The sequence below is a fragment of the Carcharhinus amblyrhynchos genome, unplaced genomic scaffold, assembly GCF_965287045.1.
Source record: "Carcharhinus amblyrhynchos unplaced genomic scaffold, sCarAmb.v2.hapA scaffold_38, whole genome shotgun sequence".
NCBI lineage: Eukaryota > Metazoa > Chordata > Chondrichthyes > Carcharhiniformes > Carcharhinidae > Carcharhinus > Carcharhinus amblyrhynchos.
The window spans coordinates 1,983,869-2,105,764 of record NW_027649779.1 but is presented as its reverse complement, the minus strand read 5'-3'; the positions used below and the strand labels follow the sequence as shown (position 1 = coordinate 2,105,764).

The 121,896-nt window shown below is 44.5% G+C and overlaps 8 non-coding genes and 1 gene segment (V, D, J or C); 2 read left to right on the top strand and 7 right to left on the bottom strand.

Moving 5' to 3' along the window:
- The first annotated feature begins 578 nt into the window (after positions 1–578).
- On the top strand, positions 579–16,640 carry LOC145362379 (Ig heavy chain C region-like). The segment is given in 7 exon segments: positions 579–624; positions 760–1,059; positions 2,309–2,353; positions 12,134–12,442; positions 13,416–13,721; positions 14,643–14,951; positions 16,186–16,640. Coding segments are annotated over 7 exon segments (1,707 nt in total).
- A 13,199-nt stretch (positions 16,641–29,839) lies between these two features.
- On the bottom strand, positions 29,840–29,934 carry trnai-uau (transfer RNA isoleucine (anticodon UAU)). The gene is made up of 2 exons: positions 29,897–29,934; positions 29,840–29,875 (listed from the first exon to the last, which is right to left on the bottom strand). It is a non-coding gene; the product is annotated as a tRNA-Ile (tRNA).
- Positions 29,935–32,645: 2,711 nt separating this feature from the next.
- trnar-acg (transfer RNA arginine (anticodon ACG)) lies at positions 32,646–32,718 on the bottom strand. The gene has a single exon. It is a non-coding gene; the product is annotated as a tRNA-Arg (tRNA).
- Positions 32,719–34,098: 1,380 nt separating this feature from the next.
- trnaf-gaa (transfer RNA phenylalanine (anticodon GAA)) lies at positions 34,099–34,171 on the bottom strand. Its single transcript has one exon. It is a non-coding gene; the product is annotated as a tRNA-Phe (tRNA).
- Positions 34,172–35,079: 908 nt separating this feature from the next.
- trnat-ugu (transfer RNA threonine (anticodon UGU)) lies at positions 35,080–35,152 on the top strand. Its single transcript has one exon. It is a non-coding gene; the product is annotated as a tRNA-Thr (tRNA).
- A 3,642-nt stretch (positions 35,153–38,794) lies between these two features.
- On the bottom strand, positions 38,795–38,866 carry trnae-uuc (transfer RNA glutamic acid (anticodon UUC)). The gene has a single exon. It is a non-coding gene; the product is annotated as a tRNA-Glu (tRNA).
- Positions 38,867–39,411: 545 nt separating this feature from the next.
- On the bottom strand, positions 39,412–39,486 carry trnan-auu (transfer RNA asparagine (anticodon AUU)). The gene has a single exon. It is a non-coding gene; the product is annotated as a tRNA-Asn (tRNA).
- Positions 39,487–41,161: 1,675 nt separating this feature from the next.
- trnan-guu (transfer RNA asparagine (anticodon GUU)) lies at positions 41,162–41,235 on the bottom strand. Its single transcript has one exon. It is a non-coding gene; the product is annotated as a tRNA-Asn (tRNA).
- A 442-nt stretch (positions 41,236–41,677) lies between these two features.
- Positions 41,678–41,748, bottom strand: trnag-gcc (transfer RNA glycine (anticodon GCC)). Its single transcript has one exon. It is a non-coding gene; the product is annotated as a tRNA-Gly (tRNA).
- Positions 41,749–121,896: the final 80,148 nt, after the last annotated feature.

Below are 121,896 nucleotides of genomic sequence, written 5' to 3'. Positions count from 1 at the left end.
TGATCGCCATCCCCGCTTTAAATAGAATCACTTTGTATATTCCACACATTTAATTACAGAAATCGCTAAAAACATTCTTCTGATAAATTATGCTTTATTATTGTAATATGACAGAGACCCGGAATTGTTGCAAAATTGACTGGCGCACTCTTTATTTTCAGAAAGTGTTATTTCATCATTTTTAGATGTGTGTTCTTGTTGTTGGTGTGGTAATAAAATAGTCATACTTCCAATGGAATTAGATTTCTTTTTAGATAACGAAATGATGAACTGCAACATCACCATCAGAAATAATGGAGACATTACAATGAACAGATTCAGCCAAACAAATATCCCGATACGGATAAAATATCCATTTTTAATAATAACCTATTGGAGTCCATTCTGTTGGGGGTGTGGAGGGTGGGACGTGGATCCAGGCGCCGCCTCCAGCAGGGAATCAACAGGCGGCGCCTGGAAAGCCGCCCCCTTCTGCCGGGTATTTAAATACCGCTCACTGGGACCGGAATCCAACAGTCCGGGAGCTGGTTTGTTCACTGAGTTCCTGACACAACCATTTGCCCCAAATCACCAGAAAGATGAGGTCGGCCATTTTTCTCAGTTTGTTGCTGACTTTCTTATCTGGTGAGTATTTCTTTTTTCATTATTGTCCAAATCTCTCACTGTTACTGACTCAATGTTAGTCTATCTCTAGAATGTTCCAGAGTCAGCAATCGTTTCACCAGGATTAATCCTCTGTTTTTTGATCTATTTTTACAGGTGTCCAGTCGGAGATTGTGTTGACTCAGCCAGAGGCAGAGACCGGGCGTCCCGGAAGCTCCCTGAAACTGACCTGTAAAACCAGCGGATTCAATCTTGGCGATACCTGGATGCGCTGGATCCGACAGGTTCCCGGACAGGGACTCGAATGGCTCCTAGAGTACAAAAGTTCATCGAGCAATAATTACGCCCCAGGGATTAAGGATCGATTTACTGCGTCCAAAGACACTTCAAACAACATTTTCTCTTTGGAGATGACGAGGCTGAAGACCGAAGACACGGCCATCTATTACTGTGCAAGAGGACACAGCGAGAGGAACCAGGGATGGACCCGAACAAGAACAGCTCGAGAGGGAATTCAACAACTTCCATCATAACCTGAAGGTCAGTATCTGTTTTCAGTATAATATTAACGGCAGTGATCAGAACCAAATCACAAACCGCTTCTGACAAACCTAACATAAAGAAAAATAAACATTAAACCGCACAAACCCACAGATGTAACTGGCTGAACTTTTCACTCTGTTTATATTTGCTATTAACAGGCTTCAGCAATGACGGACCTGGATATAATGCTCATTTGACTATTTCTGATAATTGGAGGATGTGTTTCTAGATTGTGTTTTGTAAACTGCTGCATAAATTGTAAATTACATTAGTAATACGGGTCTATTTGAAGTAAATATTGAGCGGTAGTACTGAACAGAGAGTGAGTGCAGTTTTTGTGCGGGTGTGTGTCACTGTGATATTACAGTGGGTCACAGTGCTGAGCACAGCGACATCCTCATACAAAAACCTCATGGAAAGAGATTGTTCAAATTGGCAATCAGTACCACAGCAGGATTTCTAAATTTAAACGAGGCTTCAGAGAAATAATGTGTGGACGTAATATTAGTTTGTGATTAGGTATAAAACTCTTTCCATGAAATCGATATTGACCGATATGCTAAATCTACACGGTGAGTTTGAAAGCAATCCGACGCCCTTTCTAAATATAATGACCAGGTCAAGCTGAAATAAGTCACTCATTCGCTCTTGGATAAGACAGAATCAGATATTTGAGAGAGCAGTGAAATTAAATTTCTGTATTTTACAGTTAGCAGGCGGGAACAGTATTTGACACGCTGTGTCTCACTGTGATAACTGGATGGCACAACAGTTGCTGTCAATACAAAAACCCCTCAGCGCTAATTGACTGAGTCTGGGTCAGTGCCCTGTTTTACAATCCAGCATTATTTACAGTGTTGTATTATTTATATCCCAGCACTACACGAATAGCGAGAATTAAGATGGAAAATTTATGATAACAATTTGATTATCAGTTAGTGTTTTCAATAACTTGATCATGTGATCCTCTGTGAAATATAAAACATTAAGGTTATTTATGTTGAGCGAACGGTATCCACAGGATAGTAATAATTTCATGAAAAATGCAGTGATTTACTTTCCCTCTGGCTTGTGATTTTATTTAAATACTGGTGGATTTCTGTCTATTTTGTGTAGGGATGGTTATTGTATGGCCCAGCCTAGAGAATGTGACACTGTGACGCTATGGGCTACTGGGGACAAGGGACCATGGTGACGGTGACTGCAGGTAAGAAACATGCATTTATTTAGTCAGTGTTTTATTTGAGTTTTTGTTTTATATTTTTCTCGATTTTATTAATTCATTTGTTCCCTGAAATATGGTTTGGTGGATTCCGTGCTGAAAATCTTTACAATGTTTCATTTGATTCTGCTTTATATGGGGGTTATAGAATTCTACTGTTAATTGATAAAAGGTAATACTGAGTGATTCAGTCTCTTGTTGTGATTTGGTGTTTATCCGCTGAGGACAGTGTGAGGCTGGGTTACTTTAAATGCCTTCTTTTCGTTAAAAAGTTCGGCGTTTCTGTAATGTTTAATCTCGGTGAAATCTCGTGGCTGTGAGTTGCACCATCTACTCCACAAGTATTTGAAATCTAACCTAATCTTAACAAAATGTGTTAAAGTGTCTGCATTAATGCTATGAACATGTTCTGCTTAATCACAATGCTGGTTTTGTTATGTTATTGTTGCGTTCAGTTTAATTATTAGTTACTTTGGTGATGGGCGGATTGGCTGGATTTTAAACTGAGATTTTCTGCCAATGTGAAATTAGATTCTGTTGAAACTGTTGGTAGAATTGAGCTGCTTCTGCATGAACCGGGGTTCAGTCCCTCAGTGATGCATTTTTCTGGCGAGGAGATTGTCTGTCTGGGTGACTTTGAAGAAGTGAAATTTGTGAAATGGTTTGGCGATTCTGCATTGTTCACACTCCGTGATACTGAGCTGTTATACACTTTGTGATCGAATACGAAGTCTGCGGGTTTTAAACTATTTGACTGTGCCTGCACGGAGAAATCAGGCAGGCTTTATTGTATTTGCATTTTTTTTTAATCGTAACTGATAATTCTGGTTAAATCAAATCAGGGTTTACGCCACTCGTCCAAAACACAGTTTGCCACTGCATTCCCAATTTGGGGTACATGCAATGTTTTACCTGATGGCTTCAGCTAAATGTTTAAATATGTTTGAAATGTTTTTGAAATATGACCCAATATGAATAGAATGTGGTAAAGTGTCAATGTTAATTTGTTGGATATATTTCACCTCCTCGCTATGCTGTTGCTCTTATTCCAGATTTTTGTTTAGTTTAGACATTCATATATTTGTTGACGAGATGGTTTGCCTGATTGGATGTTGAGATTTCCTTTCAATCATATTTCTGATTTTATTGAATGGATACATTCAACAGATTCATTCCCTCAGCGATGTGTTCTGGTGTGTTTCTGTTGAGGAGGTTCTGTGGTTCGGTCGCTATGAATGTTAAAATGCGTGAAATGGTTTGGTGTTTCGGCGTTGTTTAAACTCGGTGGCACTGAGCAGTTACATGTTTTCTGGTTGAATGCAAACAATCTTTGAGTTTGAAAATCCTTGCAGGGAGAAAACAGGCAGGTTTTGGGAAAAAAATAAACATATTACAGCATTTTTAATAAAAGTTAAACTAACGTTTACAAATTAAAACAAATCATAACATACAACGTTCATTGGGACATTAAGTCGTTGCTGCAACTACAGACTTCTCATTAACAAATTTAATCGTAAAATTAATATAAATTAAATATTTTTAAATCGGTAATATAACTCCATGTTCACCAAAGATTATTTTATATTAATATCATAATTCATTAATCCCTCCTAATAGTTCTGCCGTGCTTTGCACACAACTAACATGACCAGAAATGTTTTTAGGCTGGAAATATTTTGTGATAATTCCGGAAACTGTTTCAATGAGAACAATCTGTTTCCACAGCAGTGCTCAGTTCATCAAGATACTTTGCATTAATTGATATATCCCAATGAAGTTCGCTTTCACTTAAATACGAATTTTAGAGATTAAAACGTGACTATTTGGTACTTTTGTGTCCGATTATTACATTCTATCTGTGGAGGCGCAGCATTTCTTCCAATTCATTTGTAGTTGGATGTCAAGGTAATTAATCACTAATGTCATCTCAAAATTTTTGGAATGGTTTGGTGTTTCTCAATTGCTTCTGTATTTTTTGAGCACCGTGATCCTGAGCGGTGACACTTTTCCCATCTAAATGAACCCAAAAAAAACAAACTACGTTTAAAAAATATTTTCAGGATAAAACAAACAAGTATCAAAAATAAATGCACGCCAGTGCATTTTATTCATGTTAACTAATAGTTGCAGATTAAAATAAAACATTAATTATAATTCTTACTGCGTCACTATATCTCTGTGAGGGACATTACACTACCCTGAATCTGTTACATTTGATGTGCTCATTTTCAGAAAAAAAAATATTTTATGCCCAATTTTCTAGATTTAAGACAGAGAGGTACAGGTAGTTAAAAGTTGAAGGGAATTTTGAAATTTTTATCAGTTTAATTTAAAAATAGTTATTGATTATTTGTTGTAATTTGACAATTGACCACTTAGAATCCCACATTTTGAATAAACTTGACAGAGTGAACACAGTTTTCTGACAGGTGGAATTCGCTGACACTAAACAATTGTTCAGTTAATGGTGTTTGAATTGTTGTAAGTGTCAACAGAAACTGGATAGAGATTGACAAGTCAGTCCATGAAATTCAAAAAGATTAATTTATATACAAATATTATAATAGTAAGATTTGTTCTACGCTTAATAATAACATCATGGCTCCATTACTGCTGAAAACAGAATAAATGTTGAATAAAGATGAAAAAATGACAGGATAGAATAATCGATTCTATTGGAGCATTATGTTTAATTCTTATTGAATATTATACTGAAGAAAAAGTCTCGACTTACTTTGTGCATCATTTTTCAATGTTGCAGAGGATTTGAATCAATTGTCCTCATTGAATTTTTCACTGTTTTATTCAGATCTTCTTAAATTAATCAATATTTTCAGTAAGTAAATTATATGGATTGTCCAAATTATTCAATCTAAGAAGCGGTTTCATTGAGCTCAAACGTCCAGGCCGTTACAGCAAATACAAATACAGAAGCATGCATTTTAACACGATTGTAGGTTATAATAAGGCATTGGGAGTAAAAGTTGAAATGAAAAACATTACAACGTGATTCGATTTTAGCAAATGAATTTCAGATGTCTGAATATTTCCATTCAGTAGTTTGAAGTTTATTTTTTAAGATTTTATTGGAACCTAATTACTTCACAATGTTCGAGGCAAAGGCAAGTTTTGAATGATTGAAAACTGATTGTATTACGGAGTGCAAATCAGTAACAGGAGAACTAACTGCCAATTAACAATAACAAAATATAATATTGGTGCTAATTAATTCAAAACAAAAGACCTTGAATATTGCACTGGTGGACAAAATATCATCCGTTTTAAAGAATATTTAATTGTATCAGAAATGAATTCAGAAACAAAACATTTCTTTACTCGGCTCTGCTCAGCTCGATAAAGTATTTTAGCTTCATTATTGCGTTGACTACATTTAATTAAGAAATTAGTTCGAATCTTGTAATGGTTTTCAACGTTAATGTTTCCATGTTTGTTTAATTCTTATAATGTTACGGCATCTCTGTGAGGGACATTGAACTGCCCTGAAACTGATATTTTTGCTCATTTTCAGCGAAATTACACGTTTACGAGAGATGATACAAATAGAGGTAAATAATTAGAAGACAAGGGATTTCTTTTTCAAATGAATATCATTTTCATTTAAGATAGGTAATTGGTTTTCTGTTGTTGTAAGTTGACCATTGATCAATGCGAATCCAACAGTTTGAATGAAGTTTACGGATTGAACAGATAAACCTGCTGGGAACTCGGCTGTTGCACCGTTTGTGTCTGTTCTGTTTCAGTACGCGTGGTCACTGTGTTGGGACCAGGAATCTGTTTGACTGGTTATAAACCTTCTGGCCCCTTCTGCAGTATTTCGGGAACTGAAATTTGATTTATTTCTTCAAGAAACTTGTACCTCTGAGAAATGTGACAGTTTGACTTGATATTTGACTCAGCTTCTCAGAAATGAGATCCCTGAATCATATTGTGACCATCAGAGAGCAGAAACATCAGGCTGTAGAGGGAGAATTGGGTGATTTTTATGCAGTGATGTACCGGCCTTGGGAATGTTCGGTGAACAAATACAAAGTGAGATGTATTATGTTGTGTTCCGTACTACAGCAGCCCCTGAACTGTTTAGTCTGACAATTGAAGGGCCAAATTCATTTGCATCTTATTTTTAATCTTCTAAAGGCATTTTAGTGTCATTTGCTCGGCCAGAATTTTTAATCTCCCCTAATCGTTCCTTGAGAAAGTGTTGAGATGAAACATCCTTGAATAACTGCAGTCCATATGCTGCAGGCATCCACCCTGCTGTTTGGGCAGAAAGTTCCAGAATTTTGACCCAACGACTATGAATGAATTCAGATATTGTTTCAAGTCGGGATGGTGTGTATTTTGGAGGGGAGCTTGCAGGTGATAGCGTTCATTGTGTCTGCTGCCTTTGTCCTGTTAGGATGGAAATGCAGCGGGTTTGGACAGTGTAATCTATGGAGCGTTTGTGAGTTCATGCAGTGTATGTTGTATATAATACACACAGTGCTGACACTGCTTGTTAGTGATAGAGAGAGTGAATAGGGAGAACGAGGGGACGGGTAAATTTGTGGGTGAATTTAGCCTGGATTGTCTCAAATTTCGTGAAATTTTGCAAGTTTCACTCATTGAGGAAAGAGGAAATTATTTAATTGTGAATGACTTGTGAAAGATTTAAATGTTTTTTCCAGCCATTGGTCCACAGTCCGTATTGTGCTCACTTGTCACTCCCACTTACTGTGTGAGTGGGTGAGCATGTGTGGAGTGATTGTGCTTTTCCAGACTGAATCAGCCAGATAGAGTCCTACACACATCACACACTCTCACACACATAAATACACACATACACACTCTCATATTCCCTCACACATGCGCACATATATACACACACTTACTTGCTCTCTCATATGACATCTCTCAAACACATTCTCTTTCTCTCATGTTCTACATACTCTCTTTCACTTACAAATAAATACATACACTCACTCTCTCAATCGTTCTTTCTCACAAACATCACCTCTCTCACACGCACACAGTCTCTCCATCTCTTACACACAAACACACATGTATACACAATGTATCTCTCTTAAACACTCCACCTGTCACAGACACATGTTCTCTCAATAATTATTTCACTCATACATCTTTTCTATTTTTTACACTTTTTTCTCGCTCACACAAACTCTACCCTCCCCTCCACACACACACACACACACACACACACACACACACACACACACACACACACACACACACACACACACACACACACACACAGTCACCCTCCCTCCCTGGCACACAGACCCAAGCACAATCTCACACACTTTCCATCTCACATACGTAAGAGAGACTGTCATTGATACCAAAGAACAGAATCATGGGATCCTACAGTAGAGAAGGAGGCCATTCAGCCCATCGAGTCTGCACTAGCAGCAGTCCCACCAATGCCCTATCCCCATAACCACATGTATTTACCCTAACTAGTCCCCCTGAAACTAAGGGACAATTTAGCACGCCAATCCACTGATCCCGCACATCTTTGGTCTGTGGGAGGAAACAGGAGCACCCAATGAAACCCAAGCAGACACGGGGGGAACTTGCTAACTCCACACACAATGACCCATATCGGGAATTGAACTGTGAGGCGGCGGCGCTAATCACTGTGCCACAGCGCCCATCCACGTTACTCCCCGCCGCCCCCTTCCCCTCCCCTGTAACACTTGAATGTGGGTGGTATCGAGCAGCCCGAGTAAAACGCAAGTGAATCAGTTACAGAGGGAAATTCTTCTCTGTTTGGAGTCATATTTAGCACAAAGCAAGGTGGTAATGGTTGTTGAAGGTCAAACATCTAAGTTGAGAAATCACTGCAGGAGTTCGGCAGGGGACTGTTCTGGGTCCAACAATCTTCTATTGCTTCATCAATGACACATTCCATCCAACATGAGGTCAGAAGTAGGGATTTCCATGTCTTACACCGGACACAAAGACACAATCAATAAGAAGGGATCTGGCTGAGACTAAGTCCGCCTGGCTCCCCAATACTGGTGTCAACTTGGTGTTTGATTCCTGTGTGACCCTAGTTTTGCTGGAAGCTTCCCTTCCAGCTCCCTCAGTCTGTCTATTTGTTCACTGATCCGTGTTTCTGAAAGAAAGGCCCCGACATTAAAGCAGCTGCCCGGTGATCTACACTGATTCCTGACTTTACACAGCCCTGTTACTGAAAGCTGATCAATGGAGAGAATCGGGAAAAGATCGATGGAGAGGGAGAGGAGGAGGTGGCTCACTGACTCTCTCACCCTCACCCACACTGACTCACTCACCCTCAATCTCTCAGCCTCAATCAAATAACTTCACTCACTCACCTTATCTTACCTACCTTCTCTCGTTGGCACACTCTCACTCACTCACCCTCATTCACTCACCCTCACTCACTCAACCACAATCACTCACCCTCACTCACTCATTCTCATTCACGCTTACTCACTCGTCCTCACACACTCACCCTCACTCACTCATCCACCCTCCCACACACTCACCCTCATACACATTCACCCTCACACACTTACTCTCACACACCCTCACCCTCACACACCCTCACCCTCACACGCACTCACCCTCACTCACTCACCGTCACACACTCACCCTCACGCACTCGCCCTCACGCACTCGCCCTCACGCACTCGCCCTCACGCACTCGCCCTCAGAAACTCACTGATCCTGATTCAACCTGAGTCAGTCACCCTCACACACTCACTCACAATCACTCACTCATATTCGCTCATTCACTCTCATCCATTCTCACTCACTCACCCACAAGCACTCACACACCCTCATTCAACTTCGCACATTCACTCAAACACACGCCCTGACTCACTCATCCTCACACCCTGACTCACTCACAATCACTCACTCATCTTCGCTCACTCACTCTCATCTATCTTCACTCACTCACCCACAAACACTCATTCAACCTCACTCGTTCACCCTCAATCACACATCCTAACTCTCTCATTCTCACACCCTCACTGACTCACTCACATTCACTCACCCTCTCACCCTCAGTCACGCACCCACATTCACTCACCCTCACGCACTCACCCTCACGCGCCTTCATTAATTCACGGTCACTCAGCCACACACACTCATACACCATCACTCACTCAACCTCACTCACTAAACCTCGCTCACTGACTTCGACCCTCAGTCAGTCATCAACATTCATACTCACCTTCATTCACTGATCCCACTAATCCACCCTCACTCACCCAGTCTCACTCACCCTCACTCACTCACCCCATTCACTATCACTCACTCACTCACTTCACTTACCCACCCTCACTCATCCAGTCTCACTCACTCACACTCACTCACTCACCTACCCACCCCCACAGACTCAAGCTCAATGACCCTCTCTCTGTCTCGCTCTGAATTACGCCCGGTCACCCATTCAAACTCACTCAAACTCACGCACATACATTCACTCACAAACCCTCACATACTCATCATCACTCAACTTCACTACCCTAACTCACAAATCCTCAATCACTCACCCTCATCAAACACCTTCACTCACTCACCCTCACTCTCCCACCCATCCACATTCATTCTCCCTCAAACACTCTCACACACCACCTTGACTCACTCACTCTCACCCCTCACTTACTCAGTTACATTCACTCCCTCACCCTCATTAACTCAATCTCACTCACTTCCACTCACCCACCTCCACTAACCTTCACACATCCTCACTCACTCTCCCTCATTCTTTCAATCTTGCTTACCTTCAATCATCTAGTCACCTTCACTCACATTCAGCCACCTTCACTCCCTACCCTCTCTCACACACCCTCATTTACTCACGCTCTCTCACCCTCACCCACAATTACTCACCCTAAATCACTCAACATCACTCAAAGAACTTCACTCACTCACCTTCCGTCACACGTACACCATCACTCATCCACTCTCACTCATCTAATCACTCACACTCACACTCTCTCACTCACACTCACTAAATCTGTGTGGGGAAGGTCTGCAATGGGAGAGAAGAAAGATCTCAAGCGGCCGTTTGGTGTTCAAAGATGGGAGCTGCAGGAAGCTGGAGGGAATCGCTGGGGGCTCGGGGCCAGGGACAATGGCAAAGAGTCAGGGGAGAACAGGAGGCGTGGGAAATGGCAGAGAGCCAGGGGAAACAGCAGAGAGCTGGGGGAAGGGCAGAGAGGACGGGGAAAGGGCACACAGCCGGGGAACAGGGCGGAAAGCCAGGGGAAAGGGTAGAGAGAGAGGAGAAAGGACAGGGAGCAGGGGGAGAGGGCAGAGAGACCAGTGAAAGGGGAGAGAGCCGAAAGGAAGGACAGAGAGATGGGGAAAAGGGAAGAAAGACCACGGAAAGGGGAGAGAACCAGGAAAAAGGGCAGGGAGGGATGAAAAAGGGCAGGGAGGCACGAAAAGGGGCAGGGAGGTCGGAGAAAGGCCAGAGAGCCGAGGGAAAGGGCAGAGAGCCCAGGGGAAAGGGCAGGAGAGTCAGTGGGAAAGGTCAGAGAGCCGGGGGAAAGGAGAAAGAGGTTAGGGAGCAGAGACAGAGGGCAGAGAGCTGAGGGAAAGTGTAGGGGACTGCGAGAAAGAGCAGAGAGCCGGGCGAGAGGGCACAGAGCTGGAGGGAAGTGTAGAGAGTCAGGTGGAAATACAGAGAGCCGGATAAATGAGAAAACGAGCCACCATGAAAGTCAGAGAGCCAGTGAAAAGGGCAAGGAGCTGGGGAAAATGGGCAGAGAGCGGATGATGGACGGGCGGAGTGAGGAGGTTGAGAATAGAGCTAGCACCACAATCAGCTCATCTGTAATCTCAGTGAATGATGGTGGAGACTTCAGGGCCCGAATGGCCAACTCTTACCATTAATGTATGATCCTTCAATTAGTTAATGTTGCATTTATTTGAATTTATAATCACATTTAGAGTTTCCTGATCATTCAGTAAGTATTCATTCCGGAGGTATTTTTGAAGCAAAGTCACTAATCTCCGATTTGTGGAGTGAGAGGCAGTGAGTTGGAGAGAGGAAGGAGCATCAATCAGTTTGAACACAGGCAATTTCCAAAACTAGTGTGGAGATGCCGGAGTGAGGTTGTTGTGGGCACAGTAAGGATCTCACTGCACCAGGTTAAAGTCCAACAGGTTTATTTGGAATCACAAGCTATTGGAACTCCCTCATCAGGTGAGTGCATGATATGAATGAAGAGACAACTTCTTCATCACAAAGTGTTGTTGTTTGAGAAATAAATAGTTGCTGCAACAATTGAGACAATCTTTGCTCTTCTCTGTTAATCCAATGAATGATATGCCATTTTGACACTCTATGAATGTATTTTTCTTCTTAATTTGCTAGAGGTGGAGACAGGGATGTGAGTTTCTTCAGAGATGACTTTTCCCAATTGATAGAAATAACACAATCTGAAAGGTAGATATAGGATTAAATCTGGAAATATTAGGATAAGTTCATAATTCTAATCAATGTTCGGGTTAGAAGCACAAAAATAGAAGCAGGAGTGGTCATTTAGCCCTCTGAGCCTACTCCACCATTCACTTTGGTCAGATCTCATCAATATCCTGATCATACCTATTGCCCATATCCCTCATCAATATCCTGATCATACCTGGAACCCATACAACACCGAGAGCTATATCTAATATAGAAACATATTTGTAACAACATGTTTGATGACTTAATAAACGCAAATGAGAGTCTAACTTGTTCAATCGGCTATTCTTTCCCAGCGACACCGTCTCCGCCCACTCTCTACGGCCTGGTCTCCTCCTGTCAGCAACACAACTCCGATGGCTCCGTCACCTACGGCTGTTTGGCCATGGATTACCTTCCAGATGTCGCCAAACTGACCTGGAAGAAACATGGGCAGGAGATCACCAGTGGGTTTAAAACATACCCGTCAGTGAGAAACACGAAGGGGACCTACACACTGAGCAGCCAGTTAACCATCACCGACTCAGCGGGAGAATGCCCCAGAATTGACTGTGAGGTTCGACACAGTGACTCAGTCAAGATCGTTGAAATGCCATGTAAGTGTTGTGAAACCTGGGTAAGAGAGGGGCGCTGTGAATGAACTGTATAAGGCCTTAGTCATAACTGATTTGTAGCAATTTGAAAAATGTAAATTGTGCAAAATCCAGGTAAATATCTACTGACTGATAAGTTACTCAGAACGAGAGAACCATCGAAATGTTACGGTGCAGAAGGAGACCATTTAGACCATCATGTCTGTGCTGTCCAAAAGTGACAACAAAGAAACTAACCATTCATTTTCAGCCCACTTTCTAGTCCTTGCTTCGTAGCCTTGTCGGTTAAAGCACTTGAGATACAGATACAGACACATTTTAAATGATCATGCCCCCTGGTAATTGAGCCCTCCACCTGGGGAATGAATTATTTCTACCTACGTCCCGTATAATTTTGTGAACCACAATTACGTCACACCTCAGCCTCCTCCTTTTTTTCTAAGGAAAACAACTCCTGCCTATTCAATCTCGCCTCATGGCTGCAATGATCAGGCCATGGAAACATTCCTGTAAACCTCATCTCTCTCCAGAGTCATTACGTCATTCCTGCAACGTGAAGGCCAGGACTATGCAGCAAACTCCAAACGTGGCCTAACTAGTGTGTTACAAAGCCCCATCATTACATCACTGATTTTGTTTTCAATACCTCACACATTGGGGGAATTAATCCAAAATGCTTTCTTGATCAGCTTGCCCAGTTGCCCTACCATCTAAAAAAAAAGTGGACATTCAGTACAAGGTCTTGCATTTCCTCAATCTCTCTCAACCTTCTGTTTTATTGACTATTCCCTTGCTCTGTTTGCCCTCCGCAAATGCATTGCGTGACACTTCTGACAGTTGAATTCTATTTGCCATTTCCCTGCCAGTTCAACAAAACCATGGACACAATTCTCAAATCGGCAGCTCTGGTGCTAAAAAAAAAGAACTAATTTTAATTGTTGTCAATTGAATTTTCAAGTGGTGTCTAAACATGTGTTTGTTGAAGGTGAAATCCCCCCAACCGTAATCCTCACCGTGAGTTCCAGTGAAGAAATCACAAGCAGCAAATTTGCAACCATCGTCTGTTCAATCATCGATTTCCAGCCAGGGTCACTGACGGTGAAGTGGCTGAAGAATGGGGAACCCGTGGATTCAGGAATTGTCACCTCTCCCGCCTGTCAAGTGAACGGGAACTTCTCGGCCAGCAGCCGGCTGACAGTCTCCGCTGGGGAATGGTTCAGCAAAGCGGTCTATACCTGCCAGGTCACTCACCAAGGAAACACTCAGAGCCTGAACATCAGCTCATCTCAGGGTAAGAGACTCAAACAGAGGATAAAATATATCATTCCGATGTTAACCGGAATTACAGATCTATTAATGTTGGTACAACGCATAGAATAACTTCTAAGTTATTGTCATGTAATTTGCTGCATTAGGGCAAGGCCTCCTTCAGAATTTCATCACAAAAGCAATTGTTTGTTATCCCTTCATGAGAGGCGCATTTATTTCCCAAACCCAGGGGCACTTCAATGTCAACCACGTTGCTGTGAATCTGGAGTCACATGCATACCAGGCCAGATAAAGACAGCGGATTTACTTGTTAAAAAAGATTTGTGAACTGGAAGTGGTTTTACAGCAATGGCTTCATAACAATCATTTCAACTTTTAATTATACATTTTTATAGAATTCAGATTTAATATTTGCAATGATGGGATTCGAATCTGTGTCTCCAGAACCTTGCCCTAGGTTACAAGCCCATTGACAACACCATATGCCTCTGCCTCCCCTTAAAGGAGTGCTCCCTTCCATTTTGAAGTAATATAGTGAGAGAGATGGCCTTGATGTCAACTTTTTTTTTCCCTGAGACAGCTGGTAAGATTCAGAGAGACAGTGGGGATCGGACTATTTCACAGGTCACAGCACAGGGGTAAAATTTCAGAAAGTGCACCCACCCTATTTATAAACTAACGCCCAGTACTTGTTTCCCTGAGTTCATGATGGTGTATTGTTTGGGAATCCTGCAATGTTGATTTATGAAAATGGTACCGCTGCTCTAATACTTTAATAAAGGGAATAAGTTCATAGAACAAGCTGGTTTTTCATCGCCCATTGATGTTGAAAGGCAGCAGTTAGAGATTGATGTATTGGAGGTGAATTCATCTCCTTCAGGCTGAAGACTGCTGTCCTGCTTCTGAAGGGGAACTAGGGTTGATTTCCATTTCTCATTCACAGGTCCTCTCCAGTGCCTTGATACCACAGTGAAGATACAGCCACCACCAATAGAACAGGTCTTACTGGAGGCGACCGCGACCTTAACCTGCATCATTTCTCATGCTCCTGATGGAGTTAACGTGTCCTGGATCCGAGACAGGAAGTATTTGAAATCAGAGATTGCTGAAAAGCCCGGAGCGGATCCTGACAGTGTGATCAGCAAACTAAACATCTCGACACAAGCCTGGCTGAGTGCGGCTGTGTTTGAGTGCGTGGTGAGCCATCAGGATCTGCCGACTCCTCTAAGAACATCTATCCACAAGGAAACAGGTGAGCTGAGAGATTGAAGCAATAAATGTGGGGTCAACGACAGGGTTCTGAGCAATGTGGAGGAACAGAGAAATTTTGAGGTTCATATCCACAGATCTCTGAAAGTTGCCTCTCAAATGGACAGAACAGTGAAGGCTTACAGTGTGTCAGGGTTTATTGACAGGGAGTTTGAGTTTAAAAGCCGTGTAGTTATCTGCAACTATATCGGACCTTGGTGAGACCACATTTGGAACATTGTGTTCAGTTCTGGTCACCTCACTATAAGAAGGGTGTGGAAGGATTCGAGAGAGTGCAGAGGAGATTTACCAGGATGCTGCCTGGTTTGGAGGGTAGGTCGTATGAGGAAAGGTTGAGGGAGCTGGGGCTTTTCTCTTTAGAGTGGAGGGGGATGAGAGGCGACTTAATAGAGGTTTATAAGATGATGAGGGGGATAGATAGAGTGGACGTGCAGAGACTATTTCATCGGGTGGATGTAGCTGTTACTAGGGGGCATAACGTTGAGGTTGATGGTGGGAGATATAGGAGGGATGCCTGAGGTAGGTTATTCAATCAGAGAGTGGTTGGGTTGTGGGATACGCTGCCTGCTGTGGTAGTGGAGTCAGACACTTCAGGAAATTTCAAGCGGTTATTGGATCAGCATATGGAACACTCCAGAATGATAGGGAGTGGAATAGCTTGATCTTGAGTTTGGACGAGGTTCGGCACAACATTTGTGGGTCGAAGGGCCTCTACTGTGCTGTACTGTTCTGTGTTTCTATGCTTCCATATAAATGCATTACTGTGTCTATCTCCAGTGGAATTGTACAAGTCAATATTTAATACTCAGCGTATTAATGGTCTCCCCTGAACTGAATGACTCTGGGCCGATTGATATGTTTATGGGGAGTTTGATGTGTTGATGAGTGAAAAGTGAACTGAAGGCGATGTTATTGGGTTTAGATCAAAAAAGAAGGGAGGAGCCTGATGTGGAGCATCAAAAATAAAAACCAGAAAAGAAAAATAGATCAGTTGGGCCGAATGGCCTGATTCTGTGCTGTAAACTTTCAGAAACTTTCCCGTCCGCCCCCCTGAGTTATTTGAGAAAACAATTGTGTTCACCTCTCCTCCAAGCTGGAAGTCAAAAATGGAAACATTTAAAATCAAAATCGAAGCACACTTTCCTGATATCTCACCAGCGGTTTCATTGTCTCCAGAATTCTCCAGTTTATTGACATTGATTGTACGTTTTCTGCAGATCCAAATCCGCGGGAACCGGTCGTCTCTGTCCTCCTGCCCTCGGCAGAAGACGTCTCCGCTCAGAGTTTCATCTCCCTCAGCTGCTTAGTGAGAGGTTTCTCCCCCCGAGAGATCTTCGTCAAGTGGACCGTCAACGACAAGCCGGTGAATCCCGGGAACTACAGGAACACCGAGGTGGTGGCGGAGAACGGCAATAGCTCCTTCTTCATGTACAGCCTGTTATCCATTGCAGCAGAGGAATGGTCCAGCGGCGCTTCTTACTCCTGTGTGGTGGGACATGAAGCCATCCCCTTGAAGATCATCAACAGAACAGTTGACAAATCCAGCGGTAAACCCAGTTTTGTGAACATTTCCCTTGCACTGATGGACACTGTTAATTCATGTCAATGAGAATCACTCGGTTACATTAAAAACTACAATAAAAAGAATAAAATCATTTTCCTCTAACGATAAATGAAATACCCAATTGCTTTATTGATTGCTTTTTTTCCCGTTTTACGTCCAATAGATATTTTTGGTTTGAGTCAGATATTTTCAGGCCTCAGACCCAAGTCTTGTTGAACCAATGCGCCCTGCTCAGATCCACCCTTTCTTAGAGACAGAGTAGAGCACATTTATGACAATATTCTCCAAAACGTCTTCACCGACTTTCCTGCCTGAGGAAAAATCCGACAATTTCAACATTTGCGTCAAACATTCTCAATATTTAGATCTCGGTGTTCCTGCTTCTCTCATTGTCCATGCCTTTACTCTTTCATGTCAGCTTTAAGCTGCTGCATCACACCCACTGAACAGAAGTAAGGGTCACACATAAACATTGAGAAATAATCCCCCATCAGATTGAGGGAGAGTGAAATTGTTAACATCATGGATTCCTACTCACCCAACAAAGAGAGGGGAGGATGTGTACCTAACCCATATACCACAACTTCCTCAATGAAAAGAGGAGGAATGTCATTATTTAGTCCACTGCATCTCCACCCCCTCAGTGGTTAGAACCATCAGGGACATTGCATCACAGGGTAGAGAGAGGGAAACTATGAGCTCACTGCCCTCCCTCTCCCTAAGTAGCGTGTTTGGAAGGGAGCGGCTCTCTAATCAGGAGTCAGTTGTCATCAGTATAAATTAGCTTCCTTTTTTTTGCTCCAGATTTTGAAGTAGCATTCTCATTATCAAAGTATCACAGAAGTATATAATACACATAAACTAATATATGCATATATATTTATGCAACATAATTCAAAAATGTTTCAACACTCTTGTTCCTGTTAATCATGTGCTGGCATTGATTTCCCATAATACAAATTTAAACAAGTAATAGAATCCTCCCCAGTTTTCACTGCTCTGTCCCTGATGACTCTGAGATGCATCAATGAATTATTTCATTCACTCTCCTGATATCACCGTGCCACTCACATAAAAGACATTTAAACAGCAAAGCCTGAAAGTGTGCTCCATTATTCGGATTGTTTGGATCACGTTCAGTTAACAATTGCCGGTAAAACTTGAAGCAACAGTTAAAACATATACACACTGGCAATACTACACAAAACTATCACAATTAGAAATACAGGTGTAGCCGTACACACACACACACACACACACACACACACACACGAATGTGTCGACTCAAACTTGTACAAACAGGCACTAAAACAACAACATACGCACACAATCAAATACATACAAAAGCACTCACACAAATGCACATAAAACACACAAGTTCATACACTTCTCTGTATCGGTACACAGACCCAGACACAAACATATACATGCATCGACAGATAGATACACGTGCATGTAGACCCACATAAATGCAAAAACACATACATATACACAAATAAGTATATATTTTAGCACACATTCACCCTGACAGGAATATACATAAAGACACAGACAATGTTATGCACATTAACAGATATATATGGAAATGCATATAAACAAATAAGCAGGCTGCATATAGATGAATGGACAGCAAAACATTTGCACGCAAACATGTGGACACAAACATTAACAGAACAGAATACCATAGCACACATTACTACATATCGAAACACAAACACGAATCAAGATATCGTTATGAAGAACTATCAACACGTATATACATACATACATGTTAACAGGTACACACAGGCAAATGGGAAAACAGACGCACACAGGAAGGGAAACAAACATTACCAGAATGACAGAAATTAAGACATAGTAATAGATAGACGCACATGTGCACCGATTAAGAGTGGAATTAATAATTATACATGGACTTAACACAATAATAGAGTCATACACACACAATACCAGAAAAATAAAATATACACTCAGATGTAGACACACAACTACACAAATCAACAAATACAGGGAAATGAATGTGTACATTAACGCTCTTGTACATGTATTAACTCAGAGCCAAAGATTAATGCAGAGCACGAGATGATCATGCACACGCACACAAATGCAAAATCTTAAATAAGGTAAATGATGAAAGTAAAACTTAAACATGAATTTTAATGGACATATCTACCGACAACTCGCCCAATGTACATTGCACGTGGAAAAACTAAATTAAGTTAGTGATCTACTTACAATTTCAACCATAAATAAGAGATCAGAAATTACATCCCGGCTCTTAAACAGCAACATTCACAGTTTACGTGTCAGTCACCATCTTTGGAAACAATCATTGATCAGTGAACGTTCCTCGATATCAGTCATAATATTCTTCAATGAGGGATAGTGCCAAATTGATCAAAAATGAACTGATACTCAAGAAAACATCTTCAGTGCTTTCTGGCATGGACTGTCCAAGGAATGTACATAACGATCAAGTGTGAACATAGTTACGGAGATCGGTGATTGAGTGTCCTGAGTGTAAGAGTAGATAGACATTGAAAATTATACAGAGAATACATTAACAGTTTATGAAGGAGAACAGGGAAAAGAAAAAAAAAATCCCTGGATAAATAAAGTAATCTAATTTCAATTTCTGGTCTCCGCCCCTAGACCTCACCGACCGCATCTGGATTGAAGACAATGAGGATGATAACAGCAACATCTGGACAACTGCTTCCACATTCATCGTCCTGTTCTTCCTGAGCATTTTCTACAGCACTGCCGTCACTCTGGTGAAGGTGAGATGATTCAATTCACTCACATTTCAAACTGGCAGAATGGATTTGAAAAATCTCTCAATGTTTCACTGATTAAAAACTCTAACATTAATGCCCCACATCATAAACATCTGCTTCATTATTGTATCTTTATTTTACAGATCAAATGATGGGTTGAATTTTGGACGCTGCAGATTTCCCTCAGCTGATTATCAAGATCTCTGTGCGGCTCATGTACAATATCTCCTCTTGGTGACTCTATCAGTAAAATTCTTACAGTTTATCATTCTGAATCTGATACTGAAGCAGTCATAGACCTTATTTCAATTTTCAGTGTGAAATATACGACACATTTTTCTTATAAATTTAATTGTGATTAATAGTTTTCCCGTAGTTTAAATTTCATGTATAAATAAACGTTTCTAATTCCTTATTCACATTTGTTAATTCCGCATTCTTTTAATGTCCTGTTTTCCCTTTCTGGTGTATGGAACAGATGTACAAATATTGACAGATTCTCTGTGCATGTGTTCTGTTCTCAATGTGAAGCTCGATCGCTGTGTTCACTTTCGTGTCTTAAAAAAATAATTTTGCTGTAAAATATTCTCTGAATTTTTGAAATAAATATTGAATTAAACTTTAACCATCTCTGGCTTGGCTTCATTCTGTTCTCCGAACCCATCACCTCCGCCCCATTTTCCCTATTATAGGGTTTCCCCCTTTTCCTAGACAGGAATGTTCCCCCAGTCATGTGTGGGATGTGGTTGAACTCAAGGCCGCTCAGTGAAAGAGTCACTGCGCCACCCCGTGGCCAATCCGTGTAAATACACCTTCATCTCTGCCTTTTTGAGATAAAATCCAGAGACAGAATGAATGAAGAACGCGGAGATATCGATGATTTCACTCATAAACTGATCTGTCACTGACCGAGCTTCAGGTAATTCTAAACAGCAAAGGTTCTGCTTCATCCGCGACCAATGGGGGTTCGTGTTTGGGAGGAAATAGTTTCCTTTACCCTGCCCCTTAAAAACACTATCAAAGCCGCAACAGTGTGGGTTAACAGAGTGAGTTTCTCTGTACATCGTCTGATGCAATACTTACAAGTCAGGCATACCACAAGCTAGATAGAGAACACAGACAGAACAGAGGTGCAAACCATCAGGTGAAACCAAGGGATTGAGGCGTATTTCACATAAGAACATAATAAATTACACATTTCCAAATTACGGCTAGTGTTATGGGATAATTTGAGGTGACCAATACTGTCTTTAACTACAGAGAATATAAACTCACGAGGCAGATATCTCTGTGTAAATACGTAATATTTATTTAAAACAAAAACACAACAAGCAGCTTCCCGGAGATGACAGAAAGGGTTAAGTGGCTCTGGAACAGAGCACCGGACTTTCCAATGAATCTAACGTGTACAATCAATAACAGATCAATTATAGATTTTCTTATCGATCATTCCCGCCTCATGTTAGTTTAAAAATCAGTTAAGTTCAGTAAACATACAGCAATCATAATTCCTGACAAGTTACTCAGCCAATCGCATTTTACAACCCAGCATAATGATATCTCCTTCATCCATTTAAATCGGAGGCTGACTCATCTGTAATCAGTATCTGGGAGAATCAGGAAGATGAAACAGAGTCAATCACTCACAGAGTTTTACAGCATTGAAACAGGCCATTCGGCCCGACATATCTATGCCTCCCTTTTTAAACTACTAAAATGGTACCTATTGCCTGCGTTTAGCCCATATTCCTCGATAGCTGGCGTTTTTTTTAAGACAAAATTATACCCGCCTGTACCACTAGCTCTGGCAGCTTGTTCCAGACATTCACGACCCTTTGTGTGAAAAAAAGTGCCTCTGGACTCTTTTATATCTTTCCCTTCTGACGTTAAACCTATGCCCTCTAGATTTAGACACCAATGCAGTTGGGAAAAGATATGCACTATCTAAACTGAACTATGCCCCATATTATTTTATAGACCTCTATAAGACAGCCACCCTGCCTCCTGCACTCCAGAAATAAAACAGTCTATCCAAGCACTCCTTAGAACTCAAACCATCAGGTCCCGCGAGCACATTCGTAAATCTTTTCTGCACTCTTTCTTGTTTAATAATATCCTTTCTATAATAGAGTGACCAGGGCTGTACACAGTATTCCAATGTCTAGTACAACTCCTGCATTCAGTGTTCTCACCAATGAAACTAAGCATGTCGAATGCCTTCTTCACCATCATGTCCACCTGTAACTCCACTTTCAATGAGCTCTGACCTTGTACCCCTAGATCTCGATGTTTTGTAATTTTCCTAAACGCCCTACCATCTTGGTGCGTTAGTGATTCGTGTTCGGTCCTTGCAGGTTCGCAGACTGGTTTCGATATATTAACAAATAATGTTTTATTTTTTAGTGTCACTAATAAGTCAGCTCACATTAACACTGCAATGAAGTTACTGTGAGAATTGCCCTAGTCTCCACATTCCTGTTCGGGTAACACTGAGGGAGAATTTAAGCACGGCCCAATGGCGCCTCACCCAGCACGTCTTTCAGACTGGGGAAGGAAACCGGAAGAAACCCACACAGACCCGGGGAAAACGTGCAAATGGCCCACAGGTCCCTAGCACAGTGAGGTTTCACATAATGTTTTTGATAAGCAATCCTGAATTGCTTCCTGGTCGAAAGCATCAGTGGAGTGAGAATTTGTAGTTTTCCTTCCGAACTGGGAATGTCACAGGGGCAACAGGCTGAGAACAAACACAGATAATGAAAGGCAGTGATAGGATGTAAAGCTCTGATGATGTTGATGGCGACCTGGGTGATAATGGGTCAGATTTAATCGTGTGCACTGACAGAAATATCACTCATTTCTGGAAAAAACTCTCGGGCTAATTGTCAAGAAAACTTCTCAGTGAATTAAACACTAAACTAATTGACTTCATTCAGAAAGCAGTAATTGTGAGATTAACAAAGCGGAATTGAGGAAGTCTCAGTTTGAGCTGTGATACTGCTGGAGAAAAGCAGAGCTGGAGTTCAACCGGGAAAGCAGCAATGATTAAAGCTAATGGGGAGCAATAAACGCCGTTCTTGTCCATCATTCACTGCGTCAGATAATCCATCCTGTCTTACTCGCTATCACAGACCTTCCTATAATATTCTTCACTGTGTGATTCCCGTCTTAAATGCCAAATAATAACTCATCAGCTCAATTAATCTTTGGTGCGAAACGAGAACAATTCTGAAATCAGAATTATTTGGGAATGTTTCTGTCAGGTTTTCGAATCGGGGAGCTTCCTCCTGAGGCCAATGTGATAATCACTACACTACAGAAACATGGTGATTCATGCGTGCAGATCCGGCTAACTGGTGGAACATCTAAACTCGTTTCAAGCCCATCAGTTACTCGTTTTGCATGGTTTCTGCTGGTTCTTCCAATCAAAATCAATGATGATACATTCTATTGCATTCAATTCTAATAATCACATGATAACCAAATTTACTCATAACATTTAAAGTAATTTAAGTGAAAATCTGACAGTGGGGGGTAGGGATTTGATCCCACTCCTCCACAAAATATCGCTATCCCAAACTTATTCTCCCCATCAACGACAGCAGCAGGGGTCATTGCAATCAGAGCTGGTCTTGGCTTTGAACAGGATCATGGGAGTTGAATTAGATCACAGGTCCCATTGAGTCTCCTCCACCATTTAAAATCAAGATAGATCCCCAGCTCAACAACCACCTCATTTCAGGAATCAATTCAATGAAACTTAATTCCACCCAGACAGGGAGAATAGAAGGAACAAAGACAGAAGAGGGGAAATGGATAGTTAGACTGAAAGAGGGAAAGGCCAAGGCAGATGTCCAAAGAGAAGGAGATAAATATAGAGGCAGAGTGGGGTAGTCAATGAACGGAACAGATACACCTCACCATTCCTTAGGTTTTCAAAAAAAAACAAACTTGGAGGCATTGGAAAGAAGAAATACTACAGCCCTGAAAAATATTCTGGCAATGGTGCTGAAGAAATGAATCTCAGAACTTGCTGCAACCTTTGCTAAGCTGTTCCTCAGCCACAACAGTGGTATCTAACCGCTAATGGTACAATTTGCCCAAGATTGCCCAGTTCACAAAAATCAGTTCAAATCTAACACCGCCAATAACCACCAGTCTACACTTGATCATCAGTAATGTGATGGAAGGCACAATAAGCAATGGTATCAGGAGGTACTCCAATGCAAACTGGAGGAACATTGCATGATCTCCCGATTTGGTACTTACTGCGTTCCAGGCTGAACAATGAGCTCAACAACTTCAGAGCATCTCTTTTCCTCCATCTTTACCCCATTTCTTGTTATTCTGTTTCATTTCATATATGGTTTTTTTTTACTATTATATATCTTCATAATTTCCATTATACATTGTTTATTTAAAATCTCACTTTCTATCTTGTTTCCCCCCACGCCCTCCACCCCACTCGGGCCTTCTCTTACACTTCATTTATCCTGCCATTTACACATTCTGATCTCCTAATGGACAACCAACAACACCTTTCTTAGCCATGCTCACTACCATTTAAATTCCGCCTATTTTTGTATTTATATGTGACACCTTTGTCACCCACCACACACATGTATCCCTCACCGTTACAGTATAAATCTCGTCCAAATGTCTTTGTCTTCAGCTCTGACGAAGTGTCATCCATACCCTTCTGTGATCACTGTAAGGATTCACTGATTCATTCTATATACTGAAACACCAGCGAGCTCACATAGGAAAACAGAACATTACAGAACAGTACAGGCCCTTTCGCCCTCAATGTTGTGTCGAGTATTGTCCAAACCCAAAATCATGCTATCCCACTCCCTATCATTCCTAAGTGCTCCATGTGCCTATCAAATAACCGCTTGAAAGTTCTCAAAGTGTCCGAGTCCACTATCACAGCAGGCAGTGTATTTCACACCCCAACTACTCTGAGTGAAGAATCTACCTCGGACATTCCTCCTATATCCCCCATCATGAACCTTTATGTTATGCCAACTCACACTGGGGCAAAACTATTCACCTGTTCTCTGTGTGGTGAACAATGAATTGATCTATATTAACTGACTGTGAATCAAACCGGAACCGTGGAGGTAAGCGGGTCGAACCTTCATCACTGGTCCTCCACTGAGTTGGAGACATGGGAAACCCATGGGTTCTCAAGATTGCAATACGGATTTTTTTTACGTTGGTTCTGTTTTCCTTATAAATTTCTTTATTCACACATTGGTGTAGGTGTACATAAACAGGAACATATTTGAAAGATGACCTTGTGTGGCATTGAGAAGTACAGGAATTGTTGGAGTTTAATGAAACTTTCGTTTTCTATCTCATATTTTCAAATCTTAAACGCATTAACAAATAATCTCAGCAGATAATTCACTCCATTCTTTAACTCAGTCCTGAAATTCCTCTGAGTCCCTGCATAAATAAACGGGTTGACGCAAGAACTCAGAAACTGAAGCACATAACCGCTTTCCTCCAAGATAAATGGCCATTCACTAGTATCAGGATCTGAGAAATAAGGGACCTTTGCAATTCGGACATAGAGAATCGTCACAAAAAATAACGCATATGAGAGAATGAAACTGCCCGAGATGGCAAAGAGTAAAATAATGGACTTTCTCCGTTTCTCCATCTCTGGGTCTCTCTGTTTTTCTCCATTACTCTGTGCCCGGAGCTTGCTGCGGGTCCGATTGGCTGCGAGAATGTGTCTGATAGTCAGAGCATTGAACAGTAAAATCAGAATGAATGGGATACAGGGCATTGAAACTGTTCGAAACAAATCATAGGCGTTCCATGCGAGGGATGTGTAAAATATTTGTTTTATAACACAGAACCATGGTATGTTGTTAATTATATATAACGGTTCAAAAATAAAATACAGGAAGGATGTTTTCAGAGTGCTCAGTGTGCAGATGGTCACTATGACCCACGCCGCTGTTTTCTCCCTGCAGTATTTGATTTTCAGCTTCTGGCAGCAAATGGCCACGAATCGATCAAAGGTGAAAGCAACTGTTAACCAGGCAGAACCATCAATGCTTGCATAGGTTATCACAACATGAAGACTGCAGATTGGGGTGACTGACAGAAAACTGCCAGGGAAATAAATCCCAGCAATCCGGTTTAATATCACGCTGGTAATAATGACCAAGAGATCTGTCACCGCCATGGACACCACATAGTAAATTATACATCTGGAGAGACCACAGTTTCTTCGGCATAGGATTACAGCGACTGCCAAGTTAGCTGTAAAATAGAGAAGGCAGGAGAATATATGCACGGCGACATGAGAGACAAGATGTTACTTTCTCAACTCACATCAAAATGATACAAGATTGTGCATGAAACTGAAAATCTTTTGACTTGATTCTGCATTGAAAACTATCCCTTGTTCAGGTTTCCATTCACATGATCACAAGAATTATAAATAAGGTGGGTCTTTGACATAGAATTGCATCATGATGCAATACAATATAATGAAAGATAAGAAGATATTGAAAACCCATAAATGCACTTTCAGGAATAGTCAGCAATTTCCAACAGAACATATTGAATATGGAATTATAAAACAGCATTCATTTCAATATTCAACTGGAAAGTTTCCATCTCGCTCAGTTTCGATAGTTGCCCCACCTGGCGAATTATTCTTAAAATATTCACTGTTGGAAATGTCTGCATTAAACCCAACTCTAAATCTTCAATCAACGAAGGGGGAACTAATCGGCTTTTCTCTGAATTTACAGAGGAAATATTGAAAGAGGCTCCAAACCTGAAAATGAAGTGTAATTGCTGATGCATAATGAATCTCTGTAACTGACAGATGCAAAGGACACACTTGGAAAGAGTATTGCTCTAATTGCAGGGGTTAAAATATACAAATCTGAGTGAAGTGTATATTTGAAGATTAAAAACTCGCAAGCAGTACTGGGTCCTTTGAACCTCTCTTCTGAAATTTCTGAAACAGGCATGAAAGCATTTCCAGAATCACTTATATTCCATCCAAAATATACCAACAGTTACCCTGCCTCCGTCAACATGGTCAAAGTAATCAGAAAGGAATCGAGAGAAATGATGACTTGTGCAATGAGTGTCAAGGGTCGAGACTGGAGACAAAACAGTGTGCTTTGCTTGTTATTGGTGTGTACCAATCATTCACCAAAGTGCCGTTATTGCAATCCTCCTATATTGTCAAAAACCCGTTGATATCGAAGGTGTGTCAATAAAATCTTTCATGATATTCAGATAGCCATTGTTCGTACGAATCAATCAATTTCTCTCAATATCAACAACATGAAAGAAATCTAGAATTTCTAGATAACAATACAGGAACAGGGAGAAGACAAAAACACATTTACATATATTTACATGTACAGGGAGGTGACAATGCGATAATTCTGGAACATCAATGATACTAACAATAAAAAGTTACACGTTTGCAATGGAATGGCTGTAACTTCCAATAGCAGCGCCAGTAATTCTGCAGAAATAGAGTGATGCTGTGGTTTCCGAGTGAAAATTCGCAACACTTAGTGTGTCAATGTCGTAATTGAACTACATGTACAACATAATAATTTTCAAGGATCCATCTACAATTGCATTGCTACGAAAATATAACTGCATTTCTAAATTGATTTTGCAGTGATAAATGGCAAGTTTGATGGGAGGGGGGTGGGGGATCCAAAGTACGGCACAGGTCATAGACAGGCAGAACACAGTTGAATGAGAGACATTATCATGTCAATACCTTTTTCTGTTACTTGAGTGAAATGGCACTGCCTAAAACGACAACGTTCACAATTCATTCAGAAAATTGTGCCAGAATAAAGCTCTTAAAATGTATAAAATTATCCTGTGAAAGAGAACAAAATATCAGTTGACCCGAAGAATCTATATATTTTAGGGGAAAATTCATCACTCTAAATGATAGAAGTGAATGCCATGTGTTGGGGATGTGCTAGTGATAAAACTGAAAAAAAAACGTTACAAGCTGAACAAAGACAGTACATGATAATAACAAAACTGTACCTGGAACTCCAATAGTTGCAATGACTGGATAGTAAATGGCAAACACCAGCCCTTTTGGAGGTACATGCATTTTTGTCGGAGGCTTTGTGCATGCATGGTATGACAATAAATGTTGTAACATTTATACATAACGTGAGGCTCCAGGGAAATGATTCTTTTTATATTATTCACATTTAGTGTGAAAAACAATTTCGTGCAGATGCTACCCAGCTGCTGTTTATGTTTTGATCAAGTATAATTTTTTTTCAATGAATTCTCAAACCTCCTTGAGTGAAATACCCAGAGACTAAGGCATAATCTAATTTCCCTGGATATTCGTGTCAGTACAGAACATAGCTGCTGGCTTCTGACTGAACATAGAACATAGAACATAGAACATTACAGCGCAGAACAGGCCCTTCGGCCCAGGATGCTGCGCCGACCAATTAAAAAGCAATGACCTTCTAACTTAAACCAATCCCTTTCCATCCATAAACCTATCCACGGATCTCTTAAACGCCCCCAAACTAGGCGCATTTACAACTGCAGCAGGCAGGGCATTCCAATCCCTCACCACCCTCTGGGTAAAGAACCTACCTCTGACATCTGTACTATAACTACCACCCCTTAATTTAAAGCTATGCCCCCTCGTGCTAGCTTTCTCCATCCGAGGAAAAAGGCTATCACTGTCCACCCTATTTATACCTCTAATCATCTTATATGACTGCATTAAGAAATGCAAATAGTCCATGGAAAACAGAAAAGAAATGTTCAAAATCCCGACGAAATGATAGGACGCAATTTAGTTCTAAAGATCTCTCATTGAGTCAACCCACTTCTAGCCATCTATTCGTGACCATGGTAAGGGCACTTAACTATGGCTACCTTAGGAGTCGCCTTTCTTTACGATTATGTTATTTTTTGCCAGGGCATTTCAATTACATCAATTTGGCCAAGTTTAATTTCCAGTCCATCCCAGTTACTTTCAGGCCGAACGTCCCCGGCTCTGCACAGCTACATTGGATGTTGGGGTACTCTGCTCAGCATCTGTAATGTAGAATAAACGGTTCCAGTCCAACCTGGTTACAATCGGCGTGTACATGCCCAAACTGGCTTGCGTCTGTTCAATGTCGACCAGATTCACCCCAGCAAATTCTCAGGTGCCCGAGAGATCTACTTCACAAGGCTCAACTGAGTGTTATCAGGTCAAATTCAGTATGGTTATATTCACTACGGACATCATAAATCACTTAATTCTGGCAAACGCATCTATATTTTCAGTTGTCGATGTCTATTTGAAAACGATTTTTTTTTCGCTGGAGGAAAGTCCAGCTCAACGAAGGTACTGTCATAATGGACTGGACAACTTCATTGAACTAATTGAACCAACATTTCCGAGTCTGAGCTAAGCTCCGAGGAAGGGTCTCCCAGACTCGAAACTTTAGCTCTATCCTCTTTCCACAGATGTTATCAGACCTGCTGAGATTTTCCAGCATTTTCAGTTTCTGTTTCACATTCCAACATCCACAGTATTTTATATTTATCTTCGTTAAACTAATGGTTGGTCTGACATAAAACATAAAAGGCTTCAAATTTACAGCGTGTCTTGTCAGTGTACTTTCCTCTGATGCTACGGGAGTGGTGGAGGACTCCATTGATATTCTGCTTTGTTTGAAGTACAATCAAAAAACCGCTGTTTGTTTTAAGAAACATGCAAACTGTATAATGGAGAAGCGAAAGAAATTGAAGACGAAATATTAGTTTAGAGGAGACAAGAAGGGAAAAAATAGTCCAGGGCTTTGACGCAGAAAGTGAGAGTCTATTTATTGGTCTTGTGAAAGAGTTTAAGAATCCAATGTTTATCGTCACTCACATGGATTACAGAACATATGAATAAATCTGAGCACATCATTGTTGAGGGCACATTTCAAACACTTGGTTCGGTTTCCTGAATGTTCTTTCGTTTCTGGTTAAGATCAAAGAGAGACTGAGGGAGAAAAAGGGAAAGTGATGCTGATGTTGAAAAGTAGCATGAGGCAAATGGTAAAGAGATTGAAGTAGGTGGGCAGTACAGAATTGCAAAGAAAGAGTGTTGATAGAATGGAGAGAAAACGGACTTTGTAGTGGCCGGGAATCGCACCCGGGTCTCCCGCGTGGCAGGCGAGAATTCTACCACTGAATCGCCAATGCTACTCTAGCTAATCGCATTCAATGGGTTGAACTTCGAGAAAGCTGCTCCGACATCTGCAGTGATGACCTCAGAAATAGTTTTATCCAAGGTGGAGAGAACTCATCGTTTCTGCAGTGCAGTGATTACCACATTCACCTAACGAAAAATTCCCTGTTGGGAAGTGGGCAGAAATATATTTTCTTCATCAATCATCAATGGATTGTTTTTGTTGGTTTTCAATTCCACCCCCGTTCTGGTGATCCCCAGATTATGAGCTGGTTAAGGGATTAGACCACTGGACGATCTTCTCACCAAAACGCAAGTACTCCAGGTGAGGGTCGAACTCATAACCTCGGCATAGCCCGCTGGCTGTACTGCTGTATAAGTACCGCGCGCTAACCGATTGCGCCACTGGAGCACTGCACTTCCCTGACTTTTGTCAGATTATTAAAGGCTCCCGCAGCGTTACCTCCGTTCATAACCGTTATTCGAGGCCACATTTCAGACCGGGAAACAACCCCATCAATGATTCTCTTTTCCCCGGCTCCACAGTGAGTGAGACAGGGAGAAGCAGCAGGATTACATCCCGCAGTCTCAAATCGCCAGCAGAAAGCGGCGACTGCAGCTTCAATCAGCGGGTTACTGCCCATCCCCGGGACACAAGGTCCAACCCGTTCAAACCTCCCCATACACCGAACACAAGCTCAGCAAAACGCAGATAGATTATATCCCGCTCACTGAACCTTCGAGTAGCATTTACACAACACCCGAGTGATTCACAAACAAAATTCACACCAACTTTCCAAAGCTTTTCAGTGATAAATTCCTCCATTTGGTTGAAAAGCTGAGTGTTGGGAATCTGGAAATGAGCACCATGGGATTTGTGTTATCCAGTGACTTGTTTCCCAGGGTGAGCCTCAGGTTTGTAATTCCATTTGTGTTGTATATTGAAGCGAATCTTATATCAAAATTAGAAGAAAACAAGGAAAAAAGTAAATCTTGGAAGAAATCCTGAGGGAAATGGATCACAATAATTCGGAAGGAGGTGCAGTTGTGAATGGTGTTATTGATGATTGAGTGGAAAGTATCGGATCGTTGGGCCACTGGTGGTCGGTTCCCTTCCCTCCCGTTAAATTCCTCCCTGTGATAAGAGACTTGGGTTCATTTTGCCTGCCCGTTCATAGGAGAAAGGGAATAACCAACACACTACAGCAGTGCTGCTGGATCAACAGAACTAAAGAGACTTGCATAGAATTGTAAACAGCGCGGTCATGCTGCAGTTCTGGAAGAGGTTTTCAGAAATAGAATTGTGGTCATTGACACACTAGTTTAGAATATACTTGACATCGAGAGTCTCATTTTCTGTGGCGCAATTGGTCAGCTGTTAACTGAAAGGTTGGTGGTGCGAGACCACGCAGAGACGTTTTTTTTTTACTATTTTTCTCACTACCAGCATTCATAGGCAAACACTTGCCTGTTTGCAAAGTGTCCGTGGGTGCTAAAAAAAAGCTCTCAATTGTTACCGGCTAGACAATTATCTGGTATTACCAACATTATTTAATGACAACTGACTTCAAACATATTACATATAACATTATATATATGCTTCCATTATACTATTAAAAAAATACAATTGAAACATGAACTTGTGGCTGAGCATTTGTTCCAATTCCACATCCCTACTTCCATTCATTCCTGGATAGATCATATATCTGTCTAACCCAAACTGAAATGTGTTCAATGATGGAACATCGGAACCTTCTGGAGTAGAGAATTCCGAAGATTCACGAGTCTTTGAGTGAAGCAATTTCTCCTCATTGCAGTCCTAAATCATCAGCGCCTTATCCTGAGATTGTGTCCCCGTGTTTGAGATTCCCGGATCAGGAGAACTAATGTTTCAGTTTTGTAATACTATTTATTGTTTCTCGTTAAAGATGTTGAGATTTTCCAGCATTTTTATAGGAGGAACCAGTAAGGGCAATGCGAGTATGAATGGGTGTTGGCCATTGAGGGGATTGCTCAACGGGATTTACATTTCTCTCTGCTATTCAAGGTGGCAGAAATATTGAATGAGGATTTTCGGTGCGCGTGTGTGGTTCCGTGGTGTAATGGTGAGCACTCTGGACTCTGAATCCAGCGATCCGATTTCAAATCTCCGTGGGACGTTGTTTTCACATGCAGATGGTTGATTTGCTGAAGAGTGTTTTGTTTAAATGTATCACAAAGCACCAATCGAGAGGACAATTTGTCAGCCAGTTCAATTGGTCTGACAATGCACAGTATGATAATCCTCTGGTGCCAGGTGTCTGCAACGTCAATGCTTTTCGTTTTTTTGCTGCTCTTTAATTCCTCTGTTGGAAAATAAAAAGACGCGGTTTGTGTCACATAATAGCAATTTGACTCGAGTCTGGCAATTATTGAGCAAGTGTGTGTGTGTGTGTGTGTGTGTGAGCGTGAGAGAGAGAGATAGAGAGAGAGTGTGTAGGTGTGTGTGCATGTGTGATGTCCCCGACTTGCCCCAAACTTTATAAATTGCCGCTCCCCCTATAAACTTGCCCTAATCTAGTTCACCTCGGTTAAATCACTCCTCAATCTGCTCTCCAATGGACAACAATCCCAGTATCACAAACCAGAAACTTCTGGCTAATTTGAACTTTTCAGAATAAAACTTACTCCGAAGAAATTCCTCCATCTGTTTTAACTGAAATTTGTCAACTTTTAAAAAAACTCTGTATTTTGCTTCTTAAAATTAAACATGCTTAAAAGAAATTCGTCAACAGATTTCATCAACTTTTTTTTCGAAAATATTTTCACCATTCTGAAAAATGTAACATTTCCATGTTTATTTTTCGAGAAATTTCCAACTTTTAAAAGGTAGCTTAAGCTTGCTGACGTATTTTTCCCAAATACTTGAACGAGAATTTTTCATTTAAAAAAGAAACATTTTTCTTTCAAAAGAAAAGTTTTTTCTTTTTTTTTGTCAACATTTTTTTTGAAAAATAAGTAGCTAAGATAAATATCTTCACAGAAGCTGATTGCATTTGGTCAACATTTCCCTGAATTGGTCTAAAATTAATGAAAAAAATATTTTTCATCAACACGAACAGTTTTTAAAGTAAAGTGACATAGCGAGCCAGCCAGGAGTCGAACCTGGAATCTTCTGATCCGTAGTCAGACGCGTTATCCATTGCGCCACTGGCCCACAGCAAAATCAGCTGCAGCACTATTTATGTATCCGTCCGAAGCTTCAAAATTGGCGGAAACATGGTCAAAACATATTCGATTTAGTGAGGAAATGTTACATAATTGAAATTTGCTATTCTCACTCGCAGTCATTCTACTTTGCCTTGAATTGAGTTAACCTGCTGTGTTGGAATTCGAACCCTGGTTCTCAGAGCGTCATTTGCTTCTCTGCGTTATCAATCCAGCGTCAACAACATGGCTGGAAACCGCACCCCTCCCGCCAGTGAATCCACTATTGAATATTACCTGAACACAGATCTTACAATCATATGACATTGGCTCTTACTTCAGCCTCAAAATACATTCAGGAAAAGACAAAAGTGCTGAAAATTCATGACAACACAGAGCAGGAAAGAAGATAGACCGATTCTGACTCAGCACACATTTTATCAGTTCGTTCAGTGGCTAAAAGAGCTGGTCAGATGCTGGGAATCCTGCAGGAGTAACTTTCCTCCTGACTCCCAAAAAACATCGGACATAGAACAGTACATCACAGTACAGGTCATTCGTCCCATGATGTTGTGCTGAGCTTTGTCCGAACCCAAGATCAAGATCAAGATCAAGCTATCCCACTCCCTATCATTCTGGAGTGCTCCATGTGCCGACCCAATAACCGCTTGAAAGTTCCTAAAGTGTCCGACTCCACTATCACAGCAGTGAGTCCATTCCACACCCCAACCACTTTCTGAGTAATGAACCTACCTCGGACATCCCTCCTATATGAACCTTATAGCTATGCCCCCGAGTGACAGCTACATCCACTCGAGGAAATAGTCCCTGAATCAGTGGAACAGTCCACCATCGACGTGGCATAAGTCGGGAGTGCGATAGAATGTTCCCCACTTGTCTGCATGATGCAGGAATCCACCAAAGGCACCTTAAACAGCACCTTCCAAACACAAGACCACTTCCACCCGGCAGCACCCCCGCACCCCTCCAACACCACACAGACAACAGCATCACCAAGCCTCTCAGCATTCTGTGTGGCGGGAATGTTATTTGCCATTTGTCAGCTCCAAACACAAACATAAAGTAGCCGACTGCGGACTTTCGAAATCTGAAATAAAAACAGAAAATACTGGGTAATGTCAATACGTTTGGCACTATCTGTGGAGCGGGAATCAGAACTAACTTGTCCCGTCCAGGATGGGTGTGGGCGCCTGCCATGTGGGTGTCCAAGTGGGCTCTTTCCGTGCTCTTATACTCTGCCTTTTTACGGAGCCAGTCAGCAGAAAGCCTTTTGGTATTTGGTCTATTGCAGCTTGTGTGAACTGATGTTTGAAGACTGTGTGAGGCAAAATGAACAACCAATTAGCACAGAAAACCAGCAAAATGATCCTGCCGAAACCCGGGATTGAACCAGGGACCTTCAGATCTTCAGTCTAACGCTCTCCCAACTGAGCTATTTCGGCTGGTGGGTAACCTAGAAGCTTTCGTTTCCCAGATATCTAAGAGAGCAATAATTTCTGCCCATTCGTTAATGCATCATTTTCATCTCTCTTCGAATAATCTCAATCAATTGTACTCAGTGATAAAAACAAATTACTGCGGATGGGAAAAGAGGAAATGTTCCAAAATCTCCCAATGTCTGACAGCACCTGTAAGGAGTGAAAAGGGCGGACGTTTCGAATCCAGATGACACTTTATCAAACGGAGTTACTCCGATCGAGAAGACAGACAGGAACACAGGCTGAATGGCTGTTTGTCGATATAAGCAACAGACTTGCCAACATTGAGACTGCAATCCCTGCCCAGAGGATGGGTTGGGACTTTCTAACTGAGGTTCAAATCCTGTCATTTTCACCTCCCGTCATTTCTCATCGTGACTTATTTTTGTTGAAAATTATTGGAAATAAAGCAATGGATACAGAGATGGTCAATTCATTACAAATCTCTCACATCAGCAACACTGAGGGTCCAGTGATCAGGATCGGCGCCGTGACGCGGTTTCGATTCCCAGTCACGGAGTGAATCATTTTTGGTTCAATTCTTTATTTAATGAAAACACGCCTCACAGCGTCTGTGAAGGGAACAACATCTAAATCTTCCAGCTGGATGAACTGGCATCGGAGCTGGAGAAGTCAGAGATGTAACACTAACGATAAACTCTGAAGCAGAATCACATGACAGGCACAACATACATGTCAGATACACACACAGCACACATGTCAAATCATGTCACTTTCAAGTTGCTTCTTTTAACTTCCTGTTCTCCACCTCAGACATTTCCCCATTCATGAAAAATCCCCCACCTCAAACCCCAGCCTGCTCCTGAATCCACTGATAATGCTACTCGTATCACAAGCCGCTCAGAGCATATGGTTCCCTAGCTCAGTGGTTAGAGCACTGGTCTTGTAAACCAGGGGTCGCGAGTTCAATTCTCGCTGGAGCCTGTAGGCAAAATTTAGCTGGTATAAACTGGAGCAAAAAGACAGGTAGTAATAGGAAGTGAAACAGAGTGTTTTTATGAGGGCAGGTCAGGTGCAATTTTGGAAAGCAAAACGATATTCTTCTTCGCGAAAAAATATTGAAAGAGCAGAACATATTTGACGAGCTGAGAAATATAAATGTTGATATTAAGAATAGAGTAGATGCGTTTGTACAAGGAATGTATAAAGTTAGCATGTAGGTGCAGCAGATATTTGGAAGGGAAATTACATTTTGTTCTTATTGCCGGCAGACTGGAGTTTAAATATAACGAGGTGTTTCTGCTGCTACACAGGATTTTGCTGTAACCAGGATGAATATTTTGTGCAGATGTGACAGTCACATTTAAAAATGTTTACGCTTTGCATTAGAAACGGTAAAGAGAAGGTTCACCAGATTGCTCCCTGGGGTCAGTGAGTTGTCCTGTGATGAAATTCTCTGGAGTTTAGAAGAATAAGCGGTGATCTATTTAAACTTGCACAGTTCTGATTCGGTTTGATAGGATGGAGGCTGAGAGATTTTCTTTTTCTCTGCTGGTCGGGAATCTAACCCCCTGCTGCACAGATCACCGGCTGGTCATTTCGGGCTAAGATAAGGAGAAATTACTTCACTCAAAAGGTGAGAATCTTTGGCATTCTCTGTACCTGACAGTTATCGATGCCCCATCATCGAGCACATTTGAGGTTGGGATAAACAGGTTTCTGGTCTCTTAGAGAATTCAGGGATATGGGGAGCTGGTGGAAAAACTAAGTTGTATCCCAAGGTCAGCCATGATGGTATGAATGGTGGAAATCTCGATGGACCGAGTGGTCTGCTCCTCCTCCTATGATTCCTGTTAAAATAAAAACAGGAAGGACTGGAATTTCTCAGCAGGACTTGAAACAAATGTGGAGTTAAGTTTCCGAGTTCACTATGATTCTTTTCAAACCAGTAACAGTGTGAATTATAACAACCAGCACAACATCGAGACTGCAAACACTTCCAGTATCACTTGTATCTGTCTTTTTGAGCACACAATACTATCAGATATTTCAGATGGTGATTAACCATATTAGTCTGCACCTATAAACCCATTAAATTCTGTTGGGGACTGAACGAAATGCGAATAAATGCTCGGTGTCAAAATTGAACTTTCCCGTCAGTGCACTTTGTTTCACAGAAAACATTTGAGGGTGAAATCAGAGCAATGATAACATGTCTTTAACATCGAGGTTCAGATAATGTTGAGCAACAAACTGAAATCAAACAATTTTCCCTCCCCCGACATGAGAAAGCTTAATGAATGTTTCTGCCGGGTTTTGAACCGGGAACCCTCTGCATAGTGAGGCGAATGTGATAACCACTACACTACAGAAACAGCGCGAACCACAGTGGAGCAAATCTGCCTGTCTGCAATGTTCAACTGCGCTGTGTCGCTGCAGGTTCCGATGGTTAGACTGAGAGCCCATGTCACTGAATTCAGGAAGATAACCGTTACTTCCAAACTGATTGTACAACTTATCCCCAACATCAACATTTAAAAGCGTTCGTCTCGCAAATACCTAAGGGAGCAATGATTTCTGCCCATTCATTAATGCATCATTTTCATCTTTCTTCCAATAATCATCCGCATTTTGTATCATCAGCGTTTTGTAAGCTGTCGCTCCCTTATTTCTTTGTCCTTTAAATGTAACATTTCCAATTCAGATACTAAAGAGGAAATCTCCCTGATACTGATTTCGCCAGAACTGGTGCAGACCGGGAAGTAACACAGGATTGTTATACCGCAATAAATCTACATTCCCTGACCGGGAATCGAACCGGGGCCGCGGCGGTGAAAGCGCCGAATCCTAACCACTAGACCACCACGGAAGCTAGAAAAAGTTTTATAAAATATTAATTTATCCATGAACCACCTGCCTTTTGTTTTGTTTCTGTCTTTTTATTCACCAAATACAAGTTTCTCCTTCACATTGTCATGTTTATATCACACACAAGTGATATCAACTTGTGGCCACAGTGCAGAATCCAAACCACTGATCCAACAGGGAAGCTGACAGTGACTTTCCCAATCAGCGGATCATTGTCATTTTAGCCTTTCTCTTCGTTCTCTTCCGTCACACAATAGGCAGGTTTCTCATTAAAAAAAAACGCACTCTGCTTATTTCCACACTTGACACCTGTCATCGAGCCCATGGTGGTGAAAACGATGGCGTTGCACCATTGGAACACCCGGGTTCCGCCATCACCAGCTCAGTGTTACCTTGTTACTCCGGGACCCGGCAGTCAGAGTGTTCTCCCACCCCCACTAAGTCCCCAGAGTTCAGAAGCTGTGACATCTTCTTCAGAGCCTTCAGTGTATACTCGATGGAGACGAATATCACGCGAAGGCCATCTCCACGCCCCCACTACTTCCCTTCAAAAAACAGAGCAACAGGAAATTAAGAAACGACGAGCTTAAGGGCAGTTTAAATGATGGTGTCCCTTCAGTGCAGTTCATTGTGTTTCTAAAGTGAGATGATTTCTGTTTGTTACACAGTTCAGGCTGACCTGATTCAGAGAAGGATCAGGCTCAATCCTCCCGATGGCCTTTCCCAACTCCATTTCTTTAAACGAATTTCAGTAACATTTCCGTTAAATAATATGATTGTGACATGTGCCAATGTGGTTGTATGGCCGAGCGGTCTAAGGCACCAATCTCCGTGGAGGTGTGGGTTCGAATCCCAACGCGAGCGAAATTGGGTTAAACTTTTATCCTTGCTGCTTTTGTAAGATTGAATGCAGGAGTGTGTGCAGTGTCGTTTTCGTCATGTGATTCTTCTGTGAAATGTGCGCCTTTTCCTCCAGTTCACTTACAGTATTACTTGTATCTGACTGTTTGAGCACACACTACTATCTGAAATTTCTGATGGTGAATAACCATATTCGTCTGCACCTATAAACCCATTAAATTCTGTTGGAGACTGAACGAGATGCGAATAAATGCTCGGTGTCAGTGCACCTTATTTCACAGAAAGTATTTGAGGATGAAATCAGAGAAATGATAACATGTCTTTAACACTGAGTTTCGGATAATGTGCAGCAACAAACTGAAACCAAATAATTTCCCTTCCCCGACATAAGCAAGCTTAATGATTGTTTCTGCTCGGTTTTGAACTGGGGATGTTTCGCATGTGAGGTGAACGTGATAACCACTACACTACAGAAACCACTGGAAAACTATTGGAGCAAATCAGCCTGTCTGCAATGTTCAACTACGCTGTGTTGCTGCAGGTTCCGATGGTTAGACTGAGAGCCCATGTCACTGAATTCAGGAAGATAACCTTTACTTTCAATCTGATTGTACAACTTATCCCCAACATCAACATTTAAAAGCGTTCGTCTCACAAATATCTAAGGGATCAATGATTTCTAACCATTCATTAATGCATCATTTTCATCTTTCGTCGAATAATCTCAGCATTTGTATCATCAGCGCTTTGTAGCCTGTCGCACTCTTATTTCTTTGTTCTTTAAATGTGACAGTTCCAATTCAGATACTAAAGAGGAAATCTCCCTTATACAGATTCCGAAAGAACTGGTGCAAACCGGGAAGTAACGCAGGATTGTTACACAGCAATAAATCTACATTCCCTGACCCGGAATCGAACCCGGGCCGTGGCGGTGAAAGCGCCAAATCCTAACCACTAGACCACCAGGGAAGCTAGCTGCTTGAAAAATGTTAATTTATCCATGAGCCACCTGCCTTTTGTTTTATTTCTACACGGGGACACAATCTCAGGATAAGGAGCTGATGGTTCAGGACTGAGATGAGGAGAAATTGCTTCACTCAAAGGCTCGTGAATCTTGGGAATTCTCTACTCCAGAGGGTTCCGATGCTCCATCATTGAACACATTTCAGTTTGGGTTAGACAGATTTATGATCTATCCAGGAATGAATGGAAGCAGGAATATGGAATTGGAACAAATGCTCAGCCACAAGTTCATTTTTCAATTGTATTTTTTTTATGTTTAAAGGTATAATGGAAGCATTTATATATGTAATGGTGTACAGGTATATATATATGTATATATAATGTTATATGTAATATGTTTGAAGTCAATCGCCATTAAATAATGTTGGTAATACCAGGTAACAGTACAGCCGGGAACAATTGACAGCTAATTTTTATTGGCACCCACGGACCCATTGCCAACAGGCAACTGTTTAACCGTGAATGCTGATGGTGAGGAAATAGTAAAATTCCGTCCCTGGGTGGTTTCGAACCACCAACCTTTACAGTTAATAGCTGAACGCGCTGACCAATTGCGCCACAGAGACTGAAACAGCAACCAAACCAGTTTGTGACCAATGATCACGCAATCTGAAGCTTAATTTCATTATTCATGCACTGGGCTTTGCTTCTATAACAGCTACAATTCACCCTGTCTCATTTATGACTGTTCATGGCAGTGTTCACTACAATCACACATTTGGTGCAGTCTTGTACAGTAATGCACTAGGCCATGTCTCTTTATATACTGCGTTTGACTCATTTGAATCATTATTGCAATAGACTTTGCACTGTTTACACTACATTACATGCCGCTTCATTTATTAATACATGTGGACATGCCATGATAAATGCTACAAATCATCGTCTCTGAACTATTATTACTTAGTCAAGAGTCCACTTACGTTACATTAGGCTCCATCTCAGATATTATTGTGCTAGGCTCTATGTCATGCACTACTGAAGACACCCGTGTATCACTAAAAAAGAAGACACTTTTTCACTAACTGTTTTTCTATCAAATGTGTCTAATAGATGGAATCGAACAAAGAGCGAGAAGAATAGATGGATGTTAACTAAAAAGTGCAATATAATTGTGTGGATGAAATTGTGTTATAGATCAGAGTGAGTTAGGGCTCGAATTGTGCTGAAGTCAAAAATTATAACAAGGAACTATATTTACATATACACAGAACATATTATAGAGGCAGGGTTCGGCTGGATTTCTGAACGGACTAAGGAAAAAAATGAGCGCAGAGGAATGGAAAATCCAGCGAAAAAGAGGCATGTATCCAATTATAATGAAATATTATTTGATAATGTCTGGATGATAAAATAGACAAATCTTTAAATCACTAAAATGTAAGGTTATTCAATAATTAGCTGGTAATCGACATGTTCACGAGCGGGAAGGTAAATATGAATGCAAGTATTAAATTCGCTATCCTTCTGCCAGATTTTCCTGTGAATGTTACTGACAGAGATATTAATGCCATTGCTTTACTGATTATTCCCTTTCCATGGAAACAGGGAAATAAATTGTCCTCAAATATCTCCTCAAACCTGCTGCACTAACCTTGTGATTAAAATGATACATCACCGCCATCTGCTGGCGGACCACACACACAGAGAACACAGAGACTGCAGGCGCTGGGGCTTGTGAGTCTGCGAACCAGTTACTGAAATATAAATATTGAACGATATTGTCCGAGATTGGAGTTTGTAGAAGGCTCTCGGCTGGCGTATTCGCCCTTTTTATAACCAGGCACCGCAGATAAATCGTGTTCTTCATTTCCCATTGGGAGATAATGTCTGGAGATTGAAGTCGGGATTATTTGAAACTTCAAATTGCACATTCGATGCAGTTATCAGACGGTAATCAAATTCAGAATCTTAGTGGGTAAACATTGCTGCCCTCTGCAATTCGTTTATCAGACATTTCCACGGTTTAGTCTTAAAAAAGGTGCAAAGAATCAGACATTTTCAGGGATAGACACACACACACACACACACACAGATTCAGGCGCACACTAGATTCAGACGCAGACATGTGGAGATCCTGGTAACTCGAAAGATACAAGGGCACGCACAGAATCAGAGGTACACACAATGTCTCGGCTTGTACACGACCAAATTCTCTCTCGTCGTTCCAAACTTTTCAATGAGTTGAAGCAGGCAACTATTTACCCGTGAATGCTGATACTGAGAGAAATAGCAAAAATGCGTCCCTGGGTGGTCTCGAACCACCAACCTTTCGGTTAACAGCCGAACGCGCTGACCAATTGCGCCACAGAGACTGAGACAACAGCAATCACATATATTCTAAACTAGTGTGTCAATGACCACAATTCTATTTCTGAAAACCTGTTCCGGAACTGCAGCATGACCGCACTGTTTACAATTCTATACAAGTCTCTTTAGTTCCGTTGATCCCGCAGCACTGCTGTAGTGTGTTGATTATTCCCTTTCTCCTATGAACGGGCAGGTAAAATGAATCCATGTTTCTTATCACAGGCAGGAATTCAACGGGAGGGAAGGAGAACGAACCACCAGTAGCCCAACGATCCAATACTTTCCACTCAATCATCAATAACACCATTCACAACTACACCTCCTTCCGAATATCGTGATCCATTTCCCTCGCGATTTGTTCCAATACTTAATATTTCCCTTGTTTTCTCCTAATTTTGACAGGAGATTCGCGTCAACTTACAGAGTGAACGGAGAAAGAAGAAGCTTTGCATTGGCCGGGAATCGAACCCGGGCCTCCCGCGTGGCAGGCGAGAATTCTACCACTGAACCACCAATGCTACTCTTGCTGTTACTACTCCCCACATGCTCTCTCTTCCTTCACACTCAGCAGCATTGTAATTTTCTGACTTTATCCTTTCGTTCCCCAAATGCCCACAAATGCTCTCACTCAAATCTCACACTCAACATTGCACAAGCCTCTCATGCTGTTCAACACCTTCCTTTCATTCATAACCACATCTCAAACTTTCAGCCTTCCTCCAAAACACAAGCAATCTGCAACAGTCCCCCTCTCACACCGCCTCATTCTCCTAAATACGCCTCTGCTTTCACCACATCAGTTTAAACACGCTTAAAACGTGTTCAAACCATTTGCACACTGTCTCTTACACTCAACTCATATCACTACAATACGCATCATGCCATTCTGCAAAAGCTTTAAGTTGCTACATTTCTTTAAAGCTGGTACCCAGTGCGACACCAGGCCAAACTTCCACGTTCAACACTTGATAACACGGATATAGGGTTACAAGTTAGCTCGGAATGAGTTGAAAAATAGGGCTTAGGAGAGCTAGTAGGGGGCATGAGAAGTCCTTGGCAAGTGGTGGAGGCTGCCTCGCTAAATATTTTTAAGAAGCGGGTTGATGGGTTCTTGATAAGAGAGGGGATTAAGGGTTATGGGGAGAGGGCCGGAAAGTGGAACTGAGCCACAACAGATCAGCCATGGTCTTATTGAATGGCGGGGCAGGCTCGAAGGGCTAGATGGCCTACTCCTGCTCCTATTTCTTATGTTCTTATGTTCTTAAAACCCCAAAACTTTTTACTCTTACATTAAAAAATGCATTAAATCTTCATATATCGAGGCCAGTCTGCGACATCTGAAAGAACCGAATCCTAACCACGAGACCACAAGGATCCCATCGACCTGATTCTCCCAGATACTGGTTACAGGAATGTGCACAGCGCCGATTGTCCGCACCCACACACTCCTTCCTGTCTGTTAAGATTTGAAATTGTTTATATTTTTCACATTGGCTTCCAGTGTGATGAAAGCAGAGCTGTGAAAAGCTGATGTTGTTCAGTGGATTTACTGCAGTAAGGTTTATATCAATTCGATGCAAACATTGGCGTTTGAATGTGGTCAGTTACAATGAAATTTAATGCAGTGGAAGGGAGCCTACTCGCTTTTACAGGAGGAACCAGCAAGGGAAATATAAATATGAATAATTGTACAACGGGACTGGTATTTATCCCTGCTGTTCAAATTGGCACAAGTATTGATCCACGATTTTCAAGTTTCGCCATGTGTTGGGTTCCGTGGTGTAATGCTGAGCACTCTGGACTCTGAATCCAGCGATCCGAATTCGAATCTCGGCAGAACCTTGTTTTAATTTGCAAATACAGATGATGGATTGGCTGAAGGGCATTTCGTTTAAGTTTATCGTTTAGGTTTTCGTTTAAGTTTTTAGGGATTGAATATAAAAGTAGGGAGGTCTTGCTGCGGCTGTGTAGGGCATTGGTGAGGCCGCAACTGGAGTACTGTGTGCATTTTTGGGCGCCGCACCTGCGCAAAGATATTTTGGCCTTAGAGGGAGTGCAGAGGAGGTTTACTAGGCTGATACCGGAGTTGAGGGGATTGAGCTATGAGGAGAAGCTGAATAAACTGGGCTTGTACTCGTTAGAGTTTAGAAGAATGAGAGGAGATCTCATTGAGACGTATAAGATGATGAATGGGATGGATAGGATAGAGGTGGAAAGACTCTTCCCGCTCAAAAAAGACAATAGGACCAGGGGGCACAGTCTCAAGTTAAAAGGGGGGCGGTTTAGAACGGAGTTGAGGAGGAACTTCTTCACTCAAAGGGTGGTGAATCTCTGGAATTCTCTGCCCGTTGAAGTGGTGGAGGCTGCCTCGCTAAATATTTTTAAGACGCGGGTTGATGGGTTTTTGATAGGAGAGGGGATTAAGGGTTATGGGGAGAGGGCGGGAAAGTGGAACTGAGCAGCGACAGATCAGCCATGATCTTATTGAATGGCGGGGCAGGCTCGAAGGGCTGGATGGCCTACTCCTGCTCCTATTTCTTATGTTCTTATGTTCTTATCACCAAATCCTAATCGAAAGAAAAAATTGACAGCCTGTTCAACTGCTGTTACTCAACTCAAGGGCAATTAGGATTGGTAGTAAATGAATAAAGACAATCTCAATAATGGACCTTTTCCTCACAAGTAAAAGCAAACTTTCTGACAGCTCTTGTGCCTGAAACTTTCGAAACATCGAGCTAATATGTAACAACTATCCTAACAACCACGCGTGGGCCAGTGGCGCAATGGATAACGCGTCTGACTACAGATCTGAAAATTCCAGGTTTGACTCCTGGTTGGCTCAGTACAAACCTTTAAAAGGTGCTTACAAATTCCTTGTTACTTTCGATGAAAAAAGTATTTAATATCTTTATATTTATTCAGACAAATGTTGGCAAGCATATTTTCAGCTTCTCTGGAGAAGGTAATGTTAGGAGATTGCTAATGAACAGCGACCGACTATTTTACGTTACCTTTTCGGAAAAAAAACATTCAATAAGATTAGGATATTAAATAAATGCTAACCGCAAATACATTTTGGACAAAATTCAACATGTCTTTGTGAATTTACACAATTTTGTCAATTTTTTCATAAAATTCAGCATTTCTGATTTTGGAGAAAGCATTTCAAGCTGAGGTCAGTGCAAAGATAATATGACTGTAACATCGAGATTCTGATAATATTCAGCACCAAACTGAAATCATACAGACTTCCCTCACGCTAGCATGTTTCAGATGGTGATTAACTATGTTAGTCTGCACCTAAACCTATTAAATGGTCTTGTAGACTGGATGACTTGCTGACATGTGCAGATGTCAAAATAGGAACGTTTCTTTCCTGGCAATGCATCAAACAATTTATCATTTGTTATTTGACACAAAGCATTTGAGGCTGAGGCCAGAGCGAAGATACTATGGGTGTAACATCGAGATTCAGATAATGTTCAGGAACAAAATGGCCCGGCCGCTGAAGGCATGCTTTAAGGTGCGAGGGGCAAGGTTTAAAGGAGATGGACATGGCAGATTGTTTGCACAGAGAGTAGTGGGTTCCTGGAACTCGCTGCCGGGGAGAGATAGTAGAAGCGGATGCAGTTGCGACTTTTAAGTCAGTTGACAAGTACATGAATAGGGTGGGAATACAGGGATATGGTCCCGGAAGGATCAGGGGTTTTAGTTAAGTGGGGCAGCATGGTCAGTGAAGGTTTGAAGGGCCGAATGGCATGATCCTGGGCTGTAATTTTCTTTGTTCTTTGTACTGCCGTTTTTCTTTACCCAAAACTGAGCTTCAGACTCCGTAGCTCTATATTTAACCACTCCACCTCTGACATCTTCTCCAGTCACACAACCCTGTGAGATGTCTATACTGATCTTACTGTGGCATCATGAGCGTTCCACATGCAACATGACTTGTATCTATAAATTCTCATCTTGAACATTTCAATTGAAATTTCAGGGCGAGCAGAGCTTTTTGAGCAGAATGGTCCAGATTCCCATCCCCTTTTAATGTGAACAAGTTGTTTCTGATTTCCCTACAGAGCTTGTCTATTAAACAATGACTGAACACAGGGGGGTGAATGTGAGAAGCTGAAGTTTCCAGTTGAAGAGGTTCCCAGTGTCTCTGAGCAGCTGAACTGGGGAAGCCTTTGGGCAGAGACTGTGCTGCTGCTATTTCCCTTCCTGACCACCGGGGGTCGCTGTAACACGCCCGGGCGCTGCTCGGCCCAGTGTCACCTCTTGCCCACTCCGGCCCGGATGCTGCTCGTTGGCGGAACATCCGGGTCCTGCAGAGAGGTGGGGGCAGCCGCCATGTTGCCGTGACGTCACTGCCAGCCCCCCCCCCCATCGAGGAAAAAGCGGCGGTTCAGAAATGTACAAAGTGAGAGAAATTTCCACCCGGAAATCCCGCCAGGAGCGGGATTAAAATTAAATAAAATACATATTTTTATAAAGAGGCAGGTGGCGGAACCGCGCATGTGCTGTAGTATTTTCCCAGAGCGCACCGCGCGGGTGTGATTGAAAAGCAGACGGAATAAAAAACAGAAACGATTTTCCCGAATGGAGAAGGAACCGAAAGTCTGACGGGTGAGGATGTGAATAATAATCATCAAGATTCAAAATATTAAAAGATTCAAATGTAACTGTCTGGGCGCATGTGCAGGAGGGGAATCCCCCCAGAGTGCAGCGCGCGGGACGCCATCTCCCCTGGCAACGCAAGATGGCCGCCGGCCGTCTCCCCTGGCAACGAAAGATGGCCGCCGCTGGCGGTGGGTGTGATTGTGGCGCAGGCGCAGTGAGGTCTGCCTGCAGCCCATTGTCCAGATTGCCCCCCAGTGGATGTGGTGGGGATGGTGCAGCAGATGGAGCAACAATCCCAGTTTCAATGGGGGGAGAGAAGCTGCAATGCTGCTCCCTGTTGTTCACTCCTCTCCCCAGTCTCAGCATTGCAGAGTGTTTAAACAAGGGGTTGCATTGTCACAGCAGCACCTTGACCTGCAGTTTAAGTTTATTTATCAGTGTCACTAATAAATCGTCTTAAATTAACACTGCAATGAACTTACTGTGAGAATTCCGCTAGTCTCCACATTCCTGTTGGGGTAACACTGAGGGAGAATTTAAGCCCGGCCCAATGCCCCCTAACCCAGCACGTCTTTCAGACTGGGGAAGGAAACCGGAGAAAACCCACTCAGACACGGGGAAAACGTGCAAATGACCCTCAGGTCCCTAGCACAGTGAGGCTGCAGTGTTAACCACTGGACCACCTTGCTGACACTGGGGCAAATGTATTTGGGTGGAACACGGGGCAGGTGGGAGTATCCGGAAAAATCAGCTTTGTCTCAAAAAAAATCTTCATTTTTCCTCTTGTTTCTTATTAAAAACCAGCTCACTCCTCCATCCCACCCATCGATAGGGCTAACAGAAAGCAGTGTCTGTATCTGACTCTGTGTAGGTGCACCCATGCATACGATTTTGGAAACTCTGTTTGTGTGTGGCTGTGCCTGTTTGTTTATCTGAGTGTATGTATTTAGCTGAAAGGTAGTGTGTGTGAATGTGTGTCTGAGTTTATCTGAACATTTGTGTCTGCTCTGTGAGTGTCTGTGCTTCTGTGTCCTTGTTTGAGTGTCTTTATATATGTGTTGCCTGTGAGTGTGTGTGTCTGTGTTTGTTTGTCAGTGTGTATCAGCGCGCGTCCATGTGTGTTTATCTGACAGCGTGTGTATCTGTGTGTGTGTATGTGTGTGTGTGTGTCTGTATGCGTGTGTGTGCATGTGTGCATTTATGTCTCTGGGTCATTTTGCCTGAGACAATCTGTCTGTCTTTGTCCACTTCTGTGTTTGTGTGTGTGTGTGTGTCTGTCAGCTTTTGTCTAAGAGAGTTTGCGTTGTTGCCTGAGTGTGTGTGCATGTCTGAGTGTGATCTTTTCTGTGTGCTTGTTTGTTTGAGTATGTGTATGTGCGTGTGTGAAAGTATTTGTGCGTGAGTGTGTGTGTGTGTGTGTGTGAGAGAGAGAGAGAGAGAGAGAGAGGGATTGCCCACTATACTCCATGACTGCAAGGTTCTGGTCTCACTTGCACTGAAGCAGTTATAGTAGCTCAGGCTCATTGCATGTTCACTTTTCCTTTTACCTGATGGCCTATTCCTGCTTCTAGTTTTTATGTTCTTTCAGAAAGGAAATCTGCCTACAACCTGGACTGTGTGTGAGGCAAGACCGAGAGAAATGTGGCCAATATTTACCGATCTTCTGAAATATTTATTTAGACAAGAGGCGAGAGGTTACAACAACCACATGGGGCAGAAGAATAAAAATAACTCTTCATCTCTTACATCTTCCAGCCCTCATAACAAAGACATCAGTCTGAAACCTGAACTCGGTTTCTCACTTACACAGTTACTGACTGGCTTAGTGCAGGCAGCGTTTCCTGTTTTTGTCTGAATTGCTGCTCATTGGCCTACGCTGGTTTCGTCCCTGAGAAGAAATGTGTGGCTCATTTCGAGAGTTCCCACTCATAACCTGTTTTCATCCTCGCTCTCCCTGCCTACGAGTCCCTCTTTATCCTGCTGCAATGTTCCAGTGAAACCCCAAGGGCACTCTTTAAAAAAAGGAGGTCGCACTTTTGGAGAGAGGAGAGTGGGAAGGTTTTCCTCTCAGAGGGTCATGTGCCCCTGGAAGTCCCTCCTTCAGAAGGCAGAAGGAGCTGGATTCTTAGTAAACAAGAAAGGTGAAATGTGATCAGGGTTGGCAGAAGCTTAAAATAAGTTCAGCCATCATCTTGTTTACTGGCAGAGCAGGGGGAGAGAGGCCAAGTGACAAACTGTGACTTCTCAGGAGCCTATATGTTACTGTATACATATTAAACTTTCATGGTGGCTTCGTAAGGTGCACGTGTAAGAGGCGTAGCAAGAACTGTTCCTGAAATCGATGATGAGCGATTCGGGTTTACATCGCCAACTGTTCGGCTCTGGGATTCATTGTCTCAAAGACCAGAGTAAACATTTTCTGGGGTGACTTTCAAAAGAGAATGATTACAGAATCGAAAATATAACATGCAGTGGGACCTGTGTCAACGGCAAATACAATCTTTTTTTTAGCTCATTGAGATAACAAAATGGTGTTCGTTAGGCCGAGTTAGCTCGGTTTCGAATATATAACCTGGATGAGTAACAGGATTGAATGCAGTGTAACACTTTCATTTGATTCATTAACGGTTGCTGCCTGAAGAATCGGCTAAACAGGAACTTGTTAATTCTTAGATTCTTTCTCAATAATTTTCATTCATTTGTCTATGAGCGTTGTTCGCAAAGCCAAAAATTGTTACTGGTCCGAAACACAAATTACTGCGGATTCGTTAATCCAAAACAAAAACAAAACAGAACATTCTGGAACATGTCAGTGGGTCTGACAGTATCTGCGGAGAGAGAATAGAACCAAAGTTTAGAGTCTCCTTGACAATTCGTCACGGACATCTGGACTCGAAACGTTAACACTATTCTCTCTTCACAGATGATGTCAGCGCGGCAGAACCTTTCCAGCATTTTCTGGTTTTGTGTTGCTCTTTCTAATTGCCCTTGAACAGTGGGCATGTCTGAGTGTGATCTTTTCTGTGTGCTTGTTTGTTTGAGTATGTGTATGTGCGTGTGTGAAAGTATGTGTGCGTGAGAGACAGAGAGAGAGAGAGTGTGTGTGTGTGTGTGTGTGTGTGTGTGGGCAATCTCTCTCTCTCTCTCTCTCTCACACACACACACACACACACACAAACTCTCACGCACACATACTTTCAGACACACACATACACAGACTCAAACAAACAAGCACACAGAAAAACTCACACTCAAACATGCACACACACTCAGACAACGCAAACTCTGTTAGACAAAAGCTGAAACACACACACACACACACAGACATGGACAAAGACAGGCAGATTGTCTCAGGCAAAATGACACACAGATATAAACGCACACATGCACACACACACACACAAAGATACGCACACGCACACACACAGATTCACACACACACACACATAGATACACACGCTTTCAGATATGGTTTGCTAATGGCCATCTCAGATCATAGTTCACAGTCAACCAGGGGACGGAATGGCGTGGTGATATTATCTCTAGAGTAACAATCCAAAAACTCAGCCAATCTTCTGGGGTCCCGTGCTTGAAACACAATTCAATAAAAAAAACCCCTGAAATTTTGAATCGACTGATGACAGCGAAATCATTGTCAATTGTCAGAGAAAAAAAAAATCTGGGTCACTATGTCCTTTAGGGAAGGAAATCTGCCGTGCTTACCAGGTTAGGCCGGCACGTGAGTCTAGTGCCACATCAATGTGGCTGACTGTCAGCTGCCCTCCAAGGGCAACTGGAGATGGGCAATAAACGCCCATGTTCCATGAATGAATAAAAATGTTGTGTGTCAGGAGTCACATGAAGGGCAGACTGTGTAAAGAACACAGATTTTCTTTCTTAACACGTTCCACTTGAGTGGGGACTTGGGATGGGGTGATACGAGGAAAGATCGGACAGAATCCATTGGAGTATAGAAGATTGAGTGATGATTGTTTGAAACATATATGATCTTTTGGAGGAGTGTGGGGGGTGTGGGGGTCGGAGGGATGATGGGGACAGCGGTGTGAGAGTGGAAGCTGACGGAATGTTTAACCTTCGCGGGACAGATTGGAAAGAGAGCGAATAAAAGAATTGTTTCTCCTTTCAGAGGCCTGTGTGCCTTTGGAACTGTCTTCTGCAGAAATCTCCTGCAGCTTCAGTCGCTGGGAAAGTCTCTGAAAAGATTCAGGCTTGTCGACAGTTGGCAACACCTGGCCTCTCACCACTCCCCCCGGCTCTGACTAACTGCCATCTCGCTGCTGGAGTTTCCAGTCCCGGGTGATTAAACCACAAGTTCTGATCTTTGAACAAACTGAGAGGCTCAGCGACCTGTTGAGTGAAACCGCACACTCGGCGGACTCCATTCTGCCGTTGGTCGCCTTGTCAACCAGACCCTGGTTCCCCCAATCAGCAGTGAACGCTTGTATCATTACATCTCAACAGTTTCTATCAAAATAAGCAACCCAAAGTCAATCAACCCTCCTGCTGCCAAGAAGCAAAAGAAAATAAACACCTGATAGGATTTTCAGAGCATGAACTTCGGGACTGAGAATATAATTTGTGTCATTCCTGTAAGAGAGCTGGATCATTCCGCTTAAAATACCAAGTAGAGGTTGAGCAGTCACACTAAAGTTTGATGCTAGGAGGAACGGTCCCTGGGCAAGTCATCCAGAGTCCTAAGCACTGTGGTTAGCTCTGCAGTGCCAGAGACACTGGTTCGAATCCAGCCTTGGGTAGCTGCCTTTGTTAAATTTGCACGTTCTCCCCGTATCTGCATCGGTTTTATCCGGATGGTCGAGCCTCCTACCTCAGTCCAAGGATGTGCAGTTTGGGTGTATTGGCCAGACCAAAATGCACCTTTGTATCCCACAGATGTGCAGGATTGACCGTGGGCAGAGGGGAGGGTCTGGATTGATTTCTCTTTCTGAGAGTCAGTGCAGACTCGATGGACCGAATGGCCTCTTTCTGCAATGTATTCTATCTGCAATTCTATTTTAACACGGACACAAAACCCATCATGATAAATTGTTCCCCCTCTCCCTTCAGGGATGTTATAACGGCATCTTATAATGGCATGGTGATTAATCCAGAAAGCCAGAGCTAATGCTTTGAGCATACATGAGGATTGAATTCCAGCCATGGCAGTTAGAGAAACCTGAATTCAATAAAAACAATCTGGAATTCAACAATCGAACCATGAGTCAATTGTTACTGAAACCCATCTGATTCAGTACATGAGACTTTAAGTAGAACACCACGGTCAACATAAGCCACACGGTTCAATGGTGATTCGGGATGGGAAATACATTCTGGCCCTGCCCACAATGCACTTATCAATGAGTGAAGTAACAAATACATTGTGTGTGGGAGTCACTGTCCTGGCCAACATTTATAGCCCATCCCTAATGACCAGAATTACCACTGCAGCCGATGAAGGTAAACCAGGCACAGGAGGAACGTTCCTCTTTGGGTGTTGGGGGCATTTTGGGATTGTTCTCGCTTTCCCAGCCTGGTGCAGTTAGCTCCTCAATTCCCTCATTCCTATTAGGAAGCTTCCCCTCTCCCAATACCTTAATCCCCATTGTTTTTCGTTGTTATATTTTTAGACGGGTGGGGTAGGGCAGGGGCTGGGGGGAGAGGGGGTGGAGACGGCAGCATAATGATAAGACCACCAAAACAAAACATTTCTGAATGGAGGGCTGTGACAAGGGCTTTCCTCAGGGTTACTGCTGGGACCATTGCTATAAATAATTTGGTAGAAAATGTAACTGAATTGATTAATAAGTTTGAGAACAGCACAAAGGTTCGTAGATTTGCGGATAGCGATGAGGAAACAGCAGGATATATATCAGTTGGAGGCTTGACTAAAGGGATAGCAGATGGAGTTTAATCTGGACAAATGTGAGATGATGCATTTTGGAATCTTTAAAACAGATAGGAAATATACAGTAAATGGCAGAACCTTTAAGAGTATTGATAGGTAGAGGGATCTGGGTGTACAGGTACACAGGTCACTGAAAGTAGCAATGCAAGTGGAGAAGGTAGTCAAGAAGGCATACGGCATGCTTGCCTTCATCGGCTGGGGCATTGAGTTGAAAAAATGGCAAGTCATGTTGTAGCTTTCTAGAAGCTTAGTTGGGCCGCACTTGGAACATCGTGATCAATCCTGGTTGCCTCACTACCTGCAAGATGTGGACGCTTTGGAGAGGGTACACAAAATATTTACCAGAATGTTGCCTCGTGTGGAGGGCATTCACAACGAGGAGAGGTTAGAGAAATTTGGGTTGTTTACATTGGAACAACAGAGGTTGAGGGGGTGACCTGATAAGTGGCTACAAGATTATGAGATGCATAGACAGAATGTATAATCAGCAGGTTTTTCCCAGGATGTAAGAGTCAATAACTAGCGGGCATAAGTTTAAGGTGTGAGCAGCAAGGCTTAAAGGAGATATGTGAGGCAAGTTTTTTACACAAAAGATGGTGGGTGCCTGGAACTCGCTGATGGGAGGCGGGGGGGAGGGTAGTGGAAGCGGATACAGTAATGAGTTTTATGGGGCACCTTGACAATTACATACATACTGTGCAAACAGAGGGATATGTTCCCCGGAAGGGCAGAGGGTTTTAGCTCAGTCGGGCAGCATGGTTGGTGCAGGCTTGGAGGGTGAAAGGTCATGCTCCTGTGCTGTAAATTTCTTTGTTCTTTGTTCTTTCTACTGGAATGACTATCGAGCGAATGAACCTCCGCCCTGAGACCAGGGTTTAAACTGTGGACTTCCAACTGTGTCACTTCAAAAAATAAGTTGGTTCCAATTGGTGGGATCTGCAATGGGGAGCTGGTATCCTCATGATGGACCAAATGGCCTCTATTTGTGCTGCGCGACGTCAAGTGCGCTCTGTTGACCAAACCATATCTTGACAGCGCGTTAACAAAGAGACAGAAGATATCCTTCAGTAAAGACTGCAGATTTATTGAATATTAATAGCAATGCGCATGACAAAAGAACAAGGTGACAGAATCGCACAAAGATGTGATTAATGAACCAGAAGAGCATAAGACGGAGGAGCAGAAGTGACCATTCAGCCCACCGGGTCTGCTTCACCGTTCGATGAAGTCATGGCTGGTTTGATATTATCCTCAACTCCACTTTACCCCCATATCCCCATAACTCTCACTTCCCCTGACTGACCGGACGATCTTCAATGTGTGTGAATATCCCATCTGTGAAATAACCTGAGAGCAATAATCAGATTTTAGGCTAAGCTAATGGCGAGATATTCAAAAACCTTTGCTCATCTTATTTGTGAAATGCAGTGTAATGATAAAACTCTGCGCAGTGACACAGGGTGGCTCGATTATCTCTAAGGACCCGGATGTACAGGCTGGGGTTTGGTGTCTCCGTGACACTGGGAGGAAAATCTGGAGTCTAAGATTCAGTCCGGGAGTGAGAATATCACCTTGGCTACAATCTATAAGCGGGTGGCATCCCACTAGCCGCCTGATATTCGCTCTGATCGACTTCCTTTGATTCAGAGAAGTAACTCCAGGCTGTCAAACTCACCCTTCCCTCCACTAGCTCTTGAAATACTAAAAAAAGGAAAATAGAGACTGACTAAAACTGAGTGGATCAGTTAGGGGTCATTTTAAACCCAGCTTACCTACTCACCATTCAAATCTAACTACTGAGTTATTGAGTTTGGTGAAAATCCAATCAGAACCTTGCTGATTAAATATATCTTACGCTCTTAAATTGCATGCAATAAAAATAGAACGTTTAAAATAACTACCAGAATAAAACAAACAAAAGGGAAAGGTGAGGTGCCATTTGCTAGATTGCCCTGTAAAGGGGCTAGCACTGTCACTGTGGGCTGAGTGGCTGCTTTCTATGCAATAGGATGGTACTATTCCAAGCAAAGAATATAAAAATCGAAGCTCTATATGTCCTAAAATTGAAAATGCTGTTTTCAAAACTGTCTCCGACACTAATGCAGGCAGAGACCATATAAATGTTAGCTCAACACTGTTGCTGAAATGCATAATTGAAATGTTTGTGCCGCATAAGCAGTAGAGATCATACAGAACCACGAGTTTCAAATCAAAATAACAGTGGGAAAAAAGTTACCGAAATGAGGATATTTAAAAGTTAAGCCGCCATTTAAAACAAGCGAGTTTGAATTGCTTGAAGTGGAATCTATGATCAGGAAGTGTCTGGATTTTGATGTCCCAGTCAATGAGTTCACTCCTGAATCCATTTAGTCATCCAATGCAGTTCTGTTTGGAATGAAAGGAATAACAGTGTTAGTACATCAAAGATCAGCAAGAAAAGAACACGTTTTATCTTTAGGGTCTCCATTAACGTTCTCCATTAATATTCTCAGAAGCCAGTGCAAGTACACAAGAACCCCTACAGAGCAGAAGGATGTGATTTGGCCCATAGAGCCTGCACCGACTCTCTGAAAGTGCCACACAGCTCAAGACCAGAGGATGGGTGTAAAAGGCCAGTCTATCAGTGACACCCATAATTAAACACAACTCTGGAGAGGTTTAAGAAGTCAAGGCTGCGATTGGGGTTGGGGGTTGGAGGGACCGGGATGAAAAGCGATGAGGATGGAGCGCTTGGTAAGAGTTCGTTTGTCTAAATGTATCCAAGTTCCTGTTCACTCCACGGGTTAGCTTCAGCGCCTGCCTTAACAGTGGCCTCCCGAGATCCCGTCAATGGACTGTGTCCATCTCACTTTGTCTTTCTGGGCACGTATTTAGGTGACCGATCTTACCTTAGAATAGCCACACCCTGGCCGTCATCAGGACATTGAAGACAATGCTCTTGAAAAACAAAATTCTCAGCCCCATCACCGTCAAAGACAAAAAGTTCACCCTCAGCCGATCTGGCAAAATGAGAGAAACAAAAGATAGATCTGGTTTGGTGCATATATCATTTGGAACTAAAAAAACAACTGAAACCACTAATGTGTGTTTTTTTTCTGATTATCTGACTGCTTGACTTTGTCCGTCTGTCCATCCTGTCCGTCTGTCTGTCCACCGGCCCACCTGCCTGCCTGTCCATCTATCTTCATCTCTCTTTCACTCTGAATCTCTCTCTCTCTCTCTCTCTGTCTCTCTCTCTCTTTCTTTCTCTCTCTCCCTCACCTTTCTCCCACCCCCCACCATTCCTCCCCATCCCTCGATTGATATATCTCTCTCCTTCACTCTGTGTGACGATCTATCTTTCTCCCCATCTCACTATATGTTTATCATTCGATCTCCGGCTCTGTCTCCTTGCCTATCTGTCCACTTATCAATCTGTCTATTTGCAAGTATTTTCCTTTGATTAATGTTGAATAAAGTACATACCGTTTTCCGTGTCATGTGATTCTGTCGAGGAATCATGTCGACTTGTAAGGCATTTAGTTTGATCTGGAAGGGCACAAAAATAAATGACTTATTCAGTGAACAAGTGGCATTACTGCAACCATGTTTGTTTTCAATATCACTTCCAATAATGTTGTTGTCATAACCAATAACCATGAAGAAAGTAAGAATCAAACACACGATTGGACTTGTTCACTTGACTATTCACAACGGAGAAACATTGATAACTCGGCCATCTAGTTCGGCCCAAATCTGAGTTCAAAGAGTGTAGGATCGATTACTCATCAGGGATTAAACCCCAGAATCCGGGCCATTCCATCGGTGCAGTATTTCACTGTCTTCCAAAGAAGTCGTGAAACCGAGGCCTGATTTTAGCTCTGCAGTGGATTAATGATGTCAGGACACTTCTCCAGAGGAGCGGGATTCTCCAGTGCTCTGGTTAATATTTAATACTTTCCTAAATTCGGTGATACACCAGCAGTTGTGGGTCCTGGACAGTGCCCTGAATTATAATGGTTAGCTCTTATTATTTTTATTCACTTACGGACTTATGGCAGGTCAGTATTTACTGCCAATGCTTAATTGCCCCCTTCAAAAGATGGTTGTGAGTCTGCTGCTTGAAACCCTGCAGTCTGTGAGGTGTACATACACACACAGGGCTCTTAGGGAAGGAGTTCCACCATTTTAACCGAGCGGCAGTGAAGGAACTGCCAAAATATTTCCAAGTCAGGATGCTGAGTGACTTGGAGGGAAACATCCAGATAATGGTGTTCCTGGGTATCTGCTGCCCTTGTCCTCCGAGATGATAACGGTCATGATTTTGGAAGATTCAGCGGAAAGAGACTTGGAGAATTCCTGCTGTGTATCTTGTGGATGGCACACACTGCTACCACTGTGCTTCGGTGGTAGAGGAAGTGGATGTTTGTGAATGGAGTACTTAATGCTAGAGCGGCACAGTGGCAGAATGCTTACTACTGTTGTACCCCCACCGCCCCCCACCGCCCCCCCAACACACACACACACACACACACATTCCTTTCCTCCCCAACCCCCGCCCACAGCTTCAGGGACCTGGATTCGATTCCTGGCGTGGGTGACTGTATGTGCAGAGTCTGCACATTTACCCCGTGTCAGCGTGGGTTTGATCTGCCTGCCCCGGTTTCGTCCCACAGTCTGCAAGTCATGCTGATTAGATGTATTGGCCATGCTAAATTCTCCCTCAGCATACCCGAACAGGCGCAGAGTGTGGCGACTCAGGGATTTTCACAGTAACTTCATTGCAGGTTTAATGTAAGCCTATTTGTGACACTAATAAATAAACTTTTAATTAAACGGAGCCTCTTTGTCCTGGGTCGTGTCAAATTTCTGAGTGTTGCTGGAGCTGCATTTATCCAGGCAAGTGTTTAATACCCTACCACAGTCATGATTATGTCTTGTGGATGGTGCAGAGGATTGGGGAGATTAAGAGGCACGTTATTCAGCACAGGATTCCCAATCTCCGACATGCTGTTGCAGTCAGAGCAGCTATATGGATAGTCCAGTTCAGTTTCTGAGCAACGTTAACCCTCAGGATGTTGATAGTGGGGATTGACCATTTAGAAGTCTACAAGATTATGAGAGGCATGGACAGATTGGATAGTCAGAAACTTTTTTTTTCTCAGTATGGAAGAGTCAATTACTAAGGAGCATAGATTTCAGGTTTGAAGGAGGCGTGCGAGGCAGATTTCTTTTACACACAGCGTGGTGGGTGCCTGGAACTCGCTGCCGGGGGAGGTAGTGGAAGCAGATATGGTAGTGAGATTCAAAGGGCATCTGGACAAATACATGAATAGGATGGGAATAGAGGGATATGGTCCCCGGAAGGGTAGGGGGTTTTAGTTCAGTCGGATAGCATGTTCAGCGCAGGCTTGGAGGGCCGAAGGGCCTGTTCCTGTGCTGTAATTTTCTTTGTTCTTTGTTTCAGTCATGGTAATGCCATTAAATGACAAGAGCCGATTGTTACCTTCTTTCCTGTTGGAATTGGTCATTGCCTGGAACATGTGTGGTGCAAATGTTATTGGCAGCTTGTCAGTCCAACCCTAGATATTGTGCAGCTATTGCTGCATTTGTAATGCATTACTTCAAGATCTGAGGTGTCATGGATGGTGCTGAACATTGTTCAGTCATCAGCGAACATCCCAACTTCTGACCTTACAATGGATTGAAGGTGATTGATGAAGCAACTGAAGCTGATTGGGTCTGAGACACTGAGGAACTCCTGCAGTGAAGTCCCGAGACTAGAATAAATGGCCTTCAATCATTAGTCAGCTAATCTTTCAAAAAGACAACATTTTGAGTGACGGTGACATTGAGTGTTTTTCGGCCGTTAAGAGGATGGGTAATATTTAGTGGACGTTCTTCCTATCATAAAACACTCTCAGAGGAGGCAGTAGCGCAGTGACATTGTCAATCCAACCACCCAGGATACGAGTGCGTGTTCGCAATTCGCCATGTCAGATGCGAAATTTGAATATTAAATAAAACGGAATAAGAAGTCTAATGATGACCAATGAAATTATTGTCGATTATCGTTAAAACTCATCTTGTTCACTAATATCCTTTAGGGAAGGAAATCTGCCGTTCTTACATTGTCTGGCCTGAAAGTGACTCTTAAATGCCCTCTGCTGAAGGGCAATTTAGGATGGGCAATAAATGCTGGTCAAGCCAATGACACACACATCACATGAACGGAAATAAAATAAACTTACCAATTTCAGCTGTGGGTGGGATGTTTACTGAGTAATTCTGATTATTGTGAACTGCCTTGCACGTGATGTTTGGCGTTTTCCCGGATTGGGTGAAAGAGAGAAAACCCGAGCTCCTGTAATTCCCGCTCTCCGATAGGACACTGGATCTTGCCACATTGACCTCCTGGTCGGATCCGCTGGACAGGGAGAGCTTGATTGTCTTGGGGGAGAAGTCGGAGGCCAAACATACTGCAGCGGTGGTGGTGTTGGGGGCTCCCGGTGGCACTGGCGGGTAAAAGACGCTCAATTTTGGTTCTTTTGGGATTTTCACCTCTGAAAATTTAAGAAATAAAAGGAAATAATCAGAATACAACAGGATTACCTCTTCCGAACTGCTGTGCCATTCGATTAGACTCACATTTTTCCTGTGCTTTAATCCCATGTAAGTTTCTACATTGATTTACCGAATGCTGAGACTGAATTAGCAATCTTATTCCCTTGGCAAAGAAAAGTCTGAGGAGTGACGCCTGTCTCTCTCTCTCTCTCTCTCTCACACACACACACACACACACAGACACACACACACACACACACAGACACATGCACACAAGCCTACGCACACATGTCCAACACACATGCCTGCGCACATATGCTCACACACACATGTCCACGCACACATGCCCATGCACATAAGCAGACACACATATATGCACAGACCGATATAGACAACACACACAGACACACACACACACACTCACACTCACACACAGGCACACGCACACATGCACACACACACTGACACACACACACACACTACTTAGTTCCCACTGTGTTTCTGAAAATATTTTAAAGAGAACAATATTTGGACAAGAAATTGATGGAGGGCGGCACTGTAGCACAATAGCTAACATTACGACCTCGCAGCGCCAAAGACCCAGGTTCAATTCCGGCCTCGGCTCACTCTCTGGGTGGAGTGCGCGTGTTCTCCCTGTGGGTTTCGTCCGGCTGCTCCGGTTTCCTCTCAGAGTCCAAGGATGTGCGGGTTAGGCTGATTGGCCAAGCTAAATTGACCGTAAAGTCATGGGATTAATCGGGTAAATATGTGACGTTGTGAAGATCGGGCCTGTGTGGAATTCGGGTGGGTACAGACTCGATGGGCTGAATGGCCTCGTTCTGTACGGTAGCGATTCTAGGATACACTTTTTTCCTTTTCTCTGAATAGAAGGAGGCCACTCGGCCCACCCCTTATTCAGTGAGATCGCGACTGATCTGATGTGATAATCCTCAACTCCATTTTCCAACAATATCCCCATCAGCCGTGTTTTCTTGCGGATTAAAAATCTGTCTATCCCAGCGCTGAAAGTACTTAACGGCAGCCCTATACAGCCATCTGTGATAAAGAAGTCCACAGATCCGATACAATCTGAAGGAAGAAATGCTTCATCTTCTCTCTCTTTAAATCAGCAACGCCTTACTCTGGGGTTTAGCCTCTGGTCCTAGACTCTCCCAACAGGGAATAAACTAGAAGTCTACAGCACATCAAAGGCCCTTCCCCCCTTCATGTCTGCCCCGTCCAAAGACAACCCAACTGACTTCTCTAATCCCATTTCCAGCATTTGTCCCATTACTGTGTATGATATGGAATCAAAAGTGCATAACCAAGTGTTGTGAGGGTCTCTGTAACCGCGACCCTACCAGATAGTGAGTTCCTGATGTCCCTCATATCTCCTATCCCGTACCTTAAATCAATGCCTCCTCCCCACCATCCACCGCCACCCCCATCCCCACCGAAATCAAACACCCCTCATTGATCCCTCTAAAACGGGGATAGGTATTTTCCTGACTACGTTATTTCTGCCCCTCATTAGGTTGAAGCGAGTTTTACAGTGTTCTCTATCTCCATGACTCCATCGGGGTGGGCCTCTTCTAACTGTCTATCAATATATCATTTAATTACATTACACACAACCATTTCAGTTACACATCTCCTTGCCAGCTACCAGGTGGGTTTCATGTTAAAGGCCGGTTAAATGTTTTAAGGAAACAATCCTGAATTGTGGAAACAATAAAACTCTCATCTGCTCTATCTCAATGCCCAGCGAAGCCGTTCTTTGGATTCCCAGTGAGAACTGCTCACCCGTTCCATACAAAAAAATACAGTGATAATTGAAATAACACAGCGACGGTATGTCTCAAGGAAGCCTTGGGGGAAAATAACATGTTGAGTAATCATTATCCAGAATTAGTTACTTACTGGGTTCCACAATCAGCCTGGTTCCATTGCCAAAGATGAGCTTTCTAGTCTCTCCATATGTCACACACCCTTTGATTCCATAACAAAATCTATTGTGGTCTCGTCCACCTCTCTCTGTCCCTCTGTCGTGTCCCAGTTGGGTTGGTTCAGACCACTAATGGTGTACACTCAGTGAATATCACTGTGGGGATGAAAGGCGGTGGTGGGGAGTGCTGTGGAGGGGAGGGGATGCAATTGAGAGAGCTTAGTGTTCTCCTTAGGGACTGGGAGGTTATTGCACGGGAGTTAAGGAAGATTCAGCTACTATGGTACCACAATATAATCCTCACCATGTTCAGGATTCTGTACCGCTCTGTCTGTGTTCTGTATCACTGTGTCTATAATCCTCACCATGTTCAGGTTTCTGTACCACTCTCTCTCCCTGTTCTGTATCACTATGGCTATAATTCTCACCATGTTGAGGTTTCTGTACCTCTCTCTCTGTGTTCTGTATCACTGTGCTGTGTGTTGACTCAGTGCACAGTAATAAACAGCCGAGTCGCTCAGTTGCAGTTTGGAGATTGTTAACTGGCTGATTTTCTGGCTAGAATCGGTAGAAGCAGAAATTCTGTCTCCGGCAACATTTTCTTTGTTGTCCCCTCCTGAAGTGTGTGCCTGATGCAATAATTCCAGAGCCTGTCCTGGGGATTGACTGTACCAGTATACTGTGTACTGACATAACCCTGAATATCCACATCTTAGAGTAACTGTGTTGCCTGCAGCAGAGGTTTGGAGAGGCGGATTCTTGGACACCAGGGAACTGGAATCTGGAGGATTAAAAAAAAGTGGATATTTTATCCCCTTTTTTTTACCATGCACTATGGGAATCACAGGAACATGCCTTCATTTGCGGTATTGTAACCACATTAAATCTGATGGAACTAAATTCACTGTTATTACGATACAAACCAGCGAGGACTGAAATGGTATATATTACACACCAAGTACTACTGATCTGGAATGCATTGTCAAGATGAGTGGTGACAACAGATTCAACAGTGAATGAGCAGTTGGACATTACCAACTGGTTATGATCAAGTACCAGCACAGGAAAGGCAAACAGGGTAATATGGGGAAATTTTAATGGGGTTAGGAAGAATTAGATTTCATTTATAAAGGGGCAGCATCTACCAGAAGGGCCGAATGCCATTCCTCCGCGTTGCATGATCCCATGATGTAGAGTACAATTCAGTTTCTACTTTTCTTAATGACAGAAAAGCACTAGGGAACATTTTATGATCAGTGAGGCAATCTTTTTTCCAGAAATGATCATCCGAGGATAACCCAGAGGTGTTCCACAACCGAGCACAGCAAGATCCAACAGAACATTATTGTGATTTATCAAATTCAAAGGGACTGAACGATGCTGCACATCTATGGTCAAATGTCATTAATTTATATCGGTTTAAAACTTCCCGGGAGTTTATGTTTGCCTTTTCACCAATGTGTTTATCTTCTTTCTATGTAAAGTATTGTTCTCCCTTTCCATTAAAATAGAATTATTAAGTCAGTTTCATTTTATTTCTATATTCACAATCTGTTGTTTGGTGTCTTGTAATCGTGGGAACTTGTCTCCAAGGCTCTCAGCTGTCTGTTAGGTTCAGTTTGTTCAGTATCCACAGTGGTTTTACAGTTACACACTGGGAACGGCCTCTTCCGGCTCTCTGACAATTTCAATACTTTCTGCACATTAACATTCTCTCCCTGGTTCTTCGGGCAGGGTGTTCTCTAAGTCTTAAGAGTCTGCCGAAATAGATTATACCATTTGGCCCAACTGATTTATGTTGCAAATTTATCCAGGCCAGCCCCCTCCATCCAGAAATCTAGTTGATATTTACATCCAGCTCCCTTTGTAAATCTATAACCTGCCTCCCCTTGTATGTTCAAGATGCCCCACAAATGCATCAAAACTACCGTCTCCAATTGTTCTATAGGACAAGTTCTGACAATCCAGCATACAGTTATTACTCCCAATCTGTGTATTAGTTTTATTAGTGATGACCGTGTATAAATTGTTCTAATCTCACATACAAATAAAGAACTGGTCAACACCCACACATTAAACAATCAGAATTTAAATGATTTCTATGAATTCTTCCCTTCTCTCTTTACCTTCCAGAGAAAATGTGTCCTAGGCTCTTTGAACTTTCGAGAGATACACATTTATGAAATCAAAGAGGGAACTCTAAAAACTTCCCTGTTGTCAACAAAGTTGGGATTAACTCACCAACACATTCCTGAACTTATCCAGTTAAAAAAAATCCTTTAAGTTTGCAAAACCTTGTCCGTATTTGCCTTGAATACACAAAACCACTGAGCATTCACAGTTCTCTGACATATACCCTTCTGCGAATCTCATAAATGGAATGACCAAAGGAATTTATCTTCTTCTGAATTATTGACAATTATTTAAACGCTGTGACCCAAAGCTAAAGGCGTCCCTGCCTGGACACATGCTCAGAATCTCCTTCGTCAAACCTCCGGAGAATATTTTCTGTTGAATGCTTCTGAACTCTTGAGAAGTTGGTATTTGGATAGTAAATGTCTTCTCACAGGGCAATCACTTTCAGTATGAAATCTGGTATGGTAATCTTTGGTTCACTTATTTCAAAGATATAAGTCATTTGTTATGTTTGTGTTAAAATCTTTTCAGAATGTTCCAGATTGGGCTCCATTGCGTTTATCACCACAATCATTTCTTCTTCCAAGTGGTGTTGAAAATAGAGGAGTAATGCTTTAATATCGAGGGTTACGGGTGGGGTGAAATGCAGGTCAATGGCAGATGGAACTTAATCCTGAAAATTGCAAGGGGATGCACGTTGGGACGAGTAACAAAACAAGGGAGTATTTAATGAATGGCAGGACACTGGAAAGCTCACATGAACAGAAAGATTTGATTCCTTGTCCACAAATCACTGAAAGCGATAGGACACTATAATCGGGGCAGACGTGGTAATCGTCTTAATAAGTCGTGGCGTAAATTATTAAAACAGCGGGGTAATGTTAGAGTTGTACAAAGCTTTCGATAGGCCATATCTGGAGTACTGTGTACAGTGCTGGTCGTCTCTCCACAGAAAAAATATGATTTCACTTAAGGGGAATGGAGGAGATACACCATCATGTCGCCTACGATGGAGCATTTGAACTTCAAAAGATCCAGGATAAGCTTACATTGTGTTCTTCAGAGCAGAGTATCTCTTTGAGGTCTATACGTTTATACAGGGATTGACAGGGTAGACGGGAAGCAAATGCTCCCCATAGTTGAAGGGTCAATAAACAGGTGGCATATGTTTAGATAAGGAGATGGAGGATGTAGATGAATTTTTGAAATATTTAAGGCTATGGGCCTAGTGCTGGAAGGTGGAATTAGTGAAGATTTTGTTGGTACAGACTTGATATGCTGAAGGGCCTAATCCATGTTATATAACTCTATGGTAGCATATTTCAACTATGCTGTACCAGCGGACAAGGAAGACAACATAGAATATTCTTCATCTTAGGAAGAACTAACAGGATCAATCTTTAATAAGTGGAATGGGCTTGGAAGTAACTGACAACTTAAAGGGTCAGTCAGGGACAATGGGAGGATTGGGTTTGCCTTGGTCACTTCCGGTGCCATGTCACAGCCAAGTAGAATACCTGGGTATTCCACATTCGGAGCCACAACAATTTGTTTCTACTCAGTGCCTCGCTCAGCTTCATTTCAAACATATAAAAGTAAACCATATTGCTTTATACTGATGGGCATATTTATTTCACCAGGTGAAAAAAACGGCAGATTTCCATCCGTAGCAGTTTATCGGCGCCACACTGAGATTGGTCTTAAGTTCCAGTTGCCCTCATAAATTTCCTTTAAATTGCACCAGCTACCCTGGTGAGATCTGACTGTGTTCAGGCAGAGCACTGGTCTGGGTCACAGAAATACTAACACAATTAAATTACCACCACATCACCAACTCTTCAGTGCGGACATGAACCAAGTAAGAATCTAACATATTTCGGCTTGGAATCACTTACCAGCTGTGATAGTCACCACTGTTCCAGGTCCATCTGCATCACCCGCTTTCAAAATGCTACTCCCACATTGATGTTTATATTGAGCTTTACAGTAATAGATGGCGGTGTCTTCAACTCTCACATCCCGAATTTTCAGCGAAAATTTATTTTGTGCTTTATTCATTGACACAATAAATCTCCCTCCGCTGGAGATCCGCTCCCACTCTGTCCCGACCTGTGTTTGTTTAAAGAAATGTCCGCCCTCCAAACTAGAATAATCAGCTTTGAAAACACAGGTGATGGTGAGAGACTGACATTCCTTCCTTGTCACCGCTGCTGGGCTCTGTGTCACTGACCCACTGAAAGATTCTGGAAATTAAACACAGAAAATTTAATGGGCCGTCAGAGCCAAACCACACAAGGAAGCTGAAACCCCAAACAGTGTCTCTAATTGGGATGGACTGGGGCAGCTTTATACCCAATCCACACAATGTGGGTTAGTTTGAATGGTACTCATAGGGTAAACAGCACTGTGTGATTTCAATAAACTGTTATCAGGGATGTAACTAAATTACAGCAAATCCAGGAAATCATCATCACCATCACTCATTATTTCTGATATATATTGTGTGTGTGCGTGTGTATGCGTGTGTGTGTGTGCATGCGTGTGTGTGTGTGAGTTTGTGTGTGTGTGTATGTGTGTGTGTGTGTGTGTATAAAGGATGGATGGTATGTAAGTTTTCTCATGGCCCAAGATTGACAGAATGGTTAATAGTGAGGGAGAAGGTCAAAGTTTGTCTGATATTATTGACAGCTTTGTCAGATGGCAGAACAACGGCACATGGAACTGCATACTGAAAAGTGCAAATGGATGACTGTTGTTAGGAGTAACAAGACAAGAGAGTTTTTGATGAATGGTAGGACACTGGAAAACACAAATGAACAGAAAGATGTGATTCCTTATCCACAAATCCTTGAAGGCGATAGGACATTATAATACGGGCAGACGGGACAATCGCCTTTATATCTCATGGCATAAATTATCAAAACAACGGGGTTATGTTAGAGCTATAAAAGCTTTCGATAGGCCACATCTGGAGTACTGTGTACAGTGCTGGTCACCTCACTATTGAAAGGATATGATTTCACTGAAGGGGAAACAGGGGAGGTACACAGTAATGTCGCCTACGATGGAGCATTTGAACTTCAGGGAGAGCCTGGGCTGAACAGCACAATACATTGTGCTCTTCAGAACAGAGTCCCTCTTTGAGGTCTATAAGTTTATACCCGGAATGACAGGGTAGATAGGAAGCAAATGCTCACCATAGTTGAAGGGCCAATAAGCAGGCGGCATATGTTTAGGCAAGGAGATGGAGAACGCAGATGAAGTTTTGAAACATTTCAGGCTATGGGCCTAGCGCTGGAAGGTGGAATTAGTGAAGATTTTTTTGGTACTGACTTGATAGGCTGAAGGGCCTAATCCATGTTATATAACTCTATGATAGCATATTTCAACTATGCTGTATCAACGGGCAAGGAAGACAGCGTGGAACATTCTTCATCTTAGAAAAAACTGTAACAGAAGCAATCTTTAATAAGTGGAATGGCCTTGGAAGTAATTGCCAACTTAAATGGTCAATCAGGGGACAATGGGAGGATTGGGTTTGCCATGGTCATTTCCAGTGCCATGTCACAGCCAAGTAGAATACCTGGGTATTCCACAGTCGGAGCCACAACAATTTCTTTCTACTCAGTGCCTCGTTCAGCATCATTTCAGACAGCATATAAAAGTAAACCATATTGCTTTATTCTGATGGGCATATTTACGTCACCAGCTGAAAACGGCAGATTTCTATCAGTAACAGTTTATCATCGCCACACTGAGATTGGCCTTTAGTTCCAGTTGCTCACATAAATTTCCATTAAATTGCACCAGCTGCCCTGGTGAGATTTGACCGTGTGCAGACAGAGCACTGGTCTGGGTCACAGAAATACTAACACAATTACATTACCACCACATCACCAACTCCACCGTGCGGACATGAACCTACTAATTCTGTAACATATTTCGGCTTGGAGTCACTTACCAGCTGTGATATTCACCACCGTTCCAGGTCCGTCTGCATAACCCGCTTTCGAAACGCTACTCCCACATTGATGTTTATACTGAGCTTTACAGTAATAGATGGCGGTGTCTTCAACTCTCACATCCCGAATTTCCAGCGAAAATGTATTTTGTGCTTTATTCACGGACACAACAAATCTCCCTCCGCTGGAGATCCGCTCCCATTCTTTCCCGACCTGTGCTTGTTTAAAGAAATGTCCGCCCTCCAAACTAGAATAATCAGCTTTGAAAACACAGGTGATGGTGAGAGACTGACATTCCTTCCTGGTCACCGCTGCTGGGCTCTGTGTCACTGACCCACTGAAAGATTCTGGAAATTAAACGCAGAAAATTTAATGGACCGTCAGAGCTGAACCACACAACGGAGCTAAAACCCAAACAGTGTCTGTAATTGGGATGGACTGGGACAGCTTTATACCCAATCCACACAATGTGGGTTAGTTTGAATGGTATTCATGGGGTAAGCAGGCACCCTTCTCACTCTCTCACTACAGTGTGTAATGTCAATAAAGGGATGTAACTAAATTACAGCAAAGCGAGGAAACCATCATCACCATCCCTCATTATTTGTCATATATACTGTGTTTGTGTGTGTGCATGAGTGTGTGTGTGTATCTGTGTGTCTGTGTATCTGTGTGTCTGTGTGTGTGCGTGGGTGTGAGTATATGCGTGTGTGTGGGCTTGTGTGTGAGGGAGTGTGTGTGTGCGTGTGTGTAATTGTGAGTTTCTGTGTGTGTGCATGTTTGAGTGTCTGTGTGTGTGTGGATTGTGTGCGCCTGAGTGTGTGTGTGTGTGTGCTTGTGTGTGTGAGTATGTGTGTGTGTGTTTGCATGTGCGTTTGTGAGTGTGCGTGTATGTGTATGTGTGCGTGTGCGAGTGCGTGTGTGTGAGAGGGTGTGTGTGTACGTGTGCATGTGTGTGAGTGTGTAGGTGTTCATGTGTGTGTATGCATGTGCGTGTGTGTGTATTTGTGTCGGCGTGTATGTGTGTGTGTGTGTGTGTGTGTGGAGGACGGATGTTATGTAAGTTTTCTCATGGCCCAAGATTGACAGAATGGTTAATAGTGAGGGAGAAGGTCAAAGGCTGTCGGATGATATTGACAGCTTGGTCAGATGGCAGATCAATGGCACATGGAACTTAATACTGAAAATTGCGAGTGGATGACCGTTATTAGGAGCAACAAAACAAGAGAGTTTTTGATGAATGGTAGGAGACTGGAAAGCTCAAATGAACAGAAAGATGTGATTCCTTGTCCACAAATCCCTGAAGGCGATAGGACATTATAATAGGGACAGACAGGATAATTACCTTTCTAACTCATGGCATAATCTATGAAAACAGCGGGGTTATTTTAGAGACATAAACGCTTTCGACAGGCCACATCTGAAGTATTGTGTACAGTGCTGGTCTCCTCACTAATGAAAGAATGTTATTTCACTGAAGGGGAATGGAGGAGATTCACCGTAATGTCGCCTACGATGGAACATTTGAACTCCGAGGACAGCCTGGATAGGCTTACATTGTGTTCTTCAGAACAGAGTACCTCTTTGAGGTCGATAAGTTTATACCCGAGTTGACAGGGTAGATGGGAAACAAATGCTCCCCATAGTTGAAGGGTCAATAAACAGGTGGCATATGTTTAGATAAGGAGATGGAGGAAGTGGATGAACTTCTGAAACATTTAAGGCTATGGGCCTAGTGCTGGAAGTTGGAATTAGTGAAGATTTTGTTGGTACAGACTTGATAAGCTGAAGGGCCTAATCCATGTTATATAACTCTATGATAGCATATTTCAATTATGCTGTACCAGCGGGCAAGGAAGGCATCATGGAACATTCTTCATCTTAGAAAAAAGTAAAAGTAGCAATCTTTAATAAGTGGAATGGCCTTGGAAGTAACTGACATCTTAAAGGGTCAGTCAGGGGTAATGGGAGGATTGGTTTTGCCATGGGCATTTCCGGTGCCATGTCACAGCCAAGTAGAATACCTGGGTATTCCACATTCGGAGCCACAACAATTTGTTTCTACTCAGTGCCTCGCTCAGCATCATTTCAGACAGCTTTTAAAGGAAACCATATTGCTTTATACTGATGGGCATATTTACTTCACCAGCTGAAAACGGCAGATTTCCATCTGTAACAGTTTATCATCGCCACACTGAAATTGGCCTTTAGTTCCAGTTGCTCACATAAATTTCCTTTAAATTGCACCAGCTGCCCTGGTGAGGTTTGACCGTGTGCAGACAGAGCACTGGTCTGGGTCACAGAAATACTTACGCAAGTACACTACCACCACCTCAGCAACTTCACAGTGCGGACATGAACATAGTAAGTCTGTAACATATTTCGGCTTGGAGTCACTTACCAGCTGTGATAGTCACCACTGTTCCAGATCCGTCTGCATAAATGCCACTCCGACATTGATGTTTATACTGAGCTTTACAGTAATAGATGGCTGTGTCTTCAACTCTCACATCTCGAATTTCCAGCGAAAATTTATTTTGTGCTTTATTCACGGACACAACAAATCTCCCTCCGCTGGAGATCCGCTCCCATTCTTTCCCGACCTGTGTTTGTTTAAAGAAACGTCCGCCCTCCAAACTAGAAGAATCACCTTTGAAATCACAGGTGATGGTGAGAGACTGACATTCCTTCCTGGTCACCGCTGCTGGGCTCTGTGTCACTGACCCACTGAAAGATCCTGGAAATTAAACACAGAGAGTTTAATGGGCTAACAGAGCTGAACCACACAACAGAGTTATAACCCAAACAGTGTCTGTAATTGGGATAGACTGGGACAGCTTTATACCCAATCCACACAGTGTGGGTTAGTTTGAATGGTATTCATTGGGGTAAACAGGCACCCTCCTCACTCTCTCACTACACTGTGTGTGTGTGTGTGTGTGTGTGTGTGTGTGTGTGTGTGTGTGTGTGTGTGTGTGTGTGTGTGTGTGTGTGTTTGTGTGTGTATTTGTGTGTATGTGTATGTGTGTGTGAGAGAGTTTGTGTGTGTGTATGTGTATGTGTAAGTGTGTGTGTGTATGCGAGAGTTTGTGTGTGTGTGTATGTGTGTGAGTTTGTGTGTGTGTGTGAGTTTGTGTGTGCGTATGTATGTGATTTTGTGTGTGTGTGCGTGTGTATGTGTGTGTGTGTGTGTGTGTGTGTGTGTGTGTGTGTCTGTGTGTGTGTGTGTGTGTGTGTGTGTGTGTGGAGGACGGATGTTATGTAAGTTTTCTCATGGCCCAAGATTGACAGAATGGTTAATAGTGAGGGAGAAGGTCAAAGGCTGTCGGATGATATTGGCAGCTTGGTCAGATGGCAGATCAATGGCACATGGAACTTAATACTGAAAATTGCGAGTGGATGACCGTTGTTAGGAGCAACAAAACAAGAGAGTTTTTGATGAATGGTAGGAGACTGGAAAGCTCAAATGAACAGAAAGATGTGATTCCTTGTCCACAAATCCCTGAAGGCGATAGGACATTATAATAGGGACAGACAGGATAATTACCTTTCTAAGTCATGGCATAATCTATTAAAACAGCGGGGTTATGTTAGAGATATAAACGCTTTCAATAAGCCACATCTGAAGTACTGTGTACAGTGCTGGTCTCCTCACTAATGAAAGAATGTTATTTCACTGAAGGGGAATGGAGGAGATTCACCGTAATGTCGCCTACGATGGAACATTTGAACTCCGAGGACAGCCTGGATAGGCTTACATTGTGTTCTTCAGAACAGAGTACCTCTTTGAGGTCGATAAGTTTATACCCGAGTTGACAGGGTAGATGGGAAACAAATGCTCCCCATAGTTGAAGGGTCAATAAACAGGTGGCATATGTTTAGATAAGGAGATGGAGGATGTGGATGAACTTCTGAAACATTTAAGGCTATGGGCCTAGTGCTGGAAGGTGGAATTAGTGAAGATTTTGTTGGTACAGACTTGATAAGCTGAAGGGCCTAATCCATGTTATATAACTCTATGATAGCATATTTCAACTATGCTGTACCAGCGGGCAAGGAAGGCACCATGGAACATTCTTCATCTTAGAAAAAAGTAAAAGTAGCAATCTTTAATAAGTGGAATGGCCTTGGAAGTAACTGACATCTTAAAGGGTCAGTCAGGGGTAATGGGAGGATTGGGTTTGCCATGGGCATTTCCGGTGCCATGTCACAGCCAAGTAGAATACCTGGGTATTCCACATTCGGAGCCTCAACAATTTGTTTCTACTCAGTGCCTCGCTCAGCATCATTTCAGACAGCTTTTAAAGGAAACCATATTGCTTTATACTGATGGGCATATTTAATTCACCAGCTGAAAACGGCAGATTTCCATCTGTAACAGTTTATCATCGCCACACTGAGATTGGCCTTTAGTTCCAGTTGCTCACATAAATTTCCTTTAAATTGCACCAGCTGCCCTGGTGAGATTTGACCGTGTGCAGACAGAGCACTGGTCTGGGTCACAGAAATACTTACGCAAGTACACTACCAGCACCTCAGCAACTCCACAGTGCGGACATGAACATAGTAAGTCTGTAACATATTTCGGCTTGGAGTCACTTACCAGCTGTGATAGTCACCACCGTTCCAGATCCGTTTGCATAAATGCTACTCCGACATTGATGTTTATACTGAGCTTTACAGTAATAGATGGCTGTGTCTTCAACTCTCACATCTCGAATTTCCAGCGAAAATTTATTTTGTGCTTTATTCACGGACACAACAAATCTCTCTCCGCTGGAGATCCGCTCCCATTCTTTCCCGACCTGTGTTTGTTTAAAGAAATGTCCGCCCTCCAAACTAGAAGAATCACCTTTGAAATCACAGGTGATGGTGAGAGACTGACATTCCTTCCTGGTCACCGCTGCTGGGCTCTGTGTCACTGAGCCACTGAAAGGTCCTGGAAATTAAACACAGAGAGTTTAATGGGCTAACAGAGCCAAACCACACAACAGAGTTATAACCCAAACAGTGTCTGTAATTGGCATGGACTGGGGCAGCTTTATACCCAATCCACACAATGTGGGTTAGTTTGAATGGTACTCACTGGGGTAAGCAGGCACCCTCCTCACTCTCTCACTGCACTGTGTGTGTGTGTGTGTGTGTGTGTGTGTGTGTGTGTGTGTGTATTTGTGTGTGTGTGTATGTGTGTGTGAGAGAGTTTGTGTGTGTGTATGTGTATGTGCGTGTGTATGTGTGAGTGTGTGCGTGTATGTGAGAGTTTGTGTGTGTATGCGAGAGTTTATGTGTGTGAGTTTGTGTGTGTGTGTATGTGTGTGAGTTTGTGTGTGTGTATGTATGTGAGTTTGTGTGTGTGTGTGCGTGTGTATGTGTGTGTGTCTGTACGTGTGTGTGTGTGTGCGTGTGTGTGTGTGTGTGTGTGTGTGTGTGTGTGTGTCTGTGTGTGTCTGTGTGTGTGTGGAGGATGGATGTTATGTAAGTTTTCTCATGGCCCAAGATTGACAGAATGGTTAATAGTGAGGGAGAAGGTCAAAGACTGTCGGATGATATTGACAGCTTGGTCAGATGGCAGATCAATGGCACATGGAACTTAATACTGAAAAATGCGAGTGGATGACCGTTATTAGGAGCAACAAAACAAAAGAGTTTTTGATGATGGTAGGAGACTGGAAAGCTCAAATGAACAGAAAGATGTGATTCCTTGTCCACAAATCCCTGAAGGCGATAGGACATTACAATAGGGACAGACAGGATAATTACCTTTCTAAGTCATGGCATAATCTATTAAAACAGCGGGGTTATGTTAGAGATATAAACGCTTTCAATAGGCCACATCTGAAGTACTGTGTACAGTGCTGGTCTCCTCACTATTGAAAGAATGTTATTTCACTGAAGGGGAATGGAGGAGATTCACCGTAATGTCGCATACGATGGAACATTTGAACTCCGAGGACAGCCTGGATAGGCTTACATTGTGTTCTTCAGAACAGAGTACCTCTTTGAGGTCGATAAGTTTATACCCGAGTTGACAGGGTAGATGGGAAACAAATGCTCCCCATAGTTGAAGGGTCAATAAACAGGTGGCATATGTTTAGATAAGGAGATGGAGGATGTGGATGAACTTCTGAAACATTTGAGGCTATGGGCCTAGTGCTGGAAGTTGGAATTAGTGAAGATTTTGTTGGTACAGACTTGATAAGCTGAAGGGCCTAATCCATGTTATATAACTCTATGATAGCATATTTCAATTATGCTGTACCAGCGGGCAAGGAAGGCACCATGGAACATTCTTCATCTTAGGAAAAAGTAAAAGTAGCAATCTTTAAAAAGTGGAATGGCCTTGGAAGTAACTGACATCTTAAAGGGTCAGTCAGGGGCAATGGGAGGATTGGTTTTGCCATGGTCATTTCCGGTGCCATGTCACAGCCAAGTAGAATACCTGGGTATTCCACATTCGGAGCCACAACAATTTCTTTCTACTCAGTGCCCCGCTCAGCTTCATTTCAGGCAGCATATAAAAGTAAACCATATTGCTTTATACTGATGGGCATATTTACTTCACCAGCTGAAAACGGCAGATTTCCATCTGTAACAGTTTATCATCGCCACACTGAGATTGGCCTTTAGTTCCAGTTGCTCACATAAATTTCCTTTAAATTGCACCAGCTGCCCTGGTGAGATTTGACCGTGTGCAGACAGAGCACTGGTCTGGGTCACAGAAATACTAACACAATTACACTAACACCACATCAGCAACTCCACAGTGCGGACATGAACATAGTAAGTCTGTAACATATTTCGGCTTGGAGTCACTTACCAGCTGTGATAGTCACCACCGTTCCAGATCCGTCTGCATAAATGCTACTCCGACATTGATGTTTATACTGAGCTTTACAGTAATAGATGGCGGTGTCTTCAACTCTCACATCCCGAATTTCCAGCGAAAATTTATTTTGTGCTTTATTCACGGACACAACAAATCTCCCTCCGCTGGAGATCCGCTCCCTTTCTTTCCCGACCTGTGTTTGTTTAAAGAAATGTCCGCCCTCCAAACTAGAAGAATCACCTTTGAAATCACAGGTGATGGTGAGAGACTGACATTCCTCCCTGGTCACCGCTGCTGGGCTCTGTGTCACTGACCCACTGAAGGATACTGGAAATTAAACACAGAGAGTTTAATGGGCTAACAGAGCTGAACCACACAACAGAGTTATAACCCCAAACAGTGTCTGTAATTGGGATGGACTGGGGCAGCTTTATACCCAATCCACACAATGTGGGTTAGTTTGAATGGTACTCACTGGGGTAAACAGGGAACCTCCTCACTCTCTCACTGCACTCTGTGTGTGTGTGTGTGTGAGTTTGCGTGTGTGTGTGTGTGTGTGTACGTGTGTGTGTGTGTGTGTGTGTGTGAGTTTGTGTGTGTGTGTTTATTTGTGTCTATGTGTATGTGTGAGTGTGAGAGTTTGTGTGTGTCTGTATGTGTATGTGCGTGTGTGTGTGTGTATATGTGAGAGTTTGTGTGTGTATGCGAGAGTTTGTGTGTGTGCGTATGTGTGTGAGTTTGTGTGTGTGTGCGTGTGTGTGTGTGTACCTGTGTGTCTTTGTGTGTGTCTGTTTGTGGACGATGGTAGGTAAGTTTTCTCATGACACGAAGACTGACAGAATGGCTAAGAGTGAGCAAAGGTTGTCGGGTGATATTGGCAGCTTGGTCAGATGGCAGGTCAATGGCACATAGAGCCTAATCCTGAAAAGTGCGAGTGGATGTGCGTTAGGAGGAGTAACAATATAAGGGAGTATTTAATGAATGGCAGAACACTGGAAAGCTCAAATGAACAGAAAGATTTGATTCCTTATCCACAAATCCCTGAAGGAGATAGGGCATGATAATTGGGGCAGACGGGACAAGTGCCTTTATAAGTCGAGGCAAAAAAAAACATATTGAAACAGCGGGGTTATGTTAGAGCCGTACAAAGCTTTCGATAGGCCACATCTGGAGCGCTGTGTACAGTGCTGGTCGCCTCACTATTGAAAAAAAAAATGATTTCACTGAAGGTGTAGAGAGGCCATTTGTGGGTGAGACAGAGTGTGTAGGTGTCAGAGAGAGAGAGAGGGAGAGAGAGAGAGAGAGAGAAAGTGCGTGAGAGAGAATGTGTGAACGAGAGCGGGTGCAGAGTGTGTGAGAGAGAGCGACAGTAGAGAGTGTGATTCGATTCCTGGCTTGGGTCACTATCTGTGTGGTGTTTGCAAGGTCTCCTCCTGTTTGTTCGGGTTTCCTCCCGGCGTTCAGGGTTCCTCCCACATTCTGAAAGGACCTGCTGGTTCAGGGCATTGATCCGAACAGGCGCCAGACTAGGGGAATTTTACAACAACTTCATTGCACTGTTAATGTAAGCCTTACGTGTGTCTAAAAAGTAAACTTTACTGAATCCTCCTCGTGTTTCTCTAATTTCTGGAAACAAAATGCAACCCAAAATGTTCCCCCTTTCAAGGGATAAGTGAATTGTTACTGGTTTCTTTCCTGAGAAAAACAGACATGGAAGCAATAGTTCCAACTGATAGGTAAAAGCAAATTACTGCGGATGTTGGAATCTGAAACCAAAAGAGAAGATGCTGGAAAATCTCAACAGGTGTGACAGCATCTATAAGGACAGAAAAGGACGGCACGGTAGTACAATGGTTAGCACTATTGCTTCAGAGCTCCAGGGTCATGGGTTCGATTCCCGACTCGGGTCACTGTGTGGAGTTTGCACGTTCTCCCCATGTCTGCGTGGGTTTCCTCCGGGTACTCCGGTTTCCTCACACAATCCAAAAATGTGCCGGTTATGTTGATTAGCCATGCCAATAAATTGCCCCTTAGTGTCCAGGGATGCGTAGGTTAGAAGGATTAGTGGGCATGATATGTGGGTAGGGCCTTAGGTGGGATTGTATTTGGTGCAGACTCAAAGGGCCTCTTTCTGCACTCTTGGGTTCTATGAGCTGACGTTCGAGTCCAGATGGCCCTTTGTCAAAGGTTATCTTGACTGCGTTCAACACTAACTATCCGCAGCTCTCTGATACACATAATTCCCACATTCACCACAATGGCTTTGACTGATGAAGTCTCCCCTCTTCTCAGCCCAAATGGCTGAACAGGTTTTCTGCAAATCTGACCCCAAGTTGCAGACTTTCCAATCTAGAGAAACAAACACCCCGAATTTGTCTTGTCAAGTCCTTTGAGAATATAATAAGTTCTAGTGAGTTCACTCCTTAGTCTAGAGAAAATAGGCAATGGGTATACAGTCCCCTCCCAAAGGACAAGCATTTTATCCCAAAATTCTGTTTGAAGGACATTCATTAAATTCCCTCCGAAGTATGTAGATCCTTCCTAAACAAAGAGACCAAATATTACACTACAACCCGAATCTCCACAAATCCCACGATCAATCTTTGGGTGTTAGGGTGTTGTATTGTCAGTATTCTGCAGAGACAATCCAATCCTTCTCTGTCTGTCAATTGATTGCTTATTCTTATGGAATATTTCCTTCACAATTGTGTGCTGTTGTTCCTGCTTCCCTTTATACGATTTTCACTTCATCCTTACTCTCTCACTGCACTGTGTGATTTCAATTAACAGGAATCAGGCATACAAATCAATTACAGCAATAGCTCAGAAACAACCATCACCAATCTCTGTATGTCCTGACCCAATGGTAGGACATACTAAGCAGAGCTGGCGGCACGATGTGGTATAGTTGAGGACCACTTGCCCTGGAAGTCCTCAATATCGTCTCTGAACCTCACAAACTCTCCTGACATCAGGTCAGATATGGGCAAGGAAACCTGCTGCTGACTACCGTGTGCCTCCGCTGATGTATCTAAAATCCTCCATTTTGTGTTCAAAAGCACTGAAGATAGCAAGGGTGCAGAATGAACCCTGGTTGGGAGATTTCAATATCCATCACTATGACTGGCTCGATAGCATACAGCTGGAGATAACTGCTAGACTGGAGCTGTGGCAGAGAGCGAGAAAACTGCCAAGAGGGCAAAACGCATACTTGACCTCATCCTCAGCAAACTGACTGCTGCAGATGCATCACCAGAGTCGTATCAGCAGGAGTGACCACTTACAGTCCTTGTGGAAACAAAATCCTGTCTTCACATTGAGCTATGCTCCATCCTGTAGTATGACACAGTCACCGTGCTAAATGAGATAGATCTAACAATTCATTAGTCGGCATCCATAAGGCTCTATGGGCCATCAGCTGCAGCATTGAACTCAAACACAATCTGGAACCTTGTGGCCTAAAATATCCGCTGCATTGGCAACAATTTTCCTCCAGAGGCGTCGAATGGATGATCCATCCCGACTTCCGCCGGAGGTCCACAGTATCACTGATGATAGTCTTCATCCAATTTGATTCACTCCATGTGACTTTGGGAAAATTAGAAAAAAAGTGATTTTTATATGGAAGATATTTAAGGAGATATCAGGTGCAATGTCACTGATTCTAGTCACTGATTTCTTTATTACAAAATTCCTGCGGGCCAACAACAAGGTTCCTTATACCTGAAGACCGTTGTTTAATTTCCTGTTTGCCGCCTGGGTCAGGTATTGATGGAGTCGCTGCGGTTAAATGGACTGGCCGCAGTGACATTGATCTCATTCAGCCGGTAGCTTATTGACATTACACGTCTGGGACTGAAATCTACTGCCCAGGAGAGAGCTCTGAGACCCCGCTGTGGGGCTGTAAACGGCAGACAGGTCTCTCCCAGTCACATTTCACTTCCAGAGTGGATTCGAGAGTGTCCTCAATTTAAGTTTGTTGAAAAAAAAACTATCAGGAGTGTCTGCGCTCTTGATGTTGATGTGCCCCTTAAAGCAATATTCGCCCAGACGCTGTAAACTCTCTCAGAACACTGAACACTAACACCCGCACCCCGCGCCTCACCACCCTCTCCCCGAACCCACTCCACTCCCGCCCCCAGTCTCCCCCCGAGGTTTCGCCCCACCATCCATGTCCCGCTGACCGCCGACTCCAGCGGGTCTCACAGACACTTTCCCCGGGACTGACTGGAGCCGGTTCCAGAATCACACCCTGCTCCCAACTCGGAATCTGTACCGGATGATTCTCCACAGGAAGATTCGATGGGATTGAAACGAGAAAGATCACAACGATAAAGTGAAGGGGGACATTAAACCAGACAGACTGTAACAAGGCGGGGTTTGGAGTCACTTACCGGCTGTGACAGTCACCACCGTCCCGGATCCATCCACATAATGATATTTACACAGTGACTCCACCCTCAGTCTCCTCGGTACAAAAAACACCGATATCTCAATCTGACGGAAAGCCACCACCAGCCACTCGGAAATGTCCAATTATTCGGGGGATTTAAAATCAATAAATAATATTCAAGGTTTCAACGTCTCTGTCGGTTCAAATTGTAATTTTGTGAGGCCCGAGCTCTCAGTAAATGGCCGCAGGAAGGAAATAATAACTTCATATATCGCAAAAAAATCAAAGAAAGATGTGAATGGTGGAGATTACAGTGGAAATAATCCAGATCACAGGGATAATAACATCAAACCAATGATTCAAAGTCTGGGCACTGAGAATTTATAGTGTAATTGTGCACAGGTATTTGTTCAGCTTCTTTCCACTGTGGCTGCCCCAATAGTTACACAGTGTTACAGTTCAGCTTCAAAACCTCTGGTACTGGGTGGGATGTTGGGACAAGAATTAAACAGCGCGGAATGTGGCTCCCAGTTCCGGCTGTGAGCGTAGGATCCCATCTGGTGTCAGGGTTTGTAACTGGGATCAATCATTTCCATTCTCAATTCACCGAAAACACTCCCAGGAATGATACCCCCATGCACTCACTCTCCGTATTTATAAAACTCAAACTGTCAACGGTAATAATCAGGTCTTATTAAAAATAAACAGCGGTGCTGGGAATGTGAGGCACAACTGTGGGGATTGGTGGGTGGGGGTGGGGGGTTATTCAGGGTAGATTAACTCTGGTTTTTCATTTGGTTCTGTGAGAATCTGCAGGGAGAGTTTTTGTATCGCGGGAAGCCGAGGCCCATCACTGTGTATCTGTAGTACCGAGCTTTACAGTAATAGGTGGCGGCATCTTCAACTCTCACATCGCGAATTTCCAGCGAAAATGTCTTTCCTGCTTTATTCGCAGACACAATAAATCTCCCTCCGCTGGAGATCCGCTCCCACTCCTTCCCGGTCTGGGTTTGTTTGAAGAACTCGCCGTTTTGCAAGTCATCGTAATAACCATCTAAAACACAGGTGATGGTGAGAGACTGACACTCCTGCTTGGTCACCTCTCTTGGGCTCTGTGTCACTGACTGACTGAAAGATCCTGGAAATTAAACACAGAGAGTTTAATGGACCATCAGAGCTGAACCACACAATGGAGCTAAAACCCCAAACAGTGTCTGTAACTGGGATGGACTGGGACAGCTTTATACCCAATCCACAGAATGTGGGTTAGTTTGATCGGTACTCACGGAGCAAACAGACACACAGGGTGAAAACAAGAAGGATTCCCATCTCTCTGCTGCCCGGAGCTGATGGTTTATATGACGGGGAGCTGGAGACTGCAGAGTTTGACTGCTCTGGGACACTGGATCTCAGAACTGAACTGAAATACCTCAGGCCTGAACATTGTTAATTTAGGCCACGCCCATTGTTTCAAATAAAACTCGAGAATGGAAAGGTGGCAGAAAGCTGTGAACATTCAGTCGAGGCTCCACAGTTATCTGGGCCTCGGAGCTCCCGAGCCCAGGATCTGATCCTGTGACTGTTCTGGTTGTTGCCACTCAGAGTTTGTGAATCTCCCTCTTTGTCAAAAGTAAGGAAGATTCTACTTTTTTTCAGTGTCCAAGTGTAGAGATGGCAGTTAGGACAGTGATATGCTCCTCCTGTTAGATGTGGGAGATTAGGGAACTTTCTAGTGTCTCTGGCGGCTATGTTTGCGGGAAGTGTGACCAGCTGCAGTTCCTCACACACCCCATGGTTCAGTTGGAGCAGCAGCTGGAAACACTCTTACTGGATCCAGGGTGAGGTAGGCAAATGGGCACAAAATTGGCTTGATTTCAGAAGACAGAGGGTGGTGGTGGAGGGTTGTTTTTCAAACTGGAGGCCTGTGACCAGCGGTGTGCCTCAGGGATCAGTGCTGAGTACACTGTTTCTTGTCACTTATGTTAATGATTTGGATGATAATATAGGGGGCATGGTTAGTAAGTTTGTAGATGACACCAAGATTGGTGACACAGTGGACAGTGAAGAAGGTTATCACGGATTGCAACGGGACCTTTATCAATTGGGCCAGTGGATTGGTGAACGGAAGATGGAGTTTTATTGAGAGGAATGCGAGGTGATCCATTTTGGTCAATCAAATCAGGACAGAACTTATTCATTTAATGGGAGGGTTTTGTGGAGAGTTATAGAACAAAGAAGGTCTAGCGGTACAGGTTCGTAGCTCCTTGAAAGTGGAGTCACGGGTGGACAGAGTGGCGAAGAAGGCATTGGGCATGCTTGGTTTCATCGGTCAGAACATTGAATACAGGAGTTGGGACATCTTGTTGAAGTTGCACAAGACATTGGTAAGGCCACACTTGGAATACTGTGTGCAATTTTGGTCACCCTATTATAGAAAGGATATCATTAAACTAGAAAGAGTGCAGAAAAGATTTACTGGGATGCTGCCAGGACACATATACAGATATACACAATCTCAGACAAACAGCTACAGACAATCTAACAGACACACACAAACACATACACGAATACACACTGACATGCCCACAAAAACATAGACTTACATAAACGCAAGAACTGACACACGCAGACATACAACTATCGCACACACCCTCACAAACACAGAGATAAACTGAAACAATGACCAGTTGATGTTAATCTCTAATCCACCTGCTGGGAACTAAAATAATGTAAGAAGTCTCACAACACCGGGTTAATTTCCAACAGGTTTATTTGGTAGAAAAAGCCACTAGCTTTCACAGCGGTGCTCCTTCATCAGGTCAGTGGGAGTTCTGTTCACAAGCAGGGCATAGAAGTACCCAAGCCCAATTTACAAAATTATGGTTGGAATTTGAGTCTTTACAGAGAGTCAAGTCTTAAAGATACAGACAATATAAGTTTGGAGAGGGTTAAGCAAGTTTAAAGAGCGGTGCATTGTCTCCAGCCGGGATAGTAAGTGAGATTTTGCAAGAACAAGGAAAGCCATGGAGATTACAGATAGTGTGACATGAACCCAAGGTCCCGGTTCAGGCGTCCTCATGTGTCTAGAATTTGGCTTTCAGTCTCTGCTCAGCGATTCTGTGCTGTCGTGTGTCGTGAAGGCCGCCTTGGAGAAAGTGAATCCGAAGATCAGAGGCCGAATGCCCCTGACCGCTGAAGTGTTCCCGGACAGGATGAGAATACTCTTGAGTGGTGATTGTCGAGTGGTTTTCATTCAACCGTTGTGGTAGCGTCTGCATCATCTCCCCAATGTACCATGCTCTGGACATCCTTTCCTGCAGCGTATCAGTTAGACAACGTTACAAGAATATGCACCATGTACCGGGTGGATGGTGTTCTACGTGAGACCGTACCCTTAACACTTGATTACTTGTAAAGACTCGTGGTGGGTTGTGTGAGGACTGCTTTTGAATGTTGCTTCGAGAGTAGCCTAGTGCTTCACATCATTAGTGTACGCTTAAACTGGACTAATTAACAAGCAACACGACAGCTCAGTGACTATCACTGTTTGCTGTCCAGTTACAGGGGCCGGGGTCAGATCTCCGTCTTGGGTCAGTGTCTGTGGGAGTTTGCACATTCTCCCCGTGCTTGCGTGGACTTTCTCCGGGTTCTCTGGTTTCCTCCCACACCCCCAAAACGTGTTTTTCGGCTAAATTGGATCTCCCTTAATCTGGCGCATATATAATTCCCTAAATTTGCACCCCTTTATTGTGGAGCACACTAGATGTGGACAAAAGTCACAGGTAGAAGAAGGATTGGAATGAAGCACTCATCGACTGTTAAAATGGGTGGTGCGGGATATAGGGCCGAAGGGCCTGTTTCCTGTGCTGTGTTGTTGTTTTCTTCTTTGACTCGCATTCCAACCATTAGTTTGCAAATTGAGTTTGTATTGTTATATGCCCTGTTTGTGAACAGAACTACCACTTATCTGACGAAGGAGCAGTACTCCGAAAGCTTTTGCTACCAAATAAACCTGTTGGACTTTAACCCGGTGTTGTGAGACTTTTTACTGTGTTTAACCCAGTCCAACGCCGGCATCGCCACGTCATCACTAAAATCATAACAGAAGTTAATCTAAAGCTCGTGAAATGAGAAAATGTATAAATATACCCCATAGCTCAGAATGGGAGTGCAATTAATGATTTCTCTGTTGTCCATGATCTTTGAACAAAAACAGAATTGGAGAGATTATAATATTTGAATTGTAATATCTAATGTATAAAGTATCTGGGAACAGAATGGATTTGAGACAGGCTGGAAGACAGACTGAGATAATGAGATTGAAGCGGCTGTTCAGAGTGAATGGTTTTGTTGCAGAGAGGGATGCATGGATGGGACAGAGAGAGCTGGATGGAGAGAAGGAGGGAGGGTGAGATGGATGGAGGGATAAATAGATGGTTAGGGGCGAATGTGAGAAGTTTCCAGTTGAAAAGGTGCCCAGTGTCTCTGAGCAGCTGAACTGGGGAAGCCTTTGGGCAGAGACTGCGCTGCTGTTATTTCCCTTCCTGGCCACCAGAGGTCGCTGTAACACGCCCGGACGCTACTCCGCCCAGTGTCACCTGTTGCCCACTTCGGCCCGGCCACTGATCGTTGGCGGAAGATCCGGGTCCTGTAGAGAGGCGGGGCCAGCCGCCATATTGCCGTGACGTCACCATCAGCCCCTCCCCCCGTTGAGGAAAAAGCGACGGTTCAGAAATGTAGAAAGTGAGAGAAATTCCCACCCGGAAATCCCGCCCGGAGCGGAATTAAAATTAAATAAAATACATATTTTTATAAAGAGGCAGGTGGCGGAACCGCGCATGTGCTGTAGTATTTTCCCACAGCGCACCGCGCGGGTGTGATTGAAAAATAGACGGAAATAAAAAAAAGAAACGATTTTCCCGAATGGAGAAGGAACCGAAAATCTGACGGGTGAGGATGTGAATAATAATCATTAAGATTCAAAATATTAAAAGATTAAAATATAACTGCCTGAGTGCAGATGCAGGAGGGGAATTCCCCCAGAGTGCAGCGCGCGGGATGCCGTCTCCCCTGGCAATGCAAGATGGCCGCTGGCCGTCTCCCCTGGCAACGCAAGATGGCCGCCGCCGGCGATGGGTGTGATTGTGGCGCAGGCGCAGTGAGGTCTGTCTGCAGCCCATTGTCCAGATTGCCCCCCAGTGGATGTGGTGGGGATGGTGCAGCAGATGGAGCAACAATCCCAGTTTCAATGGGGGGAGAGAAGCTGCAATGCTGCTCCCTGTTGTTCACTCCTCTCCCCAGTCTCAGCATTGCAGAGTGTTTAAACAAGAGGGTGCATTGTCACAGCAGCACCCAGACCTGCAGTTTAAGTTTATTTATCAGTGTCACTAATAAGTACGCTTACATTAACACTGCAATGTCGCCACATTCCTGTTCGGAAACACTGACGGAGAATTTAGCATGGCCAATGCGTCGGACTTTTGGACTGCTGGAGGAAACCAGAGCATCTGGAGGAAACCCATGCAGACATGGGGAGAATGTGCAAACTCCACACAGACAGTGACCCAAGCCGGGAATCGAATTCGGGATCCTAGCGCTGAGAGGCAGCAATGCTAACCACCGTGCCACTGTGTTGCAACTCTCTCCCCCAGATATCAAACTACACCCCCCCCCCCACCGACTAAAATCATAAAATCCCGACAGTGCATCAAGTCTATGTCAACAGGACATTTTACCCGATTCCCGTAACCCCACATTACCCTCTAATCCCCATAACCTTCTCATCTTTGGACATTAAGGGAGAATTTAGCATGGTCAATCCACCTAACCTGTCCATCTTTCAGACCCCACAGATATTCTGGTCACCCGATTATAGAAAGTACATTATTAAACTAGAAAGAGTGCAGAAAAGATTTACTAGGATGTTACCGGGACTTGATGGATTGAGTTATAAGGAGAAGCTGGATAGACTGTGACTTTTTTCACTGGAGCATTGGAGGCTGAGCGGTGATCTTATAGAGTTCTGTAAAATAACGAGGGGCACAGATCAGCTCGATAGTCAATATCTTTTCCCAAAGGTAGGGGAGTCTAAAACTAGAGGGCCTAGGTTTAAGATGGGAGGAGAAAGATACAAAAGTGTCCAGAGGAGATTTTTTTTTCACACAGAGGGTGGTGACTGTCTGGAACAAGCTGCCAGATGTAGTCATAGAGATGGGTACAATTTTGTCTTTTAAAATGCATTTAGACAGTTACATGGATGTGATGGGTATAGAGGGATATGGGCCAAATACAAGCAATTGGGATTAGCTTAGGGGTTTTTAAAAAGGGCAGCATGGAGCAGTTGGGCTGAAGGGCCTGTTTCCATGCTGTAAACCTCTATGACTCTATATGGGAGGAACATGAAAACCCCACACAGACAATGACCCGAGACTGGAACTGAACACGGGTCCTTGGCACTAGGAGGCTGCAGTGCTAACCACTGTGCTAATGGGCTGCCACTCAGGCAAATGTATATGGAGGGAGGACAGGACAGGTGGGCGTGGGGGGGCGGAAGGGTTGGGTTGGTTTCTAACTCACTTTGATGTGGGGAGGGGTGGAAATCAGAAAAAAAACAGCTTTGCCTCAACATTTTCCCTCATCCCTGCTCTTGTTACTAACTAAAGACCAGCTCACTCCTCCATTCTGCCCATCAATAGGGCAATAGGGAAAAGGTTGTGGCACAGAAAGAGGCCATTCAGCCCATCATATCTTCACCAGCTTGGGAAATAAAGACTAGCCCTTCATTCTAATCCCACTTTCCAGCGATCCAGCCCCTAGCCCCCCTTACTACAGGTTCCAGCATTTCAGCTATAGATCTGTGTGTGAGGCGAGTGAGCCGAGAGATTTCTGTCTGAACCATCAGTTTAGGCAGTGAATTCCAGACACCCACCATCCCTTGAATGAGAACCTTCTTCCTAATGCCCCTTCTAATCCTTCCACCAATCACTTTATATCTGTGCAGCCCCCACTAAATCCCTCTCCCACCCCCCCATCCCCACCCACCCACAATAAATGACCTCTCTCTGCTCAGGGGAAACAGGCCTTTTCTATCCACCCTGTCTTGGCTCCCTCATAATTTTGGACACCTCAGTTCAGTCTCCCTCAGCCTCCTCTGCTCTGAGGAAAACAAACCTTGCCAATCCAGTCTTTCCTCATCACCACAATTCCCCAGCCCTGGCAACACTGTTGTAAATCCAAATAGTTATCCAATCCGACTAAACTGTCCATTTAACATTGTCCCATCACCAACTGTGAACAACCACCAGATACTGGCACCACTGTGGCACACTGGTTCGCACTGCTGCCTCAAAGGGACTTGCTTCAATTCTGGCCTCGTGTGACTGTGTGGAGTTTGCATGTTCTCCCCATGTGTGCGTGGGTTTTCTCTGGGTCCTCCGGTTTCCTCCCACTGTTTAAAGATGTTCGGGATAGGTTGATTGGTCATGCTTTAGTGACAGGGGGATTTGCAGGGTAAATGTGTGGGATACGGGGACAGGGCATGGATGGGATTGTGGTTAGTGCAGACTTGATGGACCGAATGGCCTCCCACTGTACTGTAGGGATTTTACACACAAATGAGAAACAGAGACTTTGCAAATGTTGGGGTACTTATTCAGAAATCAATGGGATATTTGTTGACCTGTTCAGGTAAATCTCAATGATGGTCATTGTCCAGGTCTACATTAAAACAATGGTGCAGTCCAAGGTTAAAAGTCATTTATCCTGAAAGTGGACATTGCCACTGACTCCCAATATCACCGAGAGATGCAAACTCACACCACACCCTGATGTGGTGAAGAGGACCCCTCTGAGTTATTATAATCTGGGCCTTGTATCTGTAATCTCTGCCCTAAACCTCTCTCAGTTATTACAATCTGGGCCTTGTATCAGTAATTTCTGCCCTAAACCTCTCCCAGTTATTACAATCTGGGCCTTGTATCAGTAATCTCTGCCCTAAACCTCTCTCAGGTATTACAATCTGGGCCTTGTATCAGTAATCTCTGCCCTAAACCTCTCTCAGTTATTACAATCTGGGCCTTGTATCAGTAATCTCTACCCTAAACCTCTCTCAGTTATTACAATCTGGGCCTTGTGTCAGTCATCTCTGCCCTAAACCTCTCTCAGTTATTGCAATCTGGGCCTTGTATCAGTAATCTCTGCCCTAAACCTCTCTCAGTTATTACAATCTGGGCCTTGTATTAGTAATCTCTGCCCTAAACCTCCCTCAGTTATTACGATCTAGACCTTAAGCAGAGGACACAGAGATTTAATATAATTGACAACAGAGTTGAAGGGGGTAAAAGGAGATTTTCTTACACAATAATATGATCTGGAATGCACAACCTGACAGGTGCTAGAAGCAGGTTTAATCATAATTTAAAAGGAAATTGGATGAATATTGACAGAGTTATTGTGAATTGGATTAATGAAATACTTCACTCATCTTTGTGACATTTTGAATGGTTCCCCCGTAAGATTTTAATATTGAATCTTTTCCTTCACAACGTGTCTGAAACAGAAGGTTAAACCCTTGGGTTTGATGAACTGTCAGATCTGTTTCCTATGTGTCTGTGTAACTTGAGAACTGCAGATAACCATGAGAAGGAACTGATTATTTTCAGTTCCTCTAACAGATACACCTCAGATATCAGAAATTTCAGGAGATCCTCATGCCCTCATTATTCTCGCCACGAATATAACAGCTCTCAGTTAGGCTGAGTCAGTCACATGTGTCTCTGTTATGATGTTTCCACTTCTATTTTATCACTCACTTCCCAGTGACACTCACCATAACACAGACACTTTAAAATATCATTGCTCCCTTACAACTTGTCCTCCTATTGTAATCGGATGTTTGTTGGGCCTCTTGTCTCCCTTAAGGTCAGATTACCGGCAGTTCAAAGGACCTCAGAGACACTGAAACTGACCTTTGTGATTATTATTATACCAGACTCCAGTCAGCCCCAGGAGCTGCCGTTGTAAAATACAGTGAGAAGTCTCACAACACCAGGTTTAAGTCCAAACAGTTTATTTGATAGTAAAGCTTGTGGGATTACTATCAAATAAACTGGTTGAACTTAAATTTGGTGTTGTGAGACTTCTTACTGTGTTCACCCCAGTCCAACGCCAGCATCTCTATGTCATGACTACCATCAACGTTGTAAAATACAGCAGAATTGGAATAACAGACAGGTTATTGTCTGATGATGACAGTAGCAGAGTAACACACACTGGAATTTAAATACATTATATCGATAGACCATGACTCACTCACACTATCAAATGAAACCTAAACTTTGGTTATGGTGCACTGGATACTGACTGGATTATCATTACATTGGATCTAATGCTGTGTTCACTAACATACTGCAATGTGACTCTTATTATGTGAACAAACACTGTTTATGTTACACTCAGAGTCAGTCAGTGTTTTGCTGGGTTTTCTCTGGGCTCCATCTCCACTCTGATTGGACTGGAGCCTGTGTGTGTGTCATTGTTACACTGAGACTCTGTTATTATTGGACAAGCAGCAAGTCACTGTCACAATGCCCGGCTGATCGACGGCGACGCGAACCAATGGGAAGAGGAGGCGGTGCTGGAGGACTGAACGGGAGCGCTCGGTCCTCCACCCAATAGGAGCGAAAGAGGGGCGGGCCCAGCTCTGATTGGAGCATGCGCAGTGTGAGTAATGGCGGTGGAAAGCCGGTTTTGTTTTGGGCTGGGAAATCTGTTCGAGGTGATTGGCGGTACGGAGAGAGCAATGGATCGCCCAGGTGGGTGAAAACGCTGCGTAAGCATGTGGTGTAAGCAGCAAACCGCGGAAGAGGTCTTCCCGGACCTAGTTTGTACCGAGCAGGGCTGCAGCTCCTCAGGTTCGCTCCGGGTTAACGTTCGCCATCTTTATTGGGGGCAACACACAGCGGTGCGCATGCGCGGCCGCCATGTTTGTAGCGGGCAATGATGTCATTGAGAGGGAGGAGCTTGTTCCCCATTGTTCAGAATGGAGACAACTTGTCCATCAAACTGCATCAACCCTCTGAGTCCCAATGTCTCATTGATGAGGCAGAGCGGTGACAGAGAAGGAAAAATAAAGGGAAATAAAAACAGAAAATGCTGGAAAATCTCAGCAGATCTGACAGCATCTGTCGGGAGAGAATTGAACACTCTCTCCACTCACATTGTCTGTACCTTTAAGACTTGATTACCTGTAAAAATTTGCATTCCAGTCATTATTTTGTGAATTGAGTTTGTGTCTTTCTATGCCTTGTTTGTGAACAGAACTCCACTCACCTGACGAAGGAGCAGCGCACGGAAACCTAGTGGATTTTGCTACCAAATAAACCCATTGGACTTTAATCTGGTGCAGTGAGACTTCTTACTGTGTTTACCCCAGTCCAACGCCGCCATCTCCACTTCAGAGAAAATAGAACCAACGTTTCGAGACTGGATGACCCATAAAGCTTGTACATGTCTAAACAGAGCATGTAAACTTCGACACCTCCATGAACCTTTGTACACCTCTATCAATCTACTTTGCTCCAAGGAGAACAACCCCAATTTATCTAAAAAAAGGACAGTGCAAGAAGGTAAAAGTGAAGGTAAGAGTTTTATAAATTTTCTTAAATAATTTAATTGGTGCTCAAAATGTCAGTCAGTGGGGTTAAGTGCTGCACTTGTGAGATGTGGGAGATCTGTGATGCTTCCAGCATCTTGGATGACTATATCTACAGGAAATGCACCCACCTGCAGCTCCTTACGGCCAGCATGGATAGGTTGGAGCAACAGTTGGTTGCACTTAGCAGAATGAAGATGGCGGAAAGTGTCATAGATAGGAGCTTTAGAAACTTGACCACACCCAAGGTGCAGACAGATAGATGGGTGACTGCTAGAAGGGGCAGGCAGTCAGTACAGGAATCCCCTGTGGTCATCTCCTTCTCTAACAAGTACACTGTTTTGGGTACTGTTGGGGAGTTATAGCCTATCAGAGGATAAATACAGCAACCAGAGCACTGGCACCACGGCTGCCTTTGTTATTAAGCAGGGAGGTACAAAGAGCACTAGAGCAATAGTTATAAGGGACTCTATAGTTAGGGGTGCAGATAGGTGCTTCTGTGGGCATGAAAGAGACTTCAGGATGTTGTGTTGCCTCCCTGGTGTCAGGGTCCAGGAAGTCTCTAAAAGGGCAGCAAGCATTCTGAAGCGAGAGGGTGAATAACCAGTGGCCATAGTACATATTGGTACAAAAGTAGGAAGAGTGACGATGTCCTGCAACAGAAGTTAAGGGAGTTAGGTAGAAAGTTAAAAAGCAGGACCTCTTGGGTTGTAATCACAGGATTGCTCCCTGTGCCACCTATCCACTGTCATCTCTTTAAGTAACTCTCCCCAATCTATCAAGGCCAACTCATGTCTCATATCCTCATAGTTTTCTTAAGATTTAGCACCCTCGTCTCCGAATCAACTACTTCATTCTCCAGCTTGATTTTAAAAAATCTATCATGTTGCAGTTGCTCATCCCGAAGGGGTCTGGTACAGCTAGATTGGCAATGATTCCCTTCTCACTACACAGTACCCAGTCTAAGCTGGCCTGCTCTCCAGTTGGTTCCTCCAGATATTGGTCAATTAAACCATCCTGTATACATTCCAGGAATTCTCTTCTACGGCATTGTGGCTAATTTGATTTGCTCAATCTTTGTGCAAATTGAAGTCATCCATGATCACCAATACTCCCTTATCACATGCATCTCTAATTTTGTGTTTAATGCCACTCCCAACATCACCACTGCAGTTCAGAGGTCCATATATGACATCCGCTAATGCTTTTTGCCCCTCAGCAATGCGGGGGGGTGGGGGGGGGGGCAGTATAGAATTCTTCCTATGAGCCCCTTGATTTTAGTTTACTACAATGTGTAGACTAGATTGAAGTGCCTTATATATAGTGAGAATTCACAATGTGCCAGTCTCACAACTTTGCTCCAAGTGGGCTGATGCTCTTTGAGGCTGGGAGAGCACATTTCCACTGAAATGATCCACAAAAGCTGATGAAGGACATTTATTTAATCCTGGACAGTAAATAGTGTTTTTCCTACCACTACAGATAGATCTAAAATAAATACATTTGTCTCTGTTCCATTGATCTACAGCACAGGGCCAGGCCAGTCGGCTCAGTCAGTCTGTGTCAGTGTTTATGCTCCACATGACCCTCCACCCACCTCTCTCCATCTCCTCCCATCAGCTTATCCTTCTATTCCTTCCTCCCTCATGTATGTATCTAGCTTCCCCTTCAGTGTATTCATGCTGTTCCCCTCAGTCACTTGCTGTGGTTATGAGTCTGTCATTCTCACCACTCGCTGGATAAAGAACTTTCTCCTGTTACAGCTTATTTATTAGTCACAAGTAGGCTTACGTTAACACTGCAGTGAAGTTGTTATGAAAACCCCCTTGTCCTCCCACTCCGGCCACTGGTTGTGTACACTGAGGGAGAATTTAGCACGGCTAATGCGTCTAACCAGCACATCTTATTGGACTGTGGGAGCAAACTGGAGCACCTGGAGGAAACCCACGCAGACATGGGAAGAACATGCAAACTCCACACGACAGTGACCCAAGCCAGGAATCGAACCCAGGTCCCTGTGCTATGAGGCAGCAGTGCTAACCCACTGTGCTGCCCTAGAAATCACTACTGGATTATTGAACCCCTTCGTAATTGTAAGGTCAAGGTCAGGGGTTGGGAACTCCAGCACGCAGACAAAGAACATAGAACATCACAGCGCAGTACAGGCCCTTCGGCCCTTGATGGTTCCACTGGTCGGCGCAACAATCTAATGACCCTCTAACCTAAACTATTCCAATGTTATCCATATGCCTATCCACTGACCATTTGAACGCCCTTGAAGTTGGCGAGTCCACAACTGCTGCAGGCGGGGCATTCCATGACCTTACTACCCGCTGAGTAAAGAACCTACCTCTGATATCCGTCCTATAGTTACCAGCCCTTTATTTAAAGCTATGACCCCTTGTGTTAGCCATCACCATCCGAGGTAAAAGGCTCTCACTATCCACCCTATCCAATCCTTTGATCATCTTGTATGCCTCATGGGACATGAGAGCCAAGCCCGCACCCATTGCCCCCCTGCCGGGACCCCCACCCCCACCCATTGTCCCCCTCCCCCTTCTGGGAGCCCCACCCGCACCCATAGTTCCCCTCGCCTCCCAGAAGCCCTGCCCCCACCCACTGTTCCCCTCCCCCTCCCCCTCTAGGGCCCTGCCCCCACTCATTGTTCCCCTCCCCCCCGGAAGCCCCGCCCCCACCCATTGTTCCCCTCCCCATCCTGGGAGCCCCGCCCCCACCCACTGTTCCCCTCCCCCTCCCGGGAGCCCCGCCCCCACCCATTGTTCCCCTCTCCATCCTGGGAGACTCACCCCCACCCATTGTTCCCCTTCCCCTCCTCGAGCCAAGGTTTCTGGTCATGCGGCTGGTGGCTCCGCCCAGAGTGAGAAGCCCCTCGGTGATTCCGCCCCCCCCCCCCCCCCCCCGGCCCAGGACTGCACATGTCCAAAGGAAGAAGGGAATCTGCACATGTGCGGGTCTGTGCCCAACCTCTGTGACCAGCAAGCTTAGATGTAGACCAATAGGAGAGTTGGGGGACTGGAAAGTCTCTGATCCTCCAGCGAATTGAACTGCAGGCTTTGGGTGAACGAAGATTGAGCCTCTGAAAACCTAAAACTTCCCCCTCTCTCTCACATCTCTGAGTAAAACACTGCCCCGTTTCCATTTCTTATTAATTTCTAGTTCTGTAATATATTACTGCAACTACATTATATATTTCCTGTCATAAACTCATTGAAGCACAGAAGAAGCTAATTGGGTAACCCTGAGGTGAGTCTGAGGGGGACACTGAGACTGTGGGACTGACAGTGAGCACCTTGAGGAGAGTGTGAGAGGGACACTGGGACTGTGGGACTGACAGTGAGCACCTTGAGGAGAGTGTGAGAGGGGGACACTGGGACTGTGGGACTGACAGTGAGCACCTTGAGGAGAGTGTGAGAGGGACTGTGGGACTGACAGTGAGCACCTTGAGGAGAGTGTGAGAGGGGGACACTGGGACTGTGGGACTGACAGTGAGCACTTTGAGGAGAGTGTGAGAGGGGGACACTGGCACACTGGGACAGGAAAGCAGCACCTTGAGGAGAGTGTGAGAGGGGGACACTAGGACTGTGGGACAGGAAAGCAGCACCTTGTGAGAAGGGGGTACTGGGACACCGAGAGAGGCAAGCAACACCTTGAGGAGAGTGTGAGGGGGCGATCACTGGGACACCAGGGCAGAGAGTCAGCACCTTGAGGAGATTATGAGGGGAGGGCACTGGGATACTGTGACAGACAGTCAGCTCCTTGAGGAGAGTGTTAGAGGGGCTTACTGTGACACCAGGGCAGAGAGTCAGCACCTTGAGGAAAGTGTGAGAGGGGGACACTGAGACAGACAGTCAGACCCCCGGGGAGCGTGTGAGGCGGTGGGGGGAGGGGTCACTGTGACACTGGCATAAACAGTCAGCACCTTGAGGAAAGTGTGGGAGGTGTAAACTGGGGCAGACAGTCAGCACCTTGAGCAGAGTGTGAGAGGGGACACTGGGACAGACACTCAGCACCTGGAGGACACTGTGAGAGGGGGAACTGGGACAGACACTCAGCACCTGGAGGAGAGTGTGAGAGGGGCACAAAGAGGATTCAAGCCACAGGTGGAGTTATGCAGCACTGGGACCGGAACCGTTTGTTTATGTCCTGTGGTGCTGAGGATTCTCTTCAATATCGACTCCACAGTCAGGTGTCAGGGAACACAACTCTTTCTGCCAGACCATTGGATGATGGGTAATGTGGGCACTGTCCTAACGCATAAGAACATAAGAAATGGGAGCAGGAGTAGGCCATCTAGCCCTTCGAGCCTGCCCTGCCATTCGACAAGATCATGGCTGATCTGAAGTGGATCAGTTCCACTTTCCCGCTTTCTCCCCATAACCCTTAATTCCCTTGTCTATCAGAAATCTATCTACCCATGACTTAAATGTATTCAGCGAGGCAGCCTCCACCACTTCAATGGGCAGAGAATTCCAGAGATTCACCACCCTTTGAGTCAAGAAGTTCCTCCTCAACTCCGATCGAAACTGTCCTCCCCCCCGCCCCACCTTATTTTGAGGCTGTGCCCTCTAGTCCTGCTATCCTTTCTAAGCGGGAAGAAACTCTCTACCTCTACCCTATCTGTCCCCTTCATTATCTTATAAGATCCCCCCTCAGCCTTCTAAACTCCAACGAGTACAGACACAGTCTATTCAATCTCTCCTCATACGTTAACCCCCTCATCTCTGGTATCAGCCCAGTGAACCTTCTCTGCACTCCCTCCAAGGCCAATATATCCTTCCAGAAGTACGCCGATCAAAACTGCACACGGTATTCCTGTTGCGGCCTCAGCAGTACCCTGTACAGCAACGCATCAAATATTGCTCAACTCCATGCAATGCACAAATTCCTGACTGATGGAGGGTGGACCATTTTTAGAATTCAACACCTGCAGAATGTCTGGTGACAAGAAAGAGGTGTGAACTTTCTCCACTCCTCCGTGTGTTTGATTAACTCATCCTGTGTATGGCCATCCATTTTGAATGAGCATCTACCAATATCAGGAACAGAGACCCCATGAACGGTCCGGCACTGTCCATGTGCAGTCACGTCTACGGCCAACCCAAGTGTAAAGAATAGTGACTGGTGACAGTTCTGCCCTTGTTGATATTGCCAACACTGACACACAAGCAAATATCTGTATCCACACCTGGCCACCAGACGTGGCAATTTGGAGGATCTTCAGTTTGCCACTCCTGGGTGGCCATGGTAAAGTTCGGCCCGTTGGGATGGTGTCTCAGGATGACACTCTTGAACCCCGTAGGAGTATGCCATCTTCCACAGACAGCTGTTCTCTGCCACTCCAATATGGGTGCAATTCAGGCTGTAACGGCCTTTTGTTACCCCCATCAGCTCTTACTTCTTCAGTTTATTCAGGACTGGGTAAGTTTGCCTCCACAGCCAAATATTATTGGCTGCCACTGGGAGAATTTTGAAAAAGTTCATGATTACTGTCTGTTCCACTGGGGATGTGACCAGTGTCTGTTAATTGTAACCAGCTCAAGGTATCTGCCTTCGCGACTCGGCCTCCTAGTTACCCGTGTTCAGAGGACAATTAAGTGTCAACCACGTTGTTGTGGCCCTGGAGTCACGGTTAGGCCTGACCACAGAAAGACAACAGATTTCCTTTCCTGGGACATTGGTGAACCAGTTGGGGTTTTCCTGACAATCAACAATGTTTTTATGGTCACAAGCGGATACTAAACTCCTGATCTATTTATTCAAATTCCACCATCTGCTGTGATGAGATTGGAATCCGGGTGCCCAATACTTTAGCTGAGTTTCTGTATTAATAGTCGAGTGATAAAACCACCTGTCCACATCCTGAGTGTACACACCCTGAGTTCTGGTAATGAAGACACTCCATATTATATACATCTGCAGAGCTCCTGGAGTGGACAGCATTAACTGTCTCAATCAGGGAGCTCATGTTCCAATAACTCCACCTGAGGGTTATCTGAAAAGTCTTTAAATATGTCTCTCTACCACTTTCTGTGCTTCTCTGTCTCTGTCTGTCTGTCTGTCTGTCTCTGTCTCTCTCACTCTCTCTCTCTCACTCGCTCTGTCTTTTGCTCTTGTTGTTCCCATCTTACTCATTCAGTCTCACTCTTTCCCATTCACTCCCGCTCTCTGTCTCTATATCTGTTTCTCTCTGTCTCTGGCTATTTCCCTTTGCCTCACTTTTTGTCTCCCATTTTCCCTTCCTCTCCCTTTCCCTCTTTTATTTCAACCTCCAGTTTGTCTTCTTCTGTCTCCCTTTCTCCTTCCCTGTATATCACCTTCGCCATTTTCTCTACTCTCTATCCCTGTCTCTCTCACTCTGTGAGAGTTTCTCTCTGTCTCTGTTCTTTCTCTTTCTCTGTCCGTTTCTTTCTCTGTACCTGTTAGAAACTCTTTCAAACTCTGTTGTTCTCCATGTCTTTGTGTTTTTTCCTCTCTCTGCCAATCTCTCTCTCTATCACTCTCACTTTTGCTAATACTGTTGCCTCTCTCTCTACCTGTAACTATTTCTGCTTCTGCGAGGGTGTTTTGTTGTTGACAACATGAATGCCCAAAAGAAAGAGTCAGGGGACTTGTGGTTGCAGTTTCCTGTCAGGGTTTATTGAGTTGAAGAATTACAGTAAGGGGGTATTTCAAGAGATCTTTTTGTTGCTGTCTGAAGTGAGTCTGTGTCACAGCATAAATGACAGTATTTGTGCAGCAACTTGTGAGTTGTAGCATGAAGCCCAATTCCATAACAAAAAGATCTAACCTTACTGATTCATAGCCCAAATTATACATCCGAATCCATATAGTATAAACCATTAATGTCGACCATAAGATGATGAAATTGGCTGAGATAACAAACAGTAAAATGATGGATTTTCTTCGACTCTCCATCTCTGGGTCACTAGGGTTCTCCCCACTGCTGTGAGCCCGGAGTCTCCTGCGGGCCCTGCTGCTCACTAAAATGTGTCTGACAGTGAGAGCATTGAGCAGCAGAATCAGGACGAATGGGACACACGGGGTTAGAATGTTGTGGAGGAACTCGATTGTTCCCCAGACCAGAGATTCTGCAGTTTCCACTGAGAAAACACAAAACCAGGGATTGTTCACCAGCTGATATCGATTTAATAACATAAAATTCCAGGAAATGTTTTTTAAACAGCTCAGCACTGTCACTGTTCCCAGAACCACAGCCGCCGATTTCTCAGTGCAATATTTACTTTTCAACTTGAGGCAGCAAATGGCCACAAATCGATCAAAGGTGAAAGTGACGGTGAACCAGACGGAACAGTCAGTGGCTGCGTAAAGCAGGACGGCATGAATGTTACACACAGGGAACGACAGCAGGAAGTAAAACTGTTTCCAATAAACAATGGGAATGTGTCTCAATATCAGGTCGAGGATGACAACCAGCAGATCCCCCGCTGACATGGCCACCAGGTAACGAGTGACACATTTGGACAAACCACAGTTTCTGCTCATCAACGTCACAATTGTGATTATGTTCACTGTCAGGGAGGAAATAAAGAATAAAATTAGATATGATTCAGGGGAATAAGTTACCATTTAGACTGCAGATGGAACATTTTTTTTTTAAAAAATGTGCACACACACAAAATCAATTTTTTTTTTATGATCCAGCACATCTCTTGGAGAGTGAGAGGAAAGTGGAACATCTGGAGGAAACCCAGGCAGACACGGGGAGAAGGTCTGAAAGGGGTCTTATAAAGTTGCAGCGTTACCTCCCGCCTCCTAAACTCAATCCCTTGATTAATGAAGGCCAGTACACCATACGCCTTCTTGACCACATCCTCCACCTGCAAGGCCCATTTAAGAGCCCTATGGACCCGGACCCCAAGATCCTTCTGCTCTTCAACACTGCTAAGACTCCTACCCTTGTTATTGTACTCCTTCATCCCATTGGTCCTGCCAAAATGGACCACTACACATTTATCTGCGTTGAAGTCGATCTGCCACTTCTCCGCCCAGTGTTGCATCCTATCTATGTCACGCTCAACTTCTGACATACCTCCAGACTATCCACAACACCACCAACCTTTGTATCATCTGCGAACTTGCTAACCCATCCCTCCTACTTCCTCATCCAGCTCATTTCTGAAAATGACAAACAGCAAGGTTCCTAGAACAGATCCCTGGGGCACTCCACTGGTGACCGACCTCCATGCAGAAAAGACCCATCCACAACCACTCTCTGCCTTCTGCAGGCAAGCCAGTTCTGGATCCACAAGGCCAAAGGCCCTTGGATCCCATGCGCTCTCACCTTCTCAAGGAGTCTTGCATGAGGGACCTTATCAAACGCCTTGCTGAAGTCCATGTAAACCACGTCCACTGCTCTTCCTTCGTCAATGTGTTCAGTCACATTTTCAAAGAACTCACCTAGGCTCGTAAGGCATGCCCTGCCCTTGACAAAGCCACGCTGACTATTTTTGATCATTCTAAACTTCTCTAAATGCTCATAAATCTTGTCCTTCAGAATCCTCTCCATCAACAATGAGGTCAGACTCACCGGTTGGTAATGTCCCGGGCTACAATAATTATTATGAAATGACTCAAAATGTAGTCGTGGTATGAATCCATTCTGGCCTCCCAGATTGCCTGGATACACTACAGTTCACCTACCTACCCACCCCCCCCCACCCAAACAGGTCCACAGACGCCATCTCCCTGGCTCTACAGCGAACTCTGTAACAATGTAACCCTGTACACAGGGAAGGAGAGAGGGCTGAGTGTAATGCTGCAATCATCTCAACGCGATGTGGATCCATTCAAACAGCTGATGGCAGCAGAGAAGAGGCTGTTCTTGAGTCGGCAACATGATGATATCATAGTTAGCACAGCTATCTCACAGGGAACTGGGATAGATTCCTGGCTTGTATCACATCTTTTTGTGAAAATAATAAACCAACTCAATTCAAATCAAATCAAATCAAATCAGTCTTTCACATCTCAAGAGCCCTGGTCTTACCAATGCACTTCTGCAGGTTGATGATGTACACAGGCTGGCTGTGATGGATAATGAATTTACAAGGCTCAATGTGGATATTGGGGTTAGGGTTAGAGAAACTGGATTTGCTCAAAGTGGATCCTTTCCAGAGAAACACCACACGTTTTTGGAACAGGAGAAATCCCAACAGCCTATATGTGAGAATGGAATTGGTTTCAAAGTTAAAAAAAAAACTTGATTGGTGATGGCACAATCCCAGGAATTGAACCGGGTTCCCTGATTGTGTGAGGCAGCAGTGCTAACCGCTGTGCCATATTGTCATCCTGCAAGATGCCCTGGAGACATCCAAGATCACGCCCAAGACTACGGACCCAAATTTACCAATTGGAGGCGAAGGGCCAGATTTGGACGTAAAACGAATCCAAGCCCGGAATCCTCACCCGTAGGCTTTTTGCCGGCTCCGATCCGGTCCACGTTGTGGGTGGGGCTTGGCTCTGCCGGAATGATCGGAGCTCTGAACTGCGCATGCTCAGTTCGGAAGAAAATCTGAAACAGCGCCCCCGGCGGGCGGGGGGGGGGGGCGATCAAGGTGGGGGTCTGCTGGCGGGGGGCCGGGGGGGTGGGGGGTTGCCTCCCAGGGGGTTTGGATCGAGGGGTAGGGGGTGATGGTCTGCCGGGGTGGTTAGAGATGGGTCTGCGAAGCATGTTCAGAGGTTCCTCTATCGAATAGGAATAGGGTACTGGTGAGGCCGCAGCTGGAGTACTGTGTGCAGTTTTGGTCGCCGCACTTACGCAAGGATATTTTGGCCTTGGAGGGAGTGCAGAGGAGGTTTACTAGGCTGATGCCAGAGTTGAGGGGGTTGAGCTATGAGGAGAGGCTGAATAAACTAGGCTTGCACTCGTTAGAGTTTAGAAGAATGAGGGGAGATCTCATTGAGACGTATAAGATGATGACTGCGATGGATAGGATAGAGGTGGAGAGACTCTTCCCACTCAGAAAGGACAGTAGGACTAGGGGGCGCAGCCTCAAGATAAAGGGGGGGGGGCGGTTTAGAACGGAGTTGAGGAGGAACTTCTTCACTCAAAGGGTGGTGAATCTCTGGAATTCTCTGCCCGTTGAAGTGGTGGAGGCTGCCTTGCTAAATATTTTTAAGACGCGGGTTGATGGGTTTTTGATAAGCGAGGGGATTAAGGGTTATGGGGAGAGGGCGGGAGTGTGGAACTGAGCCACGACAGATCAGCCATGATCTTATTGAATGGCGGGGCAGGCTCGAAGGGCTAGATGGCCTACTCCTGCTCCTATTTCTTATGTTCTTATGAATCCACTTTGGATTTTTATTCTGCAGGTTGCTTACAGCACGGATGCGGAACAGATCTGAAGATGGTGAAGTGGGATTTGGTGGTAGAATTGGGTACGTGGTTCATTAAATCGATTTTAATGCATGCTAATACATTTAAATCTTTGGATCACCCGATTGGGGTGCAGACCGGATCCCCGCCCAAATGGGTGTCGGTAAAGGTGTGATCTGCCCGGTTTCGGGTGCAGATCACGTTACAGGCCCGATTGGTAAAATCAGATCCACCATCATCAACATATCCATTTAGGAAATGATCAGAAAATAATCTGAGGGACAGAATTAATCTCCTCTTCAAAGGGTAAAGATTTATGAACATTATTCAGCATGGCTTTGTCAAGGGTGATCATGTCTAACAATGTGCTGGAATATACTGAGGAGGTGACTGGATGAGTAGATGAGGGAAATGCAGCCGATGTAGTCTACACGGACTTTAGAGAAGTTTTTGACAAATTCTCCATGGGAGACTGCACAACGGTTGGAGCCAGGGAAATTTGGAAAATTACATTCAAAAGTGGTTGAGTGGCAGGAAGCAGAGGGTGATGGGTGAAGGTTGCTTATGTGACTGCAAACCTGTGTCCAGTGGGGTTCCACAGGGATCTTTCCTGGGTCCCTTCATGTTTGTACTGGAACACTAATGGTCTAGACATGAATGTGTGAGGTATGATCCATAAGTTCACAGATGGTACAAAAATTGGCAGAGTGGTAAATATCGTGGAGGAAAGCGTTAGATTTCAGGAATCAAAAAGAACAAAAACAGCCCGGGAAACGGGCCCTTCATCCCAACGAGCCCACGCCACCATTATAACGTTCCCAGTTCCCCCTCCACCCATGACCCTTAACTATGCTTGTGGCATTCCACATTGAGGGAAATTAATTTTGGGGCAATTTATTACCTCCAATCAGCCTAACAGCACATCTTTGGGTGTGGGAGGAAACCGGAGCACCTGGAGAAAACCCACGCAAGCACGGGGAGAATGCGCAAACTTCCCCAGACACTGACCCAAATCCTTGTGTCTGCACAGCAAACAGTGATAGTCACTGAGAATCATTGAATCCTACAGTGCAGAAGGAGCCCATTCGACCCATTTAGTCTGCACTGAGCACAATCCCACCCAGGCGAAATCCCCCATAACCCCATGCATTTACCCAGGCAATTCTCTCTGACACTAAGTCCAATATATCCTGGCCCATCCATCTAACCTACAAGTCTTCGGACTGTTGGAGGAAACTGGATCACCAAAACGAAACCCATCCCGGGGAGAAATCGAACACGTATCCCTGGCACTGCGGGGCAGCAGTGCTAGCCACTATGCCACCCTGCTGAGGAAACTGAAAGGCTGGTCAAATGGGCAAATGGGACTTAACAACTGAAAAATGTGAGGCGACACATTTGGGACAACTATCAGGGCAAGGAAACACACCATGTCCGGACAAGTGTGAGGAAGTGCAGGGGACCAGAATGAATTTGGGGTGCCTTTATGAGGATCCCGAAAAGCAGAAAGACAGGTAGATGAGGCAGTTAAGATAATATGTAGGATACTTGCCTTTAGCATCCAGAGTATGGAATACAGCAGCTCGGAGATTATGATGGAAGTCTATAAACTGCTGGTTAGATCAGAGAAAGAGTACTGTGTGTGGCTCTGGTCATCACACGACAAGAAGAATGTAACTGGAGATGGTGGAGAGGAGATACACCAGGATGCTGCCTGGCCTGGAGAGTTTCAACCAGGAAGGTTGGTTAGGTTTTTTTTAACTTAGAGCAGAAACTGCTGGAGGGGTACGGGTGGAGTGGATGTTGGTGGGAGTGTTTTTCTTTCAAGTGGGAGAGGGAGACCTGAGTGATGTAGATAAAATTATGTGGCATCGAGATAGGAAGAAACATTTTCCCTTCAGTAGAGGTTTCATTAACCAGCAGGTGTGGAATTAAGGTAAAGGGCAGATTTCTGTGTGGATTTGAGGAAACATGTTTCCATCCACAGGGTGCTGGGATCTACAGCTCAGGGCCTGAGAGGATGGTGGAAGCGGGAACAACCACAAGAGGCATTTAGATCAGCAATTCAAACGCCAGAGTGTATAAGGCTGTGGACCGAGTGCTGGGAAATGGGATTCGATGGGATAGGTGTTTGATAACCAGTTTCAAAATAATGGGCGGAAGAGCCTCATTTTGTGCTGTTCAAACTCGATGTCTGTTCGACCACCCTCAGCAGTGACCCCATCACTTGCAGCTCTCACAGCCCTGGCTGGGATACCAACTGCGTACCAAACCTACGTGTTTGCAAATGTCAATTGCGGCCAGCAGTGAGCGCCCTGGTCTGAGAGAGCCATCCGTCAGCAACACAGAATCTGCCCCCAGATAATCTGGGGGGTCACCGCTCTTTGTGAGCAGCCCCTGACCTGATATAGCCCCAACCCCCTCCCCAGCACCCGGACCAATGACCCCCCTCCTTCCACCAAACCAACGGCATGCACAGTGGCTTCAGGGCATCCCTCCCTGCCCCACTGTGCATGCAGAGAGGCAGTCATGCCCCATTCCCTACCCCACTGTACACGCAGAGAGGCAGTGATGCCCCATTCCCTACCCCACTGTGCACGCAGAGAGGCAACAAAGCCCCCCTCCATACCCCACTGTGTATGAAGAAAGGCAGGCAGCGCCCCTCCCTGCCCCACTCTGCATGCAGAAAGGCAACAAAGCCCCTCCCTATCCCACTGTGCATGCAGACAGGCAGCGAGACCCACACCTGAAACCACTGTGCATGCAGAGGGGCAGCAAAGCCCCCCTCCCTACCCCACTGTGCATGCAGAGAGGCAGTGATGCCCCCTCCCTGCCCCACTGTACACGCAGAGAGGCAGTAATGCCCCATTCCCTACCCCCCTGTGCATGCAGAGAATCAGTGATGCCCCTCTCACTACCCCACTGTACATGCAGATACGCAGCAGGACCCCCTCCCTACCTCACTGCATGCGGAGAGGCAGTGATGCCCCCGCCCTGCCCCACTGTGCATGCACAGAGGCAGTGAAACCCCCTCCCTACCTCACTGCATGCAGTGAGGCTGTGATGCATCCTCCCTATCCCCACCAATCACATGCAGAGTGGTATCGGGGACCACCCCACCTCACAGACAGCGTGCAGGGTGGTAACGGGTCCCTCTGCCATCCAGCAACTGCGTTGACTACCTGCAGGCTCCGCTCGTGTAGACCCCACCACCTCATCCCCCACTCCCTGGTCCTGTCCGGTGGACATTGCCTAAGGGGCACCGACCTTTGCCCTCGACCTTGCCCGGTGCCCTCAATGGCCTTCAGTTCTATCGGCGAGTTGATCACGATTTGTCCTCGTACATGTTTTCCTCACTGGACAAAACCTTTTCTGGTGAGGCTGCAAAGGCAAGTGTGTCACCCAATTCCATTGCAAACTTTAATTAAATGTGTTTTAAATTAAACTTCAATCATCTACCCAGCCTCCTGCCACAAAAGGGGAAGGAGACTCAATCCACTGCATATCCGTTGCTGGTAAAGGTTGCAAGAGGCGAGAATTCGGGTGTGGACCTGAGTTCTAGACTGTCACGCAGTTTTACTGCTCACCCTGTCATCAATGGGCACAAGAGGAGTTGTAAACCTGCCACAACCCCCTCCCGTGTGTGTGTGTGTGTGTGTGTGTGTGTGTGTGTGTGTGTGTGTGTGTGTGTGTGTGTGTGTGTGTGTGTGTGTGTGTGTGTGTGTGAGAGAGAGAGAGAGAGCAAGAGAACACCGTCGGAGTGTTCCAAAGTATGTGTTGTCCTATTCTTTAATTTGTGTGTAAGTGGGAGTAAGTGTTAATGTCTGATTGCTTCTGTCAACAATTGTGTGTATTAATGTATGTGTGTTTGGGAGTGACTGCGTGTTTGTGTTCCTGCTACTCTAGGAGAGCTTGTGGTGGCACAAGGGACAGCATTGTTGCTTCACAGCACCAGAGGTTCTTGTTCAATTCCAGGCTTGGCCACTGTCTGTGCAGAGTCTGCATGTTCTGTGTGTGTCTGTGTGGGTTTCACCCTGGTGTTTCCATTTCCTCCCACACTCTGAAAGTTATGCTAGTTAGGTGCATTGGCCATGCTATTTCTCCATCAGTGTACAGCTGGAATGTCTTGGGGATTTTCACAGTTATTTCATTGCAATGTTAATGTTCTCATATTTGTGAAACTAATGAATAATGTTACAAAACATGTTCTGTCGCTGTGAGATCTTGCAGTGCACACATAGCCAATAAAATGGATTCTGCAGCCTGCTGACTGGGTGGGTGATTAGCAGTGAAATGGTGTTATGTAGAGAGGGTAAACAGGATTCTGTCTCATTCTTTTACTTACAAGGGAATAGTGTTTGAGTTCACATGTCTATGGAATGTCACAGCACACAGAAGACATCCGAGCCCATAGGCCCTTAGACAACTGTCAGTGGCTGAAATAGTTAATAACTGGATACAGAGATTCAACAGAGACCACAAAAGCAGCAAACCCAGTGCAGTAAATGACAAGGAACTCAATATATTTAAACACCCTTTCGAGGATTAGTAACTGGACACAGGGGATGGGACACAACAGCCTCACACTTCCTGAAGCTGCAAAATCCTACCCGTGTTCAACAGACCTTCCCATGCTCCACCCGTTGCCTACTCTGATTCCCATGGTAGGTGGGCTGGTTCAATTCCAGCCAGGGACTTACCTGGAACACCCACAATCGCCAAGATGGAATAGTAAAAGCATTGAATGATCTTCAGTAGGTATCTAATACGATCAGCTGATGTTATCCACCAATAATCTGAAGTAAACCAAACAATCCAATAGGATAAACTTCTATCCGTGGTCGAAACATTCCAATCCATTGTTCCCAGATTCTGATCCATTATTGGATCATTCCAATCCGTTGTTCCCAAATTCTGAATCATTGTTGGAACATTCCAATCCATTACTATAAGTTTCTGATCTCTCCTCTCCCTCCCTCTCTCTCCACAGCCGCTGATCTCTGTTAGTGTTGGAGTTCTCTCTCCCGCTGATTCAGTGGGGCAACACATTGAACAGAATCCCTTATTAATGGAAGAGGGAAATCCCTCCAGGCACACTAATCAGATCCATGGAGACTTACATCAATTACAGTCACTAAACAAACAGCGTCACTTAACCCCCTTCAATCCAACACTTTTTATACCCGAAGTAGAATGTTTACAACCTACATGAGGTGTTGAGGGTCAGGAAATTGGAAATCATGAAGGATCAGGCTGCAAATCTTTCGATATTACTTCTATATAACAGAAGTCCCTCTGTTAGGGTTCATTTCAGGAGGACTAGAATACAAAGTAGGGGAGTACTGCCGCCGTTTTATAAGACTCTGGTCAGGCCAATTCGGAATATTGGCAGCAATTTTGGGCCCCATATCTAGGGAAGGATCCGCTGGCCTTGGAGAGGGTCCAGAGGAGTTTCACAAGAATGACCCGGGGAGTAAAATACTTGATACATGAGTCGGATCTGAGGACTCTGGGTCTGGAGTTGAATGAGCCTGGAAGGATGAGGAATGAGATCTCATTGAATCTTACAGCATAATGAAAGGCCTGGGTAGAGTGCACTTGTGGAAGATGTTTCCATTAGTAGGATAGACAGGAAGGCACAGCCTCAGAGGAAAGAGTCCGTCCTTTAGAACTGTGATGCGGAAATGCCAGTGTTGGACTGGCACAGGCACAGTGAGAAGTCTCACAACGCCAGTAGGCCACTGACCTGATGAAGGAGCAGCGTTCCGAAAGCTCGTAATTCCAAGTGAGCTTGTGGGACTTTAAGCAGCTGTTGTGAAGACTTCTTACTTTAAAATTGTGATGAGGAGGAATTTCTTCAGTCAAATGCTGGTAAATCTGTAGAATTCATTGCCACACAAGACTGTGGAGGCCAGGTCTCTGAGTGTATTTAAGAAAGAGATAGATAGGTTCTTGACTGGTAAAGGGGTCAAAGGTTACGGGGGAAAAGAAACGGGAGAATGGGTTGGAGAAACTTCTCAGCCATAACTGAATGGTGGAGCCGGCTCGATGAGCCTAATGGCCTAATTCTGTTCCTATATTTTATTGGCGTATGGTTATGATGGTCAGTAACCAATGTTGAGTTCCCTGTCCCCTCCATGAATGGAGGAGCTGTTGATAACAGGCCTCCCTGGCCTCCCACATCTTAGAACAGAGCGTATAGAAGGTGGCAGGAATCTAACCTTTGGCAGGGTTAAATGTGTGGTTAGCATTAATCAGGATTGATATAGGCTGCTACATCCAGGCTCTATGCGCTCTTATTTACAGCTTATGTGCAGAACAACTTTATTAAAGAACTTCACACAGATCAATAGTCAGCATTACGGAAAGTACAGTCTTAGCGAGAGTCATCTGGTAGAACTATCTCCCAGTGTCACGTACAGTTCATTCTGGGCAAGAGATTTCACATCGAACTATTTCTCAGTGTCATGCACAGGAGAACCATATCAAGAGGCTTCACATCAAACTTTCTTGACATTTTCTATTGTGAGGTTGTAAGGAGACAAGAGTGAGTTGAGGAGAGTGTGGGAGAAGGACTCTGAGACACCTAAACAGAGTCAGAGTCAGCAGCACCTTTAGGAGACTGTGAAAGGGGGACACGGGGACAGGCAGTCAGCACCTTGAGGTGAGTCTGAGGGGAACACTGGGACAGTGGGACAGGAAAGCAGCACCTTGAAGAGAGTGTGAGAGGGGGATACTGGGACACCGAGAGAGGCAAGCAACACCTTGAGAAGAGTGTGAGAGGGGCGATCACTGGGACACCAGGGTAGAGAGTCAGCACCTTGAGGAGATTATGAGGGGAGGGCACTGGGATACTGTGACAGTCAGCTCCTTGAGGAGAGTGTTAGAGGGGCTCACTGTGACACCAGGGCAGAGAGTCAGCACCTTGAGGAAAGTGTGAGAGGGGGACACTGAGACAGACAGTCACCCCCCACCCCCGCGTGGGGCGTGGGGGGAGGGGGGTCACTGTGACACTGGCATAGACAGTCAGCACCTTGAAGAAAGTGTGGGAGTTGTAAACTGGGACAGACACTCAGCACCTGGAGCAGAGTGTGAGAGGGGGACACTGGGACAGACACTCAGTACCTGGAGCAGAGTGTGAGAGGGGGACACTGGGACAGACGCTCAGCACCTAGAGGAGAGTGTGAGAGGGGGAAACTGGGACAGACACTCAGCACCTGGAGCAGAGTGTGAGAGGGGGACACTGGGACAGACGCTCAGCACCTAGAGGAGAGTGTGAGAGGGGGAAACTGGGACAGACGCTCAGCACCTGGAGGAGAGTGTGAGAGGGGGAAACTGGGACAGACACTCAGCACCTGGAGGAGAGTGTGAGAGGGGGAAACTGGGACAGACACTCAGCACCTGGAGGAGAGTGTGAGAGGGGGAACTGGGACAGACACTCAGCACCTGGAGGAGAGTGTGAGAGGGGGAAACTGGGACAGACACTCAGCACCTGGAGCAGAGTGTGAGAGGGGGACACTGGGACAGACACTCAGCACCTGGAGGAGAGTGTGAGAGGCGGAAACTGGGACAGATGCTCAGCACCTGGAGGAGAGTGTGAGAGGGGGAAACTGGGACAGACACTCAGCACCTGGAGCAGAGTGTGAGAGGGGGACACTGGGACAGACACTCAGCACCTAGAGGAGAGTGTGAGAGGGGGAAACTGGGACAGATGCTCAGCACCTGGAGGAGAGTGTGAGAGGGGGAAACTGGGACAGACACTCAGCACCTGGAGGAGAGTGTGAGAGGGGGAAACTGGGACAGACACTCAGCACCTGGAGGAGAGTGTGAGAGGCGGAAACTGGGACAGACGCTCAGCACCTGGAGGAGAGTGTGAGAGGGGGAGACTGGGACAGACACTCAGCACCTGGAGGAGAGTGTGAGAGGGGGAGACTGGGACAGACACTCAGCACCTGGAGGAGAGTGTGAGAGGGGAAACTGGGACAGACAGTCAGCACCTGGAGGAGAGTGTGAGAGGGGGAGACTGGGACAGACACTCAGCACCTGGAGGAGAGTGTGAGAGGGGGACACTGGGACAGACACTCAGCACCTGGAGGAGAGTGTGAGAGGGGGAGACTGGGACAGACGCTCAGCACCTGGAGGAGAGTGTGAGAGGGGGAGACTGGGACAGACACTCAGCACCTAGAGGAGAGTGTGAGAGGGGGAAACTGGGACAGACGCTCAGCACCTGGAGGAGAGTGTGAGAGGGGGAGACTGGGACAGACACTCAGCACCTGGAGGAGAGTGTGAGAGGCGGAAACTGGGACAGACGCTCAGCACCTGGAGGAGAGTGTGAGAGGGGGAGACTGGGACAGACACTCAGCACCTGGAGGAGAGTGTGAGAGGGGAAACTGGGACAGACAGTCAGCACCTGGAGGAGAGTGTGAGAGGGGGAGACTGGGACAGACACTCAGCACCTGGAGGAGAGTGTGAGAGGGGGACCCTAGGACAGATGCTCAGCACTTGGAGGAGAGTGTGAGAGGGGGAAACTGGGACAGACGCTCAGCACCTGGAGGAGAGTGTGAGAGGGGGAGACTGGGACAGACACTCAGCACCTGGAGGAGAGTGTGAGAGGGGGAAACTGGGACAGACACTCAGCACCTGGAGGAGAGTGCGAGAGGGGGACCCTAGGACAGACACTCAGCTCCTGGAGGAGAGTGTGAGAGGGGCACAAAGAGGATTCAAGCCACAGGTGGAGTTATGCAGCACTGGGACCGGGACCGTTTGTTTATGTCCTGTGGTGCTGAGGATTCTCTTCAATATCGACTCCACAGTCAGGTGTCAGGGAACACAACTCTTTACTCCGTCTGTTCACACAACTCTCCAAATATTGACTGCCTAATCTGGGAGGATCCAACAGCTCAGCCCAGTCCTGAGATCACATGGACTGTTCTCTGAAAGGAATGTCCCAACATATATATAACAATCCTCCCCTGTAAATAACAAACCCTCACTTCCAATATATTTGCAAACAATTGTACATTTTTGTCTATTCACTTCATACAGGCTTGGTGCAGAAACCACAGCATATTTACAATATATTACAGCCCACATTTCATTCCTGATCCTTATGTCCATCTCACATAGATCTGATCAGCGAGACAGACAATCACTTGGGAGTTGATACCTGGAGACTGGAGTCAGTTTTCAAGTCCCCTCTGGCGAGTGAGGCCTCGAGGAACCACCACCACCACCACCCCCCCACCCCCCCCCCCCCACCCCCCCATGTCTGATCCTCTTCCCGCCCGTCGTTACTAACCAATGTTGAGTTCCCTGTCCCCTCCATGAATGGAGGAGCTGTTGATACCAGGCCTCCCTGGCCTCCCACATAATAGAACAGAGAGTATAGAAGGTGGCACAAATCTAACCTTTGACAGGAGCAAAACAAAGTGACAAGTATGAGAAGGGAGGTGGTGAATGTAGGACTGAGTGTGTTGTACCAAATGCGTGCAGTGCACTCAACAAGGTAAATGACCGAGTTGCACGGATTGAAATTAGACGGTACGATGTTATGGGCATCACAGAGACGTGTCTGCAAGGGGATCAGGGCAGGGATCGAAATATCCAAGGATACGTGTCCTGTCGAAAGGACAGGCAGATGGGCAGAGGGGGCAACATTGCATTGTGAGTAAAGAATGAAGTGAAATCGATCGCAAGAAGTGATATATGACCAAAAGGGATCGAATCTCTGTAGGTGGAGATGAGGAATCGCAAAGATAAAGAAGACCCTGATAAGAGTTAGGTACAAACTTCATAGCAGCAGTCAGGATGTGGGCACAAAATGAATCAGGAGGTGACAAAATAACACATAAAAGGTGATATTACAATAATCATGGGGGACTTCATTATGTTGGTGGGCTGGGGAAATCAGTTAGGTAGAAAATTTGTGGAATTACTCAGATTTGTTTTTCTTTGAGCAACTTGTGACATAGCCTCCGAGGGAATAGCCAGTTCTGGATTTGGTGATGCGTAATGAGGCAGACTTGATTAGGGAACTTAAGGTGAAGGAACCCTTCGGGAGCAGTGACCACAGTTTGATAGAATTGACCCTGCAGTTTGAGAGGGAAAAGCTGGAGTCAGATGTAACAGTATTAGAATTAAATAAAGGTAATTACAAATACATGAGCGAGGATTTGGCCAGAGTTGATTGGAACGGGAGCCTAGCAGGGAAGACAGTGGAACAGCAATGGCAGGAGTTTTTAGAGGCACAACAGAAATTCAGGAGGCACAAGAGAAATTCATCCCAGGCAGGAGGGAACATGTCACAGGGAGGATGAGGCATCCATGGCTGAAGAGGGAAGCCAAGGACAGCATCAAGGCAAAAGAGAAAGCTTACCAAGTGGCCAGGGTTAGTGGGAAGCCAAAGGGTGGGGAAGCATTTAAAAGCAAGCAGAAGACAACTAAAAAAAGGAATGGGGTTGGGGGGGAAGGGGGAGATGAAATATGAGTCTAAATTGGCTAGAAATATAAAAGAAGATAGCAAGAGGTTTTTTTTCAATATATAAAATGTAAGAGAGAGGCATTGGACCACTCAAAAATTAGGCTGGAGAAGTAATAATGGGAAACAAAGCAATGAAAGAGGAATAGAATGGTAACTTTGCATCAGTCTTCACGGTTGGAGACACCAGTGGGATTCCAGAGCTCCAGGAGAGTCGGGGGCACAGGTAGTGACCATCACGAAGGAGATCTGGGAAAATTGGAAGGTCAGAAGGTGGATAAATCATCTGGACCAAATGGACTACATCCCAGTGTTCTAAAAGAGATAACTGAGGGAATTGTGGAGGCATTGGTGGTGATCTTTCAGGGATCACTGACACAGGGACAGTGCCATAAGACCGTAAAGTAGCTCATGCAACACCATTGTTTAAGAAGGGAGGGAGGCAGAAGATTGGAAATTATCAACCAGTTAGCCTGACTTTGGTCATTGGCAAGATTTTACAATTCATTATTAAATATAAGGTCGCAGAGGTGCATGTTTAATTATGACTCAGTCAGTTCAGCTTTGCCAAGGGGAGAACATGACTGACAAATCCGTTCGTGTTCTTTGAGGAGCAAACAAGGATGTTATTCAGGGATTTATATTGATTTCCAGAAGGTCATTGATAAGGCGCTGCATAGGGCACAGTTAAATAAGTTAAGTGCCAATGGTGTTGAGAGCAAGATCCTGGATGGAGAATTGGCTGACTGACAGAAGGCAGAGAGTGGGGATGAGGGGATCTTTTTTCAGGATGGCAGCCAGTGACTAGTGGTGTGCCTCAGGGATCGGTGCTCAGAAGACAACTTTTCAAAACATACATCAATGATTTGGAAGCATGAAATGAAGGTACAGTTGCTAAGTTTGCGGATGATACAAATATATGTAGAGACACAGGGAGTGTTGAGGAAGTCGGGGTTGGAGGGCTGCAGAAGGACTTGGACAGGTTAGAGAGTGGGCAAAGAGGTGGCAGATGGAACACAATGAGGAAAAGTATGAGATTATGCACTTTGGAAGGAGGAATGGAGGCATAGGCTATTTTCTAAATGGGGAAATACTGAGATATCAGATGCACAAAGGAATTTGGGAGTCCTTGTTCAGGATTCTCAAAAGCTTAACCTGAAAGTTCACTCGGCAGTTAGAAAGGCAAATGAAATGCTGGCATTCATGTCGAGAGGGCTCATACCAGGCTCGGGCCCACACCAGGCTCGGGCCCACACCATGTTCAGACAGAGACGCGGTTCAGATTCACACAAGGTTTGGACTAAGACGAGGCTCAGAGTTAAACGAGGCTGGAACACAGACCACACACAGACTCATCTCAGCTTCACAATGATAGAAACATTGAAATATGGTAAAAGCAGGAGTGGGCCATTCAGGCCTTCGAGCCTGCTCCGCCATTCAGTTTGATCATAGCTGACCATAAGCTTCTATATCCTGATCATCCCTTCCTCCCATATCACGTGATCACTTTAGCCCCAAGAGTTATACATCATTTCTTCCTGAAATCACTAAAGATTTTGGTCTCAGCCACTTTCTGTGGTACTGACGTACAACAATTTTCTGGATGGAGAAAATTCTCCTCATCTCTGTTCCAAAATGTTGATGCTTATCCTCAAAATATGAACCTTATTCCTCAACTGCCTGAGCCTCGGGGACATTCTTTCTGAATCTCCCCTGTCTACACCTGATCCAATATTGTATGTTTCACCCTAATAAACTCCAATGAATAAAGCCCTAATCGACTTAGTCTCTCTTTACATCACAGATTGTTATCCCAGGAATCGGTCTGGGAAACAGTCGCTGTACTCCCTCTGTACAAGAACATCCTTTCTCAGATAAGGACACCAAAACTGTACACAATACTCAAAGTGTGGCCTTAGCAATGCTCTGTACACCTGCAGTAACACATCTCTATTCCTGTACTTAAACCTTCTCCCTTTGAAGACCAGCATAACATTGGCCTTCATTACTGCCTGTCCTACTTGTGTGCTTACTTTCAGTTACTGATGCATGTGTACACCAAGGTCTTGGTGAGTAGCCACCTCTCTCAATTTATACTCATTCAAATAATAATCCATCTTCCTATTACTGCTGCAAAGAGGTAACCTCACACTTATGAACCTGTTTGAAGTCATTGCATCCTTCCAACCTTGGTTCTGAGAAACCGCCGAGGGCTGACTGTACAGGGCACTGGTGAGGCCACAGCTGGAGTACTGTGTTAAGTTTTGGTCTCTGCACTTGCACAAGGATACTTTGGCCTTGGAGGGAGTGCAGAGGAGGTTTACTAGGCTGATACCGGAGTTGAGGTGGTTGAGCTATGAGGAGAGGCTGAATAGACTGGTCTTGTACTCGTTAGAGTTTAGAAGAATGAGGGGAGATCTCATTGAGACATATAAGATGATGAATGGGATGGATAGGATAGAGGTGGAGAGGCTCTTCCCGCTCAGAAAGGACAGCAGGACGAGAGGGCACAGCCTCAAGATAAGGCGGGGGGCGGGGGGGGGGGCGCAATTTAGAACAGAGTTGAGGAGGAACTTCTTCACTCAAAGGGTGGTGAATCTCTGGAATTCTTTGCCTGTGGAAGTGGTGGAGGCTGCCTCGTTAAATATATTTAAGACGCGGGTAGATAGGTTTTTGGTAGGCAAGGGAATTAAGGGTTATGGGGAGAAAGCGGGAAAGTGGAACTGAGCCACTTCAGATCAGCCATGATCTTATTGAATGGCGGGGCAGGCTCGAAGGGCTAGATGGCCTACTCCTGCTCCTATTTCTTATGTTCTTATGTTCTGACTGATTTGGAAGCCTTTTTTGGAGTTTCAATGCTGGGTCCGGTTCCTCCTGCTCAGCCTCGGAAGTGAGTGGGGTTCAGCAGAAGGAGCTCGCCTCTTCCACCATGAGCATTGTGGCCCAACTTCCCTTTATCGGGAGACAACGTTGTCGAGAGGCTAAACCCACTGTGTCCATTTCAGTCTCCGAGCTTCCCACTGGCGGAGATGGAGAGCAGTAGCCGGAGTGTCTGGAATTCTTTACAATGTTCCCAGTGTGCTGAGAATAGATTTTTCAGGCACAGCTTGGGACTTCATGGCTTGTAGATGATTGAAGTTTTCCATAGGATGGTAACTCCGCAAGTGGACTTGAACTTGCCTCATAACCACGTGGACCCATTGCCAGGATTCATTACTAATAACCTATCAACTGCCTTTAAGTGCCTCTCCCTGTTGGTGGGAATGGCACTGGGTGTCAACTTCCACCTTCGGAATCAGACTTAACTTTGTGTGATCTTACCATGAACAACTCTGCTTGGGCTATTCCAGTTGTTGAAGAGAGGAGGTGGTGGTGGGAGGCGGGGTGTTGTCCTCTAATTGAAGATGAACCTGGATAGTTTGGTGTCCAAGGAGGCTGTGGGATGGTTTTCTGAATCTGCTTTTACTGCTGGGTCGCTCTTTCTGCCAGACCATTGGCTGATGGGTAATGTGGGCACTGTCCTAACGCATAAGAACATAAGAAATAGGAGCAGGAGTAGGCCATCTAGCCCTTCGAGCCTGCCCCGCCATACGACAAGATCATGGCTGATCTGAAGTGGATCAATTCCACTTTCCCACTTTCTCCCCAAATCCCTTAATTCCCTTGTCTATCAGAAACCTATCGACCCGTGACTTAAAAATATTCAGCAAGGTAGCCTCCACCACTTCAATGGGCAGAGAATTCCAGAGACTCACCACCCTTTGAGTGAAGAATTTCCTCCTCAACTCCGTTCTAAACTGCCCCCCCGCCCATTATTTTGAGACTGTGCCCTCTAGATCTGCTGTCCTTTCTAAGCGGGAAGAACCTCTCTACCTCTACCCTATCTATCCCTTTCATTATCTATAAGATCCCCCCCTCCGCCTTCGAAACTCCAATGAGGACAGACCCAATCTATTCTATAGGTTAACCCCCTCATCTCTGGTATCAACCTAGTGAACCGTCACTGCACACCCTCCAAGGCCAATATATCCTTCCACAAATACACCGACCAAAACTGCACACAGTGCTCCAGTTGCGGCCTCACCAGTACCCTGTACAGCAACGCATCAAATATTGCTCAACTTCATGCAATGCACAAATTCCTGACTGATGGAGGGTGGTCCATTTTTAGAAATCAACACCTGAAGAATGTCTGGTGTCAAGAAAGAGGTGTGAAGTTTCTCCACTCTTCTCCTTGTGTTTGATTAACTCATCCTGTGTATGGCCATCCATTTTGAATGAGCATCGACCAATATCAGGAACACAGACCCCATGAACAGCCCGGCACTGTCCATGTGCAGTCACGTCTACGGCCAACCCACATGTAAAGAATAGTGACTGGTGACTGTTCTGCCCTTGTTGATATTGCCAACACTGACACACAAGCAAATATCTGTATCCATACCTGGCCACCAGACGTGGCAATTTGGAGGATCGTCAGTTTGCCACTCCTGGGTGGCCATGGTAAAGTTCGGCCAGGTTGGGATGGTGTCTCAGGATGACACTCTTGCACCCCACAGGAGTATGCCATCTTCCACAGTCAGCTGTTCTCTGCCACTCCAATATGGGTGCAATTCTGCTGTAACAGCCTTTTGGTTACCCCCATCAGCTCTTACTTCTTCAGTTTATTCAGGACTGGGTAAGTTTGCCTCCACAGCCAAATATTATTGGCTGCCGCTGGGAGAATTTTGAAAAAGTTCATTATCACCGTCTCTTCCACTGGGGATACGACCAGTGTCTGTTAATTGTAACCAGCTCAAGGTATCTGCCTTCGCGACTTAGCCTCCTAGTTACCCGTGTTCAGAGGGCAATTAAGTGTCAACCACGTTGTTGTGGTCCTGGAGTCACGGTTAGGCCTGACCACGGAAGGACAACAGATTTCCTTTCCTGGGACACTGGTGAACTAGTTGGGGTTTTCCTGACAATCAACAATGTTTTTATGGTCACAAGCGGATTCTAAATTCCAGCTCTATTTATTCAAATTCCACCATCTGCTGTGATGAGATTGGAACCCGGGTGCCCAATACTTTAGCTGAGTTTCTGTATTAAGAGTCGAGTGATAAAACCACCTGTCCACATCCTGAGTGTACACACCCTGAGTTCTGGTAAGCAAGACATTCCATATTATATACATCTGCAGAGCTCCTGGAGTGGACAGCATTAATTGCCTCAATCAGGGAGCTCATATTCTAATAACTCCACCTGATGGTTATCTTTAAAGTCTTTAAATATGTCTCTCTGTCACTTTCTGTGCTTCTCTCTCTCTCTCTCTCTCTCACACACTCTCTCACTCGCTCTGTCTTTTGTTCTTGTTGTTTCCATTATACTCATTCAGTCTCACTCTTTCCCATTCACTTCCGCTCTCTGTCTCTATATCTGTTTCTCTCTGTCTCTGGCTATTTCCCTTTGCCCCACTTTTTGTCTCCCATTTTCCCTTCCTCTCCCTTTCCCTCTTTTATTACAACCCCCAGTTTGTCTTCTTCTATCTCTCTTTCTCCTTCCCTGTATATCACCTTCACCATTTTCTCCACTCTCTATCCCTGTCTCTCTCGCTCTGTGAGAGTCTCTCTGTCTCTGTTCTTTCTCTCTCTCTGTCTGTTTCTTTCTCTGTCCCTGTTAGAAACTCTTTCAAACTCTGTTGTTCTCCATGTCTTTGTGTTTTTCCCTCTCTCTGCCAATCTCTCTCTCTATCACTCTCACTGTTGTTAATACTGTCCTCTCTCTCTCTACCTGTAACTATTTCTGCTTCTGCAAGGGTGTTTTGTTTACAATATGAATGCGCAACAGAAACAGTCATGGAACTTGTGGTTGCAGTTTCCTGTCAGGGTTTATTGAGTTGAAGCATTGCAGTAAAGGGGTATTTCAGGAGATCTTTTAACTGCTGTCTGAAGTGAGTCTGTGTCACAGCGTAAATGGCTGTATTTGTGCAGCAACTTGTGAGTTGCAGCATAAAACCCAATTCCATAACAAAAAGATCTAACCTTACTGATTGATAGCCCAAATTATACATCCGAATCCATATAGTATAAACCATTAACGTCGACCATAAGAGGATGAAATTGGCTGAGATAACAAACAGTAAAATGATGGATTTTCTTCGACTCGCCATCTCTGGGTCTCTGGGATTCTCCCCACTGCTGTGAGCCCGGAGTCTCCTGCGGGCCCTGCTGCTCACTAAAATGTGTCTGACGGTGAGAGCATTGAGCAGCAGAATCAGGACGAACGGGACACGCGGGGTTAGAATGTTGTGGAGGAACTCGATTGTTCCCCAGACCGGAGATTCTGCAGCTTCCCATGAGAAAACACAAAACCAGGGATTGTTCACCAGCTGATATCGATTTAATAACATAAAATACCAGGAAATGTTTTTTAAACAGCTCAGCACCGTCACTGTTCCCAGAACCACAGCCGCTGATTTCTCAGTGCAATATTTACTTCTCAGCTTGGGGCAGCAAATGGCCACAAATCGATCAAAGGTGAAAGTGACGGTGAACCAGACGGAACAGTCAGTGGCTGCATAAAGCAGGACGGCGTGGATGTTACACACGGGGAATGACAGTAGGAAATAAAAGTGTTCCCAATAAACAATGGGAATGTGTCTCAATATCAGGTCGAGGATAATGACCAGCAGATCCCCCACTGACATGGCCACCAGGTAACGAGTGACACATTTGGACAAACCACAGTTTCTGCTTGTCAACGTCACAATTGTAATTATATTCACTGTCAGGAAGGAAGTAAAGAATAAAATTAGACATGATTCAGGGGAATAAGTTACCATTTAAAGTGCAGATTCAACAATTTTTTTTAAAAAATGTGCACACACACTGAATCAGTTTTTTTTATGATCCAGCACATCTTTTGGAGTGTGAGAGGAAAGTGGAACATCTGGAGGAAACCCATGCAGACACGGGGATAAGGTCCAAACTCAACACAGACAGTGTTCCTGATGCTGTGAGTCAGCACTGCTAACCACTGTTATCCAACAGCAGATTTTATGAAATTGGGCACAAAATATGGAGGCAGAGTAAAGTTACACTCAGAGCCTCTCCACAAAATTCACAAAGGAACAGACACCGATCAGTAGGCAAGAGCATACTTTTAGAATGCAAATGAGGGCGAGCACACAAGGGAAGCTGGGCAGGATGGCACCTACAGGAACTAAATTTTAAAAAAAAATCCCACCCCATCAAAATCAGCACTTCTAAAACAGTCAAACAACCCATGGAGACACCTAAAATTAGCATAGTTAAGGAAACGTCCCTGGCCCCTTAAACATCTTTGGAGATCAATGACACACCTTATGGTTCAAACCTCAGAGATTCTAGACCATTAATAACCAATCAGACAAAAATGATTAACACACACTTAAAACAATTGTCCCAACACTCAAAAACATTGAAACAGGATGGCTGAAGTCAAATACTGTAAATAAAGTATTAACATTTGAATCGCATACTACACCGAAGATCAGGTATAACTGTAGCCCCATACGGCGAGTGTTTAGTATGCTTTCGGGACAGTCCGATTGTATGTCCTGACTGTGCCTCCGTTGACGAAAAAGAAAATAAAGCTGTGCCTTTATTGAACTACACCCTGAGTCCGTAATGGTCGTTTCACCCACTCGCACTAACACCACTGTGCCAATATGATGCAGTAAAAAGTCTGACAACACCAGGTTTTAGTCCAACCTATTTATTTGATAATATACTCACTAGCTTTCGGGGTTACCCCCTTCGTCAGGTGAATGGAGAGTTCTGGCCTCAGACAGAGCATATAAAGCACAGACAGTTTAGAGATTACAGATTAAAATGCGAATCCTTACACCTAACCTGCTGTTCAAGACCTGAAGTGGCTGATAATGTGAGTGGAAGGAGCACTGATCACAGTTTAAAGAGATGTGTATTGTCTCCAGACAGTACAGTAAGTGAGGTTTTGCAAACCCAGGCAAGTCACGGGGGTTACAGATAGTGCGACATGAATCCAAGATCCCTGTTGAGACCGTCCTCATGTGTGCGGAACTTGGCTATCAGTCTCTGTTCAGCGACTCTGCGCTGTCACGACTGAACAGAGACTGATAGCCAAGTTCCGCACACATGAGGATGGTCTCAACAGGGATCTTGGGTTCATGTCGCACTATCTGTAACCCCCGTGACTTGCCTGGGTTTGCAAAACCTCACTTACTGTACTGTCTGGAGACAATACACATCGCTTTAAACTGTGATCAGTGCTCCTTCCACTCACATTATCAGCCACTTCAGGTCTTGAACAGCAGGTTAGGTGTAAGGATTCGCATTTTAATCAGTAATCTCTAAACTGTCTGTGCTTTATATGCTCTGTCTGAGGCCAGAACTCTCCATTCACCTGACGAAGGGGGTAACCCCGAAAGCTAGTGAGTATATTATCAAATAAATAGGTTGGACTAAAACCTGGTGTTGTCAGACTTTTTACTGTGTTTACGCCAGTCCAACGCCGGCATACCCACATCATGACCAATATGATGCTCCATGGTAGGTACAAAATGGTATACATTTTGGAAAGAGTTTTCTGGGGGTCCTCAAAATTGACCCTCACTCAGCTCTAGGTAAATAGTCTTTCTACCTTATGGGGGATTTGGAGTGTGAGAAGGCTGTGGGGGTAACTCTGACAGAAAATACAGAGTGGAGTCCTGTAGGCAGTAATCTGTCACCTTTCAGATAGCTACTGACAAGCCCTGCAGCAGAGCTGGTACCAAACAGTGCTGGTTTCACCCTTTCCTCTGGACAGTACCAGCAGTTGGCAGAGAGAGATCCTAATGCCTCGACAGTTCAGAATCTCTATAATATTTACAAATGATTATATCCTGTAGGAGAGACCACAGCATTGTGGCCACTGAACGCACAACACTGGAAGAAATAGTAATCTCACACTCGAATGACACAGAGGGTTTGCTTTCAAAGCATCAGGGTTCAGTGTATAGCTACCTTTCATAGTGCCCAGTGTATTTTTTTTTGCTGCCTACTGAACCAGGGAAGTGCAGTGAGTCCTCTCTCAGTCGGAAAGTCGCTGATCCATGCGCCAAGTAAAAAAAATATACTCAAACCAAGGCCACTACCAAAGAAAAACCAAGCAGCCTGCCTTAATGACGATTTTCCAGTGACACATTTGTCCAATATTATGTGATGCACCAGGAGGTTAGTCATGGCAAGAATCAGTTCCAACCTCCCAGATTGCTTGGATCCACTACAGTTCACCTATTTCCGCAACAGGTCCGCAGATGTCATTAACGTGGCCGTACAGTCTGCACCTTGAAAATAAAACCCGAAGTCACCCGAGCTTTTTCCCCCTATTTTGTTTTCTGTGAATCTATGATCTGATGTAAGTTGGCCAGATGGTAGCAGGCACAGCACAGCTTCCCAGTGGAATAGGCCTTCTGGACAATTGCCAAGTAAACCCTTAACTATCTTGGCTGAACACATTGATGAAGGAAGAGTGGTGGATGTGGTTTACATGGACTATAGCAAGGCGTTTGATAAGGTCCCCCATGCAAGACTTCTTGAGAAGGTGAGAAGGCATGGGATCCAAGGGGCTTTGGCCTTGTGGACCCAGAACTGGCTTGCCTGCAGAAGGCAGAGAGTGGTTGTGGATGGGTCTTTTTCTGCATGGAGGTCGGTCACCAGTGGAGTGCCCCAGGGATCTGTTCTAGGACCCTTGCTGTTTGTCATTTTCATAAATGACCTAGATGAGGAAGTGGAGGGATGGGTTAGGAAGTTCGCCGACGATACGAAGGTTGGTGTGCTGTGGATAGTCTGGAGGGATGTCAGAAGTTGCAGCGTGACATAGATAGGATGCAAGACTGGGCGGAGAAGTGGCAGCTGGACTTCAACACGGATAAATGTGTAGTGGTCCATTTTGGCAGGACTAAAAGGATGCAGGAGTGCAATATCAAGGGTAGCAGTCTTAGCTGGGGTGAAGGGCAGAAGGATCTTGGGGCCTGGGTCCGTAGGACTCTTACATAGGCCTCGCAGGTGGAGGATGTAGTCAAGAAGGCGTATGGTGTACTGGCCTTCATTAATCGAGGCATTGAGTTTAGGAGTCAGGAGGTAATGCTGCAACTTTATAGGACCCTTGTCAGACCCCACTTGGAGTACTGTGTGCAGTTCTGGTCGGCTTACTACAGGAAGGATGTGGAAGCTATTGAGAGGATGCAGAGGAGATTTACAAGGACGTTGCCTGGATTGGGAGGCATGCCTTATGAAGATAGGTTGAGGGAGCTAGGTCTCTTCTCCCTGGAGAGACGAAGGTTGAGAGGGGACCTTATAGAAATTTTGTAAAATGTTGAGAGGAATAGATAGGGTGGATTCTCGGAGGCTATTTCCCAGGGTTGAAATGGTTGATACGAGAGGACACAGGTTTAAGGTGCTGGGAAGCAGGTACAGAGGAGATGTTCGGGGTAAGTTTTTCACTCAGAGAGTGGTGAGTGAGTGGAATCGGCTGCCGTCAGTGGTGGTAGAGGTGAACTCGCTGGGGTCATTTAAAAGACTTCTGGATGAGTATATGGGATGAAATGGCATTGGAAGTTAGAGATAATTCTATGGCTTGGTAGGTATAGATGTGATCGGCACAACTTGTGGGCCGAAGGGCCTGTTTGTGCTGTAGTGTTCTATGTTCGATCAGGGGCACAGCAAGTACGATACTACCCAGCCCCCTCCCTCCCTTCCCATTCCCAAGCAGTGCTGCCCTCCCCCATGAACCGCACCCCCAGCCCACGCTCTAATCCATTAATATTCAAAGTTCTGTCTGTCTCCTTAAGTTCATCAAGTCCTAACGTCCACCGTTCTCTCCGATAATGAATTCAACAGATTCACCACCCATTGAGAGAAGTAATCTCTCTCCATGGCTGTCTGAAATCTAACTGCTTCAGGTGATCGGGCCCCACTTCTGGTTGTACTCCTGGCTCAAGCACTGGTGGATCTGCCCTGAAGGCAGTTGTGTGTTTTTTTTATATAATCCTAATGACCTGTCAACAACCCTGGACTCAGATTGGCTTGAGGTTGGCCACAATAATAACTTCAAATAGGTCCCTTTTAGCTGTGTGTTTTATTTAAATACATCAGCTGGCACAATGCAAAACCATGATGTGGAGATGCCACCGTTGGACTGGGGTAAGCACAGTAAGAATTCTCACAACACCAGGTTCAAGTCCAACAGGTTTATTTGGCAGCACAAGCTTTTGGAGCGCTGTCCCTTCATCAGGTGAGTGGAAGTTCTGTTCACAAACAGGGCATATAAAGACACAAACTCAATTTACAAAATAGTGGTTGGAATGTGAGTCTATAGAGATAATCAAGTCTTAAAGGTACAGACAATGTGAGTGGAGAGATGGCCAAACACAGGTTAAAGAGATGTGTATTGTCTCCAGTCAGGGCAGTTAGTGAGATTTTGCAAACCCAGGTTGTCGATCACCAGGAGTATTCCAGTTGGGGAATACTTCAGCACTCATGGACACCCAGCCTCTGATCTGCACGTACGCATTCTCCAAGGCGACCTTCATGACACACGACAGTTCAGATTCGCTGAACAGAGACTGATAGCCAAGTCCCTCACACCTGAGGATGGCCTCAACTGGGATCTTGTGTTGATGTCACACGATCTGTAACCCCCACGACTTGCCTGGGTTTGCAAAATCTCACTAACTGCCCTGGCTGGAGACAATACACACCCCTTTAACCTATGCTTAACCCTCTCTCCACTCACATTGTCTGTGTCTTTCAGACTTGCTTACCTGGAAAGACTCACATTCCAACCATTATTTTGTTAATTGAGTTTGTGTCTTTATATGTCCCGTTTTTGAACATAGCTCTTCACACGCCTGAAGAAACAGCAAAATTCCAAAAGCTCATGGTACCAAATAAGTCTGTTGGACTTTAACCTGGTGTTGTGAGACTTCATACTGTGCTGACCACAATGCAAAACCTGCTGTGCCGGTTACCAAAACAGCCCCTATGTTTTTGGCCTCTGGAATAAGTGTTGCAACTTAGAGTTTCTGTACATTCTGCAGTTTAAACATCTTAGCGTCAAAGAAAATAACATTTTTAAAGTGATCGCACACTTTTCCCCGCTTCTACCGGTTTTTGCAATTCTTTTTCATCTTTCTAAACATCTTTTACATCTTTACAAACTCAACTTCACAACACAGGCATCATTAACGTAGTGATCCACGCTTTTTAGATGTGATTACTCAATAAGGACTCAGACCACAAGCAACAGTCGCAAACAGGGTAGAGCAGACGGCAAGAGTGGCAGAGTTAAACACGGGTTACTTCATTCATAATCAGTGGAGAAACTTACCGGGGACACCAACAATAGCCAGGATTGGATAGTAAAAGTATCGAATCAGTTTCAGGACATATTCAACACGATGAATTGTAGGCAGCCAATCTAGAGAAAGCCTGTAAAGTATCGAGTATAAACTCCTCTCAATTGTTGTAACATTCAGATTTCTGCCCCTCAGATGCTGAACCATTATGGGAACGTCCAGATCTACCTTTCCTGGATTCAGGTCCATTGCAGAAAGCTTGCAATTTCTTTCTCCTAATGTTGATCCCTCGACTCCCTCTCTGTGGAGCCGCTTATCACTGTGACACTCCCAATGACACCGTGCATAACCCCTTTATGATGCCTGGATGGGAATGCTCCAGAGACACGATTAGGACTGGTTGAATTAATTCCGACGTTAATTACAGTCACTGAACAAACAGGTTAATATTTTCCATTCAAATTTTTTTTTGTGAATGCATCACAAAATAATTCTGGGTCTG